General features: G+C 38.8%; 2 protein-coding genes across 4 annotated transcripts; both read right to left on the reverse strand.

Moving 5' to 3' along the window:
• Positions 1-26,822: 26,822 nt before the first annotated feature.
• On the reverse strand, positions 26,823-102,702 carry TMEM245 (transmembrane protein 245). 3 transcript variants are annotated; one of them, XM_063163710.1, is made up of 18 exons: positions 102,067-102,702; positions 92,186-92,303; positions 90,930-91,031; positions 89,919-90,026; positions 85,819-86,043; positions 81,787-81,956; positions 76,917-76,940; positions 71,401-71,505; positions 70,017-70,099; positions 67,737-67,827; positions 66,833-66,931; positions 64,839-64,970; positions 57,984-58,106; positions 53,975-54,120; positions 38,471-38,571; positions 36,985-37,159; positions 34,598-34,792; positions 26,823-33,584 (listed from the first exon to the last, which is right to left on the reverse strand). In XM_063163710.1, exons 1-18 carry the CDS (start codon positions 102,700-102,702, stop codon positions 33,539-33,541), a joined length of 2,679 nt encoding a protein of 892 aa, XP_063019780.1. In that variant the 3' UTR covers positions 26,823-33,538. The 3 variants fall into 3 exon arrangements, with proteins under 3 accessions (XP_063019780.1, XP_063019802.1, XP_063019791.1); XM_063163732.1 differs by lacking the exon at positions 89,919-90,026 and having other exon boundaries at positions 102,067-102,540; XM_063163721.1 differs by lacking the exon at positions 76,917-76,940 and having other exon boundaries at positions 102,067-102,540.
• An 8,897-nt stretch (positions 102,703-111,599) lies between these two features.
• FRRS1L (ferric chelate reductase 1 like) lies at positions 111,600-121,626 on the reverse strand. The gene is made up of 5 exons (XM_063163745.1): positions 121,416-121,626; positions 119,611-119,695; positions 119,014-119,152; positions 115,420-115,666; positions 111,600-115,008 (listed from the first exon to the last, which is right to left on the reverse strand). The coding sequence occupies exons 1-5, from the start codon at positions 121,624-121,626 to the stop codon at positions 114,836-114,838; spliced, it is 855 nt and encodes a 284-aa protein (XP_063019815.1). The 3' UTR covers positions 111,600-114,835.
• Positions 121,627-121,896: the final 270 nt, after the last annotated feature.

A 121,896-nucleotide genomic window follows, 5' to 3' on the forward strand; every position in this document is an offset into this window, starting at 1 on the left:
TTGGGCTGGGTATCAGGAAAAGGTTTTTCACCCAGAGGGTGATTCTTGGGGGATAGCCACGTGCAGGTCTAAGAGTTGCACTTAATCTTTTTGGGTCCTTCCAACTGTCGTGGGTTGACAGCCTTTATCCCAATATCGTGTGTTGTGTCTGGCAGCTGTGCCTTTTCTCTCTTCCCCCCTCCCCGGCCGTCTTGCTGTGGCGGGGCGGGGAAGAGAGGGGGGGAGTGTTTGACCAGGTCTTTTTTGCTTTTGGCTTTTGGCTGCTTGGCTTGGCTAGCCGCTTTTCTTGCTTGCTTTCTGTTTTTTGTGCTGGTTTTTTCCCTTTTCTTTTGTTCCCTCTTTCTTACCCTCCCCTGAAGATACTGGACCGGCTCCGGACCTGACCTGAGACGTCCAGGACACCTGGAGCTTGCGAGAGAAGCTTGGCGCCCTCACAACACAGTCTGTTTTCTTTTATTTTCTTGTGTTGGGGAGTGTTCTTTTGTTACTTGTAAATAAATAGGTTTTGTTTTCCACTTTGCTCCTCTGAGAAATTCCTTCCCAAACCCGGTGTTGGGGGAGGCGTGGTTGGAGGTTTGTTTTGTTTGGGGGGCTCCCTTTTGGAGATTTCCCCTAATTTGTCCTAAACCAGGACACCAACTCAGGTTATTCTATGATTTCATGGTCTGCATTATGGAAATTGTTAGAGAAATCATAAAACTGGAAAGTGAGTTACTTTCTCTCCTCCTTGCTAAGCTGCCCAACCAAAAAGTGAGAGACTGGGCACAATGGGCTGGAGCTCAGGAACAGTTATGACAGGTGATTAGTAACAGGATCTCATTCCAGCCTTCAGCTAGTGCCAGCCCCCAGCCTTCTGCTTTGTGTGCACTGCTGAGATCCTCAGCACCTCTACCCTCATGTTCCTGAAAGCAGCCCAAGACACACCAAGCCATCCCATTCATCTTCAGGCCTAGACCCCACCAGTTTCAGTTATCTTTATCTCATCAAGATACAACCTCAAAATACAGTAAGAACAGGTCACTTTCAAGGAGATTTAAATGGCAGTTATTCAAATTTCACCCTTGTCTAGATTTACACAGAGTACAGAGGAAATTTTCCTAATTAAAAAAAGAACCAAAAAAAGCAGAACTTCTTAAAATTCAAATATCAGAAAAATACCAATTGGAAGGATTAAATTGTGACTGGGAAAACTCCAGGCTAACTAATTATCCATTGTAGATAAAAGTGAAGGAGTCATGAAACACCTCACAGACTGTAATTAGATTCAACTTGGTTGGGTCTAATTAAGGCTAAGGTTTCAAGAAAACTGCACACATACAGACAACTACTTGTAACCCTGTTTACTGCCTGCATGTGACCATCCAAGGCCTGGGGACATGCACATTATTTTTCTATTCAACTGCATGGATTCCACAGGATACTGAAGAGCTTCAAGGGGAAGCTCTCTCATGGCTGAGGGACAGCATCCAGCAGCTGCACAGAGCTATGGAGAATGGCAGGAGTGCCCTGGTGCAGGAATAGCCAGTATCCACCCACAGCACTGCCTCTCTCCAGGTGTCAAAGAGAAATGCTCACACTGAACAGAAATTAGTTGGCAGCTATGTACGTGTGTGCCTGTTATAATCTATTAATTCCTCAAGATGAACAGTCCTAATACTGAGGGTTTGTTCAGTGTTTGGTTAGTTTGTAGAAGAAAAACAAGGCTTGGCCAAGTTTTCATCCCATAAAAATCAAAACAAGAATATATATAATGGCCTCACTACCTTTCTATTACAGGCTGCATTGGTAGTTGTGGTTGTAGTCCAGAAATTGGTCCTACAGTTTAACAACCATCCAGCTTCATGGAGAATTGATATTCAATTTTGTTTTAGCCCACCCTGTCGGATTCTGTACTCATAGCTAGAGTAATTGCTGTTCCAAATTGAGAATGAATCTTATCTTCCCAAGATATCTATTCTACCCTTTTCTCCCCAGTCCCCACATCTCTCTGGCACACAGACAACCTGGTTGAACTCTGCAATTCAAAATTTTTTATGAAATCAGCTCAAGGGTTTGTTTTGTGGAAGTGGATCTAAAGGGTGGAGTAAAAGACGTTTAGAAAATTGTCAGCTTCTACTTCCTTTTAGAAGTCACAGGGCCATAACAAATAATCGTGAGACCTCACTACTTAAAACCCAGTGACAGGATCAGTGCTCCAGGACAATGATACACATCTTTGTAAGGCAGGACAAGCCCCAGGAAATCAACCTTCTGCCAAAGGATACGAAACAATTATATTTTTACAGGGTTTCAGAGAAGGAAGTAAAGCACAAAGAAAGTGTCAATGCAACATGCTGTTCAGCTCTGGGAAGCAAAAGGCAGCCAGTTGAAAAGATAATGTCTCTACAATAATGATGTGCTGGAGTGCCCCACTTTCAGGTGAAAGAATACCCACTTAAGAGCTCACCCTGGGTATTTTGCCCTCATCAGTACTTGTTTACAGGGTTCAGTAATAATTCTTAATGGACAAAATCAACATTTTTCAGAAATGTTTGAAATTATTTCCCCAAATAACTGCCTCCATGCCTCCACTCTGGAGAGGATGCCATGTATTGTTGCCCAGAGTCCGCTACAGAGCTGTATAAAGGCCTCTGGCACCCCCGCTCATGGCACCTACACAAGTGGGGTAGAGGGGCTTGCATCTCCCTGCAATGGTGTCTCATATTTTCCCACTCAGAGAAAGGACATGTTGCTCAAGGACACTTCAGGCATACTGGAGACTGAAATGAGACTCCAATCTAAAGACTTTTACCATGTTACTTTCAGAACAAACAGGCCACACCTACAGACCTGTACAGGCTGCAAGTCTGTGTGTAAGCACTGCTCTGGCCTCCACTCTGCACTTTGTCATAAAGTGAATCTACTGTTCAAGGCACAGTGTTGGAAAACCTGCTGGCTACCAGAATCCCTAACCTTGCAAACAAAGTTCAGTGATACATCTTCTACAGGCACCTGACACATGGGAGTGTGAAACCCTAACCTGTTACATTAGTTATGCCAGCTCGAGTGATGGAAGCCTGATATTGTATTTGCAGGGACCCCCATGGCTGGGAGCAAGGAGCAATCTGACTCCATGTTCTCAGAAGGCTAATTTATTACCCTATGATACTACATTGTATTAAAGAATACTATACTATACTAAAGAATACAGAAAGGATACTTACTCAATGCTAAGAAGATAATACTGAATACTCATGACTCTCTCCAGAGTCCCGACACAGCTTGGCACCAATTGGCCAATGAGTCAAACAACTCACACCAGGATCCAATGAAACAATCATCTGTGGGTAAACAATCTCCAAACACATTCCACATGAGCAAAACAGAGGAGAAGCGAATGAGATAAGAATTGTTCTCTTTTTCTCTGAGGCTTCTCAGCTTCCCAGGAGAAAAATCCTGGGCAAAGGAATTTTTTCAGAGAATGTGAATGTTACAGCCTGGGACAGGTAACACAGAACACATCCTGCTTTATCCTAAAACTGCAGCCTGTGACTATGAAAGTTGATCCATGCTTGAATAAGGACTACAGAAGTAATCTTTCCTCTTGCATTCCATGTCTAGATATACAACTCCAACATTCTTTCAAAAGTTACTGGCATTGTCCCAAGAGCCAAGCTAATCACCTCAGAGCCAACAGGGTATGTTTTACCTGCCAGTGAGGGTTTAATTCTATTTCCATTTAGGCCAAGTGGTGGCATGTGGTTGCAATACATTTCTCTTTCTCAAAACTAACTCACCATTGCACTTTGCAGTAGTTAGCAGACTGGGTGGTGACCAGACATACATGGACCATGGAGATACAATTCATTTCTGTTTCTAAGAAAATTCCTTAAACTTCCACTTACATTTTCAGGCGTGCTTGCACATTTACGTATGACAGCCACTTTTTCTAGTTAATATTCTTCCATAGCACTATCAAAAGGACATCTCTCACCAGCACTACATCCACAGTGTTAAATAAAAAAGGACAAGTGGTGTGCAAGAGAATTATCATTAGCATGAGAAGGGTATCATCTGATTTCTAGACCATGTCTCACACTGAGCTGTATAATAGCTGGCCGCCAAATCAGTCCAGTCCAGGAGTGCTACTTGAGGGCTTTCACTTAAAATGAAAAGGTCCTCAAGAGTTTTGAAGGTCTCCCCCAGCAGCATCAGAGAAGTACAGATGAGATCCGAGCAGCCAGAACCAAAAAAGAAAGGCAAAAATAGGATGCAACAGTAAGAAAATACATAACCAAGTAAAGAAATACGCTGGTGTTGCAGGTTCACCTCGCCTGCAAAATCACTGCAGGCAATTTAAAAAAAAAAAATCATAGGGCCACCCAACCCATGTCAAGTGCTGTTTCTTCCATAAGATCAATAAAAGATAGGTCACAGCATTGCACATACATTCACTTTTCTTTCCAGAAAATTAAATTTAATGGGAAAAAAAAAAAAACAAACAAAGAAAAAAACCCTAAACTGTAGATGGCAAAGACAATGTCTAAGAGTTGCCATGTTTTAACTGAATTTATTTCTATGGTCCTTAACCATAAGTTAGACTACCAGCCATCTGGGCAATGATCTTTAGTTAGCCTGAAATATTCCTGGAATATCTGAAATATTCCTGGAATATATAGTGGTGGCTTTGCTTTTAGTTTTTAGTCTACCAATTAATCTGCAAGATGGATGTGAAAAATGAGAAATTACATTTCAACTTACAGGTACAAATTGCTTAAACGTGTCAGAACACTTCCAGTACATTCATAAGTTCTCTGAGGTAGGCATCGTTTAGAGATGAAGTTATTCTCTAAATTCCCTTCAACCAAAGGCAAGAATGTGGGGAAAAGTAATGTGTCTTGATGGGTGACTGGTGAGTGGTTATCTAAGAGTTGTTTCAGTTGAATTGCAAAAGCTTAGACTTGAATTTACACATGATAATTGAGGAAGTAAACAATATTGATTGCAGCTCAGTATCTTCTTTCCATCTAAGGCCAAAGACAAGCAAGACTTGAAACACCCTAACCAAATCAATTTTATGTAATTACCCTTGAAACATGACTTTACCATCATGATTCTGTCATGATAGGGGGAAAATAAGACTGTCAACCCAAGGCATATGATAGAAAAATGTAGTCATGCAATATAGATATTTCCATCACCTCTAGTTACAGCACTCATGCATGCAATTTTTAACAGCCACATTATCTCATCAACCCCCCAATCCTCCCCAGAAGTGTCACAAATAATTTTAGAAACAGTAGAAAAATATCAGCAGAGAGCATTTCCAAAAATTGATGCCTCACCTGTCAAATTTGCCAAGCCTCAGAAATATTTACTCTTTCACGCACCTTAAAATATGTATAATAAGTCAGTAATCTGTGTCCCTCATTCTGACCTTGGGAAGAAGCCAGTAGTGTCACAAAGCATTATTTTTAGGGCAATTAGGCCTTACATAAATGTGTGTAAGCAACTTTCTTGTGGAACAAGTATTTTTGTCTTTTCCTTTTTTCTAAGGAAAAAACTCAGAAAATTTAAGCCAAACTTCTCAGAGAAAGTTGTAACAAAGCCTTCCCTGCTCATGCCAAATTTCTTGTCTAAATAAAACAATACTGTAATCTAAATCAAGTGTGAAGAAATAAATAAACAGCTTTTAAATTATCCACCATGAAAGAAGATATACAAGAGTGATGTTTGTGAAGTTGAAATTGAGACAAATTTATTTAGTATTCTTGAAACCTCTTGATAATGGTCTCACAGAAGCTTTATTTGGAAAACTCAGTCCATCAAACTTCCTCTCATTAGCTCACAGCATGGCAAAAAAAGCAGGAGAATAACAGAAACCAAACAAATAAAACTGAACTTGATCCAAGTCATAGCAAAGCACAACAGGGTGGTCACAGGCATGAGAAGAAACTCATCTACTTATTAGTGACTCACAAAGAACACCAAAATACATTTTTTGGTGATATTAATGTCTTCTAGTTGTTAAACGTTGTGAGAAGTTTCGGGGAAAAAAAATCCCCCATGTTAAATTAAAGAACTGAGCCCCAAAATGGCATAAAAACTTCTTTTTATACATTTATAGTAAATATAGCACTAACAAAGAGCATGTATTCTTCCCACATGTGTTAGTACATACAGCTGGAATATATGGCAATGTTCAGGAGTCAACTGAGACAGCAGTGGTAGGTCAAGAAGGACATTTCAGTAAGAACTGAGGAAAAATTTGCAGCAGCTGAGCACAAGCTCAGCCTGGAAGCCGCTGGGAAGCTTGGGTTGGATAAATGCAGTATCAGAAACAGTGATGTGAGCAAGGAAAGGGTTGTCACAAAACATGCTTGGAGGGTTTGTGATAGCGAGCTAACCCTCACTAGGAGAATGAGGTAAAGCCTGGGGGTAAATGGCAAAGGTGAACAAGTGCTGTTTCCAACATCTGCAGGCTCACTGAATTAGAACAGGTCCACACCTACACGTTACACACAGGGCAGGGGCCATGAGCAGTCTGAGCAAGTATGCCAGGGGAAAATGAAGCATCTGACTGAGCACTGTAAGGTCTGAGCTTCAGGGATGATGGGAGCTATTATGCTCAACAGGAAATAACAATGTATTGGGAGAAACACATTAGGGCTCTACAAACATTCAAGACAAAACAAACAAGCAAGAGGAAAGCAAGTCACTCACTATAATCTGGAGTCCCAAGAGCTGCCACAAAGTCAGGTAAATTATAAATTATGCTACGTACAACTTGCAGAGGAAACAGCAGTTATTAAAAAAAAAAAAAAAAAACACAAACAAAAAAACCCCCAACCAAACCAAAAAACACCCAGAAAACTAGAGTACCCTCTAAAGTTGCCATCAAAAATGACATGTCCAGAGAATCAGGTGGAACCCAAGATGGAAAATAAAGCACCCTAAGACTCTAAGAGGTCTCAAAAAACCTAAGAGTAGATTGATCTTTCAACTTTGTTATGAAAGAGAAGAAAGGAAAGCCTAGATGTTTCATGAAAAAGCACACAAGTCATGTACAGACTGGCTGTAATATGACAAATAATTTAAGAACTGCTCCCTATAATACCTGACTTTATTAATTTCAATGTTCACAAATTCTCATTTTTATCACTTCTAAGCATACTTTCAATACTTTATTTTCTTTTGTTTTCTGTAGATGTTAAAAAGAAAAACAACCACTGTGACATAGCAATCACAAGAATGGGTAACAATGCCTGCCATAGGAATGGAAGTGTAATTGCTTGAGCTATATTTTCCCTTATTGACTTTTTACTTTTATCTTCTATCTGTTACATTCTACTTCCATGACTATCTCTATTTCTGTCAACTCTATTACAGGGCTTTTGTACATACCAGATATTTTTTATTATAAGGTCACAAAATCAATCTGCTGGTGTGACCTCAAAGAACAGATTCACAAACCCTCAAAGGTTTCACTCATCCCAGCCAACTGCTGCCTTTGAAAAGGAGTATAAAATGTCATCTCAAGGCATTCCTCAAGGCATCCAAGTCCTCTGTAAAAATGAAAAATTGAAGCACTGACCACTCGTGATTGTAGATACAATCCTGCAGGCAAGGACTAACCCAAACTCACACAACCTTTTCTTCTGCCTCTCCTGTCAGCATATTTGTATATTCCAAGCTGGATTGAGTGCTTGCTAATGAATTCACAATACCTTTTTGACCCTCTTTTTCCCAGCATCAACATAGCTGCATCCAGTTCTCTGTGCCTCCTGAAATGCACTTAAATAGAAGAATTGCAAAAGGAGAGTTCTTTTTATCAAGATATTGTCTAGTAATGGTCAGTTGTGTTGTTGGCAAAGAGATGAGGCAGCTGCCTCCCTAATAAGATTGGCATATACCTCTACCCAGACTATTCATGCTTAACTCCTGTTTGAAGTTTGACATTTATTCTTTCCCTCCTCCTTCAAAGCATATCAAAGGTAACTGATTTGAAACACATGATCAGTCTTCCACTTTTCTCTACCTTCCTCCTGAAATATTCAGGAACCTGAAAGTTGAGAGATTCACCATACTGAAACTTGCTGTATACAAAATATGGTTTTCACTTTACTCAAAAAAATATCTGCAAGTCACTTAAATATCTTTAAATAATGATACATTCTATTCTGAAGGATATAAACTATCCCACAAACTTTGCCTCTGTTTTTCAGTTCTAAAGGTAACTCAAGAATTGTCTGGAATTACAAAGTCCATCTCTTTCATTTTTCCACCTCTAAATTCTTTATTTGTGTCTTGCCCTGTATCTGTTTCCTCCTATCCAGTCTCCACACCTGTTCCATTTCTTCTCATCTGGCCGACACACTGAAAATAATCACAAAGTGTCCCCTGTCACTGCTGCCACATCACTTGATCCCTTAACTCCATTATCAGAGTGCCTTTACAATAATCTGGGCCTTAGCTAGTCATTCAAAGCTCTCCAGTTACACCAGCGGTGTACCAAAACCCATCTTCCAGAAATCTTCTTACACTCCACTGCATCCACATTTTCCTTACCCCTTTCAGTCACAATTCCCTGGGGTCTTCCCAGCTGCACTGCTGGGCACTACTGCCACCAAGCTACAGTTTCCTCAGATCCCACTCACTCAGGCTCTTCTAAGTCATCTTGATCTGAACAAGGTCTCTCACAGCACCTGGTACATCAGTAGGTTTGGAATGCAAAGCAAAGGGGAGGGGAGTGGAGTCAAACAAAAGAGCCCATGTTCAGGGAGCTGGGTATCAGCAAATGAGCACTGAAAGGGGGTGAACTAAAGGAATGCTGCCAGTGCAGCTCCATCTCTGCTTTCAGTGACCCCATCTTCACCCTCCCCAAATGGATTATCACCTTGTTCCAGCAGCACAGGGAAGACTGCACAGGCCTCAGGGGCAGCACTCCTCTTACATCTGAAAAATGTCAGGCAGGTCTGGACTGCAGTAGAAGGTGAGAGGGGACAGAAAAAAATGTATTTTTATTTACCTCTAATTGAAGTATCATAAGAGCAAACTAAAACACAGATCAAAGCAAACATCCATGATAACTTCAGAAGTCACTCTTTTTCATAAGAAAAGTCTGTCACCAATCACTTGTCTTTCTCTCCCTTTGCTGGTACTTCTCGGCACATATTTCAAACACACTTGCTATCCCAGAATCCTGGCATAAATGCAGTATGCAATGAACCTGATCCTTGATGTGGCAGAATCTGGGCTGCTGAACAAGTCTAAACTTGAGGCCAGGTCTGTCCATAATGATTCCTAACTTTTGCCCACATCATCAGAGCGGTGGCAGAGTGGACCTTCAGACCCGAAGGTCTGGGGGTGCTGGAAGAAGCTGGCACAGAGCTGCTGCCTCTGGGCACGTTACTGCCCTGCAGAGCAGCACCCTCACAGCCCCACTCACAGAGGCAGAGCCCTTCTGGAGAGCAGCCCTTGCAGCCCTGAGGTTATTAATGGGTTAACACCCCATTGACAGCCTCTCCTGTCAAGGGCAGAACCACCCCGAGAGCAGCAGGGCTTGCAGGCTCCAGGGGAGGTGCCCAAACTCTTCAGATGGGTCAGCACAAAAAGTCAGAGCCACAGCTGATCACAGAGATTGCTGTTTGGCTAAATATTCTCTTTCCTCACATTCACTGCTGTGCAAAATCACTTCCCCTTGCTTTAAGCTCTTTTATCAAGTGTTTCCCTAAGGAAACATTTCTTATTATCCAAATCAATATCCACTGAAGTGGATTTAAGAACCTTTAAGGCCTGGATGCCTGCTATTAACATCAACTTAGATAGCTACTCTGTTAAACACAGGCTTTCAGCGGTGATTCATTTGCTAGAGTCTATGTGCCACAGGCAGTGAATTGTTTTTTCACCAGAACACTCTGCACCAGCTTCTAGAAGGCATCACTGGATTGTCACTGCTTGTGGCAGTGATTGTTTTATTAGAAAGTAAAATATTTTCCTGAAAACACTAGGTTTCTTCCTCCTATCCTATATTATCACTCTGAGACTCCTATCTACTTGTGAGGTGCTGCCATGAGTAAATCATGCCCACTGCCTATTGGATGATCATGAAGCATTCAGAATAGAAAAGGAAGTCACAAATAATTTACATAAGGTATATACCACATTTCTTCACATTTCAAATGAAGAAACACATTGTAGTTTCATGAAAATGTGCAAGTATTTTCTTGGGAATCTCCTGTTCACCTAACAAACTGTATTTGTGCCTGCATTTTCTCAAAAAGTAAACACCATGCATACTTATGTAATAATTTCCCACATGAATCATACCTTCCTCTTAAATGATTTTTCATCATGTGCATACTCCTTCAACACATCCATGCATCTTTCTTCACTGCTGAGAAGGCCTCCTCACAGAGGGCTTGACCTCCTGAAAGGAAAACACTCCTGGCTGCCACTGATTGCTCACAGCTGCAGGTGCTCAGCATTTCCCAGAACTGAGGCCTTAAAGCTGTCAGCTTGAATTGATTCCAAGGAAAATATTAGCAAAATCAAATCTCATTCCTACTTTCATATATACCTCCTCCTTCACAATGTATAGGAAACCAAGGCTGGAAGACAGTAATTAACCTCACTTCACCTATTTATTCTGAAAAAGTAAGTGGTCTGCCAAGCTGAATGTATTCAAATTGATGGACCCTCTATCTGGTTTTAATCTTTTAAAACTTGCCAAGTTGTTCTTAAATTGTAGATGAATTATTTACTCCAATACTTATACAAATTCCTGTCTGATTAGTACACACATAGAAGTAATTGAAGTTTCAAGACTGAGGAATCTGATAATCCATCCTACATGAAACATTCCAGATGTGGAATGTGTTCACTGTGTGCCACAGGTGCTGATGCAACACTCTAACTTAGTTAAAAGTTGAAGAATTTAACATCTTTATGTTTTATAGCAGGGTGGTTGATGGCTTTTTTTGTGGGGGGGAAAGAGAAGTTTAAATATTTTTTACATTATTACTTGCATTACCTAAATGTCTCAAACTTGTATTTAATGTTTCCTTATTTAAATTTTACTGAACGTTTAAAAATCAAATATGAAATAGTAATTACACTTATCTAATTAGGGAAAAGGCACCAACTTCTTTTACACTAGGAAAATAATCTTTAAAAAAGAAAATACAGTGTATTTACATAGCCTTAACTATACTTTGCACCTGCATAAAAACACAACCTCTAAGAAAGTTTAAATCTTCATGAAAGTCATATTTACCAGCAATTTTTCTTCCACACCAACTTGTAAAATATATGTTCAATATATTCACAGAAGTGCAACATGGAATGTTTTTAGATACTTTTTTGGGTTTTTGCTTGGTTTGGTTTCGTGGTTTTTTTTGTTTTTGTTTTTTTACTACAGCACTGCTTTTGCACAATTTTTCAGACTGAAAAACCTCATGGTTGACATTTCATCAGACAGCATGTGACTGTTATTTCCACAATAGCAAACTGCATTCTTATGCTCTAAAAATCTCAGCTCTTCATGACACTGATTCAGAGGGATGGTTACAAATAACCAGTGGGAGGCACTAGCTGTGTTCACTGAAATGGAAACATTTGCAGATGTTTGATAAACACACAGATGTAATTATCACTTCAGATTTTTCAGCTAAAGCTAAATAAATTCTTTGCTGTCTCTGCAATGCAAACACAAACACACAACAACTATGCTATTTTTTGGGCACAGCCCTCCAGCTGCTTGCTCATCCAATACAAAAAATTGCTTTCATCGTTATTTTTCATAAACATCATTCATATTTATAAGATGTTTTTGTATTTATTCCACTGCAAAGGACGCAAAAACAATCATCTGATAGCTGTTGTACTTAGAGGTTTTGCAGTAGGAAAGGCAAGAGGAAGCCAAGACAAATTAACATGTAATTCAATTGTGCCCCCCCTTTCTCCTGCACCTCAGAACACCCTTTTGCAGAAGGACAGGCTGAATTCCCTCTTTTCTGAAGCACTGTTGAGGCCTCAAGATTACCATACACAAAGGATATCTGTTATCAGCTCCAAGGCAGATCTCACAGGGTGTACCACACAGTTTCTAGATAACAGCATCGAGCCCTCATGGGCTACACTGAAAACAGCATTTAAAGAAGTCAGACTTTTGAAACTTTTACACTTTTAAAATATAAGTATTACAAAGTAAATCCAGTGGTTTCTTAACTTTTCCTGTTAAAACAGAAATTAAAATGTCAAGTTTTTAGCAAAAAAATATTTTTATTTCTGTGCTTTACTATGCATGAAAAAAGAGATTTTCCCCCATCTTTTCTAAAGGTGACACCTTAGGGCTTGAACATGCAATCTGGGTCCTATGAGCACTAAAATAGCTGATGGACATGCTGACTTTCTAATAGCTGATGGACATGATGGACAATACCAGGGAAGAGACAAAGGTAAAGCAACTCTGCTGAAACACACTTCATCAAATCAACTTGCCTGGCATTTTCCCTGGGCTAAGAGCACAAACACAGGCAGAGCTGTTGTAACTCAGTTCTGAGCCGGAATTTGGGCCTTGACAGTACAACTATGAGAGGGTTCACTGTTAACTGGAATGAGAGACTGAGGAGAATGGCAAATATCTCTGTCCCTGCACCCTCCACCTAAAACCCCATCATCAACTGCAGCTAGAGCATTTCTCTGCAGCTTAAAGTAATTGTTAGAGACAAAAGCAGAAACCTGTAGCCTGGGTCTGCAGCAAGGAGCCTCCCTACCCACCTGCAGAATTTCCCCCTACTGCAAAGCTGAAGCCCAGGCCAGGGCTCTGCTCAGGCCTGGGAAAAGCACTGGCTGAAGAGCACTGTTGTCTCAAGGGGATCTTCCTTCAAGGATACCTATAAACATGCAGTCAGTGCTGGCTTTTATATTTCCATTTCATAAATCCAACTGAACCATGTTTAGACGTGCACAATCATGCTCTGGCTTATTTGCAGTCTCTGGATTCCTCACTTGCTCAGGATGCAGCTAAGCTCTCCAAAGATAACCAGGTACTCAAAATGAGACTTTCCTGTACCATTTCAAAAATATCCACAAGCAGTGTTGGGCTGATCTTCTTCTCTTTGGCCAAAGACAAGACAGATGGTATAAAACAAAGGAGAAAAATGCTATAGCAACACCTGAAAGTCCAATGAGAATGTCAACAGCAAAAAGTACTCTTTCCTTGACAGACTTCAGAATCAAACTGGCAGCAGCATCATTTTCTATGAAAAATGTATACTTGAGGTAGAAATGTTCAGCTGTCAAGGGAATATTTATGAAAAGTTGTGTAAGCGTTGCCTAAATAGCTGCCAGCTCTATTATGTATGTAAAAGCCATAGGCTGAGATTTTAAAACAATTTCAAGACAAGAAATAAAAAATTATTCAAATGCATGCCAGCATTATCTGTTAAATGCTAAAGCTTTTCAGTGACCTTTGCTTTCAGGTGTTAATTATGCATCAGACAACACAGCCTTCCAAGTTCCTGCTAAGACAAAGCCAATCAACAAATACTTTCCCCAAGACAAAACAGCCTTACTGTACAACAGTGTAAGTCTCTTGACAACACTGCATACAAAATTCTGAAATAATCCACTGGAAGCAGCAGTTTCTCCAGAACTGTTGGCTTAAGAGTTAGCCAGTAATTGCACCTGATAGTAAGCTGTTCCTAGGATGAAACTATTTGCTGACTCTGATGATCATGGGATTATTATTATTTATCAAGTGTCAATGAGATAAAACTAATATATGCAAATACCACACAACTCTCCCAAGGTATTTACAGTACATATTAGAAAGATAACACAGTTTATCACACCACAGCAAGTAATTAGATAAGTTCACTGCAAATCAGGATCTCTCTCCTGGGAGTCAGTGTTTTAACAATGTAGTTAGACCAGGTTTGCAAACCACACTTCTCCTGAGCCAAAGGAACTACCTTTATTTTCTAAGGTCACTGCTGAGTGCCTGTTTTACAAAAGCATTTGTATTATAGAAGTATATTAATATATAGTAGACTTGGAAATTTCTAGCTTGGCGAACTACTACTACATTCTAATCCATTTTATCTTCCAAATAATCGATTTGTAAGCTAAGGATAGGACCAGAAGCAATGTCTTTATGCAAAACCCACTCCTATTTAGAAAGTTTAAAGCCTATTTGTTGCTTTGTTGATCTAGTATCTTTTCCTTTCCAAGAATTCTGGTCTCCCCAATAGCATTGTTTTTTTTAAGAAGAAAAATATAAAAGAAGTGTCAACTCAGGAACAATTTGCCAACTAAGTGATAATATTTAATAGAAGCAATGACTGTGCATGTTAAACATAAGCCTTAAGAGAATTCTTATGACATCGCTTCTATCTGGTTTTATCTACTGAAGTTTGTGCCTATTTGTCAAATACACATTTCTATAACCAAACTCAATGCACTCTTTTCTATCAACCATTGCACTCATCACCTGCTGTGCCTACAGATTCACTTAAAAGTAACACATTCATAGTAACTATTCATATCTAACTTTAATTATTGTTTTAAACTGTTTGCCTAAATGTCTATTGAAGCTACTGTTCCAGGCTGCTCTGAAAAGGAAGGTAGTCACAAATGAATTTGTGGGCTCCCAATAGGTAGGTGCTGCATCCTGCTGCTCACCATGCTCCAGACCAGCATATTTTAACTCTTTCTTAACTTGACCATACAGTTCAAATCAAATATATCAAGGTGGAGTAAAGCAAGCACAGAGACTTGAAACTTCCTTCTTTCTCCAGAGTCTGCTTTAGGCTGTCATTAAGCATGAAGCTGCCTGCAGAGCATCTGTCTCTCCCACGGCCACCAGCCCCTGCAGCAAGGTGCAGCAAAGCCCTGGGCTGGCCTTAGGTTTGCAGGGGCATTCCACAATGGATTCACTGTAAGAACACACAAAGTACCTGAAGGTCAACAGAGCCAGCACAGTCCCTAGAGTGAGCCTTACCAGAACAGGCTTTCCAGAGCAGAATCAATGAAAGTTTTGACTTGTTGCTTCATGAAATGTGAAACAAGAAGTGTACTGAGAAGCATTCTTCCACATCTTTTGGCTGTTGTTGAAGATAAGATGAAACTTGTATTTTAGTCTGGTGTGTCCCACAACATGCCAGCAGTAAATTTTCCACTGATGGACTTCTTTGGCTATTCTCCCATATTCTCTGAACCTGGGACAACCCAAAATTTTCCACAAGGAATTCACTTCTTAGAAGTTTTTTAGTGGATTTATTTTCCCGTACAGGGACATGACAATTCCTAGCAAGTATTTCAGATAATTGGTGAGGAATATTCTAGTGAAACTTATGGATTCAATGCAAATATTGGCCTGCATTCACCTTGGGAAAAGTAATTTGAAACTTGGTCAATGACAGATGAAAAAAACTCCAAATTCAGTTTTCAGGAAAACCACATTTTAAACATGTCATTTCAGGTGGGGAATGCTTGCATTTGCATTCTGTGCTATTTTCCTATGGTTTCACTTCCTGTTTTAATCACAATGTCATTCTGAAACATCAAAATTCCTTGCAAGATAATAATTGTTCTGAAGAGCTGCAGCTCCTAGAAAGAACATGGTCATCAGCACAGCTGCAAAAAGCAATATCAAAACTTGCTAAACAAAGATCTTGAGAAGTTTCTATAATATAGGCTGCCAAGTAGTTCTTCATTTTTAACTGTGCAGTCTCACCCCAATCCATGAGAGTTTACTCCTCCATGAAAATGGGGTACAATGCACAGCCATGATGCCTTCACTTTTTGACAAAATGCTTTTCCTCTGAAGAGCTGTGTCTGCATTTCATGGAGTTATAACCCAACCAGGAACCTACTAAGCAGATATTCAGGAAAAGGCAAGTTGAGTGGGCAAGTCCTACAAAATTCAGAATCATATCTTTGGGTTTTTGTCTTCTCTCCTCCTCCAACACAGACAGCCATGCTCTGAGCTCTGCTTACTGGACATTTGGGCAAAGATGTTTCACAATCATCTTCACTGGTGCCTCTGTTGGCGCTGCTGGGGCAACACTTTTTGGCTTAGGACTAAAAGCTTGGAACCTCCTCCTAAAAGCATGTTTCTGGTGGACAAGAGCAGGGTATAATTTTTCCCTTAACAAGCATCAAAACCAAAGGGGATTGCATCCAGCCTGTTTTTTACCCAGCTTCCATGTGTTTAAAGACCTGCCTGAGAGGGTTCAATACTCTTTGCTGCCTAAAACACCAAGACATTACTCTTCCCTCCTAACTGCTTTCCCCATCTAGAGCTGGAAAGGTGGTTTCTTGGCTCAGTTAAAGCTGTTCTGTTGCCCACTGAATATTTAAAAAGCTATTAAAATGGAGTGAGCAGCAGCCTCTAGCCTCTGTATATAAAAAAAAACTCATCTACTTCACCTGAAGTTGTTACAGTAGCAGCAGCAAGGAAATAGCATCCCATTCCACAAAGGCTGCTTTCAGGAAGAAGAGTAAGCTGATCTTGCATCCCCAATTAGTGTTTAAACCACCAAGCTAATTTTAAAAATTCCATATATAATGCTTTTGTTGGCCCTGCTTTACAAAACAGTATCAGTCACTTGTCTGTTGTGCCAGGAGCCCCAATTCAAACATGCAAAATAAGTCAGCTGAGAGTATGTGCAGCTGCCAGAAGCAGAGGAACCACTCCTTGTTACAGGTTTGGGAGAGTTCAGGTGTGTTTCTGCTTCTGAACTGCTTAGCTTTGCCAAGATTCATCTAAAACCACCTTTTAGCTCTGCCAAGATTCAGCTAAAAAGAGATTTTGGGGAACACAATAATAATAACAGTAATTCCACAAATTTCAGTTTCCTCAAGGATTAAAATGAACTCAGTAGTTCATCATAGCAATTGTGATATTGAGCATACAAATCCCAATTCCCTTTCCCCCACTTTGTGTCTCAGTGGATGTAGAGCAACACTCAAATAACATCTTCCCTTGCTTGTCTATATTTTATACTAGTTGGCACAGAAAAGAAATAGGTTGCCTGGAGAGAAAAAGAGGAATGAAACCCAAAAGATAATTAACACTCTCAGTGGTCAGAATGAGAGTCCAAGCCTTTAACTGTGACAGAGCCTGCGGAAACCCTGATACAGCAACACTGCCAGAACCATCAGCAGAGCCATGATTGCTTTTAGCCTTGAGTGGGGAAAAGGCAGATGTAAATCCTCAGCAGGGAAAAGGCAGATGTAAACCCAATCTGCAGTGGGCAACAGGAAGATTCAGTAGTTTACAACTGGTGTGAACTTTAAACAATCCCTCAGAAGTTACGAAGGTGTCCACTGAGTCAAAAGACAGCTCAGACCAGATCCAGGATGGGGGTGCCCACTTCCCAGAGGTTGCTTCTGCTTCCAAGAGCAGAATGCCACCAGGAAACAGGCAGCCAGGGGGCAGCCAGGTGGATTCCCCCCAAGGCAGCCTCGCCCCTCCAGGATTTCTCTTCCTTTGGACCCCACCTGAGGCACTGGCTCTTCTAACTACACCTAAAGGGCTCTTTCCCCCTGGCAACCCCCATCACTCAGCTTCATCTTTACAAGAACCCACATTGGCTCCTGGTGAGGCAACATCCCAAAACCTGTTTCAGGTAAAGCAGCTTTGGTGGTAGCAGACATGAGATGTAGTCTGTATTCAGGTAGGACCCACAGGAAAACAAAATCCTGATCTCTTCTACTGATGTGCCACTGGCTTTCTCCATCTTCAAAGTGAGCTCTGCAGAGTGGGATTTTTCAAAATCACTTAGTACATGGGTTTAACTCTGGTGCCTCTGAAGTATCTGATTTAACTCCTGCTGTTTGTAATGAAAGTAGTGACATCAATGTTATTTATCCCACTGTGTCATTTTATCTGTGAATAATAAACACTTAACAACAGTCCCCTGCTTCTCAGTAGGCTGAGATCTGCTGCTAACAAGTTACCCAAATACCCTAATCTGGAAAGAGCTAAAGAAAAAAGAACTGTCTGGCAGTAGGAATATCCATCTTTTTCCACAAGGGACTCCATGTATCAGCAAAAATGTCCCACTAGGTTTTTGCTTTGGGGGTTTTTTGATTATGAGGGGGCAAATGGTTTTAAAGATAAAATTTAGTCATGAGCAAACAGGACATGAAAAGGGTCTGTCTCTTTACAAAAATTGCACCACTGCCTCAGTCTCACCTATCTGCGACAAAGAGGCTGCCATGAGCAACAGTTTACCCAGTTCATCTTCTGAACTGGATTTCATAAGGATTAAAAAACAAAGCCAATGGAATAAACAGTCAAGGCAGTGGGACTTTCTTATACTTTTCCAACTCAGCAAGTCTGCAAGGTCATTCCTGCATACTCGTGGGCACGATGGATTAGATTGCTCCTTCACTAAGGAGCAATTAATACTTGGAGGATAAGTAGTAACTACAGGCAATTCCAGAAAACATACTGGCTCTGAGGAAAATGAAGCAGCATCTAAGCAAACCAGAAAACTTGACAGCATTTTCCAGCTCCTCAAGCAGCAAATGTTGCTGTTAAGAGAGATCAAGGCAAGGCATCATTTTTTTGAAAATGACAGAAAATACAGAAAGTTTTTTCATTCGACATCACAGGTACTTATTTGGAAAACATGAAAGTCAACAAGCTAACATCAAAGTGAAACCATACAGAGCTGAAAAATTTATCTGGCTTCAGCATGACTCATGAAACCATTTCCATTGCTAAATCCCCAGCAAAAATGCCCTTGTGCAGCCACCATTTTTGTGTTATAATAAAAAGATACATTAAAGGACAGGGCTCAGTAGCATGCAAGGAACTGTCTTGAAATTTCAGATTCTGATCTCACAGCTACCAAGACAGCAGGCCTTGCTTATCTCTTCAGACAGCTATGAATGCTTTAAATACAAGAGGGAATTTAACTGAATGAAACATTCCCTATTCTAAGTATTCACAGAATTTTGAGATAAAGCAATTCTTCTAGGCCTTATTTTCCAGCCTACAAAACAGCAGCCATAGGACTTGGTTAATTCAGAAACTCAGCTGTCCTAGACAGTGTGCAATGAATGATTTTAAATGCTCAAAGATGATTAATTCCTTCATCAGTGAGATTTTTCTGTTGGTTAATTAGTGTTACAACATGTGCCTTAACTCGAGTCCAAATTTGTTTGGAATCAACTTCTAGCTACCTGATATTGGCATTTTTTCTACTTGAAAAGAAGCTTCTTTGATTTTTCAATTTGCTTTTCCCTAGACTTTGATCAATCCAACATCAATGAGCTTTTTCTTGGCTAAACACCAAAATAACATTATTTTAATCTCACATTAGAAGAAAAAAAATGTCAGGACAGAATTGCCTTTTTTTTTGATTTCAGAACCTTTTTACAGTCGAACACCCTTTCCAGTGCGTGAGCCTCAGGACTAGCCTGAATATTTTCTCAGTTCCATTATTGCCATAGACATACATGGTGCTATCATTTTACACATCCAAGGATTGTACTTCACACAGTCAGTTTGGTTTGACAGGACCTCTGTGATCATTGAGTCCAACCTGTGATCCAACATCAACATTTCCACAAGACCATGGCACTGAGTGCCATGTCCAGTCTTTCTTCAAACACCTGCAGGGATGGTGACACCACCACCTCCCGGGGAAGTCCATTCCAATATCTAATCAACTCTTCTGTTGATTAAAATTCTAAAGCAATTTTTCCTAATATTCAACTTAAACCTCTCCTGGTGCAGTTTAAGACTCTTGTCCTGTTCTTTCTTACCAGGGAGAAGAGGCTGATGCCCACCTGGCTACGCTCTCCTTTCAGGTGGTTGTAGAGAGCGATAAATTCTCCTGCAGGCTGAGCAGCCCCAGCTCCCTCAGCTCTCTGGGCCCAGCCATGCTAACCCAGCAAAGGCCCCTCCTGTCCAAGCTGAGGGCTGCCAGCTTTTCCAGGAGGCTGCTGTGGGAGATGGTGTCCAAGGCGTTGCCGGAATCCAGGTAAACCCACACACAGCCTGTCCCTCACCCACCAGCTGGGTTGTCTGGTCAGGCAGGACCTGCCTTTCCTGAACCTGTGCTTGGCTGGATCTCATCCCTTGGTTGTCCTGCACATGCTTTGTGGTCACACTCAAGGGGATCTGTTCCATGACTTTGCTGGGCACCAAGGCCAGGCTGACAGGCCTGAAGCTCCCTGGATCCTCCTTGGGCCCTTCTTATGGATGTGTGTCCCATTGGCCAACCTCCAGTCATCTGGGGCAGTCCAGTGAGCCAGCACTGATGGCAAATGACAAAGAGCAGCTTGGAGAGTCCTTCCACCCACTCCCTCATCACCCTGGGATGGATCCCATCTGCTCCCAGGGACTCATGAGCATCCAAGGGGCTCAGCAGGTCACTGACTGCTCCCTCCTGGATTACAGGGGGTCCTTTCCTCCTCCATTCCCTGTCCACCAGCTGAGGAGGCTAGTGGTCCTGGGGATAACTGCTGAGGCAAAGAGGGTGTCAAGTACCTGAGCCTTTTCCCTCCTTTGGTGACTATATTCCCTCCCAACACCCAATAAAGCATGGAGGTTTCCTTTGGCTCTCCTTTGTTTCTAATGCATTTAAAAAAAACACTTTTTACTATCCTTTACAGAAGCAGTCCAGTTCAGCTCTAAATGACCTTTCGCCTCTCTGATTTTCTTTCTGCGTGACATCCTTAAACACTGCCTGAGTTGCCTGCCCCTTTTCCTAAGGTGATACACCCTCTTTTTTCCCCTGAGCTCCTGCAAAAGCTCTCTTCTCAGCCAGGATGCTCTTCTTCCCTGCCAGCTCATCTTCTAGCATGTAGGGACAACTTGCTCCTGCACCTTCAAGATTTCTCTCTTGAAGTATATCCAGCCTTCCTGAGCCCCTTTCTTTTCAAGGACTGCTTCCCAAGGCACTTTTCTAACCAGTGTCCCAACAGGCTAAAGTCACCCTCTGGAAATCCAGAGGTCTTTGTCTAACACCACCACCCCCCCCCCCCCCGCCTTGCTTCCCTAATTATTGAAAATGCCCTCATTTCATGGTCACTGTGCCCACTGACCATCACATCTCCCCCCAACATTCCTCTGTCTGCAAACCACAGTCTAGTGGGGCATCGCCCCTGCAGGCTCATTTTTTACCAGCTGTGTGAGAAAGTTCTCTTCCACTCACTCCAGGAACCTCCTAGACTGCCTCCTTGAGCTTACAGGAGACATCCAGCAGGCTAAAGTCTCCCACAAGAACAAGGGCTGGAGATGGTGAAACACCAGCCAGCCACCTATAGAACGATTTGTTTCAACCATTCATCATCCAACACCACTGATTTTCACCCTGTAAGATATCTAAACTGAACCCTGAATGCTTTAAGGGGGATTAGCTTCCAAAATATAATCCTCGTAAAAGATGCAAAATTCTGAAAGCCTCACTTTGCATCTGGCTCTATTAATGAGATCAATTTGGCAAGCAATCAAGATTTCTAAGAAAGAATTTTTACCTGTCATTGCAAATTCTGAGTTGTTGTCATCTTATTACAAAGCTCCCATACTTTCTTGGTGATTTCTCATGGACATCTCACAGCACAGCCAACAAACTCCAACTCCCTCCTTACCCAGCTAACCCACTGTTTTGTGGCACTCATCCTTATTGGACACAGCTGTGGCCTGTTAAGGGCAGGCCTGCTCCTAATCTTTGGTGATTAGTACAGCTGCACTACTCAGGTGTGAGACTGCCTTCTGCACTATCTTTATTTTCTTACATTCTATCCCCCCACACTGAGTTATGGCACTTAACCTTCAAGTAGTTACAATGTTTCCTCAAAAAGTAGCCTTTTTATTATTTCTGATTAATATTTTATTATTTCTATTTATTATTTCTATAGTCACTATGTTTTAATTAAGTTTTCATGTGTGTTACCAATTTCTTAATCTTGATCCTATTTTGACATGGTGTTTGTCAGGTCTCACAGGAGTTCATGAGGTCAACCAAATTCTTGACAATCCATCTAAAGGGAAGCATTACCTTGGGCAAGACCTGCCACACAAATGACTGCCCAGAAGACAGGAAATCTCTTCATCACTGAAATTTAGCCAAATAATTTCTTTTCAAATTTTATTTAATTTGTATGAACATTCAGAGTGCTTCTACTTTGAAAGACAGGACTTAGGTGTAGAAAACCAGCTGTTGTATCTAAGGAAGAGGCTGGTACCTTTCCTCTATGGCCATGGTGAATTTCTTACAGCTGGGAGAACTAAAACTTATTTTCTCCAAATATTTTTTCCTGAGAGATAAAGAGAACAGAAACATTTGAAAATGCACAGGCAAATCAGATGTTCTTGTACAGATACTGAGAAAATTCTGTTTAGCTACTTAGTAGCTACCACGGCAAGGTAGTTCATTCTGGCTAGTAAATTAAATATATCGGAAGCTTTTGTCACCACAGTGCATTCATTTACTCTCACAAAAGAGCAGAAGCGTGTTGAAGTCAAGCTTTTAAATGCTTTGAACCCAGTGGTGATGGTAGGCAGAGAGTTCAAACTAACTGACACTTTCCCAGATAAATACGGCTAGGAAAACACATTGGATTCTATCAATTCACAGTAACTGGCAGCACTTCAAAGGGAAAATCAAATTTATTTCCTCTTGAAGGCAAAAAAAAAAATCATTTTAAATCTTCATGAAGAAATTGGCTTTACAGTGTACAGACAGCTTGTCTTTGTCAGGACATACCAAAAAATGGGAGCAGGAAAAGCACCACTGCAATAGTGCAGCAATGGCAGCCTGGCTACACCCACCTACTAACTGTGTTTCATAAAGCAAAGAAATAACTTATTATATGTCATTACAAACCACCAGGAACCACAATAAAAGGTTTGGCATTCCCAGTGTGCAAGCTGCTGAATTGCCCTGTCACTGACACTTCTTGAAAGCCTCCAGCTAAACCAGCATTTGACAAATGACAAAAAGCCTTTGCTTTACACAGAACAGAATTTGTTTGAAAAACTCTGTAGAAGACTAACTTAAAAAAAAAAAAAAGAAAACAAAACTAAAGAAAATCTGACATTGTTGCCTCCTGAAGGGGATATAATTTGGTTTTAGGCTTTCCATCACACATCTGAACAGGATGCTGTGACTTACCAGGTTGAATTGAAATGAGTAGAATTGAACTGTCTTCACCAAGAAAATGTTCCAGCACGTCTCAGGGAAGGATGACCTTTTAGGACCTTTGTTTGACAGGCATCTAAGCAACTATTTGCTTTGATAAAAATAAGATCTAGATTCCCTTTCTGAAATGCCCAGACTGGTTCTTTGGGTTTTTGGGAAATGCATCGCATTTAAGCAAAATCTTACAACAAAAGTCTGCACCACAAAGTCCTCTTGGACCTCACATTGTTCTCACTCCAAGACTGATATTCCCATTTTCACAAAAAAACTTGCAGCTCCTTTCAACCAGCAAACATAAAATAATGAAGTTGTTCTTTAACTGTCAATCAATATTACTAAATTGTTTTGTTCTATTTTCGGGGGCTTGTAACCATACGTGGACACTTACTGAACATATATCATCTTGACATTTACTATGTAAGCCCTCCAAATCACCAGTCCAGTGCCAAAATCCCTGGAACGATTCTGGCTGGTGGGAGGTGGGACTGCTATTTCCCAAGTTTGCCATCATTAATTTGAGTTCTGAAAATAATGAGACTAGGTCTTGAAAATACCTCTAGTTTGATAAACCTACCTGAATAGTAATTATAAACATATTCATCATTACAAGTCACTGACTGCACCATCTTACAAAAGATTAATTATTTTAACTGTGACACTCCTGTTACTTTTCTTGGTAAAATTGAGGTAGAAGAGAATTATATGGAAATGCTTCTTTGCCATTGTGCTTATTGTTATTTGGTGATCATTGACCTGTTTGTATCATTGGTCACTGATTAATGTCTAACTCTCCATATCAAATGCTCCCAGCCTTTCAATCCATAACCCCAGATGGGGGGCAGCAAATTTAACTCACCAGCATAAGGGTGAATATCCCAAGAAACTGCAGGACTGGTGAAGGGTCTGGAGAAGAAGCCAAATGAAGAGCAGCTGAGGTCACTTGGTCTGTCCAGACTGGAGGAGACTGAAGGGAGACCTCACTGCTGTTACAAATTCCTCATGAGGGGAAGAGGATATCTTCCTCTGATGTCTTCTCTGTGGTGACCAGTGACAGGACCCAAGGGAATGGCCTGAAGTTGTGTCAGGGGAGGTTTAGGTTGGATATTAGGGAAAGTTTCTTCACCCAGAGGGTGGCTGGACACTGGAACAGGCTCCCCAGAGGAATGGTTACAGCACCAGCCTGACAGAGCTTAAGAAGTGTTTGGACACTGCTCTCAGGCACATGGTGTGACTCTTGGGGTGTCCTGTGCAGGGCCAGGAGTTAGCACTGAATGATCCTGATGGGTCCCTTCAAACTCAGCATATTATATAATTCTATGGTAAATTCAAACAAGCCAAAATTTACCAAATTTACCTTTTCTAAACAAGCCAGACTACACTCAGGACCTGAGAATGATTTTTTTTCTTCAGAAAACTGAGAAACATGAGGTACAAAATTTTCAACCTGACTTCTCTCCAAGAAGCAATCTCTGAGCAATCCAAGTGTGCAGTCAGCAGTGCTTTAAAAAGGATGTGCTATGTTAAGTCATGCAAAGCTTCTAAATTAAAATTTTCTCTCTCCCATAAAACAAAAGGAGGGCTTAAGTCAGGCCAGCCAAGATTACACGTGATTTTCCCTAAAACTTGTCAGACAACTTCAGCTGAAAGATACTTATCAACAAATTCTGAAAGCACCAAAAGTTCTCAAAGTTTTATCACAATGGTCTCTCTGCTGTTTGTCTTCTAAAGCAAAGCAAAGCAGGTGTTTGCCAAAGCTAACCTTGGTTTTACTTTTTATTAATAAAAAAAAGAAAAGCAGGTGTTTGCCAAAGCTAATCTTGGTTTTACTTTTTGTTAATAAAAAAGATGAGATTCTGGTAAGAAAGGCAGAATTAAAGCAAACAGTTATCTAAGGCATAAGGATTTGATTCCATCTGTGAATCAAGAATGCAAGTGTGTGCACAGCTGTAAGTCTACAAGGGAAAAAAAAGAAAGAAAACCCAATAAACCACCCCACACAGCTGTTGGTGCAGACTTTTGAGCTCTGCTTTCACCTGCATGTATTGCAAGTACCCTCAGTGTTTAAAATGAAGTTGTGCTGAAGGAACAGGTGGAGATTTTTATAGTTATTGTTACAACAGCAAGAATGAGATAACAGCAGCGGAGGAGACTAGTGTGCCTAACCTGCCTCTTCCTTCAACTATCCTGCATCTGCCAGCTTCACCAGAACACTTGCAAGGGTGAATGCTCAGGTAGCAGCAGAGGCAATGGCAGCACTAACACTCTAATTTCAAAGATTACCTCGTGTAACAAAACAAAAAGAAAGAACTACTTGCTATGATGTGAAACATGAACTTCCTTGAGAAAAATAGTTTGCTCAGAGTAATTTCTGGTTTGGGAAAGTAGAATAAAGCTATTAATTGTTTGATATAAAGCTATGCCAACTGATATAAATATCCTTCAGTCAGAAGTATGGAAGCTGAATTCTTATTGCATTTGATATGATTATAGTCTATAATTCAGTGGCAGCACAGAATTTTATACACAGCATGAGATACCATCTTGGTGCCTTTTTAAACGGCTTTCAGTTTTCTTGGTTATCATTCACCATGTGTTTGGATGTCAACTAGATGTATGTGAATGTCTAGGGTATATTTTTTCTCAAAATGGCAATTGCTTTTTTCTATGAGGTAAAGCCAAAAGACTGCAATCTTTTAAACTCTTTCTCTGGTCAAACCCAGAAGCACATTTTTTGCTTGTTATCTGCCTGATAACTCATCCATATTCTTTACTCTCCCACTCCCAAAATGTTAATGAACTATATTGAACATGTAACTCCTGAACTATTGTGAAGAAATGGTTGAGACTGAGCGGATAGGTTGGTGCTACATCACTATATATTTATCTGAGAAAGGTGTTGAACAGAACTCCTTATTTTCTTTAATAAAAACACCATTATGTGCACAATAAAATGACAAAAAAACCCATACAAGAGCTAAGGAATTCTCACAGAAGTAGATGTGCTTTGGCTTGCCTGATTACAGGTGCATTTGGTTTGGTTCTAACTTAAAAGGAATTCTGAGAACCTTGGAAAACTTGCCTCAATTAAAAAAAAAAAATTAAATCATAATTATGTTACTAGAGTCAATTGTTAAACCCCTCCTGCTGTATATGCATAAAACAAGTTTTACCCCTTCAGAGAACTAAGGAGGTACCAGCTAATACTGACTCTCCTGTAGGAAATACTTCAAGGTGCTGTTCCCAGAACAGTGAGAGGGGTGGAAACTGCAACCATCAGCCATATCTCATTTTTAAAGGTGAGCAGTCATGCAGGGAGGATCATGCAGGATTTTATAATGATCTAAAACTCCACTTAGGCACTAAACAACCATTTCCAGTTCAGAGAGCAGGCCATAATGGAAGCCACTTGAATTACTTACAGGTGCTGAATGGGAGCTTTTGTGGTACTGCAGGCAGTGCAGCAAGCTGCCAGGTGCCAGCTGAGCCACAGCTACCCTGGAGCCTCTGTCCTTCCCTTTCCCACAGAAAATGCAAGGAAAAGTGAAGTATGGCTTCTCTCAGTGACACACAGGGGCTGCAGATCCAGCTTGGCCTCCAGCACACCTTTTATTTCACCACATTAACTGCTGCCTCTGGGGCTGATTCCAAAGAACCCATCATTCAAATCAAACTCAGTTCTCTTTATGTTAATGGCATTTTATTTCAAAATATATTAACCATTCTGTGCTTACAAAGGACTGCAAGTGTGAATACAATATCAAGTTAAAAGCTTCTTAAACCTGCTACAAAACCCATTTTATTAGGATGAGGACTGGTGCATACAATCAAAATTATTTAGTTTAAATACCTCTGCAGTCTACACAAGTAGTTCTCAACCTTAACTTACACATTTCATTGGGCCACAGATGGACACAGGGGTTATATTGTCAGTATTTTACATGCACAACCAGGTACTCTATCAAACCCAATTACTGATCAGTTTTGAACACAGTTCCATTCTGAAGATGTATCACACATACAGACAAAATTTGTGTCAACAGACAATAGAAGTTATTGCTCCAAATCCCCATGGGGCCTGGTAGGAACACACACTTTAGAACAACCTGTGCTCTGTAATGCAAAACATCTGCTGTTAGGTTTGAGTAGGATGTAGCCAGTCTTAGGATAAGATGTCAAAAGTTTCTTTGGATTTGGTTTGGTGACATTTCCCAAGTGAAAAAAAACTCCAACCCTCCCCTGACCAAAACATCAAATGCTAGCTAGCATATATAAATATATATATATATAGGCAAGAACCTAACTACTGATATAAAAAGTTGGTTTCCAACCACCCAACCATCACTAAAGCACAGAAAATTGGTGTTTAAAGGCAACAATCTGAACAAATTGAATGCTTGCTGAATATACACATGATGACAGATGACAAGCTGAAAACCCTGATCTACACAGAGAGTAGGTTATGAACAATACAAAAGTAGTTTTTATTGATACTTGAGAAAGATTCTGGTTTAGGCTGAGACTAGCAGAAAGAGTAGTAAATACTGGGATTTTGTTTTTCCAACCTTATGGCCCAGATGCCAGTTCTTAAGCCTAATGAACTTTTGCAGCGTGGCTACTTTTTGGCTTTGTGATATCTCTTACATTTAATCTACATGAATACCATGAAACATTTCTCTGACTATAGGTTCTCATTGGACCACTGTCTATGACACTCTAGTGGGTAAAAAGTGAGGCTAGGAGAAGAAATCAACTTTTTGCTTTAAAAACATAATTCTAAAAATTCTTCATATATATATATATATATATATATATATATATATATATATATATATACATGCTAGAGCACTCACTCTGCTTTATCAGCTTGCAGATTCACCCTGCTGCAAGCAAATCTGCCCTGCATCTCACTCAAACCTGGCTTTGGTGTCACCAAATAGTATTTATATTAAAAAATTAACCTTCAATTCAATGCAACATGAATTATATTTGTCCAAGTCCATCCATTTGCAGAGCAGATCAAGGATGCATTTATTTCCAATTAGCACTTCCTTCCTGAATTGGACATACTATTTCAATATGGACACTAAAAGCATGCCTCCAGGTCCTGGAATCAATTCCCAAAGGTGGATGGAAGCAATACTCTCATGTACTAAACCATATTCCAAACAAGATACCAGAGGGGCGGTGGATGAGTTTAAAGTCTGGGGAACTGAAGATGTATTTCATTACCTAATTATTTTGGCAGTTTTTAGAGGATGTGTGCAAATACCTCCAGGAACAGCAACCTCTCAGCAATGCATTACTAGCAGCTTTTCTCTACTTTACACGAACTACAATTAAACAGTGGTAGTCATGCTACCAGGATTTGCTTGGCTCTTCCTCAATCTGTGTCAAGTAAACATGAATTGTAGAAAACGTTGCTTGTTTTCATTATGTACAGGCACTATTTTATTCTCAGGTATCTTAAAAATATTAGGACAAAATTTCAGTTAAAGTCTGATTAGGACAGAGACTCTCAATATTTATATAACACTGCATATCAATATATACATTTGCAAACCCAGAATCCCTGAATATATTTATGACTTTTGGCATTGTTTCTTTCAAAACCCTAGTTTATTTTAAACTTATTTCCAATTTTATCACTTAAAAGCAATTTTGGAAAATTTTACCATAAAGCATTAAGGTACCTTAGTAAAATGACAGATAGACAGTGCCAGGTCAAAGATCAAATCTCCCTAATGTTTGTTAAGAGTTTTAAAAGATTCCAGTTTTGTACAAAGAGAAATAATAAGGAAATTGTTGAGTTGGCTTCAGCAAAAAGTGTAAGAACTAAGAAGAAAACCTTTGAAATACAAATCAATACAGAGTTTATAAAGATGATGCATCCATGGATTTAAGAGATGTCAGTTGACACTGAAAGATTATCTGGCAAATCAATTTTCTCTTGCAAAATTGGAAACTTCAAGGTAAGCAACTGCATCTCTGGAAGAATGCTACCTCTGCTATTAAACCTAATGAATGCACCCTTCAGCACCTTCAAAGGAAATCATAGCCACTTCCAGAGGTAGCATCCATTAAGGTGGCAGAATCCCCAGACTTTAATATAATATAAACACAATATAAATTGTGTTTATATTATATTAAAGTCAATATAATATACACACAGCTTTTGAATAAAGGCAGCGGTGGAAACACCCACTACCAGTGATACAAAGCTATGGAATCTCAGTAGAATAATGGTATTTTTCCATCCTCAGTGGATCAGGTCCACAGGAAAGGCTACACTGCAGTATTCCTAGTACCAGGGATCAGCAGCAGAGCAAACACAATTCAGCTGCTGCTTTTACTGGAGAACAATTTCATCCAGTTTTGTTTATTCAGGCTTTCTGAAAAACAATGTTGAATACTGCAGCATACACCTATTTCAAAAGTTATGCCTATACGCACCATGGAAAATACTGGAGACGGCATCCAACTTCCCCTGAACAATGCTTTTTTCTTATTTTAACTAAACAGATTATGGATTTCCTATTCCAATAATCTCTGACAAAATATACATGAAGTATATCCTCCTCCCCTGTGTCTTTAAGAGAAGCCCCACAGAGCTTGAAATCAGACAAGCAGAAGTGTACCTGCACATACACATGTGCACATATCTCTGCATAGAAATAACATGTGGGTATCAACTTAGCTTCTGAAAAATGTGCATCATATGTATTATTATAATGTTAAACTGTTTCTTATTGAGCAGCCTTTCAAAATAAGTTATTTCTGCTCCCAATTGGTCATGGTGCACCTGTGCTGAAAGCCACCATATTGTAGTAAGGCTGGCAAAATGAATGTGTGCCAGGTTCTTGCCCATTGCAGTCTGCTCCTGGATGGATCCAATTAAGCCAGTATGCACACCTGAAGCTAACATGACACAGTCACCTGGGCCAGCTCTGCTACAGCAGTGCTCAGCCAAGGTACAGGAAGGAAAGGCTAACTCAGACTCGAGTGCCAGAAACAGCACCAGCCCTTTGGCACTACACTTGATTGCAATTCCCCAAGGAGAACGATAAAAACCACCACAGCTGAATTTCACAATACCTTAAGACCACATTGTTTTGCATTACTATGAGCATTCCCTTCTGAACTCTAAATTATTAAACGCTAAATGTACTAAATACACTTACTAAGTACCTGCTCCTGGAATGACTGTTTACAGTAAAGCTAAAGAGCATCAACTTCTTGCCTCCAAGCAAGCAGAAAAGATGGCTCTCCTAAAAAAACCACACTGCAGAGAGTGGTGGGGCTTTTTTTATTGGTTGGGTGGTTGTTGTTGTGGGATCTTGGAGCAGGGAGTTGAGCTGGCTTTTTTGAAAGCAACAATACATGTACTAAAATCTTATCCCATTGAACTGCTGGTTGTTTTTGCAGATGAGGCAATATAACCATGAACTGGCACTTCTCAAAGACCAGATGTCAAAATGACCAGTTTGATTATTTTCAAGACTGATCTATACTAAACCATTCCTACAAAGGCTGAGTCTGCTCAGAAAATAATATAGATTGCTAAATACTCAATGACAAGTTCTTCTATTTCTGCTGGTAATTAGACACTTGCTAAACACGAAACCCAAATAATCAAAGTATGCTCTTTCATAAGGTGGTATTTTGTGGTTTTGGGGATTTTTGTGGTTTTTTTCCTAAACATGGTGAAAATCAGTGATTACTTCCTATTCCAAGAAGGTGTTATTGGAAGTTTTGTTCTTTATTCTTCTTTTCTTTTTGGTTGTATATGTTACTGCACCATTACTGAACCATATAGTTGGTTCCTCAATCAAGTACAGCAGACAGCATGAGCTCCTGAAGCTACATTTACTGACTACACTTACTACATGTACTATGGATGGTTCTTCATGAGCTGAATTTGGAACAGAAAGCATCAAAATGAAGCCTCATTTCAAAGGAGGACAAACTAAACAACATTCCATCAGATGTGAATTCTCCGTATAAAAGGATTCCACGATGGAAAAGGAACATTTCAAAACAGCAATGTATCTTCCCAGGTGATTTTACTCATTTGCATTACTGAAGTTAATGGAGTCTCAATCATGGTTTTAATTTTCACAGCAAAGACCCTTCTTTGATCAAAGGCAATTGGTTGAAGGGGAAAAAGAAAACTTAAAACCAAACAAAATAATGCATTTTAATGACTAAAATGACCAAGTCGAGTACCACAGGAGTATGAAAGATTGTCTCAGAAAATGGGATAGCAAATGTGGACAATAAACGTGTCTTGACCAGTGAGCAAAGAGGTGCTTTCAATGCTGTCTACAAGAAGCTACAACAAGAACACAACAAGTCAGTGCAAAACTATGAACTAAAAAAAGTAATACAATAAAGAAGTTGCCTAAATATCATGGTGGTCTCATTCCACCTGGTTAGAAAGTTGCAGGAGTATTTTAGTAAAGCCTGAGGTTTCCCCACATCCTCCACCCTAGCCACCAACAATTATAAAAATGTGTTTCACTTAAGCTTTTTCATAAGCCACAAAACCAAGGAGATGAAACAGATACTTGATTCAACCAACACATTCTTCTTATTCACTTAACGATCTGTAGATCTTTCAGAATTTAAAATATTAAATGGTATGTTTCCATGTTTTGATAAACCTGAGTCATCCTACTAAATTAGGCTCAAGTCTGTCCCTCAAACACATACCTGCAAGTGTGCACAAACAGCATACTTAATCCCTCTCATTTAAAACATACAATTTTATCAGTAAAATTGTAGCAGCTTATTTTGAAAATCTGAGGAGCAGAGTATTTGTGTCTTGTTAGGCAGCCTATTTATTGCAAACCTACAGCAGGACTTTCTTCTTTACTCAGTACCAGAGTGCTTTCCAATCACTTTCCATGGCAATGTATTTTTGAAAACAATCTTCCAAATCTGTCAGCACTCCTAAAACTCACGTAAAACAAACATCTGCAAGCTGTTTGTGCACATATCTTAGATATCCTTATCCCTGGATAAGATCCCTTTGTTTCAAGCATTGAATTACTGTCAACAATAAATACAAGGCATGCCTATATTTTGTACAACTCATTATCAATCAAACTCTGAAATCAATTTGAGTTACTGGAAACTGAAAGGTGGTTCTTTGGTTAAGCAAGTGCATCTGCTACTTTGTACTAGGGCCTCACTGGATTTGCGGAAAAGCTGTGCAAGTACGAAATACTTACCAAAACCCCACTTCTCATTTACAAAAAGGATCTGACAATCAATACAAAAGGCCTTAAATGTCACCAAAGCTGCATTTTAAGTAAAATTACATATTCAAGATCTTTGCTTATTAATAAGATGCACCTTAATATATTAAGATATATCCTATATCTCAGCAAGATATGTGGCCAGCTGCTTGACAGGGTTAAAAAGCCCCAAATAAGCTAAACCAAAATCTATGTTCTCTCCCCTTTCTTTCTGGTACTAAAATTTGTTTAAAAAGTGAATGGAACTAGCCACAGCATTTGAAAATCAACATTAAACAATTCCCATGAAACTTCTTCCAATTACTGGAAGGACATGTGACCATCCTACATTACTACTGTCTGAAAACACTTAAGGCCTTTGATTAAATTTACTTGACAAGATGACTCCACTGGGAGGGTGGATAAACAGCAAAATATTATCAGATTTTGCTGAAAATGGGGGCAAGACTTAAACTATTTAAACAAGTCTTCCTATGTCAGTAAGAGGAAAACTCACATTTAACAGTTTGCATTTCTATAAATATCAGGAAGATTTTTAAAATACCAGTCTCCAACAACATTAAATTTCAGTGCGTGTAAGTGAATAATATTTAAGTGTTATTATGAGTTACAGATGATGATTGAAGCTTATAAAGAAACACCTTGAGGAGAAGCAAACTATTACATTATACTTTCATTTCACAATGAGTGGTTTGCCCTTCTTTTGCCACCAGATTGCCTAAAAATAAATATTTTGGAATTACAGCTTTCTTTAAAGCTACTACAGTTTAATAAGACAAATAATCCAATAAATAAAAGCCAAGTTAGTAATTTCAGGAGATAAGATAACGACTCCAGTGGATGTACCTGTCCTCTTAACTATTCTTTTGCTAAGACAGAAGGTCTTAAAGTCTTCAACAAGGCAGCTGACTGTGTGTTGGTATGCAAAGCCATGGGAATTAGACATTCTCTCTGGAAGAGGCAAAGTGCACAATAATGTAAGGCCAGTGCTTTCTCCTAAAGCATTCTATGCTTCCCTGTGAGCAGCCCCCAGGCAGAGCTGGGAAGGGACAGAAGGCCATCCATGGCTGTTGTGAACCCAAGACAGAAGACAGCGGTTCCCTCATGTTGCAGGGGTACAGCCCAGCACCTCCCTCACTCAGCAGACATCTTCGCCTCCTCAGGGCTCTCTCTAGGTGACCTGAGAGATGGAGGGAGGAAAAGAAGTGAAAAGTAAGACACAAATCTGCCCAGTGATTCCAAATAATTGTTTCTGATAAAATAAAGGAGAACCAAACACACATGAAGATTTTTTGTGTGTACTTGGAAGCTCTGTTTAAAACAGGGCAACTGGAATGTAACTTTTACAAGCCAGAGACTACAGACAGGTCCAATTAGGAGTTTTTCTCCTTAATTACACAGATGAAAGGAGACAGCACTATTCATGTGAATAAGGCAAAGAATCATTTCTGACAAGCAGAGAATCCTCTTCAAGTTACATGTATAATGAGCTAACCTACATAGTTTAACAAGACAGTAATAACATTAAAATAGCTACTGTTGTTAATATTGCCACAATGTGATTTACAATTCTAAGTAGTTATTCAATTATGAGTTTATTCCTAACTGCATTATTATTATTATTATCCCATTTCTAACTGTACAGTTTAAAGACACATTTCTATATTCCATAATTCTGTAACTTCAATAATGAAATTACTAAGGACAATACTTTTAATGAAAAAATGGCATATAATGATATCACATTTTTTTAAATCTAGGTAGGTTTATATTTTGTAGTATTGTAGATTAGGACATAAAAAAGGAAGTAATTTGGGGCAGGCCCCTTTTTAAGGGCAATGAACTCTTAGATATCCATAATAAGAGTTTAAAAATTATGTTCAATCATTTCCTAGCACAACAGCAACATATAAATTAGAGGACATAAATGTATTATCAGCAAATTTTCTAAATGAGCCTTCTGTAAGAGGCTGAGAGACATTAAACAAACACTTCCCATATACATGTTCCAGTGAGTTCTTTACTTAGCCATACTTTTTATTTCTAGAATATGGGACAGCTGAATCCTCTTCAAATACTACAGTACTCACACACTACTATATGAACCCGAGGCACACATTGCCTACACCTGTGAATAGGCACAGTGATGTGTGTGAAAACACAACTCATACAAGTAAGGCATTTCCAGCTCACCGGTAAATCTGCAATGGCCACGCTGCCTGCGATGGAGTGGGCACAGAATTCGTTGGACTCACCAACATGGCACTATATATATTGGAAGCAACCACAAGTATACAAAGGAGAATTGGTCCTATGATGGCCCCTTCCAGTCCCAGGTAATATGCTCCACCAGCTACTGCAAGGCCTGTCAGGTAAGGGTGACCCCCTCTGCCACAAGAACAACAACATTAAATTAAGAACAAACACAGCATTATCAATTAAGAAATGTGAATTAATACTGAAATTTCATTAAGCTTAGGAAACGACCCATCTAGGTATAGCTACACATATTTACACTATAAACTGCTGTCTGAATGACTGCACAAAGGTTCCAAGCTGCATTCTGTGCTGTATTCGCATGACTGATCAAACACTGTTGCAGCCTGGAATGCTGGTAAGATCCACAGTGGAATAGTTACTTTACAGACATCTGCTGAACAATGTCTGAAGGGTTTAATGGCAAACACACTTCCATTTTGAGAGTGGAAAGATGGTTGGTTACACAGATTGCTCATGTTTTATGGTCAAGAACTGTTGAAGTTTATTTTAACACAATTAGCAACAGGTAATATGAGGACCCCTGAGCAAAGCCATTCAGTTAGCTGATGACAGCAACTTGAAGTGCATCTTTTAAAGAACAGTTAGCACACAGTTTTTAAAGAAACAGCCATGTCTTCTCATTTTGTTATAAAAATCCTCTCAGACTGAGTGTTTGCTATCATTAGCTTTTAACCTTTTCAGATGAAAAAGTATTTTAATGAACATTTTAATGATTTTAATGAACATATTAATATTTACTGGAAAGTAAATATTATTAGTAGTAATACTTTAATGTATTACTTAATGTATTAATTTAATGTTTTAATGAACATAGTAATATTTACTGGAAAATACCAGAAGAGCATTTTGATAAAAGCTCTTACAGCAGCAAGTAAACCAGTTTTATTTTCTGTATCAGTGTTTACACAATAACAGCATTTACACAAAGCCTGCTCATCATTCCTCATTCTTTATACCTAAAATAATGATGACAATATGGTATTGTAGAAGAAAAACTACAGCTGAAACTTGGCACACAATTCCCAGGAAGTTCCTCTAAATTCTGAGTGTAATACATAGAAAATGTCAGCTAGTCAATTCAGAGCTCCAGCAGCTCCTGAGGTTTCTACCGTGGTCCTGATTTCTACTCAACTCCCAAGTTTTAAGTCTTCACCTTCAACACAACCATGTGCAAAACAAGGCCATGAAACATGACCTATTAAATCTGACACACCTCAATCATGTCTCACCCAGATCAAACTTAACCTACTGGCAGGACCAGACTGCTCTCCTGAGGAGACAAACGTGGGCTGAAGTTTTATGTTTCTCCAACAATAGACATTAATTATTTCTAAACCTTTAAAAACTTCAATTTTTTTCCCAGCATTTGCGTCAGTTTAGACATTCTTTTGCCTAGTTTTCTAAATTAAACAACAGATCACATAATGAAATAGGGCTACATAAAGGTAATCTATTTGGAAAACCCTGCATAACCTAATTATAGCTATTTCAAATAGGTTTAATCTAATCTGCAAGACATCATGATGCTCACTGTTCAATTTATTGGGAAGAACACAATTTTCCTCTGCTGTCAGAAAATCTATTCCTCCCTCATATATTTTCTGGACAGTAAACAGAGTTTGTATCCTCTACAGTCAAAAAAAAAATGTATTCTAGGAAGCAGAAGAATTATTGGCTATTTAAATAGTTACTAACCTTAAATTTATCGATGATTTATTGTTGGGAAAAAAATGTAATTTGATTATACTTCACTATTAGGTTTAATTAATCCAAAATAACTATAGGCACAGTCTATGAAAATTAGTATTAATATTTGGCATATTATCATTAGGTACAGTCTGTTCAGTGTAATTATATTTAGCAAACAAAAATACTAATTTCTAACAACACAGAAGTGAACCACTTTATTCTACATTAACTCTATTTTTTTTGTGGTCCCTAAATAGCTCATGGTTTTATCTGCTCTGCAGCATTATCTGGCATTAGGAGATAAAAAGAAAATGCTACACACCTTTACTTAGTAATTAGATAAACAGAAAACATAAACTAATTCTAACAACCCAACTGAAACAGTTCATTTTGCTGATGTTGAGTTCAAGACCTCTGAAGTGTCAAAGCTCATAGAAAAGTGGCCTGGGAAAATGAAGGCACTTAGGCCAGTAAAATTGCTTACGATGAGGTTATTCCTGGGCTTGAAGATACTGTTTTGCATGCTTCAGAAAAATGAGTTTAATTAAAGGCATCAGTGATTGTCAATCACTTTTACAATGCTAATTTTAAAAAGTGTTCAATGTACTTACCCTGATATATCTGAATAAATTGCTGTATCTACAAAATAGGTTGGCAAGAGGTGAAAAACCAAGAGCAGAAGGGCTTTGCATCCCTGTCCTTGCACAAGCCACAAATCTAGGACTGCAGGGACTGCTGCCCAGTATGTCCCCAGAAATGGCACTGCTCCAAGGATTGCTGCTAATGCTAGAGCACACAGAAGCAGAAGTGAAAAAAAGATCACAGAAACATATTTCACAAATATATTTACAGTTACATTCTGACACTTTTGCCACACCAGTAAGTCCCCCTTCCATCAAGTGCTAGAAATAAAGCATTGAAGAAGTGCCAGATGAGGCTCTTGGTGTTTCACAGCTCAGGTTTAGGAACATTTCCCATACAGAAGAGCTTCAGCCACTGACAGTCATAAGGAGTTAAGAGGCATCAGTTTAGAAGAACTTGAAGTTATACCAATCATGTACATTTCTTACTGTGTAAAAAAGCAAATGAACCCAAGTCTCACTCTAACTTACTGCGTCTCCTGCAGGCATCCATAATAGTGAGAAAGCAGGAAAATATTAGATCTATGACATATATTTCTGTATGCAAACGTGTGCACACAGCTGCACACCCTTCTGCTTATAACAAAGACCTATTGTAATCTAAAGCAATACAGATCTGGTGCCACCATAATTTAATGCACCTTCTGTATAATAAACATAATACAAAGCACAACTAAGTGTTTGGTTTTTTTTTGGTATCATTAACCAGAAAGCAAAAACCTTTAAGATTTCGCATGTAGCTGAAAAAAAATAAGACTGATTACTCTCTAAGTAGGTCTAGTGACAATCAATGCCTTTAAGACAGTTGCACTTTACAATACAGCCATTTCCCATTATATTGGGGTTTGTTGCTTCATAGCTTCCCCTTATGCTTCCTTGTACACAAACACTTTGCAATTACTATTATTATCATTCTATATAGAGAAAGAAGGGCAAAGAGGAACAGGGAAGAAGGTTTCTCTCTGAGAAACTGTCCAGCCATTTCCAAAACTAGGATTAAATAATAAAAGAAAATCAGAGGCTGGTAATACAGTCAGAGAACACTACTGAGAATAAGAAGCATTCTTTTATCATGCATTTCCATGATAGCACATCTTCCTGCATTTAGGCATCTTGAAAAATCAGCACCTGTCAACTGTGAAAGAAACCAAAGTCAAGACAGGTAGAATAAAGTTAAAATCTGAAAACACTTGAACTGAATACAAGAGAGAAGGAATTAGACCTAGCAAACAAAACAGAAAGAAGAGGTAAAATAGCTGGCAGGGAATGTGTTGTGAAAACAGAAAAAGGCAAGGCTCAGGGTAAGAGCAATCAGGGCCTTCTCTCCACCCTTCACACAGCCAAATTCTCCAAGATCAGACAGACCTAAGGTTATCAGCAACACTTAATATTTCTGATTTTTTACAATAAATAATTACATAATATTAGTTATTAATATAATTGCTCAAATCCTTACCAGATGGTATGAAGACTATGTTAATCCCAAATATAGTGTGAGTCAGCCAAGTGTAGAGTCCATAGAACCCAGCCATTTTGAGGGAAGCATCAAACACACCTCTAAAACGATCAAAGAGACTCTGTTAATTGTTATTAGCAAGACGATTCCAAGAACTACGAAGACACACACACAGGTTGCTTTGAATAACTGAAAAGTGTCACAAATAACACATCTCAAAATGTAACACTGAACCCTTTGTACATCTGTTCCCTCTGAGAAGAATAAATATTCACCACGTATGTAATTAAAAGCATTTAGACACAAAAAAATGGGTTCTAGGGATAGATGCCCTGAAAGAAACTGCTCAAGTATCAGACTATATTCTCTATCAAAAATAATCTGTTTTCTATGAGAAGCAGTACCATTCTACATACAAAGTACTTTTTCTTTCCTCTTTTCCACTTCTAGGTGTTAGTTAATTTTCTTTATCTGCTTACATTTCTGCATCTGCCCTTTTTCACTGGATCCCCCAGCTTTTAGGTTGCTTATTAGGCTACATTATTAAAAACCAAATGGTAAATCTGGGAACCTAATTCAATCCTGCTGAAACAGGTCTGAATCCAAAGTTCTCCCTCAAGTGTGACCATGGCTTCATGAGACAGCGAACAGGAGCTAAGTGCTGTGACATTTTTACAGCGCTAGGGCAGGTACACATGTGGAATATCCCATTCCTGAACTGGAAACCCATGTCTTAGATCTACAGTCACAAAAAGCCATAATCTCAAACTGCTAAATCTCATTATTGTATTATGTCAGTTTTTCACCCATATTCGAGAAGCCAAGTTTCCTGAAATCACTATTTCAGCTCGAATGCAAGAAACCAAGTCCCACAGCTCAGAACAGTCCTAACAGTTCCATCACTGCACAAGTGGTGGCCCATGCATCCTCTTAGCAAAGATCAATGTGAAGTCTCCTGATGTTAATTTTCCATTCATGTTAATTCCCATAACTCACAGTGATTGTGTCTTGACAGTTTTGGGAACTCTGGCAGCAGGGCAAAGATGACAGGAAGCCACACAACAGCTGTCTTTGAAGGGCATAGAAAACCTGCCCTTTCTGGATCTAAAGTCTGTAACAGCACAGTTTCCTTCTTCCATTGAGTCCATAAAGCCATGCAGCAAAGAAACCTGTGATATTAAATTACTAGGTAGAATCTTTTCTGAGCTACCAAGAATAAGTCCAAGACTCCCAGTTTTTGCTTCTTTGGCCACTATCCTCATTTTTATTTCCGTAGGCAGTGTGCATATTTTCACCATTGTTTCCTACCTAAGGGCTCACTTTTAGATTTCTACATGACTTCAGAATCAAAATTATCTCATTTAAAATTCATTCACTGGAAGCTATGAGTGCATAATAAACCCCACACATCAACACTACTGTCCAAAATGTGTGATTCTCTTAACAGACTAACCAGAAACAACTGTTGTCAGCCATTTTCCCCTCCAAAAGAGGGAAAGGAAAAATAAAGAAAAAAAGCAAGCTTTAAAGAATGACCTGAAATAACAAGTCTAATCTTTGACAGGCAATAATTACATGGTGCTAAAAGAAAGGCAGAGAACGTTTACAAATATGTGGTGGCATCAGTAAAAAAAAGTGTCAATACTTCTCCATTTAGATGAACTTTTAGAATATTAAAATGGAAGATCAGACCAAAATATATAAAATCTACAAATTTTGAAGAATGACATACTCACTTGTATTTGAGTTGAAAGAAAAGAAGTTTCAGACTTTAAAAAAATTTGGCAAGGAGGCAAGAAAATCCCAAGACCCAAGGCCACAGTAACAATGTTAAATGTGGATTTCCATTAAAAATTTAAGATACTTTCATACTTTAGCTACTCAAAAGTCTTAATTTTCTGCATTTTTGTGATATCTAACTCATATCTACTCTGAGTAATCCTAAGAAGAACCTGTGTGGTAATCTTCAAGCATATCTTTTTCTTATCCAACAGGAACTGTGGCACAAACACATCACAGTTGTCAAAAATTTTTATAACAGTCCTTGAGTATCTCCTTATTTTTTCCAAAACAGTTTTCTGTACTGTAGTAAAATTAGCAAGGTCTTGACATTTTCTATACGTATGCACCAAAACTACATTTCAGTATACAAGAGATGAGACAAGCCTCTAGCTTGAGAAAAGCACGTGAAGTATCATCTTCAGCTGAAATTAAAAAAACCACCTACAAGCAGTCATTTTAGATTTTCCCAGAGAGACTACAGAAGGAGGGAAGACAGTGCTATTATGGTAACCAAAAGAGAGACAGCAACCCAGGGGAAAAAAAACATTGAAGGTGCCTAGAAAACGAGTTGCTTTCTTAGTCTCAGCTCAAGGACGTGGCAGACAGATGCACTGGTAGAACAACAGGAAAACTAATCTGGGACTAACAGGTAGTCCTGGCCCGATGTCATTCTGCAAGTTGACACATAACATGTTTCTAAGGCCAAACAGTGCATACCTCTGGTAGAGAGCAGAACAGTGCAGCATCTCGCTGGCTCCGTGCTTCTAACACACACCTAACACACCGAGAGGAGAAGCCACCTCACAGTGCTGGAAGTTGGGAAGTGCCAGGGGTCAAGCACGACAAGAAAGGAGGCTGCACCTAGTCTCATTCTCCTCCTCTCCCTTCCCCTGGTTTGTGTCTGCCTCAACTAAAGTCATAAAACGCAGCAAAGGCACAGGGGATACTACTTTGTGGCAGATGTGGACCATGAGAACCTTAATCTGTCTGACAACTCATATTTGTTACTTTCTGGTAACTGTCACAAAAACTAAAAATTGTATCTTAAAGTCTGGAAATTCATATCTATTTTGCTTCATGGTTAAGGCTGCAAAAAAGAAAATTTTGAAAACACTAACTAGAATCTTATCAGCAGTTTGCTTCAGCTACTCTGCACCTGAGATACCAGACCTTAAAGATAATGTGGGTGTGCCAGTGCCACATGAACTTATTGCCATCTGTAAAATGCAGACCCTTCCTGGTGTAATTATGACAGTAAGTAACTTTCATCTCTTAATACATTACTGGCACACATACAACTTCTTTTTATATACAAGAGTAATTGAATGATTCAGAAATCAAAAAATCCAATTGCTGCTCACGTCTCACTTTGGCACTGTATCTGGATGAACCACTTTACCTGCAAGAGCTGTCATCTGCAAATGTGTAATTTATGAGCACTTCATGCCAATTTGGCACAAGGCATACTCAGACATACATATTCCATTTTAGTGAGCTTTGAAAAGCATGCAAAATTAAAATAAATAAAAATCAGAGGACATAGGTCATGCTACATATTATTCAGATTAAAAATGAAGAAACTTCTGTGAAATGCTTCTGCACAGCTGGCCTACTTTTTTATTTTTGGGTAAAAGTTCCTTCTACTAAGTTCTGCCCCAAAAGTAATGAATTTACTTGTAGACTCCACAAGGGAAAGGGCCACCTTTTCAGGGTTTCATGGATCTTTTCTTCTTTTTTACAGACTGGCCATAAAAAGTCTAGAGCATCCCTTTTATAACTACTGTAGTTTATATCAAATGTATGTCCACCTGAATTCAGGTGCACTTCACAGAGCCTGCAGGTAAAGTCTGCTCATTGTTACTGAAACAATGAGATTTCAAACATTTCAACCTAATGCTGCAGCAACCCCAGCTGAAAACAGCCCTTCAGCTCGGATCATGGATTTTTTGACCTTGGAGTTAATTTGATTTTCTAGATCTCTCTGCTCCCAGAACACTGGAGAAAAGAAGAGCATATGGGCTGAAATAATAAGAATTTGAGTTACCAGAAAGATTAGAGTAAGCATACCATAAGCTCAGAAGAGGGATTTTCTGGTTATTATACTAAATTTATAGGAACAGGCATATGAACCCTGGCTTGTGAATGGGCATGAGAGAAAAACTAGAAAAAAACCCTGGTATTCATCTTTGGAAAAGTTTGCAAGAAATAGTGTTTCTCTAAATTCCTTACAAAACCCTTTACAATCCATACAACAGTTTATAATCCAATTAAAATGCAAGCTTGGTAATGGGAACACCCTCTGCCAAAGACATTGTTAGAATAAGAAAATTTCACTCTTTTGTCATCTTCCTCACACCACTGATGTTTGGTATTTTCCCATATTCTCTCAGTAGACACTAAAAGGATTGTGCTACATCTTTGTTGCAAACCTTTCTGTACAGAGAACTGCCTAATTCAAAATGATGCTTTAAGAGATCTCAGCTATTCAGTTTCTCTTGGGAATACAACCATCACATTTTAAAAGAGAGTTCAAAGTATAAGAGAAATGCATTCAAAACTTCACAGCATGTTTTCACAATTTATCTTCAGAACAGGTTAGCTCAGAAGTGTCCCAGGAAAGGAGCCCTTCCATTCCCCTGTTCCAAAGATTCGCTTCTGCCCTAGATGAACCTTCCTCTACCTGCCAGCACAGTCTTCATTATGTGCCATGACACTTTCTACAATGAAATCAGCTTTTTCATTTCATGACAATGGTTACATGATGGGTTAGTTTTAACAAAATAGCTCAGGTCCCCATTCCCCAGCCAGCTCATAAGCAGTGACCTAAATAGCTGCATTCCCACTAGGAAAGAACAGTGCACTTATGGCTGGAGAGCAAGAACATATCGCTGCTGTCTTACCCCAGCTGAAGTTAACACTCACTGTCACCACAACTTCAAAACCAAAGAACTCTCTGTGGTGTGCAAAGAACTTTCTTTCTTCACACACCACCAAGAGCTGTCACAAAAGACAAGTTGCCAGTGACAGCTATTGTCTTTGAAAAGACCAAAGTATTCTTCTTCTACAGTGATCCCCCAAATTTCAAGTGATCACCAGGTGAACACTGAAGAACGAAATTACTTCAAGAAGTCCTTTTGAAAAAAACCTATTAAGCTGTTCTTTGACTCTCTTTAAGGGTTCTGTTCTTTTAGGGATAAAAAGTGGCTCTCTTTATATTTCAGTTTCAAATCTAACATGAAAGTAAGCTAAGTGCACTAAGACAAGACTCCAGCTATGAATAAAGCTGAAGTGGCAGGAAGAATTTCTTGACAGAGTAAGATCATCTCAGGAGCAATATAAATATGCAAATTACTTTCAGAGATGACTCCATGACAAGATTTCAACAGTTTTGCTGCTGAAATTAATTCCTTCTCATGAATGATACAACTAAACAAAACAGCTCCAACATATGCAGGCTAGTAATGACACTAATCAGATAAAGTGATAGAGTCTTCTATCAAAGCATGGTTCCTCCAGATGGTATAACTGATGCAAATATTGCATACATCTCCCAAGGCAGGACAAGGCTCCAATGACTTTATCAAAACACCATTGAAGTGTGGCAACCAGTCTGAAGTACACACGGCACGTGGATTTTCTTCCCTAACAGAGGGATGTCTACATTCTGTGAAAAATAACAATTACTCTGTGAGAAATTCTATATTTGACTATTTCTTTAAAATACCTTTGTATTTGTAATAATTTTTTAATTACTACTTTGGCCTGTAATTGTAAGCTTACAATTATTATTCTGAGAAGCACATTTGAAAGGACCAGTTATGTCTAACATTTCCAGATTTTTATCAGGAGTAGACAATCTTTACTAAGTGCAATACTGTACCGGTCTTAAAATTGATCTTGGAACATAACATAAAAAAAGGCAAACTTGTTCAGACCAAAGATCTGTCTAGCCAGTTTCCCATCTCCAGCAGAGTCAAGAAGCAGACGTTAAGGGAACAAAAGAAACAGACAAACCTCTTTAACAATTCCCCCTGAGCATTCTTCCAACCTCTACTTCCACCTCAGGGGATATTATGAACCTCACGCAGGCTTTCTAACAATTAATCTTCAATTAATGTATCTTCTTAGTACTCCTGTTCAATCCTGCAGGTTGCTACAACTCCAGTGTTCTTTTGCAAGATCTTTCCCATGCTCTTCTGCCTGCTTCATGAACCAATGCATTTTTTGGAAGTGCCTGGTCACTTTTTGGTGATGCAAATATTTTATCCTAGAAGGGACCATAGACAGTCCAGCTCAGTCATCCTTTTTACACTGGTTCTGATTGTACAAACTTCAATTGTGTAACATCCTTTTTTCTAGGCAGAAGAGTCCATCAGCCATTCCTCACAGAGAAAATGATGCATGCCTTCATTTCTCTAACCAGTCTTGTTGCACTCCAGCCTTTTGGAGATGCAGGAAACAGAATGGCAAACAGTAACTTAGCGTACAGGAAAATCATAGTTTCATACAATGGGAGTACTACTCTGTGTTTCTGTTTTCTAGGTCTGTGGTAACAAATCTTAACATCTGATATGCCTGGCACATGTTTTTTAAGTATTACCAAGCACGGAGCTGGCCCGTGTACCAGAAAATACAGCTCCCAAGTGATGAGAGTCAGCACAGCAGTAATCAGTTTATTAGTGAAGTTAGGACTGGTTCTCCCTCACATGCATCACTCTCATCTACACTACATTTCATCAGTCATTTTACTTCCCAGACACCGCTGTCTTTTAACTGAGTTTGTCTACAATCCTGCTGTACCCACAACTTCTCTGGGAAACCTGTCCCAGTGCCCCACCACTGTCATAGTAAAGAATTCCTTCCTTATATCTAATTTAAACCTACCCTCTTCCTCCATAAAGACAATACCCCTTATCCTTGAAAATCTCAGGAACGCAATACCGTAAAAAGCCTTTATTAAATTTTGGTAGAACACAACACACGGATGAACTCATTAAGGGTCTTGCTTGCCAACACTTCAGAAAACATGAGGAACGAGGCAGAACTTCCCTTCTGTGAAAACTCCACTGATTCTCTGCAACTAAATCATATTCACCAGGTGCTGGTTCCTACTAAGCCCTACAGTACCAATAGCCATCCAACTTACAAGTTCATACTTCCTGGGTTTCCTGGAACAGTTTTTTTTTTAATTTTGTCCCTGAGATTTCCATAGTGACTTATCATCAGTCATTCCCAACAATTTGCTATTGCTCATTTAATCTGTTTTGTTCTAGAAGCTCCTCTATAGTCACTGTGATTTCTGAGAGATTCTGCTTTAGCTGATCCATAAGAAAGGTTTTACAATGTGGTTCCCTCTACTTACCTTCGCAGCAATAAGCAAAACAGCATCAATTTACCTCCCCCCTGCAACAACCTGAGCCTTGGTTGCTGAGCACCCCTTGTCATCCTCTCAGCCCTCTAACTGCTTGCTGCTCCTGTCGCACGTGAAAAATTATACTTTTGTTTAATAGCATTTTATGGAGCTTTGAGTAAATGAATCCAACTCAGCACATATTTCTAGGTGCTTTATGCCTACTTCTATCTACTGAAGTTTATGATCCTTTCATTTCATAGCAAAAACTTCAGTTTTAAGAGGATAGTTTCTCATTTCCATGGCCTTTAATATTTTGCTGTTCAGATATGCACTCTCTTCCCTTCAGCCTTACTCAGTTATTAGCATGCTCTGGCATTAATATTTATTGCTCCCCACACCTCTTGTAACGATGTAAATTCTTTAGGATTGCCATTTTAGCTTGAAAAGTTCAGAGAGCAACAGCTGGCTTGAGTCAATACTGCTTGAGATCCATTGCAGTCTTATATTTAGGAAATCCTAGGCTCATCAGATTACTCCTATTATAAAATTATGAAACACAAGCATAAAGGAGGGAGTATTTTCATTGCTTATGTTGGTGGAGACAATAAACAATGGATTAACCTTATACCTTGAAAGAGTGAAAAGCTAAAAATGCGATGTTAAATCTTTGAAATATCAGGACATCTTCAAGTTTTATATCAGACTTCATGCTGTCTTCTTACACTACAGTTTATCTGTACCTTACACAGCAGAAATCTAACCAGGATTATAGTAACACATACTGCAACATTAAAACACACAAAGTATTATCAGATTTGCAAACAGAACCCTGCAATATTATACTAAAAACAATTCTAATAATATATTTTTATTCTTAGAAATACCTGATGGAATATATATATTTAATTCTGATGGAATATCTTTTTCCTATATATTTAATGAAGTCTTTCATCAACATTTTTCTTTCCATCCCTTCCAGTTAGTTTTTCTCTTTGCTTCTAAGGCAGGCTAACGGTTGATCCAAATTCCAGATGTAACATAAGCATCACTCTCTTTACTGGTACAGTTTATGTAATTACCAATTAATCATTCAAATATTGGCTTTTGAGATATAGGTAACTTTTAAAAAGTTGCTATAGTAAAGAAAAGTAGTGTGTAAATACAAGCCTAAGTGCATCAGAAGGGACTCATGTTGCACTTAGGCTAAAGGACCTGTACCTAAGATGCAGTGTAATTACATTAAAAATTGCAGGAAAATCTGCTCGTGTGTTTAAATGTGCTCCCACTCACACATGCACCAACCCACATCCTCTGCATGCTTACAGATATTTTCAGTCTTAAAAAACACTGGACAACCAGAGAATTACACACTAAAAATATGCACTAGGACAAACTACTGGTAGAACATACAAAACATGCCATCTGCAATATGAAAGAAGACAATGGCAAAACATCAGCACTGTCCCTCAGAAAGCAAGGAGTCCTCAGTAGCCTCTCAAAGTGTTTGATCCCAGCCTGCAGGGCAGAGAGAACAGAACTGTCTGCTTCAGCACCAGGTTATGCACTAAGATAATCTTGTGAGTTAAGGGCAGTAAACTGTAAAATTCAGATTAAATTTACAGACTGTGACATGCTTCACCAAAATTATGAATGTGTAATAATAAACATTTTTTCATAGTTTCATGTAAATTTTGGATTAAAGATTTGAGTATGAGCAAATAAATTATTTTCTGAAATTTTCTTTGAAGATCCATTTTTCTTTAAAATATCCTTTGAATAACTGATTGAAATCATGTGTACATAAGATAATTCACAGACATCTTTTGTGTTTAAGAAGTATTTTCTATATAAAAAATATGGGTAAAGACAAATCCTAGGGTGGTTCTTTTTGCAAATATGAGAATATTTAAGACTAAAATAGTGGTGTGAGCAAGTCACATGTTTATTGCTACTAAAATAGGCAGCTTAAAAACGCTACTATCTACTCCACTAAGATAATCAGGTTATGGTTATTTTCAGTTTGGTTCAGCATAGGTACTGAAACAATGTGGCAACTCACAGATTTACAGACCACATTCTACTCTTTTTCCAATAACTCAAATGAAGCTTTCCTTTCTTCAATGTAATGAAAAACAAAAAATAAGTGTCTGTTATTCCCAATTTTAGACTAGGCAATTACTTCATTAGAGAATCATACAATCATTCAGGTTGGAAAAGACCTTCAACATCATCAAGTCCAACCTTTGACCCATCACCACCCTGTAAACTAAATCACAGCACCAAATGGCATGTCTGGTTGTTTCTTAAATACTCCTAGGAATGGTGATTTCACCACCTCCCTGGACAGACCACTTTAATGCTTGACAATTCTTTCTGTGAAGCAATTCTTCCTAATGTCCAACCTGAACCTGCCCTGGTGCCACTTGAGGCTGTTTCCTCTCATACCTGAGAGAAGAGGCCAACCCCCACATGGCTCCAGCCTCCTTTCAGAAGGAGTTGTACAGAGCGATAAGCCTCCCCCAAGACCCCTTTTCTCCAGGCTAAACACCCCCAGCTCCCTCAGTTGCCCCTCACAGGACTCGTGCTCAGAGCCTTCACCAGCTTCACTGCCCTTCTCTGGACTTGCTCCAGCACCTCAATGTCCTTCTTAATACTGAGGGGCCCAGAGTTGGACACAGCACTCAAGGTGTGACCTCAGCAGTGCTGAGCACAGGTGCCCTGCTCCCACTGGGCACACTGCTGTTGATACAGGCCAGGATGCCATTGGCTTCATGATTAAGACAGAGTCATTAAGACAATTGCTCAATTCTATTCCCATCTCATAACATACACCTTGAGTAAAGCTTGAAAAATTTCAGTAAGGTCCTGTTAAATGCATTCCTGTGACATAACATTTCAGCAAGAAGTAACTCCTGCTACTAAAGAACATTCACTGCATGCAAAAATTCTGTCAAAACACAATCAGTTAACAGTTTTCTTTGAAAATTAATCTGAGAGAAATTATTAATGTTGCAGTAAAACAGACGAGATCACACATTTTGCTTTTTCTAAGCATTAGCTTAACATGCTGGAAGATTATTGTTTTCTGTGGGAATTGTATCATTGTCTCATTTTCTCCATAATCATTGCCAGGAATCCACAGCAAACCAATTAGATGCTTAAACAGCTGAGATTTTTGTTTGTTTGTTTGTTTACACACTAGCTCTTTACAGATCTCTTTAGATGTTGATAAATAAAAGTTGAAATTTCATTAAGAACCTATTTCATTCATCAAGATGCTATAGGTTTTTTTCACATCAAATATTTTTTTTTACTTTCCAACCAATTAGAGCTAAGGATAACAATTTCTTCTTTAGAAATACGTAATATTTTAAGTAACCTTTTTTATAATCATTGAAATATCTGATCAAATTTGAGGTGTGCATGGCAAATGAAGAAAATGAGGCAAATAATGATAACCCTTCTCAAATTGAAAACAAACAGTCTTCATCTTCCTGGCGTTACTGAACAAACTTCCACTAACACATGTTTCAAGGCATCACTCAAAACACTGATCTGGGCTTAAGACCATGTCACAATGTAATCAGGCCCCACCAAAACTGAAAGCTGCAGTAACTTTAAGCCACAGCCATACCCGTGTGCATGCACTCATGTGAAAGTATCGCACACACTAAATTGCACTGAGGCCGTGAGAACATGCAACTTAGTAATGTGCAATATCTCCACCAGAGCAAGCAGAATGGGAGCTTCAGGGAACAAGGGTATGGTGCATTCAGGAAGAGAACAACATGCTGCTCAGGGAAAGGAAAATGGTTCAGGCAAAGGTGTGCATGCTACTACTTGGAAATCTGTGATTTGGAGAATTACTGCTTCATCCATTCAGGACAAAAACAAAACAAAAATAAAAATCTGGACAAGAGCACCCCCTCCCTAGTTCAGGGGTAAAGAATTTAATTTTCTTACTTAAGCAGTAAAGTAGGTGACTCATAACCAACTTTATTTTACAGAACCCTTCTGAAAAAAGCAAATCTCATACTGTTGTAGGCAGATGATGATTCTCTCAAACCTTCAAAATACTATATTATTAACTATAGTTACAATGAAGAAAATCACTAACTCCTCTTGAGAATCAAAATTATCTAAACACAGTAAACTCGTCCAAGTGGTTCTCATGTTTCTAAAGCAAGCCATCTTCCTAAACCTGACAGAGTGGTGCCAAAAGAATTCCTGCAGCTCAACCTACTCTGGCATAAACCTTCTGCCACAGCCGTCAGGCCCCTCCCTGTTTCCCTCTCTTTGTTCCCATGGCTGACTTTAAGTGGTTCCAGTGTAAGCAAACCATGTATTTACTAGATTCACAGGCAACTAATCACTGCTGTCAGTCAAGGGAGACTCTCACAAATGATGAAATATTACCTTTGTAATTCATCACATTTTTGTCCTGATATCCACTTATGCAATATGGAAAACAGGTAAAAACCCAAAAAAAACAACCAACCAAAAAAAAAAAAAAAAAACCAAAAAAACAAACCAACAAAAAAAACCCCAAACAAACAAAAAACCCCAAAACAACAAATCAAAAAAGAAAAGAAAAAAAAAAATGGAAAGAAAAATAAAAAGAAATAAAAAAGGAAGAATAAAGAAGAAAAAAATGAGACAGAATTGTGGAGGGATTAAATGCAAAGGTCAAATGAAGAATATATCAAGAATTAAAAAAGAGTAATGAAACGTGGCCACACGAAGAAAGTTAGACTCAGATTGAGAACAACTTGAGATTGCAAACCAAAGAAAAAAGAAAACAGATACACCAACTGGCTTGAAGGACTAAAACTACTAGAGAACAGAAGCTCTTTTACTGCTGAGGCACTAGTAGTATTTGGGATGATTATAACTTTCCTAAATTTTTATTTCCCATTTATAGGCAATGGCACATGAAGTTCCAGCATGGAATTTTGAATTGGTTGATTTGAAAGAGAAGCAGTACTTCATACATCAGTCAGAAATCCCTATGGTCACATATGCCATCGGTAGTAATCTTACTCCCAGATTTTTTACTGTGTTTTAGGGAGTCATCACATAACTACTGACCTTTCCTCTCCCCTCTAGATTAAATGCTGCCTTCCACAGATGCAAACAATGAGGAGACACAAATGCAATATATGACAACAAAGCACACACCAGTGTTTAGTCTAATCATAGGAGCATTTTCATGATGAAAGTTACTCAAAATTGGGAAAACTGGTTTATGACCAATTTGCAAATCTGTTTGTTCCTTAGTCCAAACACTGCCTGTTCCCATCTGGAGGGCTGCTTGCAGGCAGGCCGCACTGCCTGGTACAAAGGCACGTGTCTGGGGTAAAGGCAATGCTCATCTTACAGTCACATTCACAACACAGGAAAAGACCAAACTAGCAGCAGATCATTCCTTAGATTGCCATTTGCCTTCCAGTCCCAAGGGAGATCTAGAAAAGAGTTCTTTTGTTGACTGTCAAGGGTTGCATGGCCCCTTCTTTCCCACTGCCCCTCATAAAAAGGTGCAGTCTCATCAGCACTGAGGCCTGAAGGACTGGGGAGCGGAGGACCTTCCTTCCATCAAGCTGCTGCCTTCCCCACCCAGCAAGGGACACTCCCACCAGCTGTCCTGCCTTCCACAGACGGGAATGGACACCCATAACCATGCAGAAGGTGATCTCCCACCATCAACCCAAGCCCTCACTCCAGACCATCACCAGCATCAGCCCCATCACTGCCCTGAGTCACACTACCACCAGCAGCATCTCCAGAGCTGGAATTTGTCCTGCTGGGCACACAGCAGAGCTGCTGCAGCCATCCCCTTCTCCTGCCCATGCTCACCCAGATGGTTACTGTGGGAGGCTGTCACAGGCCTTGATGAGTCAGTGCAAGTGGCACTCACTGCTGTCCCCTGGTCCCACTTAGGACAGTCGCCTCCTCAAAGCAAGGCCCGTGCTTTTCCCAGCACAACTTGTCCTTGTGGAGCTGCGCTGGCTGGTGCCTCCAAGTGATCTTCTGTCTTCCACAGCTCTGCCTTTGCATGACTAGGTTTGCCAAACAAGCTCCTGGCTCAGGCAGAGCATGATGCTCTTGTCAAATCCCTGCTCGATCCCACCACCTGATACATGCTACTGGCATTCTGCTTCTCTGGCATCCTGGATGAATAAATTTCCTGTCAAAGGCCAGCAGGGCAATTCATCCCATGGTTTGCAGCAGGCAGTTCTTGGATTACACTCAGCTTCTTCAAAACTCCTATAGTGTCACAGAAGCTGCATCTATTTTCTCCCACTACTCAAGTTCAAATTTATAATCTGTGGTATTCTGACAGAAACAGTGAGATTCAACACTTGGCTCAAAGCAGCCTGGAAAGCTACTCTTACCCTTATACAGCTCATAAATCTATTTGTGTGATCAGAGAACTGCCACTGTATTTGCAAACTCACCATCAAAGGAGTTAGGAAAGTATTTATAAAATTTATAGCTATTTATAGTCCATAAAATAAAAAACACAGCACAGTTCTGATGAGAAAAACTGAAACGGGAAAAGGTCTTTGTTTAAGACCTTATTGGGTAACATCTTTAAATTAAGGGATTTCAAGAGAAACAAGTTGCCAATTGCCCACCTCTTCTTGGGTAAACTGATAAGTGCAGAACTTCCGAAAATCTCAGAAGAATCATTCCAAAGAATTCAAATAAGGCACCAAGTACAGGCTACTCCAATCAAATATGAGTGACTGATCCAGGCCACCTTAATAAATACACAGACTGAGGTCCCTTGTGTATGACAAGCTGCTTCCCATTCCACATTGTCCAAATTCTCCAGACACTGGCTTTTTCTCATCATGTTTGCAAGTTACTGATGCATGCTTGCTCTTTCCTACTCATTTTCCTGCGGCTTCTCTAAAATGATTTTCTTTCTTTCCTCCACTCCACAGTTCTGAGAAATACCTTGTGTCACCTGTGTCACATACCTGTAAACTTGTACCTGCATTTAATACAATCCTCCTCACATGGTATCCATGCCCAGACAAACCATACCATACTTTTCCACACTGTTCACCTCTACCCTGAGCTAAAGAGAACAATTTGTGAGACTAGTATCGGTGTCTAAATCCACTCACACTATTCAGAAAAGATAGAACTGAGATACTAACCATGTGATCAATGAAAACTCAATAGCAGTCACTCAAGAGAAAGGCTATTAACTTTTTGGCAGAATTCCAAATATGTTGCTTTTTACCTGAATTGCCCCTTCATTTCAAATGACTACAGCAGTTAGCATTCTTGTTCAAGATCCTACATAACATAATACAAAGTTGCCATTGTTAAAATGGCAAACATTTAGCAATGAGTTTGGAAAGCAGCTCTAGTATCTCTTCAGCTTAAAGCCCCCTCATGTACTGTATGTATGCAGAAGACACAAGAAAGCAGAGGTGTAAGAGGCAATGGCTACACAGACCTCAGCATGAAGTCCGTTCACCTTGCCCAGAACATCTTTGAAAAAGTACACTATGACTTAAACATCTTATCTAAAATCCAGTTTATTACATTACCAGCATGTTAGTGTTTCAAGCTCCTTACAGGTGAAAGCTGATGATTTTATTCATCTGTGATGCATGAACTTTACTGCACCACCCCAAAAATAGCTTTACTGTGAAATCCTTGTGAACCATATTTAAAAACATTTTAAAAATCTCCTTTTATTACTGAAGTATTTTAGAGCCAACACACAAAAATGGTGACTCAGCATGAAACACTGTGAATGCCCTCTGTAGGTGCAGCACAGTGGTGTGCCAACCATGATAAGGACAGCGCTGCCCTGGTGTTCCCTTTGACGTAATTTGGTTCATGGAGACCATGAACTACATTTCTTTCAGGTGAAACTGACCTGGAAAACATTCCCCAGAAGGATATCTAATACATTCCAGGTACAAATGGCTGCTTATTCTCCAATATTAGACAAAATACTTCAAACTAAATAATTCTGAAATGTGTACAGCACTGATGTCAGGTCCTCAAGTTCTACTGTTTTGCTGCATGCATCTGCTCCTACTGAGCTTCACCAGCTGCTACTGCCAACACAACTCCAAACTCTGCTTCCTGATGAGTTAGGGATGTCATGGACGTAGCAGTTTTACAAAACACTACTGTTTATAACAGCACAGACCTCTGAAAATTGTTAGCCAAGTCCAATCAAATTAACAAACAAAGGGGAAAAAATCATCAGCGCTAGGTTCTTAAAAGCATTTTTACAACTCAGCTTTGAAACACAAGCTGTTGCAATTGTTAATTATTTGCAGCTGAACATCAAATTTAAAGAAGAATTTTAAACAAAGAGCAAGAAATCAGCAATTTACCTTATTGCTTCCTCCACAGATTGGCCAACTATATTTGAGGAGGGACCTGGCTGAGACAAAGGTGTCAGGCTTATCACCCATTTTACTGGCTTGTAATATTCATCACTGGAGCTTAACAGGTAGAACAATGTGGTCAGAAAAATCACCTGCAAAACAAATTGAAGTTTTAAATTAGAAGGTAATAAATACTTCACAAAATTAGAGTATGCAGCTATGCTTCAGATATTGAATTTTACTGAAAAGGAAGAAGATACTCTTCCACAAGCCTGGATTTAGAAAAACAGAGCTGAAAGAATTATTTACTCCCCTGCTCCACAAAGGACTTAACATTTACAGCTAGACATTAAAAAACTTCTGCCTCTGTTCAGCTTCTTTCCAAAGTAACATCTAGACCAAACAACTAGAGTGCTGATAAACATTAGAGTTGTGGAGCCCTTTGGTTCTTTTTCATCATGTTTAACAGATCAAAAAATTGCTGAATAGTTACATCTATTCTCAAAACAAGCAAACAAAACTGCCAAATATATTGGCGCTGCCTCAAGAGTCATTATGCAGCTGGGTATCTGATATGAATTACACAAAAATTCACAAACATAAATTTTATGTTAAGCTGACAATCCTAAGTGAATATTCCTCCTGTGAGTTTGATGATGAGTCTCAGCAGAAGTAACGGCAGTTCCACTGCTTCAGTTAAAAGACAAAAAAATTATAATCAGATTGGATTAGCTTCCTCTATATTGCAGTCAACTATGTTTCTCTTATCCTCCTGTTAGTGGGCTCAGCAACTTCTTGGGTAAGAATGAATCACAGAACTGTGTCCATCTTGAAACAGAATACCTCAAACAAGAAAAATCCATTCTGTATGCTCCAGATGTAAACTATGGCTTATATTTGCTTTATGTACATGACTCAGGTATTTCTCCTTTCCTTCTAAGATTAGAAAGAATTCTTTCACTTTCCTTGTTTCCAACCTGCTTGTATTCTAGAATAAACCACACCTTAATCTTTTCTTTATGAGCCACACAGCCTAATCTCCATAAGTCTCTTACTTTCAAGCATTTTATCCAGTTTGCAGACACCTCATGCTCTTTTCCTTCACTCCCTCTGAAGATGCTCAGAAAACAAAATGCAAACAGCATTGCAATATTTCATTATCAATCTCAAAACGACATCTCTCTCTGTTTCTAATTTCTTTATACTCAGTAAAATGCTACTACCATTTTGCTCCTACTCTGACCTCCCAAACTTAAATTTGAAAGTCACATTCAACTATTAACCTCTAATGACCCCTGTGCAAATTGCCATGTATTGTTTTAGGCTATATTCCATCTCCCCTGGTGTTTAACTTCTGCCTTGGGAGATAAACCGATCTAGCTAATAAAACAAGTCATTATATTAGCAGATTTTAATAGTATGCTGTTAACACTAATTTTGAGCTTAAAAAAATAATAACAATAATTAAGCTTTGCTTTAATGAGAGATAGTCTAGCGCCAGTAGCAGTATCAGCTACGTTTTGCTACAGCTTCAAGTAAGAGAATCTTAAATCACATTTTAACATCCTTTGTAATTCTGAAATAATAGCTATTTTCCTTCCTTGATGGGCTCTGCCATTTCTAAACTACTATATTTCCTGATTTCAGTAGAAAATTCTATACAGAAGCAGGAACCCAGATGATGTCGTGTCTTCCTTCCACTGAGCTCAGCCTACAGATCCTTCTGCACATGCAGTTTTCAACACAGAGAGCAGCATATTGCCCTAAGCACAGTAAGTATAATGTCTGCTTATCCTGACTGTTCTTCCCCAGTGTTTACAGAAAAAATTTGCTTTCTTAAGAGACACAAGATAGACATACCCACCTGAAGGGTGAAACCAAAGTGAGGGCTGGGAATGAACAGCAGGGCAATAAAATAGCATTAAGCTGAACTACAACACAGGAAAACTTACAAATCCTATTCAATTTCTGCTGAAAGAAGATGGAGCACACAAAATTCACTTTGGAATTTTGGAGTAGCTGCCTTTTAGGAAATTAATGCATTTCCTTTAACACAATAGATGTAGAAATGCAAAAAAGAACCTGTAGTCACAGAATATAATAATGTATTATCAAATGGCTTGCTGACTGTTCCAACAAGTAAAATAACCTCAATACTACATTCAGCACCAAAAGATATGCACTGTCTTAGAGCAACTGGAGGCTAAAAGCTTTCAGACCTCTTGTACAGGATATCTGAGGTACCTAAATTGTTTCCTAAGCAACAATTCAAGATGCTGCTGATGACTATGTGAAAGAATTTACCAAAGGCAAAACAGCATGAACTTTCCATAGTTAAACAATTGATGGATTACTACTTCATGCTGTAGAATTTGTCCTGTAGCTGAAAACATTAAATACTCTAAACTGAGGAGGCATAGACTGAATTCAAGGAGAAAACTCTGGGTAAACACTCTCTACCAAAATGATAATTCAGCATTTCCACAGGTATCAAGAAACACACAACCTAATTGCTTGTGCATCAGGTCCACTGATTCAGTAAATATTTTTGTATCTACTTTTCATACTCAATTTTCTGCTGAAAAGCTTCAGGGTTTTTGTTTGTTGGGAGGTTTTTGCTTGTTTTGGGTTTTCTGGTTGTTTGTTTAGTTGTATGTTTAACAGCATCCAAAATCTGTGCATTCCCTGCAGGACTGTAGATGCCCATCAGCCAAATGGAGCTTTTTCTCTTCCAATCTTAGTAACAGAAAGCAGCAGAGTGAGTGAGTGTGTGCATGTGAGTACACACATGTGCATTATTCTACATCCACACTGAGGCATATACATACATCCATGTGCACGTGTGTGCAGACAGGAACTTGTATTCAGAAGTGAAATACAAGTGACACTTCTGTAACTGACAACTAGTTTTCAAAGGTCTTTGAAAATCTGAACACAATCTTACTGGATTGTGGATGTATGTGCTACACAGATTGACATTCCTACTTAATTTTTTGATGGAAGGTGTATTTTTCAAAATTGAGCTTTTAAACAAAGTGTCCATTATTTCCATGCTTTAAGGAACAAATTTTTAAACCTAAAATAAAATTCAGTATTTTAATTTCTATTCAAGATAGCTAAAACTGGATTGAAATGTAATCAGTAGAAAAGCTAACCACTTTGAGCATTATCTTGTTGGAAAACTTAAGTTAGTGTGTGCCACCCCAAACTAGTAAAAGCTTTTCTGTGGCAACTAGAAAACCTGAAAAATGAAAAAATAAAAGTACAGTTCAAACATCTAACCATTAAAAGAATTCCAACACAGCAAGATCCCAACTACCTCTGCTAAACCAGCTGACTGCAGAAGTGCTCCACAAGAGGCAGGATGCTGCTGGCAGACAAAAAGTCAGGATCATGCATCACAGAAACAGCATGCTATGAACTTGATGTAAGTCATTAGGCATCTAAAGATAAATTTTGTATCTGAGCCTGAGTGCCTTGAAATCACTGGCAATTAGTTCCCAAGCTTGCAATTTTTGTATACTAACATTTTGGACACAGTTTTAAAGGTGCCATCTTGGATGAAGTTGTGGACTAAGGAAGAAATAAAATGCTCTCATGCAATCTATTTTTATGGAAGACAACTACAGAACAAAATTGGTGATTTCCCTGGAAAAAATTTTTCCATCTCCTGAACACAATGGCTTGCATAGGGATATGCTTAAGCAGACATGCCATTAGATTTCAGCAGTTATGTAGGACATTACATGCTACAGCTTAGTATCTTCAAAGCCTAAAACAAGAATTTTCCACTAACAAAATAGTGAAGACAGGAAGACTTACTACTTCTAATCTTGCCTTCTGTCTAGAATGCCCCCAAACAGATAGAAAATTTGCCAAAGCTTACAGAACTTTGGTATTAGGTAAGTTTAGAAGATGTTTTCAATGCTTTAGGTTTGAATTTTCATTGTTACAGTATGTGCAATTAGGTTCCTCCAGTAAAATGGACCATGTAAATCAATGACACACTACTTACCACTGAAAGCACAAAATTGAGAAGAGCTGTCCCACTGTGGAAGAGGATTGTCACTAATGCTGTAACCGTAGTAAACAAGAGGCTCACATTGCGACTCATCACTATCCACAGAGACTCCAGGATCTGAAAAAGGAGGGAGAAGACAGATTTAGACACTGGATGCTATTAGCAAGGCGAGAGAATTACTTGCTGAGTGATTAATCTCCATCAAGCTAAACAAAGACGTCTTAAAAAAAAATAATCTTCCCTCACTCCTGTACTACAGCAGGTTCTATCAAGTGAAAATGTCCACTTTACCAAGGGTAAGTTTCTACGTAGCTGATTATAAGGTTTTGGAATTTTCCCTCAGTATTCAAAATTATTTCATTACGCAAAATTGAAAAAAAACTAGATGTGGTGACACTTGTTTACTGTGATTAACATTCCTGCCAAGTAGATTTTGTCTTGGGAGAAAGTATTCACCTTTTCAAAAGCAGAAATGTTAAGACATTAAGAACAAGGAGTAACATCACAAGGCAGAAATAAATATGATGCTCCCAATCAAATAATAAAATTACTACTTCAATATATTTGTTGTTAAAAGCTTTCATGGTAATGAAATGCATGTTTTTAGTAATATCTGCACAGAAATGTAAAAGTTGTGACTTTGAGTAAGGCTACATCAGTTAATCAAGTAATTATTAAAAACTAACAACTACTAGTCTTGGTTTAACAGATAGCAATTAGACCAAATTAAAACAAAACCATTCAACCAACACCCCCTAAAACCAAGAAACCCTTCCTCAGCGGTCAGCAATTGTAGAGCAGACAAAGGAGTGTAAGCCATGTGATCACCTCCCCTTTAGAAGTGAGTGAATCATATTAAACATAATTTATTAAGCATGAACTTGAGAGGGAATAAGTGCTGGAGGAAATGACAGGGAATTATAACACAAAAAGACCCACTTAGTTCATGCTTCCTACTATTTAATGGGAATTATGAATGTTAAAGCTCATCTTTTGTACAGATTGTATTAGTGTCTCTTGAGAATTCAAGTGATGTTAGAAGTGAAGAGGACACAGCTGAAAAATGATATCCCACTGGCACCTATCCCTTTGCTTCTTCTATTGACTACAAATTAATTCTGGGGGTGTAGCAGCGCTACAAATTCATGCAGCCCCATGGTAACATTATCATGTGCACATTATGTTAGGAGGACTGCAGACACACAGGACAGTGAATTCTGAGTGAGGGAATGGTTTGTAGCTAAAGCAGAGGCCTTCCAGTTGGCATTCAGGAAGGATAGTGCAATCATTGTTAATAGCAGACCTTAAGTTGTATGCAAGGTTCCCCTCCCAGATATTTAAGCTTGTTAGTAGAACTTGGTGTGTGAACAGGAGCTTCTGTGCCACAGGTCTTCTGTTATAATGTGGAGCTTAATCACAGAACAGCAGCAAAGGCCTTGAAAATAGGGACATAGGTTGAAAACAAAGGTCCCTGAAACAGGACTCAAAGCAGTGCTTTGAGTAAGAAGGTACTGAAGATGCACAACTTTGAGCTAGGAAGATTGCTCTTCCTTCAAGAAAACAAGGTAGGAACTAAGAAAGAGGGGGAAAAAACCACAACAGGCTAACAACAGGACAAGGCAGCTGTCATGATCTGGAAAAGTAATACTTTTCCCATGTATCAGAGCACACAGTCCAGGGCAGAGGCCAAGGGGCAGGAGCTGTCAGGAATAAGAATACCTTATGAAAGGACAAGCTCCTTAATCTGAGGGAAGATGACATCCATTAAGTTCCAGCTCTGCATATCTAAAAGCTCTTCAGCCAGTTCATTTACACTCCTGTGACTCAGCCCATTGAGCAAAGCCTCTGTTGGTGACAACTACACAGCACCATCATGATGGTTTTTTAGCCTCACAGCTCATGTAGGACATGATTGTTAAGGACTGGCCACTTCCAATACACAATGAAAATGATTAGAAGACTGCAAAGCAAACCATGGGCATGAAGCATGTGGTTAATGAAAAGTGGTCTAGTAAAGTTTTGCTCTAAAGAGTAAAACTACTCTGATTTAACAGCCTTCTAACTAGTGATCACAGCAATTGTTAAAACCCTCACTTGTAACACATAAGCTGAGCTGATACTAGTGAGAGTTTACAAGGAGAGGAGCTTGTTCCATCTGCCAGAGGAGAGCACAGAATTGGTGGGACTGTGAAAGTTTTCAAAACAGGATGTTTCTCCAATATAGGCAGGATTTATTGAACAGTTCCCCTAGAAGCTTAAGCCTGAGGGCTGACAACCAGGAGTATCCAACTGCAGGTAGTTTGAATGTAGGTATCAGGTTGTTCCATTAACATCAGAAATGGCTCTCCTACATGAACATCCTTGCTTCCTGGAGTCGCTGATTGGAACTGTTGAACCAGTTATCACCAGCATTAAAGCAAGTGTAGATAGTGCCTTTCTACAGCTTTGGTAAGTCTTATGAAAGCAACTGCATCTTTTAGGACTCCAACTTTTAGTCACCAACCACAGAGACCTCATTACGCATATGTATCATTAAAATTTCAAGATCCAAGCGTTTCATAGCTAAGGTGAGAAGACAGACATAGCAGACACTAATCATTACTGAATACAGTGTTAGAATATGCTCAAATACTTCCCTACCATTCACAAAATAACAAAATTACGTGCAGCTGCACCTAAGAGCTCATAAAGCTGTTTGATTCCCAGAGCCTACTGCAGCTGAGTTGATGAGGTCACCTACTACACAGAAAGAATTGTTACCACCTTGCCAGCTCAGCTCTCCAGAACACAACAAAGTGTGACTATTTATGCAACAATGTTACATTACTTTTAGTTACTTTTTTCTTATTAAATAACAGAAAACCACACCTCTTTCCCCAAACCACTGCTGTGTAAGCGGCTGTAAGGGATGAGTGTTTAAAAGAACTACAAATCTGTACAGAATTCAGGACTCTCTTACACAGCACACTGTGCCACCATCAGCATCAGTTACTCTGCCTTTCCAATGTGTAACAGGCAAGAAAGAAAAATTGCACACAATATTCTCAGACATCTAAGGTGTCCTCTTGGCCACTTTTAAACTAGTCAACACTCAAAAATGAGGGTTAAAAGGCACTTGATCAAAACAGTAATTTACTGAGAACTTCAAGTCAGCAAACTTCTGGAAGCCAGATAAAACTGTGTACCTAACTCAATTCTGTATAAAGGGAATAAAACTGTAAAGATGTGAAAAAAACCCTGACATGCTAGTTAATATATTACTGAAAAATGGACTGAATTAACTATAAACTTATGAGATTACTTAAAGAAACTACTGGAGCCAGAGAAAAATATTAGGATGTGTAGTAACTCAGTGAAATATTTGAGGAGCTGACTTGATTTAAAATGCACAGATCAGTCATGCTAAAAGCACGGGAAGGGAAACCTAACTAAGCTGTAGCTTGCTGTGAATATCTCTGTGCAAGGTCTTCAGTCTTCCTGTCTGGGAGATCTCTGAATGAGATACCACCTGCTGGGGGAATGATGAGTATTCTTGTGCAAGGAGCCAAAAGATCAAATTAAGAAGACATTAGCAATGTTTCATGTAACATCAAGGGAGCTCTGAGTCATCATTCACAGATTTAGCCAGCAGCAATTCACTTTCTCAATGCTACAAGCATACAAGAAATGGAGAAAAGGGTTTATGAATAGAAAAACAGATGAGTAAGGAAAGAATGAGTCTTTTTTATTTTTCAGAAATTAAATCTTAATAGTCCAGCTCCATGCTGCCTATTTCATGCATCTGATTAACTACCTTGGAGTGGAGTATGGAGTGCAAAATATAAGACAAAGTGAGGCTCCACTCTTGCTCTCTCTGCCAAGAATGAGATGAAATAAACCTCACTTCAGAAACACACCACTGATTATACTATGCTGTTTTTTAACACTACTGCTTCTAATACTGGAAAAAGGCAGCAATGTTGCTAACACCAAGGCTTTTAGAGGGAAAAAAAAAACAACAAACAAACTTGAAAAAGCTTATCTTCATATTAAATCTTCAGGCAATTTACATGTTTAAATAGTAAATTTCTTTAAAATAATTAAAGTCTGTCTACATCAAACTACAGCTAAGCATAACTGCTATAATGAACAGCACATTTTGAGGGGGGGGGGGACAGAAGTCTTCCAAGCTTTACCTGATACTCAAAGTTGTAAAGTTGAATCGATGCATGTTGTTACAAATTAAATGAACATCAGCAATTCCCCAGCACACCTACATCAGTAATTTAATTACATGCCTTCAACTCTAAAATGAAAATTTCTTCCATTACAGGAAAAGCCTGAAGTGAAGCACTAGCATCTGTCTTCTCTTAACATTTTTCTTACAGCAAACAGTCCTCCTATTAAGAAGGAAGAACACTTCCTTTGACTTCCATCAATAGAAAAGAGCTTATCTGCTTGTGGCTGTAATATGACATTGTCAAATAGCTGTATTTTCAGAAAAACTGTCATCTGTTCTACTCTGAAATACTTCAGAAAGTCAAGGGGATAGCAAGACAGTTATTTTTTTTGTAAACTCCATCTATGCATAAGTATTTGTTACATGTAAGTAGTGTAATCACACACATTTATTCTTTTCCAAAAGTGGAGGAAATCTCATTAGAGCTTTGTATCTGCTTCTTTACACAGTTCTTTACAGCTATCTCATCGTCTTTAAATTATCTGTATGTTTAAAAAACCTGTCAACACAGCTTTGGGACTGTACTGTGTCTTGCTATATTCTTAAGAACTACAAGCCAACATTGATTTCAAGTGTTCAACTTTACTCTCCCCACAAACAACACACTCAACCAAAAAATAAAAAGATAAAACAGCTTGGGTTGGAAGGGATCTTAAAGATCATCTGGTCCCAATCCCCCTGCTACAGGCAAGGTCACCTTTCCTTAGACCAGGTTGCTCAAAGCCCCATGTAATCTCATCTAAATCCCACTCAAAGTTCCATAAAATATGAAAAAAGCAAACAAATAAAAAACCCAAACTAAAGAATCTAAGCAACAGAAAAATTAAATCCCTAGAGCATACACTCCCAGAAGCACTCACATAATTTAAAATATTAATCCTTCCCAAATCACTATGCCATTCTAATAATCCATTGTTCCACTTCAGAATACCAGGTGAAAGGTTTTCATGCTCTGGTAAGAACATAAATCCTGAATACAGTAAGGCTGCTTTGTATCTTAGGACAGGTAAGAAACTTGCTTAAACATATCAGACTTAAGCAAAAGCTATTCTTATTTTAAAAATCTCCAAATTTAATGACCTAAACAAGAACAGAGACTGTATTTTCATCAATTTTAATTAAAAACATTGGCGTGAGTAATATTTATGCAATGCACTGTGGATGAGCTAGCCAGGAAAGAAAATGCTGCCCAGTAAGGATGTGAAATCAGGATTTAGAGCTTTATACTAAGCTGACTGTTTTACAGTCTGCCATTAAGGACATGAGTACATGGAGAAAAAAGACAGGTGTTTCCCCACTGCTGATGAGTAATGAGTTCCTGGAAATAAACAGGAAAGCAAGTCATTTGCTGGCACTTTTTTCTTGAACTTTTAAACTAGGTTTTAGAAGTAAAACAAGCATGTTAGCTAGATGAAAATTTTAATGTTAATGTTTTTCATTCTTAAATATTTATTCTCTTTACACTTTTCTTTCCCTCTCTCTAGCCTGCTAAGATTACTGAAGCACATCTTACATCATGGTTTCTGAGCACTGTGCAGCAATGCTGCACATGACACACTCTTATCAGGTAGTTTCTCCTCCTTCTGTGCCTCTTCTCTAGAAGGAAACTCCACATTGATTTTCAATCATGATGTGCTGCGCATTTTTAAAACCTTTGCCTCAAGCATGCACGACCAACTTTGAGAAAGTACCAAGCAAATTTCATAATTAACTGAAAAAAGGTTTACTGCAATAAGGTTTCTCTCAACTCTTCCTTGTCTCACATCTTCTATGGTAGAAGCTGTAACAATTTAAGCAGCAATTGGAGGAGGACAGAAAAAGCACACGTGCCTATCAGTCTAAACCAAGGACTGCTTGGAGGAAAATATTAGCTTTAACTACATCCAAAGATCTACTATAGTGCCAGATTGGTATAAATAATAGTCTTACAAAATTGAAGATAATGTAATGACAACAGCTCAAGGCAAGGATGAACTATATTGGGGATTGATTCTATGTATTAAGCATTTAGGATTTAACATGATTTTTTTTTTTGTGAAACACCTTAATTTGGATTGCTTTCAATGCTTCCTCTTTTTCTCCTCATAAGGTGAAATGTTTTTATTCACACTGTATAAAATACCAATTTCATCCTCCACAGAACTTTCATAAAATAAAAAAATAAGCTGCTTTAAACTCCACAAATAATAGTAATTTGAGGTAAAAAAAACCAAAAAGATCACCCCTCCACTTTTTTTGCTCGGTTTTGTTTTCACAACCTGTAAGTCAATAGCTTCTCCAGTTATAACTTATTTGTTTTCTTCTTTAAAGAGAAAAGACTACATAAAATAATGCACTGAAAATCAGCTTGCAGGTGACACAGGTAACAATATGCCTCAGGAAGACATGTAGAAAGCTGGTATCCATGAAGATGCTGAAAGCACAAGAGCTTATCATAACTATTTCTGTTTTGTTTTACAGCTATATCCTAAATAGGCTTGCAACAATTGCTTAGGTAATTGTAAGTAACGCTAACAGCGTTTCCATAATTTTCCATTTACTCGAATCCATAACCTTAGTGGTACTCCAAGGAGAAATTTCTATCAGTTAAAAATTAGACCAATTTCATAGTAAGTGCAAAGAATACGTACCGAGAGAAACGTTTCGATGTTATCGTGAACAAACGACGCAACATCTTGCCAGTCCAGAATATCTCCAAGCCAGCTGTGCTGACGGTTTATGTGCCACTTGTGTCCTTTGTGTCTTCCAGAATGTGTTACATTCTTAAAAACAAAGAAAATAGACATTTGAATAAAATTTAGATATATGAGAAAGACAAAAGCTAATGCTTTAGACTGGTGTTCTCTTAATGAGGAATAGATCCAACACGCATCTAAATGCTTAGAGCTGCTTTAACTGGCATCCCCTAAAATACCTGGAAGTCCTCTGTACACTGGAAAAATTAAAATCTGACAGAAAACTGTAGTTAATTATCCCATTTAATTACATATGTGTATGTTGTATTGATTCACCTCAGTTAAAAGTTAACTTTACTGCTTGACTGATATAATGGTATCTGTTTTGCTCTTAATGAAAGCACATAAGAAAGAGGTAATGATTTCAATTATTGCCTACATAATTTACTGTTTGCAACATACAAGTTTTCCCAGCACAGCCCATAAAGAAAAATGCAAGCAGAAGTCCAAGCAGCTAGTTTTCTCACTATTAGTTTCTACCTCTCCAGAGGAAATGTTTCATCACACAAAACGTAAAAGCTAAACTGGATGCAGGAGGATCTCTTCTGAGTACAGACCTCTGTAATTGCCACACAACAAGACAACAGGACATGGCCATAAAAACAATAGCTAATTCCTTAAGTGGCTCCTCCCTAATTATGATGCTGCTATTGCCCAGTGAATAACACCTGATTATCATCTTGAATGCCACAGGCTGGGACTGCGACAAGTGTTTCAGAGAAGGATGTCAAAATTCTCTGAAAGCAAGCTTAAGCAAACTCGCTGACTAAAACATCCTAGTCTTTAACAGAAGAAGACTTCTCAAGTTCTTAACTCTGACTTTTATAATAAGCATCCCACTACTTGTTAAATTTTTCTGCACACTTTTAGCCTTAGCAACCTGCATGCAAAATGGCAGTATCTTTTTTTGCCACACATGGCAAATAATATTCCAAGTGCAGTCCCTGCACCGATTTATCTAAGAGTATTACAGTTTCTGCTCTTTACCAATTCTCTCTAGATGCTGTTACACTTTTTGATGTACTATTAGCAACCCTCTACAACAATCCACTGCCAACACAGAGATCTTTCTTCTGAGCTAGCAATTTACTTAGAGTAGAAACATATGAGTAGACAAAAAATCTCCCTCGAATAGGCCTTCTGTATTTGTAAATATCTGTATTTCTGTGTAGAGATCTATCACCTGTTCATCTAGTTCTATACCAAAACTGTTATTTCTTTAGTGCAGAGATCTTCTTGGAACTTTAGAGGTACTTGAAGAGTAACTGCATAAAGAAAAGTGTTAATGTAATTGCAATCATTTAAATGTACAGAAGTATTTCAGGAATATGACTTCTGGATTTGATATTTCCATTGCACAATGGCTAATGAATTGCTCTTTCCTTTAAACTGCAGACAGCACTGGCAGCATGACAATGATTTAACTCTTAGGAACTTTTCAGGATTCAGTGTACAGAACACATTATAAGATGGCTGCAAAAATGCGTTGCAAGAAACTTTATGAGAGGGCAATTATTTTCTCACAATTTCAAATTAATAGAAGTTACACAAATCATGCAGAAGACCAGTCGCCTTTTCCCAAGACCTCAACAACCCAAATAATCAGCAGAAAGCGCTAAACTATGAAATACTAATTATAAAAAGTGAGAAAACTATAAAATGGCACACACAAAAACACACTTTACTCCTTGAATTTAGGACACAGCTCTGGCTATACTAAAACTGTGACTCAAGAACGATGTGTCTTACACACTTGAAACTTTTACTTTCTTTTTACTGACTTTTACTCAACCTTCCAACTTTCTGCTAATCTCTTCCTCAGAAATGCATAATTATGTCAGAGTACTAAGTGATAGTTTGCATGAATACCATTTAAATGAGTTACCCACCTTCACAAACCAAGAGTGATAAAGCCTGTCCCAGAGTTCCAGTACTTGTTTTTCAATCACAGCGGTGTTATTTACTTTTTCTCCTAAAATCTTATGGAGCTAAAACACATAAAAATCTATTATTATACAGGACAGAACAGAGCAGGCATCCAAGGATGAACTTCATGCTTGATGAAAAACGTAAGATTGTCTGTAAAGGCACATTTCAAACCCAAGTTATTAAAAAATTAGTATCAGCATGAAATACACACTTCAGATAAAATCGTTCACAATTCAAAGATTTTGTTAAAAACATTCTGCTGTGCTGAGGACTTCTTTCTGCACTGCAAAACAAATGTTGTCTCTAAAATCCTTAATCCAAAGCCCCTGATCATATCTTTAGAGTAAATATTTCAAATAATTTGAGATGTGTGCTAGATATCAAATATATGAGTAAGAATCTTGGCAAATTCTGAAGAAGAAGAATACAGCTTAACTATATAAATTATGATTTAAAAAATATCCAGGGCACCACACCCAGCCCACACAGAAATTAGGGGAGAGGGAGGGCTAGTGGTCGAAACAGAAGTTTACATGGTCTCTAATACAACAGCCAAAGTCAGTTTAAAAAAAAATGACTTAATTTTATTTGATCCATTTTTACTGGGAATCATTAGAATGACGGCAGATTCTTCAGTTCTTAAAAATAAACTAATCCCTGAACAGAAAAGACTACTGAAATCACTCCCACTCTTCCTTCAAAAGTCCCAAACCAGGGTGGAAAGAATACATTTGTCAACAAAATGGTTAAACACATGGAAAAGAACTACTGAGAAATGTTTTTTAATTTCTTTTTACTTTTATGAAATACAAGAAATGAAAGCAAAAACCAAAGAATTTGAGCTTTCTGACAGCTCACTCTGACCTTGTGTGTGATCCATTCTCGGCCATACTGGTATACGTTGTTGGCTGCAGAATTGAGCGCCTTCTGAATGACCTGGGCCTCTGGGAGCCAGCTGAGGGAAAAAAAAGTTAACTGTTATATTATACCCACTTCATTACACCCAACACACATTTCAAATTAACTTTCTGAAACAACAAATCATTATGGCTAAATACATATAAAATTTCTACAACTCAAATGTCTCCTTCTACATATTAAGGAATAAATTTTCCCATTTAAATCTAGGGCATGCCATTGCATTTAAAATTCTCCAAGGTTCCTGAAACCTTAATTAATTTGATATCTCAACTTTTTCAGAAGAAATCTGTTCTTCAATCTCTATGTTTGCTACTCACACAATATTCTTTTTTTTCCCAGAGTTTCCTGAAAATATCATATGAAACAGTCCCATCTAGCTGCAAACACAACCTTTTGAAATTACAAGCTGAATGTAAATTATAATTTACAATTGTAAATTGTTAACATAGTTTCCATGAAATATCAACCAGCTGACAAAAGGTCTGGACATCAGTTATTTTTAAGTCCTCACCAAACCACCTGCTTGTGAATTTCTTCAGGGATTCACATCACTTTCAAGCAAGGTACCCTACTGAGTTGACAGCATTTTACCACTTGTGAATACAGGCCACAAAATCTCTGCTTTCACTTTCTTTTTGCATCTTGATTCAATGGCACTTGTTGGGAGCCCTTCCAAAACAAAATGAAAGCATTCAGGAAACAGAACTGCTGTATTTGTTCACCTGACTAAAGACCAACATGGAAGCTCCTCTGTCTGTATAATGCTTCAGAAATGTTCCAGATTGGAATTCCAAGATATTTCAGTCACTCACCTCTAAAAATAAAAACGAGCATCGAGCTCTGAAAGCTGGTAAAGCTTCATGGATTTGGCAAGAGATATTCTTAATGAACTAAAATATAGTGTTATGGATACTTCAAATTTTAATGCAAACTAAATGCAAACTTCTCTAGTTTAAGAAGTTATACTAGAATTCTGCAAATTATTTAACTAGCCAAATTCTGCAAGTTATTTAACTAGTCGAATTCTGCAAATTATTTAACTAGTACTCCACTAGTTGCATTATGCAATTAAGCTTGTGACAGTCAAATTTTCATCTCCATTAGTCCCACTTATTTCCATCTTACAGCAAAACAGAAAGGCCAAACAACACAAGAGATGCCATGAAGGAATAAAACCAAGTGCTTTAAGTGCTTTCTGTTCTCACGATTGTGATTACTTCAGTAGTGCTAAAGGATGTGTTACTACAGTGGTTATTAACTATATCCTTTTAGTTCTGTTTTTGAAAAATTGCTTTGCTCTTATAATGCAGCATCTGCTTTCTTTCAATCTTCTTAAACTACCATCACTTTTATCAAGAATGTGCCCTTGAAAGAGTCAACCATTCTTATTCTGGAGAGATTTTTTTTTTTTGCTGTCATTAAATTGATATCTTACACTTGCCCAATGTCTGTTTAGCTGAATCAGAATGAAAGCCACCTGGAACATGCCCCTGTTAAAATCACACTTTTCATTCTCACCTATTCCCCCTCTGATGTTCATGCAATGACTCCTTTGCTCACCAGTGTGCCCATGTTTTCCTCATGGGCATTTCTCTCAAAATCATCTCTCTCCCTTACTACTTGTCTTGGTGCTTACTTTGGTCATTACACAGACCAAACCTTACAAACTTCCCACGGCACACACTGTACATGCCTACTCATAATAGAAATGTCCCTACCCAACTGAGTTACACCAAACTCCCCCCATCCACCCCTGAACTCTTCTTCAGTTCACTCCAGGAACAATGTCTTCAACTCCTACTCCTTCAAATGCACTCCACATCCATCACTCTACATTTAAAAATAATTTAGCTCTATCTTGAAACTTTCTAGAGTATTCTTCATCAGCACTTCTCTTTCATAGCAAAAAGGGACAAAACACAGATCTCTTCATCCTCTGCACTATACAAGTTTCTTCTCCACAACTGTAGCTAGGAAAGTTCATGGAGTCATTCTTCACTTCCAAAACCCAACCAGTCCTCAAATGAGATAGCACACTGACAGTCCTCCAGAGTGATGCACAAACATCTCTGCTGCCTGAGAGTTTAGCTTTCACATCTGCCTCTGAGAGATACCCACATTTCTGTTCACCTAGGGGATTTTTTAAATTAAAAACTATGCATAAGAGCACCTGGAAGCTTGTTCATCCACCCTATACTATTCGCTTAACTTCAGCATTCTTACTTTGCCCACTCTGGGTGACTGGCTACTGTCTCATTGATCAAGCTGCTTGTGACTTGAATCATGTGAACGCTCTCTTGATGTACCTAAATTAAAGACAGAGAGGAGAAATGTTATGCAATGCAAACTACAACTCTTCCTACATTCAGAAAGAATTCTTTTTTTTGGGAGGAGGAGGAGTGAGTGGTGGAAGAGGAAGGAGGGTGGGGAGGAGGGGGAAGGTGAGAAGGGATGCAGTGACCAGTTCGTACATTTAAAAAATAATTCTTCCAGTGCAAACAACCCACTAGGAAGAAAGAAGTCCCATTAACACAAGAAACACCTAGTCAATACAATAGTAAATTCTGGTCAATAGTAATTGCAAATGGAAATTTAAACCTTATCCCATCAGTGGAAAAAAAAATCAAAAATAACAGCAGTGCTGTCAAGAGAAGTACTAAAATACAAAGAAAAGTTTTAGATACAGCTTTTTAAGCCATGGATCAAAGAAGTGTAAAAATTAATGAATACTTAGCTCTAACATGACCAACCCTGCTATGAAGTGCCTAACTAAATAAATTCTTCAGCAAGAATGATAAAATACACCTTTTATAAATATATTAATACTCCTTCTGTGACTGTAAGGGAGCTTTAGGCAGGGTGTTTGCACAACTTCAAAAGTCTTTAGTTTTAAGTACTCAACATTACATATGCCTGCATTCTGGAAAAAGGAGATTGACATCAGAACCCATTGATCTTTGTTCCATAACTGTATTCAAGTCAAACATTCAATCTCCATTGACCATTTCAAGTATGAACACAGCTCCATTAAGGAAAAAGGGAAAAAAAGGTACATGAGTGACCTCTTCTGGTGAGCAAAAAAAAAAACCCCAACTCAACCATAAACCAAACATCAATTTCAGAGAATACCTGATCATGAACCTCAGTACATTTAACTCAGAAAGGATACCATGAGGTTATTACAGGCAATTACACAAACAAATTGACAAACACACCTTAATTATTTTGCAAACATTTCTGATGTGAGATAAGTTAAAGAGAAAAAAATCTAAATGGTTCTTCTGTTGACAAGGGAAATGTCAACAGGGTGCAAAACAAATCTGTTCCTGTAATACAAAAGCTAGTAATTCTTTTACTAGAATAAATTTTGTATTTACAAATGTCTATATATTAGCCTTGTCATATAGGTAAAATCCACATAGATACAAAGAAATAGAAACATTGAGATTTTTATATATTTTTGTATATTTTACAGTCTTGGAATGGTGACAAGTTCAACTACAACATTTAGAAAAATTCTTTAAGCTACACAATCTCGTGTAAGTATCAGTAACCTTCATCAGCAACAAAAACGAGCTTTATGATTGCATTTGTTAGCACACTGTACCTTTGCAGTAAGGAGAAGAGCTAGCAGAAGGGTTCCTATCACCAGCACAAATATTATGAAAATGCTGATTATTTTATCTAGCATCTTCTCCAGCCACACGATAATCTGTGCAGAAAAAAAAAATTATAGCACATAAATCAATCTTTAATGAAAGCAATGCTGTATGCTATGCAACAGTATTGTTATTTTTATTTACAATCACAGTACAAAATCAGGCTCTAATCAAACAGCATTTATGCCCAAGCTTGGAAATGAACAATTAACAAGCAATGTTAGCATGATTAAGGTCATGGTATGACATGTGATTTTGCAAAAAACGTGTACACATTACCACACAACACAGCAAGCTCTCTGCAAAGCAAGCAATAATTCAACAATTACTTACTAGACCTAGAGAAGTACCTAAAGAAGACATTCATGTCAACTAGAACCCAGAAATTTGTCTTTGTTTCTTGTCCTTCAGTAACCTGGAAACTTACAGACATTGTCTGCACAGGACTTCAAAGCTATCAAGGTATACTTTAAAGCACAACCATAACTTTCAGATTTGAATAGCTAAGAGCCATCTAAATGACAAATGAGGTATTTTTGCAAGTAATAAAATTTTTAAAGCTGCCTCATCACCTTCTGAACTGAAATAGGACAGGTGGGGCTCTGCATTATTGAATATCAGGCCAATTATTCAGCACCAACTATTTCTACCCACTTCCAGTCTCAGGAGGATGCTCAGCATTAAGCATGCATCAGCTAAACTGACTGATACAGGAAACAGGCACTTGTTGTTCTGTCAGTTCACAAAAGGCACATTCTATATATTTCCATAAGCAAATGGTAATACCACATTTGAGTAGAGAAATTCTGATAATGTCATTCAAAACAATCAAACTGCTCAGTCACATGACTTTGCAGAGTGCTCTGGAACACGGCAAGCTGAGCTTCATCTTGCACACAAACTGATTGTTTACATAAAAAGCTGTGAAAGCACATGCAAGCATGACCAAATACATTTTTCTAGCTCCTATGGTTCAAACACCAGATCTATTTCTATTCCATTTAGCATTACTACAGGAAAAAACAACAGCACAATTGTACAATTTGTGATTCACGAAAACTGAGGTCAAAGCCCATGTGCAGTAAGCAAAAGTACTTCAAGTCCAAGTTATATATTCAATGATTAAGTTGGTAACATTTTAGTTAGAGATCTTATAAAACTACTAACATGCATGCTAATGGTTTACATTAGTTCTTTCTGCATATTTACCCCAACCCTACAAATGAAATTGACCCTGGAACAACAAACTTCTCAGACTGCTCTGTGATGACTGAACTGGTCAACACTGAAGTCAGATCTCCTATTTGACAAAAGCAAGGATTTTTTGTGTGTGTGTTCATACAGTAGTATCTGAGTACTTTATATATATATCAAGTAATTATTTTTAAATTCCAAGTTTTTACAACCAGCTCCTTGTTAGATCTAAATTAACAAGTTCTTGTAACAAAGTCTGTACTACATTAAGAACTGCAGAAAGGAACTCAGAAAACACAAGGAAGTGTGAAAAGTCTTCTGTCTTAGGTATTTTTAACCTAAGTTTGGTTTTCAGCATTGCTAACAGATTTCAGCCATCAGAAATGCATTGCCAGTGTGGATGGAAGTGACCTGCCTGCAGCAGTACTACAGCTCTGAAAAACTTTGAGCAGCCCCTGCACAGGGCATATATATCGGGGTTACCTCTTTGGAAATAAGACTGAAATGAGATTTGCTGTATCCTTCCAAGCCTCATGTACATCTAGTGATTATGCAAGAGAAGCAAGAAATGAAAGTCCTTGTTTCAAAGGACACAAATAGAAAATATCACCAAGAAAACACCACTGGATAGGCAGGGGAAGAAAATTTTATAGCATGGACTTCAAAATTAAGCTATTAAAAATTAAAGCTGCCCTCATCACTTCGAAGTTCAAACTACTATTTACTTTCTAAGTCAGAGTTGAAAGAAATCCAGTAGTCTTACAAATAGTACTTTAATCAGATTTACTGCAGCTATGTAATTGGAAGTACTGTCAGAGATTTCAAAAAACGCTAGGCTCAATAATTGTGTGAGGGGTATTCAATAGGTGAAATCTCAGTGGAGGTGAGGCTGAAGGCTTTAGATGTTTTGCCACGTAGCAACTAATGGAAGGGCAAGCTCCAAAAGACGAGGATGAGGATTCTCTCCGAGATGGCACAAGGCATCTTTCCCAGACACTCATACTGACAGTTCAAATATGCCTGGACTGCCATTAAGGTGCAGCTGGAGCATATGTAAATCCTGGATTACCTTTAATCTAGTTAGCAAAGACATGGCAGCACTGATGTTGTACTGGTACCAGCAGCAGCCTCAGCCATGCCAGGCCACCCTGTCTCTATTTACTTGGGCAGGTAGTCCAAGGAAGCCTGATGAAAGCCAGCTTTGGCAAGCCTACAGGTACTACTGCAAGTCTCAACACAGACTTAAGGGGATCCAAGTTATGTAGTGGTACAGATACATCACAGCAGAAGACTGAATTGGACTGAGTATTGTGCAAGTAAAAGCAGATGGATATTCACTTAAGGTTATATTTATTCTTTCTTTTTTCTTCTATTAAAACATACTTTCTTTCCCTACATCAACCCACAACACTTCCTTAGCAATCCCCTCACCTTTTCACACTCCTGTTAAATAATGCATAGGTGCAGGTAAGCTGCTCACTGCAGGAAGCTGCACTGTTAAATGCCTGTGTGGTCGTATTTATCACTGAATCAGGTCCAGACTTCACTCTTACCCCAACCCTGCCAGACCTCTCTTTACACCCTTCCTGTAAACCATGGGCATGCACACAGAGACAAACATGTACTGACTAAACACACTCATTAGCCAGAGGTTATGAAATTTTATATTCGGTTCCAAGCTTCTAATCCAAAGGTTAGTCAACAGCAGAAAGCTGAGGCTGCCACAGCATCTGAGATTATGCAAAGGTAAAGGAAAGCCAGGCTCCTAAGCTACAGAAGGTCAACTTGTAAAACCAAACTGAAATATTACTGACTTGTGATAGTTTTTTTGTGGACAGTCTATCTTTAATTGTTACAGTTTTGAACTGAAAGGTTATCAAGGTTTCTATTTTCATTTAGCTCACTGTAAAAGGGTTTTTTATGATTGAGTTACATTCTATTAGAAAGCTCCTCAATAATTTGCAAGTACTCCCTCTTTCAACTTTTGGATGATGACACAAAACCATATTACACTAAGCTGTAACAGAACTGCAGAACATACTTAAAAATCAGAAATCCTACTATCTAGACAGGCTCTCCACATTTTGCAGTATGATACATCATCTATGAATTATTATTTTCAGGTTTCATACTGCATAGCCTTTGGGGTACTAGTTTTTCTAGTATGTTTAATTTACTACATTACCCAAACAGTAAAGCACACCTAGGCACCTACTTCACATTTGATTAAATCTATATTAAAAAAATTACCAACATGGACTTTCATTTTTTCTGTAAACAGCTCCACTATTTATGAGGATTTTTTCCCAAGACATTCCTTAGACTTCTCGTTTCCCTTTTCTTAGTTAATATTTGAAGATACCATCTCATTAATATAGTCTGCGGAGAATAAGGGGAAGTCTGTAACCAGAACACATCCCAAGGTTAGGGTGAAATGACTCAGCTGAGTAGTTAAGCTAGAAAATGCAGGTAACAGTCTGTGTGAGGTCTCAAGTCTACCTACACCAGTATTCCTGCAGAAGCAGCAGAAGAACTTAGCAATTCCTTCTAAAGACTCCTGACATGGACAATGTTATTAAGAACCAATTACGCCAGACTGACTGAATCTATTCTATATTTTGGGCTATATATACCACAAACAGGAATCAAAAAGCCAAGGTTTTACACTAGTAGTTATAATCAACTATCATTTCAAACTCTACCATATCCATATGACTTTAAATTTCCTGTTGGATTATCAGAAGTTTATGTCTGTGGTCTCTGAAGTACGTCCCTTCAAAGACAGGCAAAAAAGGAATCACCTTTTAACTGCAGCCAGTGTTCTGTAGCACAAATCCCCTCTTTTTTTATGCCTCTAGTAGAGTGTGACATTTTTTCAAATTTTTTTTTAAAAATCACCAAAACACTACACACAACAAAATTAACCCACTGGTTGCACATTTTTTCACTTTTTTAAAAACCTTGATTATAATATTATTACTGTATGTTCATGCACAGAAGTCAATGCTGAATGTAATACTATCAGGATTTCAGGATTTCTACTTATGAAACTGTAAAGTAAACCAACAGTTTTCAAAGATAACTCCAAGGAACTAAAAAACCATGCTCTGTTAAGAAATTATATCCACAGGGTTCTGCCAAATAATGCGAATTTCTAAACTAAAAATAAAATCCAGACATTTTAGCATTTAAAGCTAATACAGTTAAATTGGTTTTGCAACCTACCAGTATTAAGGAAAAAACCTCACCTCTACTCATGAATTTTCAACAAAAGGACAAATGACAGAAAAAAAGTAGTTGAGACTACTCTTTTTCTTGTGGGTCACCAAATTCAGCTCTTTACCTGAACTCTGCTAACAAACCAGTATCTAATTTAAAAAAAAATTATGACAGGCTATGGTTGCACATATTTACTAACCACAAGTCACTCACATAAGATAAACATTTCATAGCTGAGAAATAAAAATGTCATTTTAAAACAGGAGAAATACAGTCAAGGGCAAGAGAGCATTAAAAATGCCCCTCTTCATGGACGATTATAAGTCAGTCATGAAAACATATCACACAGTTTTAAAAGCCACACAATAGGAAAAAAATTATTTTACCTATACCAACTACCTATTTTTTTTTTAAACTAGCCTTTTTCTTTCCTTCAGACTTGTTAAGATTCAGCAGTTCTGAGGACATGCAAAGTCTCATTTTGTATGCATTCACTCCTGGTACACGAGGTACTGTGCCTGTGTACACAGGCAAGTTTGGCACTGCAAAAGTAAAAGACTGACAGCACTGAGTGAAACCAGCCCATGCACCATTTGCAAGCACCTACAGAACTACAACTGTGCTTCACAGCCTCACCACCCCCCTAGTAATTTGGTTAACTGATGCTTTCCCTGAGCAGAGAACAGCTCTCCAGACTGGGAGACAACTGGTTTCGCTAGGGGTACAAGTGGGGACCAGGCAGGGATAAACTATTCTTAAATAGAAGTGCCCCTAAATCACTCTACCCCTTGAAATGCTAATGCAATACTCTGCTGTGCTAAACATTTAACTATGTGCATTCACTGGAGTAGAAGAGATCAGACAGAATTATATGACCTTCAGTAGCTTATACCAAGAGCTGGAAAAGAGGCATTTGAGAGAGAAATCTATATGAAGCAAGGCATGTTAAGGAGTGCTCATGCTGCAAAATAAAAAAAAAATTATAAAAAAATCAAACTCCCCAAAACCACAGAATCCATTAGCTGGAATCATAATTTTTCTGTTTATTTACCTTCTTATTAAGCCAGTGCCACAGCTTGTCAGTGGCAGGCGGAGATGGAAGAAAAGGGAAAAAAACACAACACAGTGGAAAATTATTGAAAAATGCAGTAATAGGGAAAAAAAGCAATGAGAGGCAGGCAAAGTCATCCACAGAATGAAAATGAAATTGTTCTAGACACAAAGGTAAATTGCAATAGGAAGAAAAGATCATAACAAATTCTAATGCGAGAACCTGGGTTTTACTACTAACATGCACTTTTGAAACAAAGAGGGATATAACAAATATGAACAACGTTAATGGCATTAACAGAGCTATCAGCATAATCTGGACAATTCCAGTTTAATTATACTGACAGCTACCATCACTTCACAGCAGGACTTGTACTCTGAGAAGGACATTTTAGCAAAAGACCAAAACTTGACATGAAGAACTTGTTTATGGCATCAATACTCCCATTGCAGCATTCAAATATTCCTGTTTTACGCATTTCAAAACACTCTTATTATGTCAATTACTCTTGGACAGATTTCATATGTTTTTTTGGTACAACATTCATATTAAAGCACTCACATTCAATGGCACAACATCAAACACATAATTAAGTCTGATATACATACAACAGCCAATTGTAGATCATATAAATGTACAGATTTCATGTAATTCTCCTTGCTCTTCTCAACAGTCAATTTCTCCTTTTGCACTGAAGTTATTTTTCATTACTGATGCTCATCCACATGCTAAAGTATATCCATTTCAGGACCTAGTTTATGTAGGATTATACTCCTAATTCTAACCATTACTAATCATTAGTAGCATAATCAGAACAGAGAAGAGCTTTAATGTTGTTATTCACCTCTGTTAGAGATTAAGATCATGTATGTGAAGTTTGTTTCTCCCTGAAAACAAGACATTGAATTCTCAGTAAATCTAACACGTTCACCAGTTGCCAGAAATTACATTAGCTCCCAATGGAAACAAAAGGCATGAATATTTCATATTTATAAAAATCTCATAATGTTAATTAGGTTAGAAGCAGATTTACAAAGAACCATGAACATTAGGAAATATGAAAATGAAATATGTCATAAAGCACCCATGTTTACTAGCTTTTGCTACTTTTGGAAAGAGTCACAGTCAGAGAAATCAATCACAAGGCATCAAAAGCCTCAAACTGCCACTGTAGAATTTGTTTCTACTTTACCTCCTCACCTATGGAGCAATTTATCCCCTGAAAAAAAGGGAAAGTTGTTTTCTGATTAAACAACATACTTTTAACTTTATTTCTTCACTTTAAAACCTACTGTCTGTACCTGAGGTTTGTTTTGGAGAAACCACAGATCTCATGGCTGTATTGCTCCACTTTGCAATTCCATACAAAATACAACAAAAGAGCCCTAAGATTTTAGCTGAACGTGAAAGGAAATCTTTGGTATTTTTCTGTAATTTCAGCCTCTGGGAATTGGATGATAAATACAGTAACTAGGAAATAACATTAGATGTCCAAAATAAAAATATTTTTTATCAGCATTTAAGACAATATCTGGAAGGCTCTACTTGTCTATCAGCTTACCAATACTGATGTTTAAGTAGTTCTACAAATGTAATCAACCTACATTTGAAAATAGGCTACAGCTTAATTCTAATTTTCAAGTCATCCAAAACTAATAAGTCTATAGCCACTTTTCCAGTATTTCAATGGAAAACTACTCATCTAAGTTCTTCCATGTGTATGAAAGTACTTTTTATAACAATATAATATTGGCAGAGATTATGCTTGTTTTCTGTGCTTGGTTAAACTATGTAACGAACTTGGTACCAGAAGAAATAGAAGCTGACTTTATCCAAAATGCAAAGAATCTAAATAATCCACATATAAAACTCTAGTGCACTATAGCTAGAAAAAGCATATGACAACTACATGATTCACTCAAGTACATCAGAGAACATGCATGTAAAATATTAGTGCATGCCAAGGAGTAAAAGTCCAGTGCATGCAGCTGAGCCACTGCCAATGCTGCTGAACTCCCTCACAAATTCTATAACCAAACTGCAGTCATTTTGTAAGGCAACAGTCCTCTTTAAAATAAAATTTTAAAAAAATGAGTAAAGAAGATTATTAATTCTCTACTGTTGATAAGAACAACCATGTTACCCCATCTGTTGAGTTTAGGATGGTTCAGTGGCTGACAAGAGAAACCTCCCTACTCTCTCCTCCAGGAAGTCTCTGCTGTCTGCTGACTCCATGAGGCAAATGCACAGCCAGGAACAGTATACAGTAAGAACAGGATACACTATCCACATCCTAATTTCATAGCCCATTCTTAAACACACATTTATACAGAGACTGACCTACTGCTTACAAAAACAATAAAATGCAATGCCCTTTTCTTTCTCATCAGAGTTTCTCTTCATTTCAAATTTCTCTGCACTTCCAGGAGAACCAGGGGTAAATGAGAATTGTCAAAGAGAAGCAGCTCTTTTCTTGATGGTTTTGTTTAAAAAACAGATAGAATCAGTAAAGCTCAGATTTGCATGCATGAGCAGTACTCACCCATTTCTCACAATGGGCCATTTTTCAGACTATCTACACTAGCCTCCTAAAATTTGTTTGGGAAAAAGACATGCCCCTCTAAGATATGTTCATTATTCTCACTATATTTCACTGAAATCTGGAATTATATCCTATTTGGACATACCATGTTTGCCAGCCCAAGTACTACCACTAAGTGTTTGCATGAAAAAGACCTCATCAATAGCTGGCTGTACTTAGCTAAGATCCTCAATACATCCTGATGCTAAGATAGAGTTTCCAACTAACTTTGCATACCAACAAAAAACCAAACCAAACAAAAATCCTAAACAGATTAAGCTCCCATGTAAATAAGCTAGAAACAAAATATTAAAAATTAAACATCTAATTCCAAAGGAAATGATCCCTCAGTCTTGGTTTCTCACACACCCCCAATAAAAGGTAAACTGTAACAATTTACTCTTTAAATTTCTATTTTGTGTTCACGTATTTTTTACTTTCTCTTCAACAGTGCCTACTGAAGCAAAACATTTGGTAATACAACTTAAAAAATCTTGCAAGGATGTAATTTTCACTTCTCTTGTTTCCCTGTCCCTACAAAAAATGTAACTGCCAATAGCCTGTGGCATTGCTTCCCAAATTCTGAGATACCATGCATCCATCATCCTACAATACACAGAATGAGCACAGCCAGTAGAAATTAAAAAGATATGGATGTATTAGTGTGATAAGCATTGGAAGACTACATATAATCCCAGCCACCCATGATAAATGCTGGCTGAAACAGAATTAAAATAGGCACAAATGAGGACAACAAAATCATGCAGATTATCAAGTGGCCTTCTAGTAATGTCTGGGAAAGCTTAAACTGCTTTAATACACAGAGCACACAATCAGGAGGAATACAGCTCTCATCTAAAAAATAGAGGGGTGAAGGGAGATGGGGAAATGAGTTGGTCAACACTGTTCTCCTGCTTAGACAAAAGCAACATGTAAATAAACTGACCTTAAGTACATTTAAGCTGAAGAGCGAGAGGTTCTGCTGCACATTAAAGCCCTACCTTCTTTAAGGAGAAAAGACTTGCTGGAATTAGGAAGGATACTGTATCATACAGTTATACAATACAAGCATACCAAACCTGATAACTCATGAAACAACAATACATTCAACATTGTGACTAGAGTGGCTTCTTACTTACAGAACAAAATCTTTTTATTAAAAGCTTTGTATAATGTAAGCTTTTATCCCCACATTAGTAATTTTCACAACCTTTGGAAAACCACTTTATTGCTCTTTATAGGGATATTTTGAAAGACTTTTCCTTTTTCAAATTCTTCCTCAATTAACCCTGTGAAATCATTACTTTTTTCCTACAGCCATTTTAATGTTTTTGTTGACCTTTTGTCATCCATTCACCCACTACATCCAGGCTTAAGCTCCTCCCTCTCCTATAGGAATTTAGAGCTATAAACTGCAAGACCAATCTGCCAAGGTACAGATGCTCTGACAAAAGTACTTACAGCGTTCAGCTCTTCAGTTATAGAAGTCCTAAGATAAAGGCTTTTTCCAGAGCAGAGAATACTTCAATGACACATTTACAGAAAGCACATTCTTATACAGTGCCACAGCTATTACAAACAAAATAATCCATCTATCCGTTTACGTGAAAATTATATTTCTTAATGAGAGAAACTTTATAAATTTCCTGCAGCTTTCCAACTATGCAATTTGCAATGCAAATGTTGGCATATTTTGCATGGAGAAGAAGGAAGGGGAACACAGAAGCCTTATTCTGTGGCAATTCTCAAATACTTTATCCCACATATTTCTTCCTTTACAGAGGGAAGACTCATTTCTGTACCACCATAGTACTGTGTGCAACAACTTTGCTTCCACACAGTACAGACAAATATGTCTGAACTAACTTGGACCCTACTACCCAAACACAATGGTCTGCTTTTTAATTAAATTTTCACATTAGAAGTAGGAACATCTTATCCTTCAGACTAAAGCTCATTAGGTTTAAATTCAAAATCTTTGTAAACAGGTAAGATTAAGAGAACTTTGCCTTACTCAGATAAGGAACCTTATAAAGGTGATTCAACATTTTAAAAGTGACTTCTGTAAAGGTCTGCATGCAACCATTTAACAAATTTAACTGTGCACTTAAGTGTGAATAGTGATAGAAGAGACATAATTTAAAATACACCATAAAACAGATACAGTTTTACATGAAAGACATATCCATTAGTGACAGACATTTATTTTAGAATTAAAGCATCTCAGAATATGGTGAAACAGAGAATAAAACAAACTTTGAAGTGGCTTAAGGAAGTAAGTAGAAATACCTTACTGTCAAGCTTTAGCATAACACTTCCAAGTCCTCTGATGGGCCGTGGAGCAAGAGCTTCCTGACGTTCCTTCACAAAATTTTCAACCAGTTGCCACCAACTTTTGCAGTGCTTTGCCATGAAGTTCAAAACTCCAAAATGAACCACGAATTTTTTAAGTGCCCAAACTGTAACCACAAGAAGGAAATTTACTATCAGAGATTTCAGAGGAACACCATAAGACTACTTATTTATTCTATTCTGGAAGACTGATGAAAAAGAAAGGAAAAGACTCCTGAGTTTTATTTCCCACTAAAAACTTGTGGAATTTGCCAGTGTTTTTAGTACTAATCTCCTCACTATCTTTGTAGCTGTGCTTATCCACATGGAACTTAGATGACAGCACAAGAAAAGTGACAGCACACTACCCAAAAATGCAGCTCAGACTTGATCAAGGCCTGGGATAAGAAGGTGCCACTCCATTATTCCAGTACAGTGGAGTTCTTCCATATCCACACACACACACCATGCCAAATGGCTCCACACAAAGTACCACAATCAGAACTTAACAGCACTTTACACATAATAGAAAATCTTCTATCTAAATTCTTAAGCTTTAGGCCTTCTAAGTTGTTAAAGTGTATCTTTCCTTCAAGAACTGACACCACATCATGCAGAATTTCACAGTAAAGAAGCATCCATTTAAATCTTCTTTTGAAATATTACTGATAAGGTTTTGCTTTTAAACCTTAAAGAAAGCTATTTGTGATTAGCATTTTATCTTGGCAACACAGGGTACTGAAGTTTCTATCACTACCTGTAACTTCACTTTTTTAATAAATCTTTTTCTTTTAATTATTGTGACTATTCTCCAAACCAGATTCATTACTTACTGCCAAACATGAGCTCCACAACAGTTGGCAGTACATCACTTCATCATCAAAAATTTACATCATTTTTCTACTTGGAAAAGTGTAAAATGGCATACATAGCCAAAAAGGTTGACTTTTACTGCCTACAGGGCATTTATCCAAATTCCACAAGAGCTTATTCTCTGGAAGCCACCTGTGTAATAGTTTATGTTCTTGTTTTGGAGAGTCAGGGCAATGATTTGCTGACATTTAGTTCACTTACCCTCTGGCACCACCGTGTGGCAAATATGGGATTTATTCTCTTGAAGAAACAGAATAATCCAATAATTTCTCTAATAAAATGAGTGGCAAAGATACAACAAAGGAGAAAACACAGTGCGAGTGCCAGCACTGAACTTAAAGGCTGAAATTTTGTATGATGAAATGCAGCTCATGGCCACAACACAAATTGCTGCTCAGGAAAGCCAGGCAGGCTTGCATTTTACAAAGTGAACAAGATCCTCAAATGGCATTCTAATCTTCCACTGTTACTTAAGTTTAAGTGTTTACACAGTATCTTCTAAAAAAAAGTATTGTTACTCATTGCAAAGGAGGTGCTACAGTCAATCAAACAGCTGTAATCATATTAAGTTAAAAAGAAACAAGAGAGGAAAAGATAAAGAAACTGTTATTTCTAATTGTTATTAGAAAGCACTGAGCAAAAGAAGAAAAAGTCTGCATAATAACAAGTTCCAAACGTCTGCAGGAAGCAGAAAATTACCTGACAACAATTAAAAAAAAAAAAAAAAAAGATACAACAGAACAAGCAAGGAAGTAAATGAAAGATCTTAAAAAAGGACAATATCAGGATTTCCAGGCTCAAATCACTCAGTAAAATGCTGCAAGTGTTCCACAATGTGTTTCTTTGCCTAGCTTTTCAATTCATAGCAATTCTTTCACCTTTTCATTTTATGGTATAATTATGGTATTATTTTCCCACCCTCTACACTAAGCAATTTTAAAAGACCATTTCATTCCAACTGAAGTATAAATGCATTCAAGGAAACATGTTAATGGCACCAAGATGTTTCTAATATTCTAAATGGTACTCTGTATGAGTCCTCTTTACCAATGTAAGGAACTCTAGTGAAATTAACACCTATTTAAGGTTTTGGGGAGGTTTTGGGGGGCTTTTACATACTAGAACCATCCTCTTTAAGGTTTCAGAAGTGCCTCAAGTTATTGTTAGTCTCTTTAAACTTAAACCATTGCAAGGAAACTTGCTTTATTAGCCTTCCTATTTTCCTAGTATTTTTACAATTCCCTCTCTTTCAGCCATGCAGACTATCATCACTCACCTTCTGACCTTTAATGTAATCCACTGTTCTAAGTTTGGCTCTGTTCATCATTATACTGCCCACGTGCAATATCTTTCTGATGATTCAGTTCTATGCCACGAGAAAGCACGTCATGGCCCAGTGTCACTGCTAAGGCAACAAGTCACAAATATTCCCAAAAGCAATTTCTCTTTTGGATTAGTTTATTGTTTGGGTAGTTATTTTAGACCTAATGACTGTCAGGAGCAGTATTCATCTGTCTCATTTATCCAGACTTGTGTGGCTCAAGCTTAAACCATTTACTTCTGTCTAGCTGCAGAACTGCTGCTCCCCCTTTTCCTCACATGTAGGGGATTCTGAACAGTGGTTAAGTTACTCCTTGACTTTTCACTGAACTACCTGAGCTAGTTCTAGTTCACAAAGCTCTGCTTCTAGTAAGTCTAAAATTTATTTTCTAATTGCTTTTTCAGTCATGATTGCCATCTCCCATGACACCCAGACACCAAAACTGAGAAGTTCTTTCTGTAGCAGCTATACTGGAATGAAACAAAGGCCAAACCCCTCTCTGCTTTACCCTGCATTCAGCTATTTATATGTCTTGCCATCACATTACCCTTGAGCTGCTGCTCCAGTGCCACAGCCAAAGGTGCAGCTGTTCCCTTCTCCATGCCTTGGAGTTCACAGCCCTTCCAATCTCTAAGTGTGACTCCAAGTCACAAGTTCCAGATGGTTTACAGAGCTTTGTCTTCTGTGCACAGATGTCAGGCTTGGGTAGCAGGGTGCCCTCTGGGGAGGCCACCATGGGAAGAGACCAGGGGTTGCCTTGTCCCAGACACAGCTCCAGGTGGCTCCACAACAGCTCCATCCCTGGGCAAAGCTGAGCCCATCAGGCACGGGTGTGGTGCTTCAATGCAAATGTATCTAAGGAAGGGCAGAAACCCTGGGCAGGGACAAGAGGAAGGAACACAGCCCATACCTCCCTAAAGGGAATGCAGCTCACAAATAAGCCCACATTAAAACACTGGAAGAATGACTGATTTGGAAGGTATTTGGCCACTAGCTGGGGCCAACCCACCACACTTAGTAAAAAATAAAATAGGTACATTCAAGTGATAAATGCATTTTAAAATGCTAAAAACCAGCATTTTAACTGAAGCTTAAATCCCCTTACTGAAAAAACTCACTTTGTTTACAGTAAGGGGATGGGAAGAAATGCCTTCCAATTCATAGCAGCTCACACATACTCCCAGAGTTCCCATTTTCCCTTTTCATTCCCCCAAAAGAGTAGAGGAAAAAGTGGCATCCAGTTTTAAAATAATATCTTTTGATAGCTACTGTAACTACTCCAATTCTTACCTGATATATAGGAGAACAGATGCATATAGATGTGAAGCCACAAAGCTAATTAACCTCAGACCTAAAATTGGAACTACATTTATCTTGTCACTTGTCCACAGTACCTAGCAACCCATTTTTTACAGAAATTAAAAGCTAACATGAGCTCTACTCCACTACTGAATAACAGCTAAACTATTCTTCATTTATAGGTGCAAAACTATGAAAGAACTGACATCAGGGGGAAGAAGTAACTGGTCTACATAGTAAGAAGTATTCTTACTATATAAGGTATGGCCCCAAATTATTTAAGGCAACTACAACAGTCAATAGACAAAGCAATTTAACAGAGTTGTCCACTACAAGCTAAAAGCCAGGGCACATCAATCTTCCTTTTTGAAGCTACAGTTCATCTTGTCTTAACAAGTCATGAAAAAGCTTTTAAATAAAACTCATACAAGCCTACAAGCCTTTCCCCCTGTTTTATTTAACATGATGCCAAACATTTCTAGTAATTGGATTATTACCTGCAAATGGCACTGGCAACAGCTGCACAATCCAAAAATTTAGCCAGATCTGAACAATGACAATGGCCCACACAAGAGTAACAAAGTAAATATCACTAGTTTTCTTTTTTCTAAGAAAAGATCCAATCTCAGTTCTTTGTCTGTTCCCAGAAGATGATGAAGAGGAGGTGCCGAAAGATGATGAAGCTCGTGGAGGTGGAGGCTGATCACTTTCTGCTGTTGATCCTAAAACAAACACATGCAAACAAAGAAATGGAAATTATCACATTAATATTCACCACAAAACAGAATATGTTCCCTATTCCCAAATTATCTCCTTCTTTTTTTTTTTGGAAGGTGGAGGTGAACGAAGGGACAGCATCAGAAGGTGTGTTTTTGTTGGTTTGGGGTTGGTTTTTTCTTTTAATTTTTCTAAAAGACTGAGACAGCCTTGGCACTGATCTGCATTTTGAAAAGCTAGAACAAGGCTGTGTAAACTCTCCCATATCCTGCATCACCATGCCAAACAGCGCTGAGAGGAGGAGAGATGAGAAGTTGCTACAGCCTCTAAGAGGGCTCCTGTCCCTGCAAGTAAATTACAAGCCAAATATGTTTTATCAAAGAACCATAAGACCATGAAAAACACAAAATAAAATTAACTTCTAGAAAAAAATCTGAAGCCTTAAAATAAATCTTTCACTTCCCTTTACTTCAAGTACTCAAAAAGGAATCTTAGGAATCAATACTCATTTAAACAGAACAAAAAATATAGAGTATGCATTGAAGAGAAATCCTGTATCTTACAACTGTCTCACTACTTTTCCAGATCACTCACAACACAAACATAGGAGCACTCACACCATCATCCTAAATTCCTTGCTCTGTGTAACAAATATTAGTAACATCAAGCACAAGTTAGTGGATAACAAATTTTGTCAGTCTCTCACTCATAAGTTAGCTAACAAGAAATTAAATTTAAAAATATAAACTGATGTGTTAAAGACCCTATAAATAAACAATAGTCTTTTCATGCAAAAATATTGTGTTCAAATTTAAATTTTTGGATGCAGAACATGCCTATTTATTTATTTATTTGATCCTTCAGTTGCTGGATGACACCAAATCCATCTTCAGCCACACTATGTAAAATCTCTTCCTGAGAACAGCAGCAGCAGCTTTTACTGAGGCTCTGTGCTGTTGTCCAAATGCACACATTTCCCACATATCACCACTTGAGGAAAGTCTGCAGCCATAGTGCAGGAATGCACACACAGAAAAACCTGAAAAGTTACTCTGTGCTGAAGCATAAAAGACAATTTAATATGCTGGTACCTACCACACAGCTGGTAAACAATGAGCACAACCCTTTCACTGGACTTGTGCCACAGACACATCTTCTCCCATGAAGAAAAACTGCATAAAAACTGTACTACAGCATACTACATTCACAGAGTCAAACTGCTTGTGTTCCACACACAGTTTTTGGCTGCAGTGTGTCACCAAAACCATTCCTAGCCTAAAGCATGACAGCTAAAATGTTCAAAAAGGCAACACTCATTTGTCATACAGTAAGATTAAGTAACAAACTGCATCCTCACACAGCAAATGAACACTTCTATTTTCTTGCAGAAACCTGGGCTGGTATTCTAGGTAAGTGGAACTACTTTTACAGCTTATGAACACATCCCCACCACACCAAAACAACAGTGCAAATCCACTGATTCACCCAGTTGGGATTGACACTGAGATGATGACAGAAACATCAGATAGTTGCTGGTTATGTATTTGGTGGAACTCCAGAATATTCATGAAGGAACTATGGCATGCAACCTGAAAGAAGGAATTCCGCAAGCGGCCAAGCACAGCAGAAGCTTCAGGTGGGGAGGTTCTTGGCAAATCACTGTGTATCTACAGGAGATGATGGCCAGCCCTACTATACAGCTACAAACAACTTTTTGCAAGGGGAGAGAAAAAGTTACCTGTAAACAGAAATTTTCTTAAAAAGACAAAGTATTTTTGTCATATGGAAAAGGGTGTATGAGTCCCCTGTACTTCTCAGTCTATATGCAATAAAGCAGAAGAGTACTAACAGAAACAAATGGATGCCCTAAAGAAACACAAATTTGAAAGCAGTATACCCACAATAAAGAATTTCCCCTTCAATTTATTCAACGCTTCTTACTGTTCTGCTCCAAAGCTAATATAATCAACATAAGAAGCAATAATACAACACACAGAAACTCAAATATTTATCAAACAAAAGGAAGCACCAAAAGCAAAACCAGAATAATTAGCTGAAGTCTATGCCTAAAATGAAAGTTATTCAATATTTTTTGCCCAAAAACTCCTTAGGAGAGTCAGCCTTTGGGAAATAAAAGAGAACATTCCTTCTTTTTGTAATGAAAAATTTGATTGACATATTTTTGCAATGAAGAATGATTTAATTAAATAACAGCAACAGTAATGTTAAAAGCAGTAACAATTTACCGTCTTACTTCTTACAGTTTCCCTGTAAGCAGACTGTACACAGAACACAAAACAGAGGGGCAAGAGATGAGGGAGTAAAAAAGGAAAAAAAAGAAAGAGAAAAAGAAATAGAAAAAAGTTCTAGGGTATCCCAAGGCAAGAACTTTTTCAGAATGCAGTTCTCCAGCACTTTTAGCAAAACTAAACTGTCACTCCCAATGAGCCAGTATTCTCCACATGACAAACACAGGCCTGCATCAGAACTGCCATTTAGATGACTCTCATAAACCAGTTCACAAAGCTGATCTGTCCAGAAAAGAACCAAAATTGCAAATGTAAAAAGTCACCTTCTGCTGGCAAGATATGCTCTGCAAATCAAGGTGTGAGTGCTTTGTCAACACAAATAGAAAAACAGAACTGTCAGTACAGTGATTTTGAATAACTTCAGTTTCTGTAAAATCCCATTTAGTGTGCTTCCTATTTTGTGAGATGAACCCTGAAAAACACCTTTCTATCTTCCAACTAATGAGAGTATGACAGTCTAAACAGCTAGCACAACACTCAGGAAAAAATTCTAGCAAAACCAGAATGAATGCTACTTCTCGGAACAGCGACAAAAAAAAAAAGAACAAAATTTCCAGGCTGGCTTATTAAGATCTGTTCTTTTCATTACACAGTATGTTCTCTGTCACATCAATTTCTTGCTGTCACAGAATTTTGAATTATTCTCCCTTATTCTCCCAGCTTAAAAAAAATTTCATTTCCAAAATTAAAGACTGGACACAGAATTACAGGAGAGCTGTCACCATAATGCTCTGATCTCAAATTTCAGGACATAATTCCATAGGCTTCTATGTTTATATTGATGATATAGTAATGTAAAATGTAGAAAAAAAGATAAGAGTAAGTTGTCTAAAGCTGCCATTTTTAGATTTAAAAATTAATTTTTGGAAGTTCACATTCTGTAATGTTGAATGATCTGTTTGGTTTGTTTTGCAGGAAATGGATGAAACTTTTCAATTTCCAGAGACCTCAGTAATAGCTTAATTTTCTAGTATCACATTTCATCAAAGACTTACCCAAAAAAAGATGGTAAAGTTCAAAATCATTGATGGATATCTAAACACCTTGTCTGAACTCTTTTAAGCCTATTGCCTTACACAAAGTGAAAGTATCATGTGACTCAAGCTACAATGTCAAGTAAGCTCACTACATTTGAGCATGCCATATTTAAAGTAGCGGGTTTTTTTCCTCACTGCAATGTACGCAAAAATTCCTCCAGTCTGTCTGTACTTGGTCCAGAAATCCAGCTATGCAAGATGTAACTGCCAACAAATCAAAGGCTAGAAAAATTAAAAGAATTAACTGAAGAACAGGAAAAAAAGTCACACCTTCAGTCTAAAAAACCTCACAAAACAGTAATAAATCCTTCTAGTCAGGGTCTTTAACAGCCACATAAACTATCCTTTGCTAGACAGCTTTTATACTAGCATCTTCTTGACATTTTTTAAAAACAGATAAACCTGATTCACAATTTGGACACTATTTTGGACAGAATGAAGAGGTTATGGACTATTTTGAAATTTTATCTCAATTCCATCCATTTTCATGCCTTTAGAGCAAATTCAAATGTTTCTTACAGAGTATTCAGTCACCTGAGGGTTGGGAGGAATGTTCATTATTGGACTCATCTTCTGTCATTGAAATTGCCATGGCAATTGTTGAAGCAGCAATGGATATCATCTGACCAGGAAGCTCAGCCCCTGTAAAATACATACATGCATGTGAGTAACAAAAAGCTTAAGCCTTAAAATGCTTTATTTGGTGTTAGATATCCACTGGAGCTGTCAGGCAGCAGAAATTACACGCACAAATGCTGTGAGTGTTTAGTATGTATTGTAAGTAGTCAATATGATCAAACAGACATGAGTGCTATTAATTTTTGTATTACAATACACCTGCAGCCAGAACTCAAAACCAGTTATTTGCTTAGTGCTTTTCTTGATAATGAATTGCTACCACCCAAGACATTCACAGTTGCTGACAGTCTGATTATTAAAAAAAATTTTATACCAGTTAATCATCTTTACTAACCAACTAAAACAGCCAGACAGGAAAAAGGTTTCCTCCATCAGGAATTTACGATGCCTTTGCATTTTTCAAAACTGACTTGCAACAGGAAAATAACTATTCTTCTCAAAATCTAAACACAAAACATATTTTTAAAAAACTTATTTAAAAACAAATGACTGGATATTGGAAACTTGCTGTATAGAGTTGTCTTGGTTTCTCTCATAGGCAGCATAATAGGAGTTACTAAACCCATATTGCTCATTTCTTTCAAAATTAGCCTCTGATTTCAAACATCCTGGGCTACCTTCAAGCCTGAAATTACATACTGAAATCCATACTCAAGGAATTTGGCTCAATAATGAGTCGCTACTTTACCATTGAAACAAAACACCAGTCCATGGCAATCACTTTCTGTAAAGAATCCAAGATTCACTTCAGCATGAGTAAACCACTTTGAAACACAATAAACATCCTACAGCAAACTCTTGCAATCCATATGCTATTGAATTTATGGACATACAGTCCAGATTATTTCATGTGACTTAAGTGAATTTTTGCCTCCAACAGTAAAAGAAACAATGACTTTTCCTTACCAGAAGATTCCTTTCCATTCTGCTGTTCATGCAACATGCCTACTGTCATCAGAACAACTATAACCAGAAATACAGGAATTCTCCAGGAACCTGCCACAGAAGCTGAAAGATACAGTGTTGGGATTTTTTTTTAACAAGAAAAATTACACCATTAATAAAAACTACATTTAGCAAAACCAACAAAGGCAGCACATCAACCAGAAAACAAAGAAGTCATAAAACAAAAGGCTTTCTGCATTAAAGAAAAGGAAGAACAGAAAACAAACATGAACAAGTTTCTCAATGAACAAATCAAGTTGTTGCTGTTCCTAACTTCAGTGACATTATGCTGATAGAGAACAAATTTTGAAAACAATATTCAAAATCACATGAAAATACACACAGAATTAAAAGATTTTTGGTAACAGAGAAAAGTCATGTCCCCCCAAAAATGTGTATTTGTGTATTTATGTTAGATCTCCACAGAATGGGATTTTTCTTGGATTTCGCCTATTCAGCCTGTACTACCAGTAAATACAAGATTGTCAAAATTTAGGCAAATGCAAAGTCACTACATATAGCTTAAACCTCAGGGAGGCATACCCACGTGGTCAGAACAACCCTTGAAACCTGCTGCTAAAGTAAAGTACATGATGAGGTACACTGTGAAACCTTCTTTCATGGTATTCTTCTATTAACTGCATGATTCTTCCACCATAAACTCTGATATGAGAACATCTATTATATTAAATGTGTAACATAAGTCTAAAAGATTACTATAATCTTATAGCTGTATTAACAGATTATAGAGATTACTAGCAAATGTATTTTATACTGCTGATATCATCCTGATATGCTTGTTGACTACTGATAGAATTTTTTTTTTTTGCTTCTGTTACTACTACTAAACACATTTTGCAGCTTCAGCCTTGGTTAATGGCAGGCTTTCAAAAAATAGCACAAATGAATGTCTAAAGCCAGCCTCATGTGACCCCAGCCTTTCCTCACTGTCAAGAAGTTCACATTGTCTGTGAACCAAATAAGGGGAAATCATGGGAAGTACAAAGGCTTGAGAAGTGGAAGACAGCTCAGCATCTTGGTGCCTTCCCATTCCCTACTCTAATGCTCCCTTCTGGACACATGCAGCTGGAATCACTGAGCAGACAAAACAGTTTGCATTTCAGCTAAGACTATTTCACAGATTTAGCAGAAGAGCAAGTGAGGAGCTTTGTTTACAGAACCCTCAGTTATCAGAATAATAACTTCTTGTTACTCACCTAAGTGAAAGAGCAGCATAATCCAGACAGGAACAGAGACTGCTTTTAAGTAACGCTCAGTGCTTATATTCCACTTGAATGAAACCATCAGCAGGTAACCAACTACCAGTGTCCATATCTTTAAGAAAAAGATACACATAGGTATGTATACATCCATTGAAAGAGAGCTCTACTGCACTCATGTATGTGTGCACACACCCATAACTGTCATAGACAGAGAACTGAAGTCAGCTTTAAGCCTTTAAGAAGCCCACATTTCAATTCATTATTTGAGTTCATCGGCAGCACCTATGTGGCCGCAAGGAGACATGCTGCACTCATTCCAGCATGGAGCAATTTGCCAGCTCCTGTGCTTCAGTCCAAAGAGACAAAAGGGAGCTTAAGCCAAAGAAGCCATTAGGAAGCACAACAAAAACTGCTGCTCCTCAGTGGTGCTGGTACACAAAACAGATGCCTTTATAGGACATGTCATTTTTTTCATTTTTTTAACTAAAAAAACCAAAGACAGGAAGACATCAGTGACAACTTGGGTTTGTGGCTTCTAACTGCTTTCTACTACTCTACTCATCAGATAAAACACAATACAGATTTGGAGTTAAGAATCTTGAGATGATGAATTTGAGCTAAAAAAAAGAAGGAAGCAGGAAGAGGTAACAGAAGATGAAAAGCTGCTACTCAAGAGAGGATGTGAAATAAAAGAAGTACAAATATCTGTAAAAATTAAAACCCAGTGTTTCATTCTTTAACTAAATAACTGAAGACCTTTCTCACTCAAATTCAATGAACATTCCCTATCCATTACAGTTAAGTACATCTTAAAATTTACACTTATAAATCCATAAATTCCATGAAGTTTGAATAGAATTTCTATTAAGAGAATTTACTGAATCAGACATCACTGTAAGAAGGAAGAATGCACAGGCACAGACACAGAACAAGCAATTACGAAGAACACACAGAGGAGTTTTCACCTCTACTCTGCACTATACAACTCATGCTGGAAACACAAGTCTCTGAAAAGCAGGTTTGAGTGGCTACTGCCACATACCTAACTGGTGGAGAGGAAATCTTAGCTGTACTGAATTGAGCAGACAAGCAGTGAGTCATGTCCCGGATAACTTCAGTGGGAATGATTGAATATACAAGATTATTTAAAATCACTTAAGATATGTGAACAAAGGTATACCTGCCCTTTGCACACTAATGCTTCTTATCTAAGCAGATCACTCCAACTTTTCACTTGTTTCTAGTTTTGCATCAACAGAGTTCCATAATGCTTATGGCCAAGTGCAGACTCAAAATAAACGTCTAAAACTAACACAACCCATGGACATCAAGACTAAAGTCACAAACAAACAGAAATTTTTACCAGAAATGCACAGTAGCACTCCTTTAATAGGTTGAAACATAAATTCACTCAAAGGGCACTTCACAGCCCAGCTCTAATTGCAAGAGATAACTCATCACAAAGATACTATCCCACTCCCTAACATCAGCCATACACATCTCTGTATGATGAACGTTCCAGTTCCAAGCAGATTTTCTCATTAGCTTTTAAATTCAATGACAAATTAAATTCATCATTAAATTTAAAAATTTAAATTTTTAAACAGGAGACTCAGTGCGTTCAGTAATTTAAACTTTCTGTTTAAAAACAAGTAGGAGGCTAACAAGGTATAAGCCTATGTTTAACAGCCAACAAAGCAAAACACACCACACTGGTTTTATCCATGCATGTAGCTGAACACTATAGGGCTTAGGTATTTAATAATTTGTGTTTGAAATTAAAAAAATAATCAGTTATCATTTCTAAAAGCTTAGCAAATGATCCAAGTTGAAATCTTTATTTCCACTGAATAGAGAGAAATTGCTTACTTTTAAATAAATCAGTCAACCCTTTTTCAGAGATCAAACAATAACTTTCATGAAGCTCTGTAACAAGAACTGTGTAGTCAACTGACTGGGGCAAGAAGTTTAATGTCAGTGACACCACAGAATAATCAGCTCTTTATTGGTTAATGCTATGGCCAAGCACATCCCTGGACTGCAAGAACCAGTGCACAGGAAATAGGGTAGCTAGCCTACTTCCAACGGTTCATAGCTGAAAGCAACTAAGGCAAATTAACTTAAATTGACATGGACTGGGATTTCATCCCATACTGGCTGGGCAACAGCATACTTTTTTTTTCCTTAACCCTTTAAAAGTGTGTTACATAACCCTTCCCTTTGTTTTTCTGGATGGTCTCCAAAAGTTTTGGCTTGAAAAGCATGGAGAATATTAATAGCCTCTCTCTATTATATGTCATTCTCAAGAACTGACATAATTGAAACAACAAATGAAAGACTGCCTACTTTCACTAAAATTAAGCTACTGCAATTATTGCACTGAAACTGTAATTGATAAGGTTCCATGCTAAGACAAAATGCCTATAAATTTAATTTACAAGGGTGCACAGCTAACCAGGTAACTAATACATACACTTCAGATTTTGCAGAATGTGTCAGCTACCATCAACAATTTATTAAGCTGAAATCAGTTGCAGACCCTAACTTTCACCATGTACTCTGAGATTTTTAAATCACTCCTTAATCACAATTATTATTTACAGGCATGCACAATTTCCATACATTGCAACTTTGGGATAGTTTAATCCTGCAAGCTGCCCTTCTTCCTTCCCTTGCCCATCTTAACAGACAGCCAAGACCTCATTTTTCACATCTCCTTTGCATTTTGTAGCACCTGTCACAAATTGAACTAAGTGTTGCTTTGCCTTTAGACATGTAAAACTGCCCACTTTTCTCAATAAATAGTGCTAACACTGCAGAGTAACTTCTTGGATTTTAGCATCCATTTCTGTGTTAAAGTGGCAAATTTAAGAGGCAGATTTAGAGACATCTAAGGTGACTATGAAGGGCTTTAGTTCTCTTTATTGCCAACTATTGCCAACTAGCGACAAAATGACACCATAGAAAGATGCAACTTTTACATTAAACTCAAGCATCTGCTTCAGTGATTTTTCTTTGAAATTTCAGTGCTGGAAAGTCAAGGATTTATCAGCATGAAGTATGACGAACTTGACTGAAAGTTTGTTTCTCCTTGCTGTTGAAGCAATTGAAGTTGAAGGATTTGAAAATCGGCGACACTCTTTCGGCTTCGATCTCATTTTTCAAGAACAAACTCTAACTACTTAACTTTTGACAACATTTATACTGATTTATGTTGGAGAGTAGAATTTCTTATTTACACAATTCACTCCCCTTTTTCCTATCAACAAGTAAAGTTCTGTGGGGAAGATTTTGCAGACGAGTGCATTCAATAACTCACTGCTACTGGAAGTGGCAACTCATTATCCCCTATTGCCAGCTGGGCAGTCCCACCTCTTCTGCGCAACAGCTCCAACATTCATCCAGCCAGCTCAAGACCCCCCTACAAAACTACCTGTAATTCAGTTATAGCAAAATAAGCTCACAGAAGTATGGCAGGCACTAACAAAATGGGCAACAGAAGCATATGTAGAAGTGGAATAAGCAAGAAGAGCTTCCCACTGCAAAGCTGTTGGAATGATTTAGTCTTCCTTGGAATGCTGCCCCAACACCCCAACACACATCCAGCAGCAAACACATTTCCCACCTGCTTCATGTGCCTTCTCAGGCACATGTGGTTGGGACAGCCTGGTCAGAGAGAGAAAGCCAGATAAACTTTCCCAGGAATTGTTCTGGGAAAAGCTGTGAGAAGCTCAGAGAAAAGAATTCAAACAATTCTTATCTTAAGGCTCTGCAGCTGGTCTTTTGAACAGTTGTTTCTCATTAGATGTTTACCAAAGGGTAATTGGCAATGGTTGACAGCGTTTTGATTACAGGACCAATCAGGTTCACCTGCATCAGGACCATGTATAAAAAGAATGGGCTTCCTAATAAAATTATTATTAGCCTTCTGGAGACCTAGAGTCTATGTGCCACTCACTCACCCATTCCTGACCCAACAGTGACAGGCACACGGTATGATTCTTGGGGTGGTCCTGTGCAGGGCCAGGAGTGGGACTTCAGTGATCCATCCGGGTCCCTTCCAACTCAGGATATTCCATGATTCTATAAACCACCTCACAAGTAAACACAACAGTGAAGACTGAGAAGATGAACCAATAGTTAATTCTTCTCATACATGCCTGGCCAACCTGCCAAAATTTTTCAGTTTGTAACAATTCAGCACCTAGAAAACAGAATGTGAACTACTTCCTTCTCTTATTGTAGCTCTACTCTCTCCCGTGGCCATTTTGAAATGATGGTTTTTTTCCCTGGCTGCTCTTTCCCACTTGGAAATCATGAAAAGCAAGGTTTTTAAGAGTTTAAGTTTTAGTTTGTTTGGGGGATTTTAACTGAACTTTAAATTTAAAACTGTTTGATGGATCTACAGATCTAATTCAAATTGCTTTCTATTTTTCAGTCTCAGTTTTTTTGCAGGGGGTGGGGAAGAAAAAAAAAAGGCCAAACTATCTCATCAGTTCCCCTTAATATTTTAAAATTTTTCATTTGGAAATAGAGATTTTCATTAGTTTTTCTCAAAATAAAAAATAATTTAAAACATGACCAAGCATTAACACAGCACTTTTGCAAACTTTTAAAACAGCACTGCAGAGTGAAGATAGTTTAAAGAGGTGATCTTATGACACCAGTTCACTATTTCTACATCCTCTTCCTCAGTGCTGATGCAGGCTGACAAAGTAAAATGAACCCACCACAAAAGCTGAACAGAAGAGCGTTGGACTTGAAAAATGAAGCGGCACAAGGCATTAAATGCACTGCTAAAAGCCAAACTGCGTTTGCCGTCAAAAAAAAAAATCAGTGTTTTCTTTACCTGCCTGTTCATTTGAAAATGATTTTCTAAACAACATAAAGGATAATAAGGAGGCAGGTAACAAATTATGAAGATGTAATTTTGACTCCAGTTTCCAGAAGCAAAATTGATTTACTGTAGCTTTAGCACAGTTTCATCAGCACACAAGAGGAAACATCCCACAATGTGCAGAATAAGTGTGTAACTGCCTGTCCTTTAGTAAGGAGACAGCCTTTATCAAACATAAGAAAATACCCAAACTGCAACTAATCACACATGTAAGACTATTTTTCACCTCAGAGCACAGACAAGCACCTCCTCCCTTCACTTAGGAGGCCTTCATTTACCTAGAGCAGGTTCTAAGTGGACACAAGTTATTCCTTGCCCCAAGTCCAAAGGACTAGAACTGTGTGTCCATTCTGTTTCTTCTAGAACCCCCAAACATGACATATATCCATGCTGGTATTTCTGGCATTAAAAAAACACAGACTAGTAAACCACATGAAAAAGAAACATGGTGTTTAGTGAGATCATCCCTCTCTGAAGGCATGAATGTATGAACTTATAACTAGAACCCTGGGGCAGGGGGAAACTGACCACTAAAATAATACTGCCACACATGGGCTGAAATTATTTTCAATGTGTCTTGCAATATTTCCTACACTGAATTTAAGAAGAAAACATAAAACCTAAGATACCCAGAAGACTGAAGCAATGGATGTTGAGAATACTTCTCATTTAGTTCACTCTTCCTGTCTTAATACAAAAGCTACTTATGAGAAACTAGTAATAAAAATGCTATTCAGAAATCAAATGTATTAAGATTCTCTTGCAAAAAGAGGCTTCCCAGAGAACATCAAATTCTTTCCGTGCAGACAGAGCAACACTCCTCTGACATATTTCATGGTAACACTTCTGCAAAAGATGGCTCCTCAACACACACAACTTCTTCACCTTCTTCTTTTATTATATAGAGCACAGTTAAAATTTTGCTGGACAGCTCCATAATGATCATTCCTTTCAGAGATGCTGGAAAAATAAACATCATTGTGTTCAACCATACATATAAATACCAATAAATAGTTAATAGTTAATATTATGTAGCATATATCATTAGGCTTTAGGCTACTGCCAGCTCTGAGGCTGTAGTTGCTGCATGTAAATTGGAACAAGCTCCTTGGCTTCTCCAAGAAAGGTATCTCACTGCAGGCTCTTCCAAAACTGAGGGTGGGTGTGGAAGGCAAAAACAACAGTACAAAACACTACCAACATCCCAGACTTTCCCTGCCTCTCCCCATCTTGTTTTTCAACAGGCCACATATGGTCTCTACACAGTTTATCTCTACCATACAAAGTTGTGAAAACACACCAAAATCTGTGGTTTTGGTAAGATGTGTTTACAGTCAGTACTTGGCTGTATCGTTTATAAGCCAGGATACCATAATACTAAAGGATAATAAACAGCAGAAAGAATACTTAAGAGTTTGTTCAGGCATTTGTTTTGGTTTTGGGTTTTTTTTTTTTAAGGTGGGAAAGTTTTAGAAACCTGCAAGACTGGTCTAAGAAGAAAGGGAAGGAAAAAGAAAGCCCACCGATGCTAAACTCTCAAAGAAATAGAAATTGTACACACATTAAAAATCAGAAGTGTGCTCTTTTCTTTAACAAAAGAGAAATTGCCCCATCAGGTGAACTCAACAAAACACACATGCTTTTTTGCCCCCACAGGTGATATTCAATAGGACTGTAGAAGCCAAACGCCTCAGAGCATGAAGAATGCTTGGAGAATTTCAGTCTGCAAGGGCTGCTTGGGGGTGACATTTAGTGCAACACAAATGGAGGTTTCCCTGTGGATGTCTTGCACAGAACCCCTGATGGGGGGCAGACAGTACACCAGCCGTAAGAGGCAGCATGTACTCTGACAACATTCCACTCCAGCAGTCATGGCAATGGTGGGCAATGGCATTTGCAGATCTGCCCAGCACCCTGGTGAGGATAAGACTGATTAGGTGCTCTAACTGCATGGAAACCCCCAGAACAACACCAGTTGTACCTCATACGGTCAGAGATATAAAAATACACTGACACACACATGTGACTACACAGTTGTGAGCCTGCAACAACCTGTGACAAACCAAGGAAGAAAGACTGGCCAGAGAGAAAGATTTTGACAGCCCATAATCAAGTTCACTACAGAGGATTCTGCTCATTATGATTACATCAAATTTAATTTACGAAGATGAACCTCAGAGCCAACACAGAGCAGCTGTATAATTCCTAACATCTGCTGGGATCTACAAACTATCTGTTTCCCAAATAAATATGAGCATGTAAATTCTTCTTCAAAAAAAAAGAAGAAAATATAATGAATAGCTGGAATTGGATATATATTAACGTAAGTGTAAAACATCAGCCTGAAGTAGTTTGAACTCTTGCCACAAAGCAAAAGAATTTGGTTTTTAGATACAGTGCTGGACATAGGCATAGCTCCTGCAAAACTAATGAAATTGCTGCAGCCCAAAAGAGTGTAGGACTATATTCAGTCCACTACAGGACAAACTCACATTCTTCCCAAGAAAAAAACTATAGAAAAAAACATTCCCCTTCCCTATTATATGAAACTGCTGTTTGTGCAGGGCCCTCTGCATAAGAATTCTGCTAATAACCAAAAGAAGGCTGGAGTCAGAACAAGGAACTCATCTGGAATTTTTAATCAGCCTCTAATTTAAGGCCCAGCAGCCAACTACATTTTTTGAGCAAGCTTCTTCAAAGATCATAAAGCCTAAAGGGAAAGAAAAGGAGACCGTGGGAGCATGATGCTTGTAGACTAGCCTAAGATCTTGAACTTGCTCTCCAAATGCAGTGTTTTCCAATCAGCTGTCAAACAATCCAGTCATGGAGGTACCCAAATTCCTGAACTGCAGGTGTGACTTAAGAGCCACGGATGGGAACACAGGCACTTCTGAATCTTGGCTCATTAATGCCATCAATGGCTTTGCCAGATGTGAGGACAGCAGGACAGGAAAGCTCTTCAACATACTGGTGCCAAAATACACCTTACCAGGTCATTGTCATTTAAAGAACTTTTTTGTTTTCTAGAACTTAAGAGGAGAGTTTCTGTCTCAGTATCATGGCCTAGTAGATACCATAAAAATACCTTTATTTAGAGAATAACAAGTCAGTATTCCAAATGCCCATAATTCTAATGATAGGCAGCCACTCATTTCTCTAGCACAGGAGAGAGAATCAGAAAGAGAGAAGACAATCATGCATACAGAAAGAACCATGAAGGATTCAGAGCCCAGAGAATAACAGTACAATGGAGAAACCAACTTGTAATATCCCAAATTCCTGTGCAGCTAACAAGCAGAACATATGCATGCAAATGGAGCCCTGCAATATAACACAGCAATTAAATGGCTTTTAAAGTGCTTAACTGAAGTTAAAACTGGTACTATTAACTGATCCAGCTCAGGGCTCCTCAGCAGCATGGATAAAATTAAATTACCCTGCTACAGCTCTGAGATAATATACATCAAGCACTGCTAAATTAAAAAAACTGGACTAAGGAAACACTGCAAAGTGTAGAGATGATGCCAGACCGACAGGCAGCTATTTACAAAGGAAAGCCCACAATTTTTTTCTCCTATAAGGCCCAGAAAGAGACACAGCTTGCCTAGAAAGCAACTGGTTTGCTTAAGGAACTCTGTGATCAGTTACCTTGACACAAAAATCTTCCCAAGTAACTCAGGTCTGAAGAGTTCTGGGAGCTTACTATGCTTTGTGCAGTTAATTTTGTACTACAGTTCAATGAACACAAGTGTTAAATCAGAAACACCAGAAGGATCAGAGACTGCTAAACAAGGTTTCACCGAGCAGGCAGAGACATCCAGCAGTGCATTACAGCCACAGTTACCAGCCTCAATAAGTGCAGCTTCCTTTAGTACCCTTATATTTACACAGCATAAAGTATGGCTTAATTAAGAAACTTTTAATAAAAGCCTGGACTTAGCCACATCAGTTAGTGCAGCAATATTATAGATTTGTCAAAAATAAAACAAAGAGGTCAGTGCAAAAAAAAAATCTTAAAAAAAATTTAAGCTTACCAAGCAAATTGTGTGGCAACAAGTCAAAGCTTCCCACTAGTATCAGGCCATGCTTTAGCTCTGTTACTACTCAGCTGAAAGTAAACATGGTAGTATCTTGCCTCTTTATAAAGAGAGAATGTATCTCTGTCTACTCAGTCCTAATTGTACTTCTGAGGACGAAACAGACCAGAAACACAAGTCCTCCGACATCTTCCAGCACCAAATAAAGTCAAGAAAATCTTTTCTTCCAGTGTTTACTTTCAAGAGACTAAACACATTCTCCTGTCCATTCTATTCACACTAGAGGCAGTCTGTCAAAATACTCTGTCAGTCCATTCAGCAGCACTGTCACCTAGGGAAAGGGCACACTATTTTTGTTTAAAAGACAGAGCCACTTTTGAAAAGTCTTTGACACTTAAGAAATCTGAGCATGCCAGCTGCACATCAGTATTTAACAAAAGTACAACTTACTGATCTGATCTTTCACATATCCATTTGCTTCTGATATGTAGCACTTTTTGTATTTTCAATTATAAGTAACAAAGGGTAAAAGAGTTCTGCCAGAAGCTCTAAGGTAGCTCTATGCTAGCTCATAGGTAGCTCTATGCTACCTACTGAACAGAACACAGGGAAAAGTAGTCTCCCAGGATTTGTTAGCATCAGTAACATTTCTAAGTTAAACAGCTTTACTTTTTAAAGCTCAAATTGCCTTTGCACTGTTTCATACGCTAAGAAAAAGGAAACCCTACACAGCGGACAGAGAAATAAGCCTTAAGGCGCCTTCCCCCATCCCGGGTCACTTGTGGAGCTGCGCTGCTATTTCGCAACACTTTAACACACACCTCAGAACTCAACAAGCCTGGATGTTTACCCAAGAGCTCGCCTGAATCACCTCTGCCTAAACAGCATCTCCAGAAGCGGGGCATGCCTGAAGCGCGGCACACCGGCGCTCCCTCACTCACCCACTGGCTGCTGAAGTAGTCGAGCCCCTGGCAGATGATGCGGGCGGCCTGTGCCAGCAGCACCTGCACGCCCAGCGAGCTGCCCAGGCAGTAGAGCCCGTAGAGCAGCGGGCCCCCGGCGCCCAGCAGCAGCAGGAGCCGCCGCCGCCGCAGCACCTGCTCGCCCAGCGCCTCCACGCCGTAGTTGGCGAAGCAGATGGGCAGCAGGAGGGCGGCCAGCAGCACCGGCGTGCGGGAGCGGTGCAGGCGGCCCAGCCAGCGCCGCCCCAGCGCCGTCAGCGAGGTCTTGAAGGGGTGCAGGAAGGTTCCGCAGAGCACGGCCCAGAGCAGCGGCCGCAGGAACGCCTCCAGGATGAAGTACACGAGGACGGCGGCGCCGCAACACAGCCCCGCGAACAGCAGCGCCCCGGTGTTGTAGAAGGCCTGCTTGATCGGCTTCTCCAGCCGCGGCAGCGACATTCCCGCCGCCCCGCCCTGGCCGCCCAGCGGCAGCCGCGGCATAGCCGCGCCCGCTCCGGTGGAGCCGCCCGCCCGCCGCTCCGGCACCGGCGAGCCCGCAGGGGCCGCGGCGGGACCCGCGTCCGGAGCCGCGGCGGGAGCGGCGTCGGGAGCCGCGGGCTCTGCGCTGTCAGCCATGGCGGGCACGGGCACGGCCGCCGCGGGCGGGCGCGGAGCGGGGCCGGGAGTGCCCGGGCGGTCGTGCCCGAGGGCGCGCAGGGGCCCTGGGCTGGAGTGCCGCCGCCGCGCGGCTCCGGGCGTGCGCCCAGCCCGGCGGGAAAGGGGCGGCGCCGGCCGGGAAGCGAGCTGGGAAATGTAGTTCTGCTCCGGGAGAGCGGCAGCCGCGCTCCCTGCGCCCGGCCGGAGCTGCGGGGCTGTGCCCGGGCCCTGAGCCTGCCCCGTCCCCGCCGAGCGCGGGCCCAGCGCCTTCGTGGCGTCCGCTGAGGAAGGCGGCCAAAGGCTGGAGCACGGAAGAGCCCCGCAGCTCCCCATCCCAAAGTGCAGCCCTGTCCTGCTTCGCTGAACGCTCTGCTCTCCCTACTGCTGCTGCAGTCTCGGGGAGCGGAACAACTTCGGAGATCTAGAGTGTCATTGCATGCTGGAGAGCAAGACTGGTTGGACCAGCTGGAGCATTTTGTCTCGTCTGAGCATGTTCTGGCAACAAATCGTTCAACAAGGAAGCGTCTGCTCTTTTACTGGCAGTCAGGCCCACTGAAGAAGTAGTTGTGCTTAGCATGGTTTTTTAGACCTGACATTTATGGCACTGGTTTTTTAGACCTGACATTTATGACACTGTACCATCACATGCTATTTGCAAATAATCTAGAGAGGAGCTAACTTCCTGCAGCTGGCATACACCAAACACCTGAGTGCGGGCATGAAGGCAACTGCTAACATTCTGCAAATGGTCTAAATGCATCTGTAATAAATATACATGGTCTGGGCAACTCTTGCAGGGGCCAAAATTCATGACATTTGAACTAGCTCAGTGCTGGCACTGTGCTACTCAGTTTTCCTTCCATGGCTTAAGACAGCCCTTCAGAAGGTACTAAAGCTATTGGTAATGCTGCCATAAAACCCTCAGAGGGATCTTCCCCTTTTTTTTCAAGCTTATCCTCTAAATCATAATAAAGTGATCACATGCCACTGAACATATAAAAAGTACACAGATATTAAAAAAAACCAAGGAAAATAATAAAATTTCTGCATTTTTAGAATTTTACATGCAAGTTTAACCTTACATAACTTCATATTAGATTGGAGTGCGCGAGGACTTTAGTGGAGCATTTCTTGCATGATGGAGATGTTAAAAAGCTGAAATTATCCTGAGCACAATTGTCTTTAACTTGTAAAGTGGGAATTCTACACCAATTCATATCTAGCTTTTAAATGCAGAGCAGTACCAAGACAATGGCTAGGTGTGACCTATCCCTATCATAATACCAAGGGTGAAAGGGAGAGGTTTTTCCACACCCTTCCTGTGACTATGTTGCATCCTGAAGCTGTAGGTGAGGCTGGGCCCCAGCCAGTTTTTGACGTTCGGCGCTGCAGTCCTGACTTGTCCCTGCAAAGCCTTTCCTGCCAGTTATGCAGAAGTTTACACTTGCAAAGGTTCCTCTAAGCTCCTGCAGCTCCTTGTTTTCCCTCTGCTGAATAGATCACGTGTAGGTTCAACAAAGTATTTTAATTTTATGCCATGAAAGCACTTACAAACCTACAGGCACTTTGTTTGATCCTGATGAGGCATTACAAGCAGTTGTCCATACAAGAAGCTTTCATTGAACCTTAAACTGATACTGTCACTCACAGCTCTTTGATCAGATAGATCTGCCTCCTGGCAGGGTGCTGAAGGAGGTAACATGAATGCATCATTACCTGAACTTTTCTCCTTAGTTCAGAAGCCAAACTCTAATTGCTCATTACAATACCTTTATTGCATCAAAGTTCAATTAGCAAGTGTCAATTAAGATTTACACAGGGGAGAGCGGAGAATTCTAATCCTTCTGTTAGCCAGAGATGCCAGGAAATCAAATCTTCATTGGCACATCTTTATTCCTTTGATTTTTCTTAACAGACTCAGTCAGCCATGTTCTGCAGGAACAGAAATTAATGCCACCTCCTTGACTTGACTGAAGCTATAAATATTGTTTTACATAAGCCAAGGATCTGGTCCCTACTGTTTAAGACCTTTCCTTTCCAATTATGCTTTCCACTCTCCATTTTAAACTAAAAATATTAGAAAGGGGAAAAAACCCAACAATGCAATAAAATAAAGATTTCTAATTAATGTATCACCACAACAGGATTACTTAAGAACAGGGACATGACCCACAAGCGTAACAGAAAACAATCTCTAAATCTTTGCCAGCTGAGGGGAGGATGTGTGATTTTCACAAGACACACCCCAGCATCTAAAGCTTAACTCCACAACAGATTTCAAATAGCAACTTCACAGCTGGTTTTGCCTAAGATTTAAAATGCTAAGAGATTTTAGATTAGATGTCCATAACTTGCTCAGATACATTTGATTTAGTCATTTTTATGGTCAAAGATAAATAGCACACCTCGGGCTCCTACACTGCCAGAAATTCTACAACAATCTCTTTGATTGTATTTTTCCAATTAGGAAATCTTCAAGGGAAAAGAGGGCAGCAAAAGAATGCTTTCACATCTGTGGAGAAAATACATATGCACCTGAAAGTACATGTGATAAGTATTGATAGTGTTTGGTGCTCTCCTAATACCTCCTACCTAAAATCAGGTATTAATTAGTAAAAGAGAAACTTGTAACTTCTGTCTGCTTCCATACTAGCACCCACGATTTTGTGCTCTGAACTGACACCTTTTGAGTCTTGTTCAAGAGGTCAGAGACATCCCTATCTCTTTATTCACTCGATGTGCAGTCAACACAGACCAAAGTTCCAAGCTGTTTTACACATGATACCAAAATACTGGGTGCTGAGGCGGCCACAAAGCAGAGGAGATAGACAATGCCAGCAGCTGCAAGTTAATCATTATTTACAACCAAAATAACTACACGGAGCTATGAAATAAGTCAGGAACAAAGCCACAAGGTGTCAGCACTGGCCTGTGTATTTAGAAAATAACTATCCCTGCATGAGACACTATTTGTTTTAATCTGTGTTACTGAGCATTTGCAAACATTCAGTTGTGGCTAATCTCACTTCATAAATTCTCCTCAATTTAATGATAAAGTAATACCATCTTCAGATCAAGGAAAAATACTTAATGTAAACTATTATAGTTTTGCTAGTACCAGAAGCAAAGAAAAAAAAGAAAGTTAAAGTCAATGATTTAAAATACAACATTTGCATCTTCAGGTCATCTGCATATATCTTTGCATTTTGGGCTAATGAAAAAATTATTATTTTATGCAGCTCAACTGCTAAGATGAGAAGGCTCCAAATTAAATGTCATTTACAAAATATTGGTGAAAATGAAAACAAATCCTTGGGAACACCATGTCTGATTGCACCCAGTGATTATAGCCTGACTTTATTGCAGAAACAACTTTGTTCAAACTTTGTTCAACATCTCAGTTAAAGTGTACAAAATTATCAGCAGAGCGACTCTTGAATGATTCACACAGAAGACTGAATCTTGTTCCGTTAACAACGGGAACGAAATGCATGGTTGTAAGGCAGAGTGGTCAATAGCACCGACACAAAAGTGTTCAATCACTGGAAAAAGCATGCAAAACAGCAGCAGTAGGACTGTGGATGGACAAAATCCAGAGCACTATCTTTCATGGTTATCCCACATGATAACTGTGTGCACAGAACATGAGCTGGATATACAGAGATTTGAGTAACAGAGGAATGTTTGGGATCCATCAGGTTTTGTGACAAATTCCTCACCAGTCAATCAGCTGTCACATAATGCAAGACAAACAGAATATAATTTAAATAGATTTAGTACGTGTAATGCCTCTACTGATCATCATGCCTTGGACAGTGCACAAGTAGCTGACACACACAAGATCCATCCTTTCTTGCAGCCTGCAGCTACAGGCTTGCAATACTACTACAAACACATCAAACAGACCACACAGTGTAAAAGCAATACATTTCTTGTTGCTCTGAAGCCAACTTTTCTTCCCAGTCCAACAGTAAGGAGGAGTAAGGAGCTGAAATACCTGCTGAAACCTTAACGATCTCAGAAATTGAAGCATCCCTGTTTGAGAGACTAATACAGCTACTTTTGCTGGCTAAGTATCATGGCACTTCCTCCTCTTTGTTATCAGTTCCTAATATACTTTCATTTACTTTTCTGCAAAAGCCTGTTCTGGCTGCTTCAGAAGCCATTCTGGCCGAGGAACAGGGCAGTGATGACAGTAGATAAAGAATATCCAATTTGTAATATTGCAACTTGATCATATTTGTATCAAATAGTTACAAAAACACAGCACAGAGGTCAGCACAGGAACCTCTAAATTCTACATACTTATAGCAATTGACAATGTGGTTAATACTTTGTTGAAATAGAAATGATCACATTCATTTACAGTTTCATTGTGATTCACATAGTGGAAAAAAAAAAGGCAGTCTTCTCACATCTGTTAATTTGCTAATGACCAGTCTCACTGACTTAAATGGAATTAGGCTAACAAATTCAAGACCATGGCATGGGAAGGAATTATTAACATAGGCAGTGCAGAGGGTTCTTTAACCTCGTGGAGACTTTTTTCCCCTTTATAAATGCCATACACACATTTTCTTAGACTAAAAAGGCATTTATTGCAACAGTTTTATAAATATCATTGTCTGTCACTGTCAAATAGCTAACAAGGCTCACTTGAACACCAACATTTAGTATAAAACAGATGTTACAAAGCAATACTTTAGGGCATGCACGGATTGTAAAGTAGTCCCATAGGTTACTGTAATTTCATTATCTATTCACTCAGTGTTATTTTTGCTGAAAAGACTAGAGCACAAAGAAGTTTGGCAAATTCTTCTGGATGTCAAAACCTCCATTTTGCACTCCTATCCAACCAAATGCTCATTGACTTCACATAGCTGCTGGGTGTTGGCATGGAGAATGAAGCCTGGCATACAGAATGCAGAACACCACTTAACACTATAGTTACAAGTTTCTTATTTGTATGTTTTATCTGTATATTAGTCTTGACAAAGAACTGAATAAATTCAAAAGGTAGAGATGGCATTTCAGGTTCAACCATTACACTTCATGTAATAAGAAACAAGTGGCAAGAGTTAACACAGTTATGACAGCCAGCTTATTTGCAAAGAGGTTAAAGCAAACCAGACTTCAGGATGTATAAGTCAGAAATACCAAGATATATCAGGCATCAGTTACAACCTAAACAAAACTCAACATGCTAATAAAATATATCTGCCTAAATAAAGGCTGGGAACATCACACACAAAAGTCAGGGTCCCACTATTTCATTTTTCTAATGAGTTAGTAGGTCTGAAATTTAATCTTTGAATCTCTTTGTCAAGACTTGGATGATAATTCTAGCTTTAGAAGTTCTATTGTGGTAGTTTTTTTATATTTCAATATTTATAATTTGTTTCATATCACCAAAGGTAAAAAACTGAAAAAGAACCCATTGCTTTCTATGTGAGAAGTATTTCAGAAGCAGACACCATATTCTGGAGTTAAATACCAAGATTTTTTTCCTCCTAGGTTTAACTGTGGCATCTGTGCTTCCTTTCTTATTACCCTAATACTCTATATGGCAACATTCTTTTGACTTATTGAACTTATTCTTGTTTCAGGTTGTATGCAAAAAAAGTGAAAATAACACTGTAATACGTCTGAAGCTAATTTTTGTATTGAAGAAAGAAGGTGTGTGTATAAGAACTGCAAACAAACACCACACACATAATATCTCAGGTTATATATTTTCTTCCTCTATCATTCTGTCTCCCCAAAATCACCTAGGAGTCAGGGAACACATAAGGTTCTGTGTTTTCTCTCATCTCCAGAGGAAAATTTAGCCTCTTTTTTTAGCTTATCTTGTATAATCTTGTATAATTCTCAGACTTTACATGCACACACAAATACCTTCAGCTAAATCACACTGCCTAAATATTAATTACACAAAGAATATTTTCCATTATCTAAATCTTACAGATCACTGTTGTGAAAAATCAGCAGGAATATTTTTATTCCTTGGCACAAAGTCCAATGATTTTTTCATTTATTTAGTCTTCTACCAATACCACCATAGGAAATTAAACTGAATGACGTCAAAACTAGGAGAGAGATATGAAGCTAAATCACGAGTTACCATAAAATGTTCACTTCCCTGAGTAAGCATTGGAGCCATAACAGATTTGCAGCTACTCAGCACTTCTGAAAAATCCAATTACTTCTTCAAAAATGCAAATATGAATTTAAGAATCATTTAGAAACAGCTAAGAAAAGTACTGGTAATTTTGTAATGCTCTAAAGAGTAAAACACCTTTACAGAAAATGTCTTAAGAATGCCACATGAAAGTTCATCTTGTAAGGACATTCCTAATTAGCCTTTAATGGCAGATCAGATCGAGCCTCTGTGGAGCAGCAGCTGTTCTAAGGTAGAGGATGTGAAGTCCTGCACTTATTCCAACCCCACACTGGTTTGGAAGAACATTCCTACTTAGCTAAGAAACACAGAAAGAGGGCAAAAGCAACAGTTGTGAATGGCTATGGAACCCTGTCAGGGGGAAGTTCAGATGGGACCTTAGGAAAAGATTCCTGTCTAAGAGGGTGCCCAGTCACTGCAACAGGCTCTACAGGGAGCATCTGGATGATGCTCTGAGTCATATGGGTTAGTTTTAGGCAGTCCTGTGAGGAGTACAGTGTTTGTTGGGCTCTAAGATCCATATGGATTGCTGCCAACCTGAGATAGTCTATGAGTTCTAATCAAAATACTCAGTAATCCAAGGGAAAAAAATCTGTCCCCTTCTTTACAGCAGATTCATTGCTATTGCCAAGTTGTAACACAGATTTTCAAAGCAAGTAATGTCTTTTAAGCCTGCATTTTCACACCTATCAACTCCATAAGCTGCACACATCCTCTCTGACATTTCAAAATTGCACTGCTTTTGCCTCACTATCTAAGCCCAAATTAGGTAAGTTAAGTAACCATGCTGAAGCATATATAACTCTATCAAGCCTACTGTGAAAGTAGAAAAAAAAGTTACTGAAGGGATTACTTCATATTTATAAAAAATGTTTAGAAAAGGAAGGCTTACCTAGGTCTTACTATGTATTTGCAAAAATCAGATACCTGGACATATAAACTGCGTATAAATAACTAGATAAGAAAAAAAAAAGTAAAAAGTTGGAATATGCTTTAAAAATTATTTTCTTTTTTTATTAATTTTTGTACACAAGGACTTGACATTTTCTTTAAAATCTTCCTGTTAGATCCATCTCTATCCTGGGCAGGTTGAGGGAGAGCTGCCCAAAGAGACTGCTACAGAAATACGAATAATAAAATTTTAATTAGAGGAGCTAATGTACAAAGCTGTTAAGATTTAGAGCCCACATCTTTTGATACTCCGACTGCAGCCATCAGGGAGTACCTGCTCACTGGCCATTCTACAAACTGAGCAGGTATTCACTCCCTGCTGCTGCTGCTGCCTCTGGGGTCTTGTTGGGTTTTTGTACCTCTGAAGGCCAGATCAAGCCTCCAGCTCTTAACTTGGAGCTTGACAGCAGAGGACATCTTATGGCATGGTCTTACCTGATCAGCCCTTAAACAGCTGGGACCTGTCTGACAGCCAAAATCTCTTTCAAGTCAGTCTCTATTCTTTCCTAACCCTACATCAAATAATTCTTGGATAAAGACTGCCAGACAGGCACTGCCACACGTAAATTTATACAAAAACAGAAAGTATGGCAAAACCATTCAATTCCCTTCCTTGTTATTTGTCCTTACTACCAGTCTCTCCATTGTTCTGTTCCAAACTGTCTGGAGTCACCAATGCCTCAGTGTGCAGCATTCAAGCAAACTGCTTTACCAGTTTCATTACATGGGGTTGAAAAGGATCATATCAATTCTTGTAAGCCACGCACATCCACAGCTCCATGAAGCACTGAAACACTGTAATATTTAAAAGTATTTCTGATTCTGTTATAAATCTAAGGCTCTATGCAAAGTCATCTTTTGTATAAAACACTAACATAATAGCTACTTCTGAAAATAACTGGTATTACACGTTATGTAATCCTCTGAAATACATATTTTGTTCTTGCTATGCCTATTACCAAATACTTTACTTTGGGGAAATTATTTGGAGATGTTAAAACAAGAAGAGGGTGAGGGGAAGTACACCTGCTACACAACAGTGTGCTGAACTAATGAAACCATGGAGTAACAAAATGCCATTTAAATTCTATTAAAGTTACATAATTTGCTTATAAACTTTAATTCTGCCTCTGGAGTACTGGAGGGTGCAAACTTCCAACATACCAAGAAAAGACTTGAAAGGCCAGACAGAGGGTCTACCCTCTAAAACAGGAAAAATTTTCTTTTTTGTAAATCTCTGATGCATTGGAGGGATGAGAAAGTAAGAAGAAAAAAACAAAAGAAAAGAACACATCTGTCTTCCCTTGAACTTATAGCAGTTACTAAGAAATAACTTCTTAGCTATTTAGTACATAGAGGCAGCTGCAGGGCTCTTTTTTCAAGATATGGTGCTCCAAGTGAGCTTCAAGACCACTGCCTGGGTGCCATGCTGCCACACACCACACTCCAGTCATTCTCTAATGCCTGCGCTGAAGATTGGGAAAGTCAGTACCAAACACAGCTTTAACATCATTTAACCCAAACTGGGGGTTTCTTCAGATTAAGGAGGCCACAAGTGTTTATTTTCTTACTATCCAAGTAGTGCAAAACCCACCAAGACAAGGCCACAGAGGGAGTTCAAACTTTTCTCATCAATATGTTCTCTTTCAAAAACAGAATACTTCCCTTGCAATAACAGAAGACACCATCATCCATTATCCTATTACATTACCAAATCAGTTAGGTGCCTTTTTTTTTTTTTTTTGAGGAGGAGGAAATCAATTAGCATTTCACCTATACCTAAAAAAAACCCCAGTTATTTGATACCAGCAATGAAAAAAAGATTAGTAGCAACACTTGAATTTCCAGACAGCACCATAGTCTAAATATGCCCTCTCTAAACTCAATGCTTCTGTATGAAGTCACGCTGCAGCAAGAAATTCTTAAAATTAAAGCACTTAGGAAATGGGTTCTTTAATAGTTGTTTGGCAGTAATCACACTAAAGAAACAAAAAATTATTTGGAGTGGGAAATATCTGCCTCCTTTTCCAAAGCACACCTTTGCTTCTAGTTTGTGTTAGTACCAGTCAATCAGACAAAATAATAAAACAAAATGTTTTTAAATACCATAATCAATTAAAAATCACTTTGAAGTCTGTTACTTTATAGTAACTTTGCATAACAGGGATAAATCCTGCTTTTCAATATTAAAAAGAAAAACAAGAAGACAACATGTGAAAACCAAAATAGTTTCCATGACAAGTTACTATGCCCACTCAAATGTTAAGACTTACCAAATATCATACAAACTTACATACCACATTTCCCTTATAACCTTCCTCTCCTCAGATGTTTATCCCAACTACCAACTTCTAGATACTCATACCTCCATTGTTTGGCAACTTGAATTCCACAGTCCCGATTTTCCCACTGTGAGGAGGAACTCTTAGATAAACTCAGTGCTAAACTCAACCATCCATGTAAATGCCAGATAATAAATTGTTTTGCTGCTTCCCGTGGCCTTTTATTTCCTCCCTTTTGATTAGAAACACTTTATTAGGCTAATTAAGTACTGTGAAGCTTAGATGAAAGATGTTTTAGAAGTGCACATTTCTGCTAGTACTTCAACAAGAGAAAAGTATAATTACAAAAACACAGCACACTGACAAGTAATTTGAAAAAGGAATTAAAAATAATGTAAAATACTTTGCTCTTGCTTCAAATCCTGAACTTTAACCACATCTGGCTCCATATGTGTAGAAAACATTGACAGCTGTCACACAATTTTACCTTGGTATTAATATTGTCATCTATAACATACCTGTGTGCTCAGGTCCAACCAGGATATCCTAAATCCAGAGCTCTATTAAAGAAGAAAAGAGAAGCCAAACTGGGTTTCTATCCAAGTTCAGTACCTTTAAATCATTAAATTAGCCCTTTAGTGGGTAATCAAGTAAACAGCTGAAACAGTAAAAACCAAGCCATAAACTAAAGCAACCCTCAGGCTCTGAGAAAGAGCTGCAATATCTCAGCTGCCTGAGAGAAAGAATTTACCCTAATGATTTCTTCACTTCACCTGTTTGCTGAATGTAAAGCTCATTATCCAGGCTTTTGCTTATCTGCTCCAGCCAATCTTAAGGCTAAATTACACAGCTGTTGTGGGCCAAAGCAGACCTTATTAGGTGGTCTCTACTTGATCAGATGATGAGTAAGTTAACCAACCTGAGAGAAGTAATTTATACTAAATAAAGCTACCGTATGCACTTTAGAAGTTCACTTCTGAATTTCTCTTCCCTTTTCTGAATTTAGTGCAGTAATTTTAAGTGAACAAATCCTTAAAGACACCAATGAAAATATAAAATATTAATCAATCTTTTGAAATAGGGATAAAGTGTTTGCTATGAAGATAAGTTCATCTTCAATCTAATTCATACACCTTAAGCCTAAAAAAACTTAGGTCTACAGACATCAATCTGTGAATAATGATGCAAACCCAACCAAGCTAATTAATCATTTTATACTCCATGCAGCAATGAGAATAGAAAAGAGTTGCATTACATATACTTGACCAGATTCTATGTTAGAGAGTCCTCAAGTGTATCACATTAGATAAAACTTTGGCACTAGTTAGACTTCAATTCTACGTAAGTAGAATTTGAGTTGGAAAGTGAATGAGTAACCTTACCTAAGCACATTTGACTGCTATATGTAAACGTGTCATACACTTCCTATTATGTAAAGAACAGAAATTCTTCACTCCAAGTTTTTATTATAGTCTGTGGCTCATAAATTCATTTTTACACTTTTCATCTCTGTAAATATTAGCATTCCTCTTGTACTATTTATTGGTGATGAAAACAGCTAATGTATTTCCGTTTTAGCTCATCTTTTTCCACAATACCTGTATTTTAGCAGTGGTCTGATGAACAAAAGATACTGCTGTTCTTATAAATCCCTGTCTTTTCTTACAAGTAATCTCATTTATATTTCTTTGTAAGATTACACCAGCTGCCTTAAGTCACCCTTAACATGAACAGGATTTAGTGGCATACAACACAGAAAAAGAGATTACTTCATACTACTGCACAATTACTTAAAATATATTTACATGTCAGCAAAATTGCTTTTTTTTCATAAAAAGAGAAAAAATTATTTAATCTATTAGGACGACATCCTATGGCTTGTTGGGAACTTTTATAGTCTGCATGTTTTACACCTGGTTTTCCAGTACATGGAGAATTTATATTGCTGTATTCTCCTGTCCCCTTGTTTAAATTACTTTATATCTCACTCTTAAAAGAAGTAGACATTTCTTTCAAAAAGGCTATTGAAACACAATAAAGACATTCATCACCTATTTCTGTTGAAAAAAAAAAATCATGCTAATGCTTGAATATGCAAGTTTAGCTTTGGAAAGTACTACAGCAAGTACACTTTGATAAATATTAAAAAAAAAAAAAAAGAAAAAATAGACTGGGAGAACTATCCACTACTGAAGTGCAGTTTTTATACTGCTGTATTGGTTTCCAGGTCTTAAGATTGGAAACTGCACTTGGAGTTGTGCTCTCTGCTCTAGAAGTACCAAACAGCATTGCAGTGTTTTCCCAAATTTGCTTTTTTGTAGCAATTTGGAAGGCAATTTTGTTATTTGATAAGATGTCCATCACTAAATTCACCTGAACACACATACAAGCACCCCTCCCAAACACACAAACACACACATACACACATTGATTTTACAAAAGTCTCATTGTTCTTAAGCAAGTAATCACAACACTGAAAATATTCTCCTATGTGTTCACTGATTTTCTTAAATGATTTGTCACCACTCTGCCACTCAAGGGAGATGGTTATTTCACTCTTCTGAGAAGCTAACTATGTTCAAAAGCAGCTAGATGAGGATGGTGATGTGATATAAATTCCAAAAGAAAAATGCATTGTCCATCCATATAGCCGTCCATCCTGAGAAACTTCCACTGCCAAATTCTTGCTATTTGCCATTGGTCATGGGGTTCCCATCAATAAATAGAAGGTCAGTGCAACAATGAGGAGCAAGCAGAATGGAGAGGAGAAGGTCTGATAGGCAGCCGAAGGCATGAAAATATCTTCGTACTTGTAAATGCTGACAACGCGCTCTGACACGGGTGGAGAGTCGATATCATGACGAGTTATAGAACCTTTAGCAGGTAAGGGCAGAAAGAAATAACATCAGATGCAATTTCTTTCTATAACTCTGCTGAGGAAACAGGCAGGGAGGTAATTTTCAAACCTATGGAAGCATGCAATATTACACTGTCAGGGAGTACAAATGAAATTCAAGTAAACAACAAACATCCTTCAAACAAATTAAGAACTTCTAGTTATGAAGTTCTTCTAAATTCAGCTTTAAGAAGTGGGGATAGTAGATATATATCCAGGAAAACAAGACATGTCCTGTCTTTCTTTTTTAAGCCTCATGCTGTCAGAATTTTAGTTCTTTAAAAATAAAAGGGTGGGGAGAGGGTGTGTCTAGTAAGAATCACGTAATTGAAGGACATTTATCAATTTTGGCACTTCAACTCAACTTCAAGTTGGTGAGATCAACTTACCCTGGATTGCTGGGCCCCAAGCAAACAGGTAATACCAACTCAAGTGCAAATCCACAATGGTTTCTTCTCGGGGAACGTAGACAGGGCGCTTGAATCGACACGTTACACGGTTGTTTTCAAAAACCCCCTCCTCATCCCTGGCAGGATTTCTCTGGATTTCTTTAGCCCACTGACCAACATTGTAGAAGTGCTGTATTCGGACTCTTCCGTTGTCATCATGAACACAAGCCATGACATCATCTCCTCCCTACAAGGTTAAAAAAATTCAAAGATGGAAAACAAAAGGGTCATTAAACACTTCCTCATTTATGTATATAATTTTAATTATTCAAAGCTAATCAAGACCTGGGGTGCTCTTTCCTTCTTTCTAAGTTATATATACATAAATACTTGTATCCCTAATCAGGTGTCTTCAGTAAGATTGAAAAGCATGTTAAGTGGGTGGCAATAACTACATACTGTTACTCCCTGTGAATTCTCTTTTGGATCTTTCTAAGAGTTATTTTACTTAACATATATTTGTGGAATATGATATCACTCTGACATCACATAATTAATTGATCTGTGGAAGGCTGTTTTCTTTTGTCATTTGTGAAGTTCTGGCATACTGCTTCATAAAGTGTTGCAGTCTTGAATCCCTGATGTGTACAAAATCCACTGCATCAAATCATGGACAGAAAACCAATATATTTTAGTGAGACAAGAAAAAAAAACCTACTTCATATGAGAAAATAATAGCATTGATTACAGTAAGTGTTTTCTTATCTCTTCTCATGTTCACTTAGGGAACATCATTTCTCATAACTCTTATTTCTTATAAGAAATGTTGTAATAACAGAATACAATATACCACAGGATACAAAGAAAAAAAACAATCAATATGTGCTTCTTCACTTAGCATAAGCAGCCACCAAAGAACCAAGAGACAGAAGGAAGAAGGAGCCACTTATTTGTAAAGGAAATTCATGGAAATACTAAAGGAGTTGCTGGAGTAGTTACTCAAGGTGGCTGACAGAGTGGTAGAACACAGGGATGAGCAGGAACTTCAGGAGCACTGTCTCGTAGAAGCCTTAGCACCAAGAGCCATCAGAGCACTATCCAAGCTGGAGGAGTGCCACAGCTATCAGTGCTGTATTAAACACAGGCCCTACTCCTCCCATATCCTTATGATACTGTCATACGGATGAAAGACATGATGCTTGCTACTGTGATCATCCCTTAGTTCTTTATTACAGGAAAAAGAGAGGAAAAGTGTATTTCAGCACTATGGGAATATTGAATGGTGCATTTGTAAAAGATGTGCAAGAAGTGGGTGGAAAGAGGGGACAACTAGGTAAAACACATGCTTGAACAGTTTCTGCACCTTGGTGCTGCTGCAGACCTTTCCAGCCTCTGTCTTGAGACCATCACTGCTCTCCATAACTTATTTCCCAAGTTTAACTTTTATACATCTAAGCACAAATCCCTCATTCTTAAGCACAAAGAGGCAAAAATAAAGGTGTTTTTACACTGAAGGAAGAAAACTAAAAAGGAAAGAAAAAGGCATTTTGAATCTCAGTTAACAGAATGACATTTCGAAATCCTGCCGAGACACAAAAGCCTGAAAGTGGAAAAGCATAATGTTACTTGAGACAAAGAAACAGGTCATAGAACTTTAAAAAAATCTATTGAGGAAACAAAATAGGTTTTTTTTTTCCCCTTAATTTCTAAAACTATCCAGGCCACACCATTTTGATCAGGGCCGCCAAAGCACAGCCCATTTCTCAGAGCTAAGCTGTTTTGACCCAGAGCCATTTTATCATCAAAGCCTGTGCATCCCAGGACACCAAAACATCCTGGAAGTTATGAAAAATATGAAGTTAGCAGGAGAGTGAGACAGGAAGAGAGAGGCTATCTGGTTAAGCCCAGCTGACTTATGGGCATTATATGATATGTGGAGCAAATTTGGAAGCAAAACCTTTTACTTTACAATTCTTTTATTCTTTTTACCAGAAGTTCAGACTTAACCTGCTGCTTGCTGTGCCTGCTTTCCAAGTGGCTGATGAGAGGAGGGCAGTGGGACCCTGGGGTCCACTGCAGGTACCTCAGAGGTACAAACTGGAAACACCAGCTGTGAGTGTGGGGACAGATACTTAGAGGTGCTGAGCTGCTTTGAAAACCCTGTTGAGTACCTGCATTGACAAGCTTCTAAACTCTTCTCAAAATCTGGCTGTAAAGCTGTTCTTTACACCAAAACCACAAACTGTTTCTTGTGACATGAACTGTTCTTTACGACACAAAAACCTTCTGTTGTCTTGTGTTTATTTACAGTGTCATATTAAAATATATGTAGTAATGACTGAGAAGCACCTGTCCTCACATTTTCTTTCTATTTCCCATTTTGGGTCAAATGATGCCTTAAGTTTTAGCTTGCATATTTTTCAGATTCTGTACTGCATTAGTATATAACTTTGAACTTCATATAAAGTGTTAGCAAATTCTCTTCACAGCTTAGTTAGACAAAACAATCCTTTTCCAGCCAAGAACATTGTTGCAGCTTCAGGCCCAAAAAGTGTAAACAAGAGTGAATTGAAGAGTGCAATCTGGGAGGATGGGACTTCGTAAAACTTCTGTTAAGTCACTGCAAGTCTTCCAATTCATTTTTTGTGGGTCCTATCCCAGGACACCTAGTTCCTGTATTTTTTAAGACTGCTACTTTCAACACCACAAGAAACAGTCCTTTCTTTGACTTGTGATTTAGGACATAGGTCCAGTATTGTTCTATATACTCAGGAGAGTTTCTGTACATGAACACCGATATTATAAACAGCTTTTTAATCCTAAACATTTTAGTACGGATCACAGACAAAACATCTTTGCATAAGTCATCTATTGCCCACATTTTTTAAAGTCCACACATTACATGATTCTGTTTTGCTCACTGAAATTCAATGAAAAGTGAAGCTTTTAAATTAAAAAATAAACACAGGAATAAGCATAAAACAGAACCCAATAACAATCCAGAGGAGAGAGAAGAAATTTTAATAAGACTGCCTTCTTGAGTATAAATGTTTAAATTAGCAGGAGTCATTTTCTCACACATTTATGGCTTCTCCGGAACAACACATAGGTATGAAAGAAACAAAAAAATTTCCCAAGTTAAACAAAAGTGAAATAAAAATTTATATTGCTGAAAGTCAGCTGATTTTCTCAAGAATAAAATTATTTGCTGTTCAGTTTATGATGTGTATTTTGCCCAAATTACACTGGCATAAAGCGCAACAGGACATTTCCATGTGAATTGGCTTATCCCTGAGGGCTTTTCTAATGAAAAGGCAAAAAGCTAGTGACATTCAAACATTCAGAGCTGAACTGAAATACTGTTGCCGTTCTCAGAGAAGAAGGGAAAGGAGATGTTAGGAAGGATGAAGCAGTTTTCTGTGAGGCAGTGCTCCCAGGGGGGCTACTGAATGGTGCTTTGTTTTCAGCGAGCCAGTTTTACCTTACGTGCTCTGTTTCTCACCGATCAAATATATAAATGTACATAAACCATTTCTATCCCAGCATGTGAAAGTGTGTGTTTACTGCCAACATGAAAAGCTGTACATATCTTACCATTTTCTTGTCTGAGGAAAATCCCACTGCCACCCAGCCATCTGTGTCAGCACTCAACTCAAATTCAACATCAGCTCCAATTCTGCGGTAACTTAGAAAGTAGTCACAAGTCTCTGCATTGCATCCAGGCTTACCATACCTAAATGGAATTGGAAATATACATAACTTTTTCCTTGAAATTTCCTGCTATGGAACTTAATTAAGGCTTTGCAAAAAAACCTAAAAGAATGTGTTTTGGCATAATGGCAGTAAAGCATATATTCTGCTGGACATAAAGTAGCATTAATTTTTTGCAAGTATTACTCTTTTAGTGTATAGTATTCAAACAGTACAGCAAACAATAACACAAAATATTACTGTTGACCTTCTTTGCTCTGTTTTTTGAAGTGCTTCATGAAAATACAAGAACTGTAGGTCCATAACTATGACATGTATTCTTAAATAAACTAATGCCCTCAAATAATATATGACCATAGCTTTATGGTCTTAAACAACAAACACTTATTAAAATTACTATGAAACACCAACCAGAGTCTCCAATATCATCAGTCAGCATCTGTAAACATAAAGGTATCTAGACTCTTATCTCAGACTGACCTGAAGCATCCCTTGGTTTTTCCACAGTCATCCACTCTGATTTTTGCGAATGGGTCCACAGGAGGAGCAGTAGGGAAAGGGTAACCTGTATAATCAGAATAAACCGTTATAAAAATACATAAAATACAAGGACTAAAAATCAACAATACTAAAGAGCAGGTCTTCCAGTAGCATTTACTTTGCTGATAACTGAACTGTTCAGATGAGTGACTACTTTGTCATGTACAAAACCCACTGCTCAGATGGTCCTGGATCCGAGTAACAAAGTAACATAAATAACTGAAAACAAAACTTTTCTAAGGTTTCCTACATTCATCAAGGAGAGAGAAGAATGCTGGAGAGCAAAAGTTAAATATAAGGCAACAGGATCATGGACTGTTGCAGTGCACTCTCTCCTTGTGCACTCATAGTTCCCTCAGGAAATCCATAAGGGAACTGAAATCCCTAAGGGAACTTAGCCATAAATTACAGCATTAGGTATAAATGCAGGCAGGGCACCAGATGCAGAGCTGTAGGAATTGATACTGAAAAGACCTTGTAATACATCCTCCTTTATGAAGTAAAATAAAACACACATTGCAGTAAAAGGTAAGAGAGTATCAGGGCAGGGAATTGCCTGAAGTTATGGCCTTCAATCACTTGTGATGGCAGAGCCAGAAGAGCCAGACAGTGAGAGTTATGATTCCAAGTGATCCCTTCTGCTGGATTATAGTACCAAAGAAAAAGTGAGAAAGTTTATTAACAGACCTATTCAGCCTTGGCTTGTGGGAGCTGATGTCTGTTGCATAAGCACAGATATTTTAATAAGATGTTCCTTTACTTATCCATTTAAAAACGAAAGTGCTAGCTGTGGAACTAGAAAGTCCTCTGAAAACGCTTCATTGAGTAGGAAAAGTGCTTCATTGAGTGGGAAATGAACACTGCAGTTAGTTCCAGCGCCAGCACACAAATTTTGACCTACACAACTTAGGGCATTCAGGAGCCCTGATTTACTTCCCCAGATTTCTGACAATGGTAATGGAGAAAGTATGCTGTAAGCTGCAAATCACAGTTACACTAACTGTATCAAGGGCAGGTATATTACCCTGCATTAATAAGTTTGCAGAATTTCGCAGCAGCGTGTAGCGGTGCATTACTGAAACACGTGTCACAGGACATGTAATTTTCTCACTCCTTACTTATTTTCAAAACCATTGAACACATGGTTTTCCATGCAGCCTAGCCGCAAAAGCGGTGTTTAAACATTCCACCATTTGTAAATTAAAAAAAAAAAACCCACACCAAAAACGCACGACCACGCTGCTTCTTGACACTTTAGGGCATCGCACGTCCTTTCGAAGCCCTCACACCCCAGGACTCCTTTTTACGCCACCAGCCCGGAAAGCTTTGCAAGAGGGGAAGGCGAGGGGCCGCCGGCTGGCCCCGCTCTGCGGGGAGGCGACGGCCCCCGGCCCGAGCTCCCGCCCGGGGGCACGCCCGAGCCCAGGGATGCCGTGTCGGGGATGCCGTGCCCGGGGATGCCCGCGGAGGGAGGCGGCGGCTCTGCGGGGAGCGGGGCAGGGCAACCGGACCCCCCTGCGGCCCCGGCCCCGAGCGGCAGCGCCGGCTGAGGCGGCCGGGCCGGCGGAAGATGGCGGCGGGCGCTGGCCTTCGTGCTGAACAGCGCTGCCACCGCTTCCCGCCCGCCGCGCCCGCTCCCGCCCGCCCCGGCCCGGCCCGGCTCGGCCCGGCGCTCCCTCCCGGCCCGGGCCCCTCGCCCGCCGCGCCCCGCCCGGCCCCGCCGCCCGGCCCGGCCGCCGCCGCACCCTCCTCGGAGAGGTAGCGCAGGTCGTAGAACTCGCTGGCGAAGGTGCCGTACGAGGAGTCGTGGTGCCGCGCCGCCTCCTCGCCGTGCTCCCCGCCGCCCGCCTCTCGCCGCCCGCCGCCCTCCTCCGCCGGGCTGGCGGCGGAGCCGGCCAGGAGCAGCAGCAGCAGCGGCACCAGCCGCCGCCGAGCGCCGCGGCTCCGCTCCGCCATGGCGGCGGCGGCGGCGGGGCGGGGAGGCGGCGGCGCCCGAGCGCGGCTCCGCGGGAAAGCGGGGGCGGCGGCCGGGCGGATCCAGCCCCGGCACCGAGGGACCGCGGCGGTGGGCGAAGAGACGGCCCGGGAGGGTGCTGGGGGGAAAAGGTGTCGGGGCGGCGTGTGCCGGGGATGAGCGGGGGAGCGGCGAGCGCGGGAGAGGGATGCACTGAGAGCGGGATACGCCAGGAGAGGGATGCGCCGGGAGCGGAATGCACCGGGAGCGGG

This window comes from Melospiza melodia, chromosome 1, assembly GCF_035770615.1.
Source record: "Melospiza melodia melodia isolate bMelMel2 chromosome 1, bMelMel2.pri, whole genome shotgun sequence".
NCBI lineage: Eukaryota > Metazoa > Chordata > Aves > Passeriformes > Passerellidae > Melospiza > Melospiza melodia.

Coding starts and splice junctions, on each gene's coding strand:
- TMEM245 (XM_063163710.1), bottom strand. CDS start 102,702: ATGGCTGACAGCGCAGAGCCCGCGGCTCCCGACGCCGCTCCCGCCGCG. Junction 71,506..76,916: donor GGCACTGGCTTAATAAGAAG/GTAAATAAACAG, acceptor TTTTCTGCACAG/ATTATCGTGTGGCTGGAGAA. Junction 34,793..36,984: donor ATTTATTCAGATATATCAGG/GTAAGTACATTG, acceptor TTCTTGTGGCAG/AGGGGGTCACCCTTACCTGA.
- FRRS1L (XM_063163745.1), bottom strand. CDS start 121,626: ATGGCGGAGCGGAGCCGCGGCGCTCGGCGGCGGCTGGTGCCGCTGCTG. Junction 119,153..119,610: donor AAAACCAAGGGATGCTTCAG/GTCAGTCTGAGA, acceptor AATTCCATTTAG/GTATGGTAAGCCTGGATGCA. Junction 115,009..115,419: donor TTGGGGCCCAGCAATCCAGG/GTAAGTTGATCT, acceptor TACCTGCTAAAG/GTTCTATAACTCGTCATGAT.